Source organism: Rhinoderma darwinii, unplaced genomic scaffold, assembly GCF_050947455.1.
Source record: "Rhinoderma darwinii isolate aRhiDar2 unplaced genomic scaffold, aRhiDar2.hap1 Scaffold_70, whole genome shotgun sequence".
Classification (NCBI taxonomy): domain Eukaryota; kingdom Metazoa; phylum Chordata; class Amphibia; order Anura; family Rhinodermatidae; genus Rhinoderma; species Rhinoderma darwinii.
Genome location: NW_027464260.1, coordinates 1,004,724 through 1,148,902, shown reverse-complemented (window position 1 = coordinate 1,148,902; position 144,179 = coordinate 1,004,724). Strand labels below are relative to the sequence as shown.

Sequence of the window (144,179 nt, the reverse complement as noted above, 5' to 3'; positions counted from 1 at the left end):
TAGGTCATTTTTTTGTAGCATTCAGCGTTATGTAACTGGCGATAGGCCTCTGCCTCATACATTTTGCAGGGCCACACAACTATGTTGCCGCCTTTGTCCGCCGCTTTGAATACTATGTCGTCCATTTTGGCAATTTGCCGAAGACTTTGACGTTCTATATTTGTGAGATTGTCACATCTCACACTCCTAGATATTTTTTCAAATTCTCTGCTTACAGACTTGACAAACATATCAACAGCCGGGCAAACGGCCAAAGAAGGAAATCGTTTGGACTTAATTTTCAGATGTGCAGGTATTTTACCTGTTGTGTCCACATCTTGTTCATTAAGGAGCTCTTCCAGGGCACGTAAGGCTAGTTGTTCTTCCATAGTAGTGAAGGTTTCCTCAGAAACGGGCCTATAAAAAAATTTTCTTATATATCAAAGACCTGCCAAATATATGCAAGTCCTTGATAGCAGAAAAAACATCAAAGTTAGCAGAGGGGGAAAACGTTAACCCCTTCTTAAGAATCTCCAGGTCAGATGTGGAAAAAACATGAGAAGACAGGTTAATTACCTTTAAGCTATTGGATGGTTCCTCCCTTACTGATTTTCTTTTATTGAAACCTTGTTTCTGTGTAATTTTTCTTTTTGATCTGGTGCTATATGATTGAAAAGGACGTTGTCGGGGTATGTCTTCAGATTCACTCTGAGAAGAGAAAGATGCTGCCGAAGAGGAATGATAAACAGTGGTTGGATTGGGTGTTCTTCTCCATTTATACACTCTTTTTTGTGCAAAATCGGCCATATCCCTATTAAATTTTTTGGATTTAATATCACGAATTTCTTTTTCCCAATCTGCAAAATTCTCATCCAGGGTACGATAGAACGACGCCATCCCCTCTGTCGTCATTTTGGAGGACAGGCATAATTGTATCTGTTCAATTTCTTTATCCAATTCCCCCAGAAGTTTAGTGTCGAATCCCACGAGTAATTCCATGAATTTAAATGCACTAGTATCACAGACCTCTTCCCACCGAGAAACAAACTCATCATCAGCAATTGGGAATGAGGGAAAAATTTGGACTCTCAAACCCCTGGGAATTAATTTCCTTTGTATGTAGTTCTCAAGGAACACTTTGTTCCACCATACTTTCATTCTACGGTGAAGTAGATTTCTGTATTTATTTTGAGAATCACTTGTGTTTCCTTGACCATTAAAACCATGCATAGCCGATTCGTTGTTAAAAACCTGATCCATTTGGGAACGCCAGGTACGTTCCCTGGCCTTGTAGTCCATGGATCCTGAAGCACTAGGATCTGTGAGGAACACAGTATGATTTATAACAAATAACTAATTTGTACATTCAGGAATAAACCTACATTTGTTAGCTGAAATACAGACAACAAGGTTTGATGTGAAACCAAGTAACACTTGGTGTATTGACCTTAAAATATCATAGGTATACCTATAGACAGAGGTCAATTAACACTCGAATAATTTATGGAAAAATTACAAAACTTTATTAAGACATAGATACACACATAATAAATGATAAAAATAGAACCATGCTATGCAGAAAGTGTCCTGCAGTTGGAAGCAATACAGGAAAATTTGGATCCAGAAAGTATCATACAGTGCAGAGATACGGCGTTTAGTAATAAACATATATTAGTAACAAGAGTCAAGTGACACATGTATTAACGCCCAATGTTCCCTGCATGTATTCTTATGAAGTTTAAACATGGGCCAAATGTGAGGTCAAAAGACGACTTACCCATGAGTGATTGCTCCTGCAACTGCAGAGACACCAACCCGACGCGCGTTTCGGCGGAAATGCCTTCGTCCGGGGGTGGTGTCTCTCCAGCGGAACAAGGTATTTAAACAGCCAATATCCAATGAAAGTAGTAGGGGCACATACGGAGAACTTAGTCAATGTGATTAGCCACTATAGAGCGACACGCGTGAGGTACAGAGCGAACCCGTGACGTACTTCCGGTACTGCGTCATCAGGGAGGACGGAACAGAAGCGCACCTGGCGCATATGCCACGCCCCTCCAGATGAAGACACATGGACGAAAGACGCCCGAGACACTCCCCCCTAACGTGAGCGCTAGGCTAGTCATCTGTCAAAATAAAGTAAGTATGTGAACTCCGCCCTACATAGGATATGCGGCTGTTGATGGACAAGAGATATGACAGAATAAAAGGTGAGGCTACCAATAAGATATCAATACACACAGATAGAGCAAGTATTTGAGAATTAATACCGATCATGAAGAGACATAATACAGCATATTGTATATAGATCAAAGGTTCATAATGACAATGTGATCTCAAAACTGTAAATACATAAAATAATAAGAATGAGAATAGGCATTGAATATGCCACAAATATTCTATATATATATATGTGCTGTGTAAGAATAATAATAATAAATAATAAATAATGAATAAATTCCAAAACAATATATATACATGTGCATACACAAAACATACATATACATTATGTAAACCCATATAAAAATGGGGAAATTATGCATAGATCCATAAATAAATAATGAGTCAAAAAAATGATGAAAACCAATGAAGAACTAAAATACTTACAACACCCCTTAATAAATACCTTAAGGGGTCTAGTTTTCTAAATGGGGTCATTTGTGGGGGTTTCCACCATTCTGACACCTATGAGCCTCTGAAAACCTGGCTTGGTGCAGGAAAACAAAATGTACTTCAAAATTTATAAAATTATTATTCAATTTGTAAGTCCTCTAAATTGCTGAAAATTTATTTTATTTTTTCAAAAGTGCTGCCAAAATGGAGTAAAGAGATAGAAATATATATTTAATTAAAAAAATTGTACAGTATGTGTGTACATATGTGACATATTGCAGTTAAAAAAAAGGGGAAAATGGTAATTTTTACAAAATTTCTTCCATTTTTCTATTTTTTAATTAATTTCCGCAAATTGTATCAGTCTACTTTTACCACTAAAATAAAGTACAACATGTGACGAAAAAACAATGTCAGAATTACTTGGATATTCAAAACTTTCACAGAGTTATTCTCTGATAAAGTCAGACATACCAGATTTGACAAATCTGGCTTGGTCATTAAGGTACAAACATGCCCGGTCATTAAGGGGTTAAAGTGCTGTTTGAAGTATGGAAAATATTTAAAGAATTATTCTTACTGCCAATCAGTGCAGTGCAAATAGTACAGTCTGCCCTGCACTGCCCCATATCTTTCCTCGGCAGCCAGTCTCATTTGTGCCGTCCCTCTCTGCAATTACATTCAGGCCAGTCCAGGACGGATCGCGCTTAGTGCTGTTTTGAAGTGGCACATCCTGGGCCGGTTTCTTTTCTCTACCTGCTGTATTGTTGTGGTCTGCCTGTGCTGGCTCGATGCCAGTGGTGGATTAATATGATCTTAGGCCCTGGGCTGTACACAAGTTATGTGCCCACAACCTACACGTAAGTATCACCTACATGTCAAAGTACATCACATGCCACTCTGCAGACTGTCTCTTAGCCTGATCATCTGCTGCCACTCACACTTCCCCACAGCCCCCACCACAGTAATGTACATAGATTGTAAGACCTACATTACCAATAATACCCCATACTGTTACTGAATAATACCCCCATACTCTTACTAAATAATACCCCATACTGTTACTGAATAATACCCCCATACTGTTACTGAATAATACCTCCATACTGTTACTGAATAATACCTCCATACTGTTACTGAATAATACCCCCATACTGTTACTGAATACTATCCCCATACTGTTACTGAATAATACCCCCATACAGTTACTGAATAATACCTCCATACTGTTACTGAATAATACCCCCATACTGTTACTGAATAATACCTCCATACTGTTACTGAATAATACCTCCATACTGTTACTGAATAATACCCCCATACTGTTACTGAATAATACCCCCATACTGTTACTGAATAATACCTCCATACTGTTACTGAATAATACCTCCATACTGTTACTGAATAATACCCCCATTCTGATACTGAATAATACCCCATACTGTTACTGAATTATACCTCCATACTGTTACTGAATAATACCGCCACACCATAACCACATAGTGACTGAATAATACCGCCACACCATAACCACATAGTGACTGAATAATATCCACATACTGTTACTGAATAATACCTCCATACTGTTACTGAATAATACCCCCATACTGTTACTGAATAATACCCCCATACAGTTACTGAATAATACCCCCATACAGTTACTGAATAATACCCCCATACTGTTACTGAATAATACCCCCATACTGTTACTGAATAATACCCCCATACTGTTACTGAATAATACCCCCATACTGTTACTGAATAATACCCCCATACTGTTACTGAATAATACCCCCATACTGTTACTGAATAATACCTCCATACTGTTACTGAATAATACCTCCATACTGTTACTGAATAATACCTCCATACAGTTACTGAATAATACCTCCATACCGTTACTGAATAATACCCCCATACCGTTACTGAATAATACCTCCATACCGTTACTGAATAATACCTCCATACCGTTACTGAATAATACTTCCATAATGTTACTGAATAATACCTCCATACTGTTACTGAATAATACTCCCATACTGTTACTGAATGATACCTCCATACCGTTACTGAATAATACCTCCATACCGTTACTGAATAATACTTCCATAATGTTACTGAATAATACCTCCATACTGTTACTGAATAATACCTCCATACAGTTACTGAATAATACCCCCATACTGTTACTGAATAATACCTCCATACTGTTACTGAATAATACCTCCATACTGTTACTGAATAATACCTCCATACCGTTACTGAATAATACCCCCATACCGTTACTGAATAATACCTCCATACCGTTACTGAATAATACCTCCATACCGTTACTGAATAATACTTCCATAATGTTACTGAATAATACCTCCATACTGTTACTGAATAATACTCCCATACTGTTACTGAATGATACCTCCATACCGTTACTGAATAATACCTCAATACTGTTACTGAATAATACTTCCATAATGTTACTGAATAATACCTCCATACTGTTACTGAATAATACTCCCATACTGTTACTGAATGATACCTCCATACTGTTACTGAATAATACCCCCATACTGTTACTGAATAATACCCCTATACTGTTACTGAATAATACTTCCATACTGTTACTGAATAATACTTCCATACTGTTACTGAATAATATCCCCATACAGTTACTGAATAATACTTCCATACTGTTACTGAATAATACCTCCATACAGTTACTGAATAATACCTCCATACTGTTACTGAATAATACCTCCATACTGTTACTGAATAATACCTCCATACTGTTACTGAATAATACCCCCATACTGTTACTGAATAATACCTGCATACGGTTTCTGAATAATACCTCCATACTGTTACTGAATAATACCCCCATACTGTTACTGAATAATACCTCCATACAGTTACTGAATAATACCTCCATACTGTTACTGAATAATACCCCCATACTGTTACTGAATAATACTTCCATACTGTTACTGAATAATACCTCCATACTGTTACTGAATAATATCCCCATACAGTTACTGAATAATACTTCCATACTGTTACTGAATAATACCTCCATACAGTTACTGAATAATACCTCCATACTGTTACTGAATAATACCTCCATACTGTTACTGAATAATACCTCCATACTGTTACTGAATAATACCCCCATACTGTTACTGAATAATACCTGCATACGGTTTCTGAATAATACTTCCATACTGTTACTGAATAATACCTCCATACAGTTACTGAATAATACTTCCATACTGTTACTGAATAATACCCCCATATTGTTACTGAATAATACCCCCATACTGGTACTGAATAATACTTCCATACTGTTACTGAATAATACCTCCATACAGTTACTGAATAATACCCCCATACTGTTACTGAATAACACCCCCATACTGTTACTGAATAATACCTCCATACTGTTTCTGAATAATACCTCCATACTGTTACTGAATAATACCTGCATACGGTTACTGAATAATACTTCCATACTGTTACTGAATAATACCTCCATACAGTTACTGAATAATACTTCCATACTGTTACTGAATAATACCCCCATACTGTTACTGAATAATACCCCCATTTTGTTACTGAATAATACCCCCATACTGTTACTGAATAATACATCCATACTGTTACTGAATAATACCACCATACAGTTACTGAATAATACCCCTATACTGTTACTGAATAATACCCCCATACTGTTACTGAATAATACCTCCATACTGTTACTGAATAATATCCCCATACAGTTACTGAATAATAACTCCATACAGTTACTGAATAATACCCCCATACTGATACTGAATAATACCCCCATACTGTTACTGAATAATACCTCCATACTGTTACTGAATAATATCCCCATACAGTTACTGAATAATACCTCTATACTGTTACTGAATAATACCTCCATACTGTTACTGAATAATACCTCCATATAGTTACTGAATAATACCCCCATACTGTTACTGAATAATACCTCCATACTGTTACTGAATAATACCCCCATACTGTTACTGAATAATACCCCCATACTGTTACTGAATAATACCTCCATACTGTTACTGAATAATATCCCCATACAGTTACTGAATAATAACTCCATACAGTTACTGAATAATACCCCCATACTGTTACTGAATAATACCTCCATACTGTTACTGAATAATACCTCCATACAGTTACTGAATAATACCCCCATACTGTTACTGAATAATACCTCCATACTGTTACTGAATAATACCTCCATACTGTTACTGAATAATACCTCCATATAGTTACTGAATAATACCCCCATACTGTTACTGAATAATACCTCCATACTGTTACTGAATAATACCCCCATACTGTTACTGAATAATACCTCCATACTGTTACTGAATAATACCTCCATACAGTTACTGAATAATACCCCCATACTGTTACTGAATAATACCTCCATACTGTTACTGAATAATACCCCCATACTGTTACTGAATAATACCCCCATACTGTTACTGAATAATACCCCCATACTGTTACTGAATAATACCTCCATACTGTTACTGAATAATACCCCCATACTGTTACTGAATAATATCCCCATACAGTTACTGAATAATACCTCCATACTGTTACTGAATAATACCTCCATATAGTTACTGAATAATACCCCCATACTGTTACTGAATAATACCCCCATACTGTTACTGAATAATACCCCCATACTGTTACTGAATAATACCCCCATACTGTTACTGAATAATACCCCCATACTGTTACTGAATAATACCTCCATACAGTTACTGAATAATACCTCCATACTGTTACTGAATAATACCCCCATACTGTTACTGAATAATACCTCCATACAGTTACTGAATAATACCTCCATACTGTTACTGAATAATACCTCCATACTGTTACTGAATAATACCTCCATACTTTTACTGAATAATACCCCCATACTGTTACTGAATAATACCCCCATACAGTTACTGAATAATACCCCCATACTGTTACTGAATAATACCTCCATACTGTTACTGAATAATACCCCCATACTGTTACTGAATAATACCTCCATACTGTTACTGAATAAAACTACCAAACCATGATCACATATTACTACAACATAGTGTCATAAAAAACCCACCATACTGTTAGTGAATAAATCACACTATATATAGACCAATATTACCACCATATAGTGACCTTATAGAGGTAGTTGCCAGTTATACACAAGATATCTGCAAACCATATAAGTGATTACAGTATAGTTATATTGAGTGACTATTGTGGCAAATTTTTAAGTTTTTAAAATTTGTATACTTCTTTTTTTTGGTAGGTTCCGCTGGAGCGTTTGGACTACGTCGTAGATACATTGGACTACTCCGATGATCTACTTTTAAAAAAAAAAAATGGTGAAAGAGGGTTGCATGGGGGAATTTAGATTTCAATAAAAGTTTTTCTTGTCTGTTTTTTTTAATACTTTATTATGTCCTTAGTAATGGCTGCTGTCTGATTGAGAGCGTCCATTACTAAGAAGGGGCTTAGTGTTAGCCAGTAAGAAGGCTATCACTAACCCCTATTATTACCCCAGTTCTCACTGCCGCGAGGGGAGTACGATCCAGTACCCGACCATCTGAAGCGACGGTAAGGCAGCAGGGCGGTCACAGGCTGGTTTTACTAGGCTGGGAAGGGATAAAAAACATGGCCCTTCCCACCCTGGGAATGCTCGGCTGCAGCTGCTTTATTGTATCTGGCTGGTTGTTAAAAATAGCGGGAACCCCACGTCTTTTAAAAAAAATAAATAGAAAAAAAATTACGTGAGAGCCCCTCCATTTTTCATAACCAGCCAGATACAATAAAGCAGCAGCAGCCTAGCATCACCAGGGTGGAAAGGGTTTTTGGCCATTCCGAGCTTGATAGTACCAGCCTGCGGCCACCCCAGTACCCGCCCTTCTCTTCAGACAGTCGGGTGCTGGATCGTACCCAGCTCTTCCCGGTACTCCTGGTGTCGGTGGGTGCCGGGGTAATAATAGGGGTTAGTGATAGCCTTATTACTGGCTAACACTAAGCCCCTTCTTAGTAATGGACGCTCTCAATCAGACAGCAGCCATTACTAAGGCGGTAATGAAGTATTAAAAAACAGAGACATAAAGACATTTATTTTATTGAAATGACAACTCTTAAAGAAAAAAAGCTTACATCAGCGAAGTAGTCCAACGAATCTACGACATAGCCCAAATGGTCCAGCGGAACCTGCAAAACAAAAATTAGCAGTATGAAAAATAAAAATAAAGATGGCTGCCCCCACAGACGTACAAACATATGAATAAATAGCTACCTTCGGAAACATATTAAAATAATTAGAAAAATTAGGCCCATAAAATAAAACATATCAAATAAAATAAAAAAAATTAGAACACCTTTCTTTTAAAGAGAACCTTTCACCTCCCCATACATGTACAGCGGAGTTCAGCATGTAATGGGGAGGGCTGCACAAACTCTGGGGCACTTTACATTTTTTTCTTAGCCTCCTTCGCTATTTAGATATCAGTGCTGTAATATTTGGCGCCCGATATTTAAATAACCCCATGAACTGTCAATGGGGAGGTAATTGGCAAGGGGGCGTGTAACATCGCTGTGACACTGTCCAATCAGCTACGGTCAGCGTTACAGCAAGAGCTGGAGAGAGCGGGTGCGCGCAGCTCCGCCACCACTAAGGAACACAAGAGGAGTAGAAGAGTGTGAATTCTTCTTCTTAGTTCCATGGCATCGGAGCTGTGCGCGCACGCACGCTCTCACTCTTTAGCTCACGGCAGACAAGGACGACAAGACTGATCTCTCACCTGAGATCACAGTCTTGTACTTGCCTGCCGAGTGCTGAAGAGTGAGAGCGTATGCGCGCACATGATCTCCTCTCTCCAGCTCTTGCTGTTGACATTGTCCGTAGTGGATTGTGTCACAGCGATGTTACACGTCCCCTTGCCAATTACCGCCCCATTTGCAGTTTATGGGGTTATTTAAATATCGGGCGTCAAGTATTACAGCACCAATATCTAAGTAAAGAAAGAGGGTAGGAAAAAAAATATAAAGTGCCCCAGAGTTTGTGCAGCCCTGACCATTACATGCTGCACTCAAATGCAAATCTGTGGGCAGGTGAAAGATTCTCTTTAAAGTGTAACAACTTTTTTAAAAACTTTTGACATGTCAGAAGTTTTGATCAGTGGGGTCCGAACACTGAGACCCCCCACTAGTCGCTAAAACGAAGCAGCAGAAGAGCTCGGGTAAGCGGTGTGCCGCTTCAATTCTGTTTGGCTTTCCTTAGAGCAGTGTACGGGCTCAATAGAAAGTCTAGGAGTCCGTACACCGCTCACTCGGCTGAAAGTCGATCATAAATGAAGCGGCACAGCGCTCACCCGAGCACTTCTGCTGCTTCGTTTTAGCGATCAGTGGGGGCCTCAGTGCTCAGTCCCCCACCGATGAAAACTTCGGACATGTCAGTATGATATATAAAGATATCTATTACTGCGATTGGTGCAAGTTTTAATTACTTTTTATTGAAAATGATTTGCACTTTTTGAGATACAGCTGCTTTGTATCCTGTATACAGAGCAGCTGTATATAGCGCTGAGACCTGAATCCATTAGGTCGCCTATTACTGATCACATCTAAGTTATGAACTTAGATGTGATCGGTAACAGCTCGATCCTGCAGGACTCGCTGACACTGAATACAGGATACAGCGCGATATACATTATATAATATATTTATTTTAATTAGCGGGGGCAGGTTTATGGGGAAGGATTAGGGCCTGTTCACATCAGCGTTGGCTTTCCGTTCCGGGGTTCCGTGGGAGGTTTCCGTCGGGTGAACCCCGCAATGGAAAGTCAAACTGAAACCACAGCTTCCGTTTCAGTCACCATTGAAATCAATGGTGACGGAAACATTGCTAATGGTTTCCGTTCGTCACCATTCCGGCAGGTTTCCGTTTTTGTGACAGAATCAATAGCGCAGTTGACTGCGCTAATGGTGACGGAAACGGAAGCTGTGGTTTTAGTTTGACTTTCCGTTGCGGGGTTACCTCCAACGGAATCCCAGAACGGAAAGCCAACGCTGATGTGAACAGGCCCTAAGGCTTCTTTCACAATAGCATTAATATACGTTTACCTCTCTTCCGTCAGAGGAAGAGAGGATCAATACGTTAAACGGAAAGCAACGGCTCCATTAGAATTACCATTGCTTTCAATGGTAATTCTAATGTATCAGTTGCTTTCCGTTTGTCTCCGTTCGCTAAGTTTCCGTTTTTTTTTAAAGGAAACAAAAGTGCAGTCTGCAGAACTTTTATTTCCGTTCAAAAGAACGAAAACCTAGCGAACGGAGACAAACAGAAAGCAACTGATACAAAAGAATTACCATTGAAAGCAATGGTAATTCTAAAGGAACCGTTGCTTTCCGTTTAACGTATCGATCCTCTCCCTCTGACGGAAGAGAGGTAAACGTATATTAATGCTAGTGTGAACAAGGCCCAATACAAGATATTAATATTAATAAAAAATAAAATAAAAATAAAAAAACCCTGCAGGGATTTGAACCAGCAACCTTCATGTGTAAGGCAGACAAGCTAATCACTACTCTATAGAAGCTGTCATAATCAATGCCTGTGAAACTGTAGTAGTTGAGGGTTTACTATTAGTCTCTCCTCTCTCTGCTGTGTGTGGGTGGTGACTGGTCAGAGACTCACAGTCAGACTGGCTGCCGCAGCTGCTGCATGCAGTGTGCACTGTGAGTGACTGTGAGACTCACCAGTCACAGCTCTGATTGTAGCTTTCCCATGCTAATTGAGCACAGGAAAGCTACAAAGCCAGGAGTATACTGCAAGTGGGGGGGGGGGGCGTTTTACTGACAGCAGAGGGCTCTATAGGGGGGAATTATCCCCCCACCATAGAGCCCTGACTAGTTACTATACTGAAATGTTAGGGGGGTCTGAGCATCTGACTGACTGCTCTAAAGGGGGGGGCAGAATCCCCCCCTATAGAGCTCTCTGCAGTTAGACGCTCAGACCCTCCCCCACCTACACTAATCCTTCCATTATAGTGATGTGAGGGCTCTATGGGGTGGATTATTCTAGCCCCATAGAGCCCTCTGCTGTCGGTAAAATGCCCAGACCCCCCCTTGCAGTATAGTCACGTCACGGGTCACGGTCCCAGCAAGGCAGGAACTTACCTCGTGCTGCTCGTGCTCCTCCTGCAGACTTGCTCCTCTCTGGCTGCATGTGCTGTGTGCAGCGTCAGAGAGGAGGAGGAGTGTTACAGACGTTCGGCACGTCTGCTATGTGCGTCTGCATGGCCCCTCCCCCCGGTCCAGTCCGTCCCGGGCTGAAAATGCTGCTCCCCCCCTATGGGTAGGTGGTGCCGCCTGAGGCCGTCGGCTCACCTGGCCTCATGGCAGATGCGGCACTGCATATAGCTCAGAGGGCATTAGAACATCATCTATTCAGACACAGTGCCTATAGCTATGAATTACAATCTTTCATACTTGAGGCACTTACTTTTCTTATGACACACAATTTTTTTAAATGCGATGGTACATTCTATTTACAACTGAAAGGAGTATCAATGGGAGCCAAGTTCTCCCCCTCCGTGGCAAATCTTGTGATGGCCTGGTGGGAAGAACTGTTTCTTTTTTCTACTGTTAATCCCTTTGGCAGATTCATCAATTGGTATTCAAGATACATTGATGGCCTGCTATTTATATGGGAGGGTAATATATCAGACATCGCTAACTTTATATACTATCTGAATGACAACCAATTTAACTTAAAATTTACTCATTTGGTCCAAAAAAACACTATTCAGTTCTTAGATCTAGAACTCACAGGCCAATCAGGAGAAATAATTAACACTAAAACCTATCGCAAACCCATCTCAGGAAACACCATCCTGCATGCAACAAGCAGCCATCCTAAACAGACCATATCATCAATCCCTGTGGGTGAGATGTACCGGGCGAAAATAAATTGTAGTAACGATAGCAATTACCAAGTGGAACAACAACAAATAGAAAGGAGACTACGAAAAAGAGGGTACCCAGAATGGACCTTAAAAAGAGCATCCTCCATTGTAGAGAATAAATCTAGAAATCGACTTTTTGAACCAAAATGCAATATAAATACCATTCGAAATATACCCACCCTGGTGTTACAGTACAGTACTCAGTTCAAAGCCATTAAGAAAATTGTCCAAAGAAATTTAGTTATCCTTATGGATGACGACATCTTGTCAGATATTCTGAAGGATGGCTGTCAAGTAGTACCCAGAAAAGCTTCCTCTTTAGGTGATGTTCTTTCTCCCTCTGTTCTTCCGCTAAATACTTTAAAACCTACTTGGCTTCATTATGCGGGTTTCTTTAGATGCGGCTCACATCCCTGTAACTTTTGCTCATATGCTAGACCAACAAAAACTTTCAGAGATTCAGATAATGTAAAGAATTTCACAATCCAAAATCACATCAATTGTAATAGTGAAGCACTAATTTACATTATAGAGTGCAACACATGCAATCTCATGTACATAGGATGTACTAGCCGTAAATTTAAAGTGAGAATATTGGAACATATGGTTATATTAAAAATCCAAACATTGCAAACATTTCCAATGTTGCAAGACATTTTATAACCCAACATAATAGATCCACTACAAGCCTTCAATGTTATGCCATAGAAAAAGTAAAATCACCAATTAGAGGGGGGAACATAAAACACAAAATCTTATCACGAGAACCCTACTGGATATTCACTCTAAAAACGAGGATCCCCGATGGATTAAACTTCAGAAAAGAACTTATGTTCCATTTCTAATGAATAAAAATAATATAGACCCAGTAACACAAATTTAGGAACTTTAAAACATTGGTCAACAAAGTAATATTACAACGCTATCTAAACGACCATATGCGTTTGTCGGGATATATTATTCTTCATAATGTGTATCATTTCCTAATTGTGAGTAATGAACAAAAATAATGAACAAAAATAATATAGAATAATTAATACCAAACTAAAAATATCAAAAGCTTGGCTAATAAAGCAATACTGTAACTATAGTGCCATCTGATTGGCTTCATGTATTTGTCGGGTCATACTATTCTGTACGATGTACTTTATTTCCACCTGTCATAGTATCCATGAGTAAGAAAATAATACTGATATCTGCCCCAAATACTTAATTATAGTAATCTTTTCAGTTCAGAACTTATTTTAAATTGTTTCAAATATTGTATTTTTTAGCCTATAATACATATTTTTAATTTCTCGATGTGAGCATAAAAGAGGTTTATATCCGTCAGCCTTACAAATGAAATACCATTTCATTAAGCTACAACTAGAACATTTGGTATCCCCATCATTTTGGACATTTTCAGTGTCAATAATATGATAAACATGATAACTACTATAGAATAACAACATAACACTTCACCGGCGTTTCAGTTCAGCACCATTCTGCTGGACAGCTCCATTACGATACATAGCTTCCATTCATAAATTTCTCAAGCCAGTTGTGCGCCCTCTTGTGTTTAAAAACCAATATGCTGGACAGCATCACTTTGCTGAACCAACAGCATTACTTTGCTGAACTAGTTTCAGCTACTAGTTTTAATTACCACCTGTAGGTAACCGGATATAAACCTCCCCCTGATAGTTTGTCATTTAACAAAAAGCCATGAGGAAGGACGTGGTGTGCGTCTGAAACGCGTAGGCACCTATCTATCTATCTATCTATCTATCTATCTATCTATCGCTAAGCATTACACTCGGGACTGATCTTGTTTTAAATACCCAAAATAAAATTGGAACAATGTTCTATTTTAACTAATTGCGCTGGATCCTCTATTCTTTCGTTTTCCCTGTCTTCAACACCGTGAGCCGTCACGGAGATCCAGGTGCAGAGCGCAGAAAACCTGCATCAAAGGTGAGCTGGAGGATCCCTCCCACAGTTTCTGTTTATATTGTTGGATACTCCTTACAATTTCTCAATTGCCCGGACTCCATTACCTCAAGTATATTCTGAAGATGGCCCCTACTAGACTTACTAATATTTTGTATAAACGGAGATTGTTTCCCACTCAAAATATTTCTCCACTGTCCTGACAAAAAATATATTCTCAAGTCAGGTACTGCCAGTCCACCCTCTTCTCCTCTATCCATCAAGTATTTTAACTTCATTGCAATAATTAGCAAAAATTGCAAAAATTAGCATTTTTCTCAATTTAAATGTATCTGAATGTAAGACAGGCAGTTATAACACACACAATTGTTCCTAATTAACATCCCCCATATGTCTACTTTAGATTGGCATCGTTTTTTGAACATCCTTTTATTTTTCTAGGACGTTACAAGGCTTTGAACTTTAGCAGCAATTTCTCACATTTTCAGGAAAATGTCAAAAGGATATTTTTACAGGGGCCAGTTAAAGAGGCTTTGTCACCAGATTATCAAATCCCTATCTCCTATTGCATGTGATGGGCGCTGCAATGTAGATAACAGTAACCTTTTTTTTTTTTTTTTTTAAACGATAATTTTTGCCCAAGTTATGAGCAATTTTATATTTATGCAAATGAGCTTTTCAATGGACAACTGGGCGTGTTTTCTCGTATTTCCAACTGGGCGTGTATTGTGTTTTTACCAAATGTGCGTGTATTGTGTTTTTATCAACTGGGCATTGTGAATAGACGTGTATGACGCTGACAAATCAGCATCATACACTACTCATCGTTCCCACTCAGCTTCGTTCACTGCAGAAATACAGCGTGACGTCACCCACAGATCCTTCAACCTTGTCGTCGGACAAAGAAGATACATCAGCTCCAGGCGTGCAAAAGGTTAATATGCTTGTCTCTAGGGAGTTTGCTATGCTTACCTGCACATGGTGATGCTGCTACAAATTCAACTGTACTCTGACGCCTGGAGCGGATGTGTCTTCTCTCTTCCGACGCCAAGGTTGAAGGACCTGTGGGTGACGTCACGCTGTGTCTGCAGTGAAGGGAAGCTGGCTGGGAATGATGACGTCACCCACAGGTCCTTCAACCTTGGCGTCGGAAGAGAGAAAACACATCAGCACCAGGCATCAGGGAGTACAGTGCAGGGTATGTGCAGGTAAGCATAGCAAACTCCCTAGAGACGAGCATATTTGGACGCCTGGAGCCGATGTATCTTCTTTGTCCGACGACAAGGTTGAAGGACCTGTGGGTGACGTCACACTGTATTTCTGCAGTGAAAGAAGCTAAGTTGGAACAATGAGAAGTGTATGATGCTGATTTGTCAGCGTCATACACTTCTATTCACAACACCCAGTTGGTGAAACAAGTAAACACGCCCAGTTGGAAATACGAGAAAACACGCCCAGTTGTCCATTGAAATGCTCATTTGCATAAATATACAATTGCTCATAACTTGGGCAAAAATGATCATTTAAAAAAAAAAAAACAACGTTACTGTTATCTACATTGCAGCGCCCATCACATTCAATAGGAGATAGGGATTTGATAATTTGGTGACAGAGCCTCTTTAAGTTGTGAAGTGGCTTTGAGAGCCTTATATATTAGAAACCCCCAAAAAGTCACCCCATTTTAAAAACTTCACCCCTCAAAGTATTCAAAACAGCATTTAGAAAATGTCTTAACCCTTTAGACATTTCACAGGAATTAAAGCAAAGTAGAGGTCAAATTTACAAATTTCATATTTTTTTGCAGAAATACATCTTTAATACAATTTTTTTTATAACACAGAAGGTTTTACCAGAGAAATGCAACTCAATATTTATTGCCCAGGTTCTACAGTTTTTGTAAATATCCCACATGTGGCCGTAGCGTGCTACTGGAATGAAGCACTGGCCTCAGAAGCAAAGGACCACCTAGAGGATTTTGGGGCCTTATTTTTATTAGAATATATTTTAGGCACCATGTCAGGTTTGAAGGGCTCTTGCGGTGCCAAAACAGTGGAAATCCCCCAAAAGTGACCCCATTTGGGAAACTACACACCTCAAGGAAATTATCTAGGGGTATAGTAAGCATTTAGACTGCACAGGTTTTTTACAGAAATTATTGGAAATAGGCCGTGAAAATTAAAATCTACATTTTTTCAAAGAAAATGTAGGTTTCCACAAGGACTAAGGGTATGTGCACACGTAGTGACAAAAACGTCTGAAAATACAGAGCTGTTTTCAAGGGAAAACAGCCCCTGATTTTCAGACGTTTTTTGAGCAACTCGCTTTTTTCGCAGCGTTTTTCGCGCCGTATTCGCTGCGTTTTTTACATCCGTTTTTGGAGCTGTTTTCATTGGAGTCTATGAGAAAACAGCTCCAAAAACGTCCAAAGAAGTGTCCTGCACTTCTTTTGACGAGGCTGTATTTTTACGCGTCGTCGTTTGACAGCTGTCAAACGACGACACGTAAATGACAGGTCGTCTGCACAGTACGTCGGCAAACCCATTCAAATGATTATTATGGGCAGATGTTTGCCGACGTATAGTAGCCCTATTTTCAGACGTAAAACGAGGCATAATACGCCTCGTTTACGTCTGAAAATAGGTCGTGTGAACCCAGCCTAAAGGAGAAAAAGCACTGCAAAAATTGTAAAGCAATTTCTCCCGAATAAAACAATACCCCACATGTGGTAATAATTGGCTGTTTGGACACACGGCAGGGCTTAGAAGGGATGGAGCGCCATTTGGCTTTTGGAGCTCAAATTTAGCAGGAATAGTTTGCAGAGGCCATGTCACATTTACAAAGCCCCTGTGGGGACAAAACAGTGGAAACCCCCCACAAGTGACCCCATTTTGGAAACTACACCCATTGAGGAAATGATCTAGGGGTATAGTGAGCATTTTGACCACACAGTTTTTTTTTGCAGAAATTATTGGAAGTATGCCCTGAAAATAAAAATCTACATTTAAAAAAAAAAAAATGTAGGTTTAGCAAATATTTTCTCATTTCCACAAGGACTGAAGGAGAAAAAGCACCACAAAATTTGTAAGGCAATTTCTCCCGAGTAAAAAAATACCCCACATGTGTAATAACCGGCTGTTTGGACACACGGCAGGCCTTAGAAGGGAAAGAGCGCTATTTGGCTTTTGGAGATCACATTTAGCAGGAATGGTTTGCGGAGGCAATGTCACATTTGCAAAGCTCCTGAGGGGACAAAACAATCAAAACGCGCAAAAAGTGACTTCATTTAGGAAACTACACCTCTTGAGGAATTCATCTAGGGGTGTAGTAAGCATTTTGACCCCACAGATGTTTCATAGAATTTATTAGAATTGGGCAGTGAAAATAAAAACAATCCTTTTTCTTCAATAAGACGTAGCTTTAGCGCAACATTTTTCATTTTCCCAACAAATAAAGGAATTTAAGAACACAACATTTGTAATGAAATTTCTCCCGAGTACGGCAATACCCCATATGTGGTCAGAAACTGCATTTACCTAGGGGTGTAGTAAGCATTTTAACCCTGCAGGTGTTTTGTTGAATTTAGTGTGCACTCGATGTTGCAGAGTGAAAATGGGATTTTTTCCATAGATATGCCAATATGTGGTGCCCAGCTTGTGCCACCATAACAAGACAGCTCTCTAATTATTATGCAGTGTTTCCCGGTTTTAGAAACACCCTACATGGGGCCCTAATCTTTTGCCTGGACATTCGACCAGGCTCAGGAGTGAAAGCGTACCATGTAAAATTGAGGCCTAATTTGTCGATTTACAAAGTATTGGTTCACAACTGCAGAGGCTCAGATGTGGAATAATAAAAATAAACCCCTGAGAAGTGACCCCATTTGGAAACTGCACCCCTCAAGGCATTTATTAAGGGGTGTAGTGAGCATTTTCACCCCACAGGTCTTTTCCATAAATGATTGCACTGCGGATGGTGCAAATTAAAAATTTATATTTTTCCCTAGATATGCCATTTCAGTGACAAATATGTCATGCCCAGCTTATGCCACTGGAGACACACACCCCAAAAATTGTTAAAAGGGTTCTCCCGGGTATGAAGATGCCATATATGTGGAAGTAAACTGCTGTTTGGGCACATTGTAGGGTTCAGAGCGGAGGAAGCGTCATTTGGCTTTTTGAGAGCGGATTTTGCTTGGTAGTAGATTTGTTTGATTATTGCTGGTGTTTCCATTTATAATGTGGGGCATATGTAAGCTGGGCAGAGTACATCAGTGGCATAGTCAGGTGGCATAATAATGGGGTAAAAAAACAATAAAATGATCCATAGATGTGTGTTACGCTGTGAAGCAATCCTTTCTGCACAGGCCGCACTGATAAATGTCCTTTCTTATCCCCCTTTTGGTCCACACTCCGCACCTTTGCAGTTTGGGGAATTTTGCTGGGAAAGTGTTGTCCTGGTATAATACGGGCACCCTCGCTTCCAGCGGATATGTTTGGGCCCTCCCCTTCCTGGTTCCCTAATTTTAGGTCCTTGGTAAATCGCCTCTTGAAACAGAAGAAATGTTCCCCTCGGGCACAACTGCATATTTTTTCTTTCCTGACTTATTGGAGCCATAACTAATTTTATTTTTTCATAGACGTAGCGGTATGAGGGCTGTTTCTTTGCTGGACGAGCTGTAGCGATTATTGGTACCATTTTGAGGTACATGCGACTTTTTGATCACCTTTTATCCTATTTTTTGGGAGGCCAGGTAAACAAAAAAATACAATTCTGGCATAGTGTTTTTAGTTTTTTTTATACAGTGTTCACCATGCGCTATAAATTACATGTTAACTTTATTCTGCGGGTCTTTACGATTCTGGTGATACCTAATTTATAGAACTTTTTTATGTTTTACAACTTTTTGCACATTAAAATCACTTTTGTAAAAAGAATGTATTTTTTCTGTCGCCAAGTTGTGAGAACCATAACTTTTTTACTTTTTTGTCGACGGAGCTGTATGAGGGCTTGTTTTTTGCGAGATGAGCTATGGTTTTTCTAGGTACCATTTTTGGATACGTGCAACTTTTTTATCACTTTTTATTCCAATTTATGTAGGTCAAAGTGACCAAAAAACAGAAACTCTGGTAAAGTTTTTTACGTTTTTTTTTTACGTTCTTCACAGTGTGCAATATATAATATTTTGATACCTGAGGCCGTTACAGTCCCGGCGATACCAAATACGTATGGTTTATTATTATTTTTCAACAATAAAGGACTTGATAAGTGAAAAAGGGCGATTGTGTTTTATTTTATTACTTGAAACTTTTATTGTTTTCAAACTTTTATTGTTTTTCACTTTTTTTTACACTTTTTGATACTTTTTTTTACACTTTTTCTCATGTCCCACTAGGGGACTTGACGGTCCAACTGTCAGCTTTAGTTTTTTTCTAATACATTGCACTACCTACGTAGTGCAATGTACTAGATCTGTCAGTTATTCACTGACAGCAAGCCGATTAGGCTTCGCCTCCCGGCGGGGCCTAATCGGCTTCCGTAATGGCAGAGCAGGAGGCCATTGTGTCTCCTGTTGCCATAGCAGCAGTCGCAAGTCCTGATTGCCTGTCAGGGCTGGCGATCTGCTAGCAACCGCTAAGATGCAGCAATCGCTTTCAATTGCTGCATCAAAGGGGTTAATGGCAGGGATCGGAGCTAGCTCCGGTTCCTGCCATTTCATGTGGATGTCAGCTGTAATATACAGGTGACCTCCACCGCTGATGACGCCGGATCAGCTCCTGAGTCTGCGCCATCTTGCCGGCGGCTACGGAAGCCGATCAGGCTCCGCCGCCGGGCAGATCTTAACCGGCTTCCATGCTAGGCAGACTGGGAGGCCAGTATTAGGCCTCCGTTTTCTATTGCAGCCACCGGAACCCCGGCAATTTCCTTGCTGTGGTTCCGATGAGCTGCAAACAGCTTAAATGTAGCGATCATGTTTGAATGCTGCATTGAAGGGGTTAATGGCGGGGATCGAAGCAAATTTTTGTTCCCGCCATTACAGCCGGATGTCAGCTGTCAGATACAGCTGAGATCCGGCGATGATGGCACCGACTGAGATTCTGAGCCGGTGCCAAACATTTGGCGTAAGTATATGACATTTTGCGGGAAGCACTGGCTTTCCATGTCGTATACTTACGACAAATGTCGGGAAGGGGTTAAACTTTTTATGCATTTAAACGTCTTTTCTCCTATCCATATGGGACTGTTAATCAGTGGATACAACAACTGGGGTAATACTATCATTTTAATTACGGCTATTCGATCTGCCATAGAAGGGGGTAACCTATTCCATATCTTAATTTTTGGGTGAGAATTTTGTAGCGGTTGTCTATCCACGTAGGGTAGTCTCTTCAATCAACCCATCGGGTTGACCACCAGATCATGGGCGCAGGGGATTTAACAGGAGAGTAATGGCTGTTTTTTTAAATTTCAAAACATTCCATGCAACTAGTTTAATTTCTCGGACATTCCTTTTAAGGAAATATTTACCGGGGCACAATGCACCATTTCTGGGCGCGGTATCCAATGTTTATCTGGACAGTCACCTGGTTATTTTTCTGGACTTTGTATGCACTATTTACCTGGATGCTGGGTAATAATTATGTGAATTAGAAACAGGAGGACCTGCAATCTCATCAACATTGTCCTTTCCTCATAAAATGTTCTTCTTGAGACATCTGATGGATTACTCTGAAAATATGTCGTAGATGCCAATCAAGCTCCAAAGGTTGACATACTCAATGGCCTCCAGGATCTGAATTTTACCTTTTTCTTTCACTAACCCATTTCTCTAGGAGTCATATATAAAGGTTGGGTCTATGGAGCCCAGATGAGCTACATTAGCAACTTTGAAAGAGCAGCCTCAGAGACATTCAGCTCCAGGATGGTCTGAGTCAGATAAGTAGTGGTTCAGAACGCACTAGACGATGTAGGTGCACGAATAGGGTCCCAACCCAATCGTAGTTAAAATAAGTATTTGGCACACAAAGCTGAAGTTTAAAGAAGAAATCTTGATTTTTTTCAACTGGTTGTAGATGCCAGAGGCTTAGTGCGACGCTTCGGTCATTACATGACCTTCATCAGGCACTGTGCCGTTCTGATTGCTGGTACATCCAGTAGTTGGCGCTTCGTTCCGAATGGCGGCTGACCGCTGTAGTTGGCGCACTTGAGATTTCTTAAAACTTTAGCTTTGAGTGCCGAATACTTATTTTGGTCTGTGTCAGATGTTAGGGATGAAGTCTACAACTGGCCAGACCACCTATCTTTCCTTCGCTCTGGAAATATAGGACAGTCCACGAGGCAGCACATCATGTCTGGTCAATTCCCCTACTACTCTGTACACTAACACCTTCAAAAGAGAAGAGGAAGGTGTAGATGTGACGTTCAGGTTAGGTTTTTGCAGTATTGAAGTTGTATTGTGCTCCCCTTGGAGCACTGTGCAAAGGCAAAACTCCTTAATTGGCATGATGTGTAGATGGTTGGTACTCTATTTGGGTGCGCAGGCTTACTTTGTTGTGTGCTCACTTGGCTAGGTCGGCATTAATAAGTGAAATGTATACAGTACCTTAGGAAAATACAGTGTGAGAAAAAGATGTTAACAGGAGCGCTCCCTAGAGTAATACCTTGAAAAAAAATGTAAACTAGTCTTCTCACCTTGTGAACCTCTTAATTGATAAGAACATCGACTGGATGCAGTTGTCTCTCTTTTTCTAGCTTCTTGTTCTTCTGACACGGAGTACAGTATGTCTCAGGCTGGTGGATTTCTTGAGGGAATTTCCATCGCTGATAGTTCTAATTATTCCTCGGATGTTCAATAACGCTGTGTGGTGAAGTTCAGGACAGGTCTCAACATTTTACTGCACAGCTCCATGATCTCTAAGGGCTTATTCAGACGAACGTATAATACGTCCGTGCAACGCGCGTGATTTTCACGCGCGTCGCACGGACCTATGTTAGTCAATGGGGCCGTTCAGATTGTCAGTGATTTTCACGCAGAATATGTCCGCTGCGTAAAACTCACGACAAGTCCTATATTTGCCCGTTTTTAGCGCATCACGCAACCATTGAAGTCAATGGGTGTGTGAAAACCGCGCACGGCACACGGACGCACTTCCGTGTGCCGCTCGTGATGCGCGCTACAGTAGTCAAAACTATGAACGAAAACAGAAAAGCACCACGTGCTTTTCTGTTTACAAACATAAAAACAGAGAAAATCACGCAGCCGCGCATCGTATGCTGCTGACACATGGAGCTTTTATGGACCTTTTGCGCGCCCAAAACGCACACGCTCGTGTGAATCCGGCCTAAGGCTGGATTCACACAAACATGTTCGGTCCGTAAAGGACTGAACGTATTTCGGCCGCAAATCCCGGACCGAACACACTGCAGGGACCGGGCTCCTAGCATCATAGTTATGTACGACGCTGGGAGTCCCTGCCTCCCCGTGGAACTACTGTCCCGTACTGAAAACATGATTACAGTACGGGACAGTTGTCCTGCAGAGAGGCAGGGACTCCTAGCGTCGTACAGAACTATGATGCTAGGAGCCCGGCTCCCTGCAGTTTGTTCGGTTCGGGACTTGCGGCCGAAATACGTTCCGTCCTATACGGACCGAACATGCTCGTGTGACTCCAGCCTAAGGGTATGTGTACACGGCAACACCAATTACGTCTGAAATTACAGAGCTGTTTTCAGGCGCAAACAGCTCCTGAATTTCAGACGTTTTGACAAGTGCACCCGTTTTTCGCGGCGTCTTTTACGGACGTAATTGGAGATGGTTTTAATTGGAGTCAATGAAAAACAGCTCCAATTACGTCCCAAGAAGTGACATGCACTTCTTTGAGGCGGGTGTCTTTTTACACACCGACAGCGGCGCGTAAAAAAAAAGTTTGGAGCCATTTTTTCGGACGTAATTCGAGGCGTAAAACGCCTGAATTACGTCCGTAAATAGGGCGTGTGATCATGTGAACATACCCGAACACATTCATCTGATCTACAGCAACCAGAAGCTCTTCCACATTTTTGTGGGGTAAGGTTAGTCTTCCTGGTGAAAGTGAACTCCATAATTCATTTCATGATGTCCTTGGAGATCGCTGGGATTTTATATACTTTCTTTAGGTTGTTTAAATTGTTTGTGAACACATCTCTGACCGTAGAAGAAAAGTGAACTGGAAAGAATAACGTTACTAATCCATTAATGATCCACAATGTATGTATCTCATGTATCTATATTGGTCTAATCTGTCTATCTATCCAAATCGATCTCTATATCTATCCCGCATACCTATCTCATCGAAACCACTGTGGCGGTTTTTTCACTCTCCCATTGATTTTAAGGGGGTTTTTGAGGCGGAAAACACCTCAAGAAAGGACATGTTGCTTTTTTTACCGTGAGCGAACCCCACCTCTCATTCCCATTGAAAGCAATGGGAGAAGATTTGGGAAATTTTTTGGCACGGATTCCGACGCAATTTCCTCGTCAAAATCGGCACCAAAAAAACTGTGTGAAGAGGGCCTAATATTTATATCTATCCAATCTCTAGCTGTCGGACTATCTACTTACTTCCATTTTCCATCTATTGCATCCATCACACTCTGAACCCGTTTAGGACATTATATAGTACAAACACGGGAATATAAATCATACATTACCCAATAAATTACAACCATGCAACAAAATCAAATAAAAGAGATAGACAACCTGGGTGGTAAAACATGGCCTTCTTTATTAATTAAAACATTATAAAAAGGAAAACATTTTATAAAATTACATATATATATATAAATATAAAACACACATCATATAACTCAGACATAAAATCAATCCATAAAACAATCTACTTCAAAGACTGATTTTACCCCCAGTCTAATAAAAAGCCGTGACATAACAAATATATAACATAAGGGAGGATAGGCGTGGTGCTTCCAAGTATCGCCTTCTTTAGGCTGCGGGTTTGATACAAGCCACAATTTAAACCCAAACAGGTAGGTCACATGAGCAAAAGAAGCCCAATGACCTACCGGTTACTGGGTACCAGGGAAGATCTTCCCTTGTTGCTGGGTCACATGAGACCCCAGCAGCATCCAATAGCCAGCTGTTGCTACCCTGGGCATATCTGACCAGAGAACAGCAAAATTGGCAGGAAAATTCCCGCCAAAATCATAAGAAATCCACATAAGGGATGACTATAATCCCATGTGGATCCCTCCTTATGGTCTGGGATCCTTCCATTCTATGCAATTTTTTTCATTTATTTTTTTTACATGGATGGAAAAATTTGAGGTGTAAACAAAGAAAATAAAAACTTTATGTTAAAAAGCATTAAAAATAGGGATAGGATAGGCCATCACTTCCTAAACGGTGGAGCACAGTCCACTTCACTTGAATGGAGATGTTTCCGTTCCCTGCTTGCGGGTGGACGGTGGCCTTGTAGTGCAGGAGAGGTGCAAAAGGGATCTTTAAGGGTATGCTATACACTTTTGATAGTGCCATGTGCATGAGGACTTAGTCAGATCTTGACGTGACACCAGTTCATTGAGCAAAAGTACGAGATATATCAAAAGCTAACTAAACTTTCAAAAAACTTCCGACATGTCATAGTGACAAGTCAGACATTTTGATCAGTGGGGTCTGAGCCCCCCACCGATCACTTAAATGAAGCGGCAGAAGCGCTCGGGTGAGCGCTGAGCCACTTCGTTTCTGATCGGCTTTTGTCGGCAAGATGAGAAATTGGTGTACGGTCACAATAGAAAGTCTATGAGCCCGTACACCAACTGCTTGGCTTTCCGAGAAAAGCCAATCAGAAACGAAGCAGCTCAGAACTCACCGTAGCACTTCTGCCGCTTCATTTTAGCAATCGGTGGGGGGCTCTGTGCTCAGACCCCCACCCATCAAAACTTCTGACACGTCACTATGACGTTTGTGTTACCATTTAATCATGCTTTATTCACAAAGATGTCTTACAAAACCATCACTTTTTTAGGAAGTTGTTTCATTTTACAAAATGATTTCCACTTAATAAAAACATGATTTATTATTTTTTATTACAAAATCGACCAATAATAATCATATAACCAGCCTCCCATAAGTGTTTTTTTTAGCTATACGTATATATTATCGGACAGAGCTGAATCCAGGACTTGTTAAAAACATGAAATTGGAAGATTTTTTTTTTTTAATATAGTTTTTTTCTGAATAGAAACCTTACAAAAAAAATAAAAAAAAGGCACCCCTCCCCCTTATTAAATCCTATGGGGCAGATAAACACAACGGTCGTGGTCATGTGCCCATATCTCTCAATGGTTCTAAAGCCACTGGATGATACAGGACCAATGGTAAATCTAGCACAACATATTTAAAGGGGTTGTGTCGTCTCATTACTATGAGAGTGGGTCTGGCTCCCCGACACGTAGCAGATTTTGCTAAGAGAGGTTACCGTCGGCTGCTCACTTCCCCGGCAGCGGCCACTACAGGTGAAATTAAGTATTACATCTATCCAATCAAATGAATGGCCTTCCTTGTGATACATGGATGACTGGGTCAGTCAGCTTGTCAGAAGCTCTCTGTTCTAGATCATATAAGGGGTCTCGAGCAGGGTACCATCCCTCTATGACGTCAATAGGGCCTAATAGGCAAAATGGGGATTGGTTGTCGAGAGGAGACAATCCCTTTAGTTACAACTTATAGGTAAGTGGATTTTTTTAACCTATCTGCTGTACTTTAGGAAAATGATTATGAATTTTACTGATGCATGTTGGATTTCGGCTTGTGTAGAAAATAACGCATGTACAATACTGCCTGTTCTGGATGAATGAACGAACGAACGAACGAACGAACGAACGAACGAACGAACGAACGAACGAACGAACGTGAGGGGAGCAAAAAAATAAAAAAAAATGATAAAAACTGGTAAATAGAAGCTAAAATGGATTTAATGCATTTACTTCAAACTCACCAAATTCCAACAATTATAATTAAAAAAACTTTTTTATAATAAATAAATAATTTATTATGTTATAAAATAGAACCGAGGACATATTCTTCGAGGTAATTCCTTCTTTTTACGATTACAGTTCATCACGACCTCTTCGGAGCGGCCACTCAGGATGACGAGACACGTACTCTGCCGCAGTGCTGACCAGCCGGAAAAATTCCGCAACATCGAAGGCGTAATTGGTGAATTTTGGGTGTTCTCCCAAAGTCGGGTGATGTCCCTTAATTAGACGGCATAACAAGCTTTGTCATTCTCGGGCACGTTATTCTCTCCATTGAAGGACAAGTTAATTAGGTCATTCTGGTTACAGAAAACAACTTTCATTTAAAGCCCCCAGGACATATTGATCTTTTTTTTTTTCTACACGGGACACGGGGAGAATTATTGACAGGTTGAACTAATGACCAATTAATTTACTTTTGATCCTGCCACAGCCTGAAATGTGTCACAACTCAATGGAAGAAGCCTAATAATGGGAGAGAACAATATAATCTAACAAAAAGTGTGAATGGAAAGAGTCAAGAGCGACACCATGTGAACGTGCGGGGAGTAACACACAACAGCGAGGGCTTTATGTCCGAATATTCTCGTAAAATCACTACTCAAAAATTAAAAAGGGGTATTCGGTTTCTGCAAATAAATTTTAGGCTGAGTTCACACAGGGCGAATACGCTGCGTAAAGTGACACAGCGTAAAGATTTGTTTAAATCTCATCCACTTTGCCGCTACCGTATTACGCTGTGGATTTTCCGCAACGAATTCCGTTGCAGAAAACCCACAGTATGTACGCAACGTGTGAACTGACCCTTATTCTTTGTATAATGAAAAATTATATAATTTTCCAATATACTTTATGTATCAGTTTCTCCCGGTTTTAAGATCTCTGCATGCTGTCCTACAATAGAAACCGTCATTTACTTGCAGGAGATAAAAAAATATCTGTCCATGGTCATGAGCAGCAAAAATGTTGTCAATGAAACATAGAAGAAAGCAGACCCCATAGCAAAGATCGAAATGGGCCCTTAACATGGTGCTGGTTTTGCCACCCAGTAAAAAGAACAGTTTGTCTCCCCTCCACATCTTTTCCATGACACTTGGGCAAATGCACACTTTCCTGCTGCTAAAAATTCAGTTCCTCTGGAGAGGGGAGTCCTACACAGGTTCTTGACACCCAGTAGCAAAGAGATGGGACCAACCAACCCAGGGCCCCCTTTATCTTAGGGCCCCATAGCAGCTGCTCAGGCTCTCTCTATGGTATATCAGTCCTTAACAAGACCTCAGCTGGCTAAATGAGTCATTTCTAATGTAAACCCTCTGATCGGGTAATACCCCTGGTATCGTGAGCAGGACTTACCTTGTCCTGAGGGAAAATTTTATCTGCTTTCTCCCATGTGATGTAGTGAATTCCTCGAAGTCGAGCCAAGTCCAAGTAACACCTCTCATCCTGACAATTATACCTAGGGAAAGAAGATCACACATGTACAGTATTCTACGCAACGGCGCCCCCTGCAGGGTAAACACATGCAATAATATGGTAGAAGACAAAACTATTATCTGCCCTGTTCACACTTGTACTCTGCATTATTCGCTACTAACATGCCTGAATCTAAAGGCAACATTTTACCCATTCACCCCTCTAGAGGGCGCACAGCACAACGTATGCTGGAGGTGCATTAGTTATGCCACGCACCCACTGAATGAGTTTTGCAAAAACAAACATGGCTATTATACTGCAATGCCACGTGTTTACCGTGCATGAATTTCGATACAAATACATAATGGCAAAGGTTGGTCCTGCAATCTTCCTAAAATTCTCAAAATTAGCGGTTCTATACGTTTTGTCTTGTATATTAAATGCTATGTGTATCAATACAACATGTCAAATTCTCATCATGCCTATTGTAAATATTTGATATAACCCTTCTGTTCTGAAGTGCCCGATTAATAGGGTAAGATTACTAATACACCAAGTCAGAGGTGCACATGTACTAATGGATCTGGGACATTGTCATTGTGATTAATGGACGCTGGTATACGCAGATTCTGATAATCCACATACAGATATGGGCTGCGTGAATGCCGAGCTGACCTTGCACAAATGACTCGTGGGAAAAGAACTTAACTTTTATTTTTAAAGTCTATAAATATTTATTGAAAATTCCATTCGGTGTCGTCATGGTAGGCCATTTCTAGAAATGTGAATATATGGACAGATCAGCACGCTTGCTTAAAAAAAAAAAAAAACTAGCTCTAAAAGCTGTACTGCTGAAACATTTGCACCAACAGGACCATTAGTATAATGTCATCATCAGGGGCATACACAGAAACCATAGTGCCCCATATCTAAATTCAGAATTCCCTCCCCCCTACTGAAAGCTCCAACTATTTTTTTTTTTAAGTTAATGTTCACTGTTCTTTTGAAAATAGGGGTTGGGGCTCTGCTTTTCACAAACTCCAAATTCCCTGCTTCCCCTACCGCCACTAGGGGGAGCTCACTGTATATGTATTGAACTCAATGGGAGTTGTATAAATCTATATGCAGTGAGCTCCCCCTAGTGGTGGCTGCAAGTAAACACTGAGACAGTGTTTTAAAGGAAGCCGCAGAAGTTGTTCAGTTCCGGGCCCTCTTTTACCATGGGCCCGTTAGCGTGGTCATAGGGTCTGCCTCTACAGTAGGTACGCCACTAGTTGTTGCGCAATAGACATTAAGGATTGTCTAGTATAGCAATGAAGGCCGACTTTCTGCAGTCAGACACACATAGTAATTCTTAAAGATAATGTTGTTATGGAAAACTCTCCCTTTACAAACTGGTGCAATCCAATCAGGACCCTTCAGGGACTCACACTCCCTGTATTTGCAGCACAGGGCCCCTCACCCGAATAGAAGACGATGACAATAACAATATATGAAGGAATTGCTAGTCATGCAATTTCCTAATGCAAAAGGAGAAGACATTCTAGGAGAGGCAACCATATTACACATGAGAACACAGACAATGACTTACAGCTCAAATATAACTGCCCAGATTGGTAAAAAGAGTAAATGAGTCAGTGCGGCCCCGTGAAGCCCAATAAATATGTCAGAGTTATGTGTGATCTTCAGCTGTTCAAGGAATCCAAGAGATCTAGAGAAACATACAATGAAGGGTTTGCAGTTATGGAGAGAACTATCAATACATTGCCTTTTAGAACTTCAAATTGCTACATAGACAGAGAGGGGTTATACAGGATTAGAAAATCATGGCTGCTTTTTCCCAGAAATAGCGCCACACCTGGCCATAGGTTGTGTCTGGTATTGCAGTAAACCTCAATTGAAGTGAGGCTTCGTTCACATCTGCCTCGGGGTTCCATTCGTGGTCCATTCGTCAAACCTTTCCGTCAGGAGAACCCACGAACGGAAACCAGACGGAAACCATAGCTTTCCGTTAGCCTTACCAGTGATTTCAATGGTAACGCTTCCGTTGCTAATGGTTTCCGTTTGTCTCCGTTCCTTAAGGTTTCCGTTTTTTTGGCAGCATCAATAGCGCAGTCGAATTGATATGTTGTCTGAAGGAGTTGTCTACACAACTTGTTAAAGTGTCATGGTGTCTGTAAGTACTGGATACGATAATGTTTGTTTTCTTTTATTGATATTTAATAAAGAATTTAAAATGAAAAAGAAAGTGAAAATAAAAAAATATTATGTCTTTGCAGGGGATTTGGAGCTTTGTATCAGAAAAAACACCATTAATATATATTAAAGGGTAAGTAAATGTTCAAACTTCTGACATGTCATAGTGACATGTCAGAAGTTTTGATTGGTGGGGGTCCGAGCACTGAGACCCCCACCAACCGCTAAAACGAAGCGGCAGAAGTTCTCGTGTGAGCGTTCAGCCCCTTCATGTCTGTTCGGCTCTTTCTGGAAATCGATGTAGTGGTGTACAGACTCAATAGAAAGTCTATGAGCCCGTACACCGCTACATCGGCTTTCCGGAAAAAGCCAAACAGAAATGAACCTGCTTAGCGCTTCTGCCGCTTCATTTTAGCGATTGGTGGGGGTCTCAGTGCTCAGACACCCAACCAATCAAAACTTCTGACGTGTTACTATGACATGTGAGAAGTTTGTTGAACGTTTAGTTACTCTTTAAGAAATAATCAGCATCATTTTGGACCTGTTTAGATTACAATAACAAAATGGTTGAAGGGCGGACATTCACTGTATAGTGCTCAATCTGTTATGACTGAAGGAACCAATGTCCTGATAACGGTAATTAATAAAACTTGTCCTTTACGGTCTTATTGTGTTTACCCAGAATCATAAATTATCACCTATCCACAGGTCAGGTGACGATTTTCTGATCGCTGGGGACACCACTGCTAGGAACCCCTTCAATCATGAGAACGGGGGTCCCAGACCCATAGATCCTCCTCACCGCACCCCCTTCAGTGAGGATGAGCTTGAATGGATCAGCGATCGAGCATGCGCCTGCCGCTTCATTCACGGTCTATGAAAATAATGGGAACAGCTGTACTCGGCTGTTTCGGTCATTCCCATAGACTTTGAATAGAGCGGCAGCGCATGTTCGACCACCGCTACATTTAATGTCCTCCTGCGGTTCAGCAGTGAGGAAGAACGAGTGTTCGGTGGAGCCCCCAGCGATGAGAAAATTATCACCTATCCTGTAAGGTGTTTTCTTGCAAATAGCAGTCTCAGCAAAGTAGTACTTACTGATTGGTGGAGGTTTGACCACTGGGACCCTGACAATCCCTACAGCAGGCCCTTGAAGGTGTGTAGAGGCAAAATATAAAATTCAATGGGTATTTCAAAGAGATACATTTATGGCATATCCATAGGACTACACCCCACTTCTTGGACCCCCAGCTGTTAGGAGAATGGGATCCCATGGTCTCAGTTTACGTGTAGGAGCGAACTGGCCACTGCAGGGAGAATGGGGCTGTGAATGTGCACGGATTTCCACATTGTAGTCGGTCGCAGGTCTGTAAGCGGCCAATTATATGTTGTCCTATGGATATGCTATAAATGTGTTCTGTAGAAATATCCCTTTAATGCAACAAAATATATAAAAATCCTGGTGAAAAACCTGCTGTACGGCAACAGATTTAGAAACCCCCAGTGATCTGCGGTTATCGGCATCCGGACAGATATTTCCCCTACAGAGGTCTCTGCCGGGAAAATGTAGTATTACATGGCCGCCATTAAAATGAGTGGCCGACCACGTAATACATAGACGGGCCGGCTCTGGCTCATAGAAGGGGTCCAAAGTGCCCCCCTATGAAGTCTAGATGCCCTAATGTCCTCATGAAACTTCACCTTTCATCAACGGACCGACCATCTATTATTCAAATATGGGGTTCCAGATCACGTGGCCTCATTTAGGATTCGTCCCGCAGTGTATTTCACCTTGGATAAGCTTTATCAGCTCGTTCTCGGATATTATAAACATAATATTACGTACCTATATTTGTAATCCACCACAGTGACTTGAAAGAGTGGGACAGACTTCAAGGCATGGACCAGCTGAGGGAGAACATCAGTAAGAAATATGTTTAGCGTTGTTATCCATTTGGCTAATTTGTATTTTTATTTTACGGATTTCCTGGGAGACTCGTTGCCACAATGTTATTTCCGATGATCACAGAGCAAAGACGAAGCGTCTGTGGTTAGAAATGACCCCAGGGCATCGCCACCCACAGAAAGGTAATGATTACCTCATCTTAGTTCAGTATTTTTGGAAACTCTGTGCTGCGTATAAGAATGGTGACTCGAATGTTCTCCTCCTAGAGCCAAAATGAAAGTAAATCAGTTAATAATGGATCTATTCACACGTTGTGGTCAAATGACATTTTTTGCAAGACAAAAAAAAAAAACACCACTCGTCTATGGGCTGTGCCTGGTATTGCACTTCAGCTCCATGAACTTGAATGAGCTGCAATACCAGACACAGCCTGTGGACAAGATGGCGCTGTTTTAATAGCAGCCATTATTTTCTAATCTTGTATATGTAATCTTTATGCTTTTCCCCACTTCAAGTGCCTTCCTCAATACCCACCAGTAGGGGTCAGGTGTGCCGAAGACTGCACTGGAAGAAATCATTGGATCAGCTTGTAACCAGACTGGCTTTCATGTTGCATCAGTTTAGAAGTTACCGACTCTTATTCCATTTTTATTGCACCGAGGGCTATGCAAATAAGGGCATAAAAGTGGGTACAAGGCCTGATGGCCCATTCGCTTCAATAGAGGAATGCAGCAATAAGGACAGCACCTCTTTTATAGTCTCCGGCCTCCCATCTAACGTTATATGTTCCTGAACAGTCTGACAAAAGAAAAAGTACTCCATATATTGTTGGCAGGCTATGAATAATTGTATACATATATAATTTACGAGAATGGTGGCGCTCTACTTTATCCCTACAGAAGGCTTTAAAAAAGAAAAAAAATATATATATATGACTGTAATGAACTGTGCCCGGGAACAAACCCTCATGTTGATTTATAGCGCACCTTTAAAGTTTCCTGGAAATATTCAGCCGGAAAAGCACATGTTGTGAAAACGCTCTGAACAATCCCGTGCTGCGGCAATTTGAGATCTAGAGAAAGAAAAAGCGCTGAAATTGACTGCACTAATAAAGCACGTATCTCCTGTCTTCAAACAATACTTCTTCTGTCACCCGTCACATCTCCGGATAACAGGCTTACCAGCGGCGTGTTGTAAAATAACCCGTATCTCATTCTGGGCAGAAGCGCAAACACAGCGTCCTTATAGCGGAACATAAATACAAAAGGGGATATTACCAAATATGTCCAGAAAAACATGACTAATGACCCCCAAGTCTAACTTTCTTTTATACATCACCATTCCCAATTGGAGCAGTTGCAATTTTTTAGTGCAAAATACAGATAACACACATTACTGGCAGTCACGCATGCTCGTGATTATAGAGCACTTCCCCTTTAAATTAAAAACAGTCACTTGTCCACCTTTGTAACCATTAATATTAATTTCCCCCATTGCATGCAAAATAAAAAATGAATTAACATTGCAAATAGTCTTGATTAAAAATCTCCTAATGTTTTGGATCTACAGCTCCAATGAAGAATTGTGTTTCCATGGTTACAGACTACAAACAAACAATGTGCTGTCAGATCCTGCAAATAACTGTCCCCTACTTCTTGCTGTTCCTGCCAAGTATATGCAAGCAAGTAGGGGACAGATGGATTGCAATATGACTGCAGGATCCAACTACAGAGCGTTTACTTGTAGCCTGTAACCATGGAGACACATAGGACTGAATAGGAGCTGTAAACTCAAAATAGTAGGATATCCTTGGAATGTAATTTAACATTTCTGGTTTGTCCGGACCCTCCATGGCCTGATCACTGTGGCATTTTTTAACGTTCTCTGCTGTCTTCCTGCTGAAAATCAGCAACTTTCTACAGTACTTTGTATTTCAATTCTTCTTCATTTTCATGGTCTTTCCTTACTTTCAGTGAATGAAAACAGTAAACATCCAGAGGCTGAAAACCTGTTATGATCACATCTAGATGGCACAGCAGGATGGCTTATTACAAGAGAAAGCACTGGTACAATGAAATAGCCCTGCACCTGTGTCAGTTACATACGATGAGGTTTCAGCTTTTGGATGTAAACGAGAATATTCCTATTCACTGACAGTAAGCAGGGATCTTAAAAAAGATGGGGAAGAACTGAAGCAGCAAGTATATTATAATGTTACCAAACTTTTCATTAAAACAACAATAAACTATAAAACAAAATTTTTAAAAAAAATGATAAAACAACAAAGTGAAATACATTTGGAACATCTTACCCGTTTAGAATCGTACGCTTTCAAGTGTGTAACTTCGTAATCTGTAAAAGCTTTCCACGTCTCGCTGAACAAATCGCCATAGCCATAGAAGCTCTGCAGAAAAAAACATATTTAGTGTTTAGTACAAAGGCATCTAATCCCAAATTCTCTACATTGCACCAAAACCTCTGCTGAATAATTACTGTGCAGACAGGGGTGCACCATCCATGCGGCAAGATGAGAAGTTCACCTCAGACAGGACCCTTCTCTGACTGCAGGGGACTTGGCAGACATCCCTGAATCTTCTCATCTTCAATTTGGAAAGTAGGGGACGCAATTTCACTCAGGAAGTAAGAGGCACCTCTGTACTATATAGAATAACCAGCGGAGTCAATGCTGATCTCTGTCAGAAGCCTCTCAGAAGGCACATTGGCAAAGATCCTAATCCAAATCCCTAAACTTTTCAGGAAAATAGGATATGCTAAATTCTGAAGTCCAGCCAATCTGAATTACAACCTGTATTATAGTCCAGAGCTGCATTCATAATTCTGCAGACTACCACTTGTCAGCTCAGTGTCTGCACAGAGATTGCTGTAGAGCCTATAGTGATTTACACTCTGGGAAGGGCCATCTTATACCAGGATCTGATGTAGAGAAGACTAACTGCTCCATTGTATTATAGGAGCTAAACTGTCAGGGTATGTGCACACACACTAATTACGTCCGTAATTGACGGACGTATTTCGGCTGCAAGTACCGGACCGAACACAGTGCAGGGAGCCGGGCTCCTAGCATCATACTTATGTACGATGCTAGGAGTACCTGCCTTGCTGCAGGACAACTGTCCCGTACTGTAATCATGTTTTCAGTACGGGACAGTTGTCCGGCAGCGAGGCAGGGACTCCTAGCGTCGTACATAACTATGATTCTAGGAGCCCGGCTCCCTGCAATGTGTTCGGTCCGGTACTTGCGGCCGAAATACGTCCATCAATTACGGACGTAATTAGTGTGTGTGCACATACCCTCAGGAGTGGGTCTGTCGACAAGCTTGTTGACTCATTCCATTGACAATTAGCAGAATCGTGAATGCAGCTCTGGACTATAATACAGTCCATACAACCCGTTACATTTCAGTGTGTTGGACTTCTAAGGGTATGTTCACACGCAGTGGTTTCAGATGTAATTCGGGCGTTTTACGCCTCGTATTACACCTGAAAAACCGCCCCTAATACGCCTACAAACATCTGCCCATTGCTTTCAATGGGAATTACGATGTTCTGTACCCACGAGCCTTTATTTTATGCGTTGCTGTCAAAACACAGCGCGTAAAATAACGGCTCGTCAAAAGAAGTGCAGGACACTTCTTGGGACGTTTTTGGAGCGTTTTTTCATTGACTCTATTGAAAACAGCTCCAAAAACGGCCGTGAAAAACGCAGCGAAAATCGCGAGTGGCTTAAAAAACGTCTGAAAATCAGGAGCTGTTTTCCCTTGAAAACAGCACCGTATTTTCAGATGTTTTTGAGTTTGTGTGTGAACATACCCTAAGACACTATGCCAGCTATAAGAATATTCAGAGCATCTCAATTAAAGTGGTATTCCCAGAATTGACAATTATTACCTATCCATAGGATAGATGAGAATTGTCAGATCACTGGGGGCCCCAACGCCGGGATTCCCAACCGATTGAGAGAACGGTGGTCCGAACCCTTTAGGATTTTAAATAGAGTGGCGGTCAAGCTGGGGGGGGGGGCACATTTTTATAATACCAGATGAATGATTGTGATATGTCAAATAAAAAAGCAACACAGAACCGTCACTTATCAGCCTTGAACTAGACCGTATTAGAGGGAGTAGATGGTCAGGGGTAGATGATAATGTGGTCATTGTGATCCCGGACACAGAGAATTGTTCAGTCTCCATGGAGCTTCACATCTCAATGGTTGAGGAGATTACAGTGGATTATAAATCAGGATTTTCTCCTTTGACACAGTCTGGCCCAGAACACGACAGGTTGCCGGGGACAATTTCCTTTTAGAAAGCAGAACCATCTGCCCAGGGAAGATAAGCCGATTACCTATCCCACTAGACGGCCCATGAATGCACCCAAACCCTATGGGACCAAGTGCAACTGCTGATCGACAAGTGAACGCTGGAAGGGGTGCGCCGACCTCTGGCTTTGGTAAATCATTTTTCAATTCTATTGCGGAATGAAAAATAGCGCTCTTTGTGTAGAGATCGCTGGCTCTGGAAGGTCATCTCCACCCTGAACCATTTATTTTGGGAGCTGTGAAGGGAGGATAGTAATAAAGATAAGCAGGACTGGTCATCACTTTCTGATCACTTCTCAAGGGGCCAAGCAATTGAACAATAGATACAAGCAGCTCTTAAAATGGAAGACGCTGATTAAAGTGTAGGATTTATTTTTATTTTATATGTCTATAATTCTGTGCTGATTTATTTGGTTATTTATTTTATAGGGTTTAGGACTACGTGTTTTTATTTTTCTTATAAAGAGCCCCAAATCGTTTAAAAGGGTTGTCCAGGAACGGGGTGTTTTTTCATACTGATGACCTATCCACAGGATAGGTTATCATCATATGATCGGTGGGGGTCCGACACCGCACCTATCAGCTGTCCAGACTGCCTCCTGGCGCCAGATGTTGTGCAGTGGTCGGTGTCAGAAGCAGATGGCTCCGTGGCTATAGTGGCCGTGCTGCAGTACTGCAACTCTGCTCTAATTCAATTGAATACAACCCCTTTAACTTACCTTCACACAGCCATAGAGTTAAAGTGTAACTAAATGTTCAATAAACTTCTGACATGTCACATGTTTTGATTGGTGGGGGTACATGCACTGAGACCCCCACCAAATCGGTAAAACGGAGCGGCAGAAGGGCTCGTGTGAGCGCTCAGCCGATTCATTTCTGTTCAGCTTTTTCCGGAAGTCTATGAGCCTGTACTCCGATACAACAGCTTTCCGGAAAGAGCCGACCAGAAACCAAGTGACACAGCGCTCACATGAGCGCTTCAGCTGCTTCGTTTTAGCGATTGGTGGGGTTCTCAGTGCTGAGTCCCCTACCAAGCAAAACTTCTTACATGTCAGAAGTTTGTTGAACGTGTAGTTATCCTTTAAACAGTAAAATTATGTGTGCCTGCAGCCACCTCTAGGGGGCGCTCCCTACATACACCTACTATTAAATTGCATAATAAATAGATCTTTAACAAACTCACCCTAGTGGTGGCTGCAGAAGACCGAAATGTATCATATATAACCCCATAGCTGTGTGAACAGAAATCTGAGATTTTTTGCTCTGCAACAGGAAAAATGGAGCTTCATACCCTATAAAGATTATGAAATCAGCATCGATTTTTGCACTTCTCTTAAACTAAGGAGTTCCCTACAAACAGACAGCAGGTTTTCTGATTATTTTTCATGCCATGAACAGTGTCAATAATTTTCATATTTATGAATAGAATGCCAAAACAACAGTGAAGACTGACGCACTGACAGTGTATTAGAAAAATGTAAAAATGAAAAAGGAAAGGCTTCAAAAGGTTAAATTGAACTCAAGTCTATTATGTACACAAGCGTAATATACGCGCGTGCGATGCGCGTGCTTTTCACGCGTGTCGTACGCACCTATATTAGGCTATGGGTCAGTGCAGACAGTGCGTGAATTTTGCGCAGCGTGAGTCCGCTGCGTAAAACTCACGACATGTCCTTTCTTTGTGCGCTGTTCGCGCATCACGCACCCATTGAAGTCAATGGGTGCGTGAAAACCACGCATGCCGCACGGAACCACTTCCGTGCGAACTGCGTGATTCGCGCAACAGCTGTCAAACTATGAATGTAAACAGAAAAGCACCACGTGCTTTACTGTTTACAAACATCCAAATGGAGTGTCATAATGATGGCGGCTGCGCGAAAATCACGCAGCCACGCATCATACACTGATGACACACGCAGCTGTTATGTGCCTTTTGCGCACGCAAAACGCCGCGTTTTTTGCGTGCGCAAAACGCACACGCTCGTGTAAATCAGGCCTTAGATACCACTTAGGGTCTATGGAAAACCGGGTATTATTTGATATTTTTTTGGGGAATTAGGAATTTGGTGCAGGTGAATTAATTTGAGAATATCAGATCTGCCCAGCATGCACAAGGTTAATACAAAATACTGTATAAAAGTCTCCATTTAATAGAGCCTCCAGTAAAATTCTCCCTCCTACTACAGAAAATCTTGTCTCACACTGGCACAATGTACACTTGGCAATTCACCAGCCTGTGTTCCCAGCGCCGTAAAAATATAGAACAATTTGCTGCCTGTTCTCACGCCCAAGAATAAGCAGATCTGTCCCCGAGGTTGTGTATGACTGGGTCAGTGCTGCAGGTGGTAACAGAAAACTCCAGCTTCAATAGTCTCTATAAAGAGGCCACGTCTTGGCCGACAGTAATGGAAACCAAACCGTGCACCTGGGTCAGCGAGACACGATCGGGATAAGAATGTTTCCATTCACTGACAGTGAGCAGGGATTTTGAAAATAGAGAGGAGTTGAAACACAAAATATATTATAAAGTTGACCTTAGAAAGTAGAACTTTTTATTATACACTAATTAAAGTGTATCTATCGTGATAATGTTTTTGTACTAATCCGTAGTTCATGTGAATATATGAAACTTTGTAATACATCTTATTAGTGGAAAGTAACATGTCCCCCCCCCCCCCCCCTCACAGTTCCCTTCCCTGCCTGCAGGCTCTCTGTATATGTTCAGAAAATGTAAAAGTCCTCAAAATATTTGCAGGAATACAGAAAATAGAAGAAATAGCGGAGGTAGAGGAGGGGGATGCAGCTGCACATTCTCGGTGTCTGTGAGACATCAGATTGTCTCGGAGTACCGAGCGTAGCCATAGCATCACAGAGGACAGCGTGATGAACACAGCGGGGTAGGCATAGAAAATGGGGGTCATCATCCTTCTGAACTCCAGCTGTTGTAGAACTACAATTCCCAGCATGGCCTGACAGCATGTGGATAGAATAATAATAAAGTCTTTGGCTGCCAGTGCATGTTGGGAGTTGTAGTTTCACAATAGCTGGAGTGCTGACCCCTGTACTAGGGCGTGTGCAACCAGCAATGTTATGAAGTTAAAGGGGTAGTCTGGAGAAAACCCAATCTCAAATCCCCAAAGAGGGAATTCTGTTTTATTCGGGCAGGGCTCCTTTTCAGAGCACAAGCCAGAACTACTACAAAGAGTGTCCTGGCATTACAGAGAGAGCCCACTGATTTCAATAGGCAGCGTGTAATGCTTCATTTCCCCTGTGGTGGCGCTGCAGGGGAAATGAACACTTGGCATCAGGTTCACAGATGATTGCTGGAGGGTCCTGTAACAAAAAGGAATTGTCCAAAGAGGATAAGTTTCCATGCTGGCAATGCCAAGCTATGAATATCCACGTATGACAGGTTACAGTACTGCTACATTCAGACCAACAGAGGAGGGGGAGGGTCAACAAAGGGACCCCACCGCCTCCATTTTTATAACACCTGGGAACAATGAAAAATAAAATAATTCAAATATTAGTAACAATAAACTCACATTTGCTTCCTAAAATCTACCATCTCTTCCTGTGAACATATAAAAATCAACAAAACCGGATTATCAGACATTCTGGATTATTGGACAGTCACACAATAATGTAAAAAACTCATTTCCAGGGCTGAATAAAGGAAACAATGAAATCCTAGCAGCCGTGTCCATGTCTTTTAACCAGTCCAGCCTTGTCAGATTCCTCGTTATTCTGCAGCTCTGTCCCGGAAACAAGGGCAGGATCATCAGACTTTCTAGATTATCAGATGGCGGATTACAGGAATTTGACTGTATTATGTTTTAGACAGATTTATTCACAGGCCGTGACTGCGCGGTCACTAGACATAACCTCGGCTGTTCTTCATCTGGGGCAAACATTCCGTTTTCTGCCCTAGCCTCGTAAATGGTTAGCACCCCCTGGCACATGCCCTGCCAGCCGCCTCCCAGGCTACATAAGACTTGTGAACTACACTTCTAAAAATCCTTCCTAGAATATAAATAAAGGGATTGGAGTGCAGTAAACATTTGGCGCATCCCATTTCCCCCCTACCGAGAACAGCAAGTACCCGGAGATTGTTGAGATGCTACATGGAAGAAACTGTAGGCCCTGTTCACACAGTTTTTTGCAGGCAGAAAAAAAATCTGTGTATTTGAGGCAGATCTTGACCTGCCTGCACTTTTTTGACGCGGTTTTCTCGGAATCTAACGCTGCAGGATTTTTCTGCCTCCCTTTGATTTCAATGGGAGGTCAGAGGCGGAACCGTGGCAAGAAAGGACATGCTGCTCTTTTTTAACCCGTGAGCGGCCAAAAGCTGCTCGGGAAAAAAACGCTCTGCCTTCCATTGAAATCATCGGGGGCGATTTCTGCAGTTTTTTGGCGCTGATTGCTATGCGGTTTCCTCATCAAAATCAGCGCCAAAAATCTTTGTGTGAACAGGGCCTTAGGGATCATGCACACATCAGTTCATTTCTTCAGTGTGCTATCTGTTTTTTTCAGGGATCCGCGTTCTCAATCTGAAAAACTCAGGGCAGGTCCTATCCCGGTCAGTATTTGCAGATCGGTCTCACCCATTCTGGTCTAGGAGTCCGTGAAAAAAAAAAAAAAAAAACGGACTGCCCATGGAAGCCATCTGTATGCAGTCAGTTTATTGCAGCCATATAAAAGGACAAGGATATGTGAATGAGCCTAAGGCTACATTCAGATGAGCGTGTCCGATTTGTGCACGTTACAAACGCAGCGTTTTTTTCTACATTTCATGTCTGTGTGCGTTGCGTATTGGCATCAGTATTTCTATGTAATTGATTTGTGAAACACAGACAGAACACGGATGTCGTCCGTGTGCTGTTCGTGGTTTTCATGCACTCATAGACATTAATAGGCGACAAGTTCTGCAAACACGGACCAATATAGGACAAGCAGGGAGTTCCACGCAACGGACACTCGCGGTGTGAAAATTCAGGCATGTCTGAATAGCCCCATTGAAATCAATGGGTCCGTGTGCTACACGTTATTTCACATAAATGTAGTCAGAGCAGGGCTGCGGCTGTGTAATACACGTGTAATACAGCCATTGCCCCGCTCCTGACAAGTGTGCACGTGGGGTCAGCATGCGGCCAGAGCTGCACTAATGAGCGCCGGCACTGAATACAGAGAACATGGCGGGCGCAATGCAAAACACCCCCATATTCGGTCTTCAGTCCCGGCGCCGCCGCTCATTAGCTGGTCGCATCACCTCATGCTGACTGTGCGTACACTTGATGTCAGGAGCGGTGCAATTTCTGTATTACACAGCCGCAGCCCCGCTCTATTGCCAGAGATCAGAGAAATTTCTGATCTGCGATGCTATTCCCTTGAATGCTGTGATCGAAGCTGACCGCAGCATTGAAGGGGAAAATGAGAGGGGGGATGCCCCATGGATTGCGTCACAGGGAATCCCTGTGATGCTTGAGGGACATACCATATATGGGCAGACAATCCAGGGTCCATTGAAGGACACCAAGGCTGTCTGACCGTATATTCCTGTTGTTAGGGCATACTTAGTAAACAGGCAGTTGTTAGGTCATACCCATCAGTACACAGGCTAATGTACTGGTATATAGATAGATATATGCCAGTACATTAAAGTTTAAAAAAGTATAAAAATGAAGTAATGTGAAATACTTAATGTGCGGCACATGGAGGTTCAAAATTCTTCACACCCCGTGCCTCACATCAGTGAATGGAACTTTTTTTTTTTTATTACAGTTGGCAAAGTATCGTTTTGGTATCAAGAGTCGCAACACTACACAAAGTATCGGTATCGAAGTCCAAATTCTGGTATCGCGAGTCGTGACAATCCTAATCAGATGTACACATTACCTGCATCTAACTTCATGATATACGTCGGCCTCTCGACGACGACGTCACAATGTCCATCTTCTATGGGTCTGAACGTCAGGGAGCCGAATGTCTGCAGCTCCGCAAACCTGGAATTACAAGAAACCAGAAATATTCACAACATTTCAGAGCAAGTTCAATCAGGAATCTTATCAACTCTGAGCGGAGGAGACCAAAACCAACATTCTGTAGATTATTATTATAAAACAGAAAGCTCGGCCATAACCAATAAGATCTCCATTACAAATCTTAACTGGCATGTCACCCAGCTTTCCCAAACTCCTGAAAGGTAAATCTGCCATGTTCTACACTTCTTCCCCTGTAATGCTCGATGATGAGACACATTTGCCATTTGGGACCCAAGTGTTATGGGAATTTTAATACTGGTAATATTAGTAGTCACTCAGCTTTCCAAGAAACAGGTATAACTAGCTAACTAACTAACTAACTAACTAACTAGAGGCTGCGTATAAGACTAGCATTTATTTATCTGTACTTGCCGCCATCTTCTACCAGCGACAATCTGAAGATTAATATTGAAATATAATAAATACATAACCAAAGAATACAGACATCTGCAGATCAGCGTCAGTACCAAGGAGGAATGTTTGATAGTCTTAAAGGGGATGTCATACATTGCGGTCATATCACAGATTTTTTTGTGCAGTTTGCACTACGTGACAGCAAGAACACAGGGGTGTTGCAAAAAAAAAAAAAAAAAAGCATTTTTGCCATGGAGTCTTGGAAAAACAGTGACATGACTGCAACGTGTGAACACAGCCTAAAAGGTCAAGGTAAAACAATGAGAGTGGTCGTGTGAACTTGTATTCAGACGACAGAATCCTGCAGAGACATCATGTAACGAGTATTAGCACATCCTAAATTATCATCAGGGAAAGCAGTGAGTATTTAGACTTACCATCCCCGTCCAGCTATAGTCCATTCATGATTGAGTTTCCGGGATTCTTCTTTTATGTTGGTGGTGACGGAGGTTCTCGGTGGTGATGGGACAGGAGTTTCCATTTCTCTCAGACTTTCAGAGCTGCAGGCCGTGTTGTGAAGACATAATGATGGATGTTTTTGGACATTACTAGTTTGATGGGAATCTCCATTTGTAGGCAATGATCTCGATGTGATGATAAGATTGTGTAAAGTTGTCCAACTCTGGGGGAAGATTTTTCAGCTTTGGGGCCAGTGTTTTCTCTACGGTGGAGACATCTGGAGGCAGAAATCTCATGAAGTCGGTGACTTAGAGACCAAATCCAGGATTCCTCAAAGTCAATTGTGGTTGAGAAGGGATCGGTCTCCTATGTCCAGAATTGTTTTTCTCCATTTCCTCATTTTTATTAATCAGTTCATTCTGTGATTTGGCAATGGTCTCTGATTGGAGCAATTCCTTTTTTAGAGAGTCGACAATTTCTATTACATTGTCCTAGTTGCGTCCTTAACAGATGCTTCATGAACTCCTCAGTCAGCAGAGGATTCCGGGATAAACAAGTCTACTCCATCAGCTGGAATACTGTGAGAGGGAAAGGATGCCTCTTCTATCTTATTAGATGTAGTTATCCCAGTACTGAGGCCCAGAGTAGAGTCAATTACCAGAGTAAGTTGTCCCAGGGATAGGCATGGGCCATTCAAGAGTCAGAACATCAATATAGGACATTTCCATCTCTCATTGATCAGAGGAAGAGGCAGCGAGTGTTATGACCAGCGGGTTGTGGACCCACTGTGCTACTCCACCGGTTTGGCTTAGGGCCACCTCTAAGGGCGTTGTCTAAGTAGCCTCCCCAGTCTTCACCCTTTAACCCCCGTACGGGGATCTGGACTTCGCTGCGGGGAGACTACCAGGTCGCTACCTCTTGAGGTGGTCCCGGTGTGAGTAGCGGCTGGCCCAGCGGACCAGAATACAACGGTGAAGCACGCCGAGGGTACAGGCACTGGCAGATGATACTTGGCAGATGGGTGAGGATCAGAAGACAGTTTGTGATAGGCAAGCAGGGATGAGGGAGTCTCCTACATCAGATAACAGACTGTCAGAGGGAGAGGAGGTCTCTGACCAAGACCCCAGTTGGAGCAAAAGGTAAAATCTGCATAATTCTTTTAAAACCGCCAGGTACCACTCTCAACATTGGTTTTGACATCACCCTGCACATGGGGAGCATTATTAATTATTATTATATTATTATTCAGGTCCTTTACATTAGGAATACCCCTTTAATAAAATAACTTCCCATTGTCCTGGGGATTGATTTATCCCTTCACCCCTTATCAGCAAGACATGGAGGCTCCAATTAAGCAGGACACCAGGGAGTAGTGGGGAGTTCTGGTGTGGGACTTGGAGTCTGGTTTAGGGATTATGACCTGAAGCAGGTTCCATAGTGTAATGGTTAGCACTCTGAATCTCGGCCAGACTGTCCATCAGCAGCATCAGCAGGAGGGAACCAAGGATAATCAGGGCGGGCCAACAGTGAAAATCAGGGGACACTGAAAGTACCCGTGTGCTAGGAGGACCCTTGGGAACATACAAAGGGGAGTTCTAGTGGGAGACTTGGAGTCTGGTTTAAGGGTTACGACCTGAAGCACGTTCCATAGTGTAATGGTTAGCACTCTGTGAGAGAACGGGGGATCATCAGTGCAGGCCTGCCTTAAAAGCAGGGGGGCACTAAAGGTATGTAGCGGGGATCACCCTGAAAAGTAACACGGCAATGACCCACATCTACAGACCACAAGGTACCAAATCGTCAGGCAGAAGAATAGTCGCTGGTCAAGCAAAGGTCAGGGCAGGCAGCAAACAAGCGTAGTCGATGGACAGGCCGGGGTCAGGGCAGGCAGCAAACAAGCGTAGTAAAATAAACAGGCATAGGTCAGGGCAGGCGGCAGTCAGAAAGAGTAGTCCAATAAACAAGCCAAATGTCAAAACCAGAAAATCAATCATATGAAATCGCAGCGAGTGCCCTGATGTTACCGGCACGCTGCAGGAGACTCCACCACTAGATCTTCTTGCAGCGAAATGAAATTTCCCCGTGGAACTCCTTCTCCGGATAGATGGTGTCTCTGGAGAAGGTGTACCGCACATAGTCTCCCTCATCGCTGACATAGCACCTGCAATCATCTGCCAATGGCGTGTTCAGCATGGCTCTCAGCATCCTGCGTGATGCACCACCCATAGTGTCCCATAGTGGGGTCTCATGCACCTGTCTGGCAGTCACTTTAATGCGCGGTGGTAACACATAAGGTGCACTGCGGACCCTGGATTTTCGAGCCACTACTGGTGACCCCCTGTTTGTGGCAGAGACTAGTGGCTTTCTTGCCAGAAACTTCTCCCAGGCAGTTGGTCTCTTGGGAGATGGGGCAGTGGTCTGGTCCTCACCTGATGGTATGGTGGGTATGGGCACCGGATGTTCCTCCCTTGCTGCACGGGTAGGGACTGCAGCTGTTGGTGGCAGCTCCCAGGCAGATGGTCTCCTGGGCAATGGGGCAGGGGCCGGGACCTCACCTGATGTTATGGTGGGTTTTGGCACCTGATGTTCCTTCATTGCTGAGCAGGTGGGGGCTGCAGATGTTGGTGGTGGTGGTGGAGTCTTCAGCTTGAGGTATCGGCCCGATTCTTTATCTGGTGTTCTCCACAGATTTTTAAGAAATGGCACGATCCCCAATGCTGCCGTTAGACGTCCAAAAAAGCCAGTCTGCCTCTGATGTCTCTCAGGCTCCCGGCTGTACGGGGTCTTCCCGGGACGATGGAGATATCTCCGGGGCTGGAACTTTCCACCAGCCCCCGATGCAGCCATCTGGCTGCCTCTTCCTCCACACACTCGGAAGTGTGGGTCTGGAAGGTAGATCCAAAAACAAACAAACAAAAAAATTCAAATAGAAACAAAAGAAACAAGAACCCAGCCGGGATAATCGCAGTAGTGCTTAGCCGCTCCTCTCTCCTCGATATCTGCCTCGCACTGACCGTTCCTGCAGAGAATTCCGTGACTGGATGACGACGCTTCTGTGATGCAGTCCATGGCAACAAGGTCCTAAGTGGTGCTGCCCATGGCATCCAATCAGATTCTAGCTCTCACTGTACAAGTTGTAGGTTAGAAAATAAAAATGTGCATAGATTGGCATGGACAGATTGTACCCAATGTGTGTTTCTCCCACCTTCTCTGTTCGATGAGGAGCCAATAGAGATGTTATGGTTTCAAAATTCTAAATACACCCATGTAATTAATTTCCTTCTGGCAGTAGAGCATGCTGGGATCTGTAGTGCACATTGAACTGGTCAACAGCACAGGTCATTTAAAAAAAAAAATCAGTTAGATTTTTCTGTTGAGGGGATGGGAGAGACGTGATGGCGCTGCCAACAGTTATTTCTCACTGCCATATGCAGTCGACTCCGCTATTGATTCTGTCGGAAAACCGGAAACCTGCCGGAATGGTGACGAACGGAGACCATTAGCGATGTTTCCGTCACCATTGATATCAATTGTGACTGAAACGGAAGCTGTGGTTTCACTTTCACTTTCCGTTACGGGGTTCACCCGACGGAAACCTCCGACGGAACCCCGGCACGGAAAGCGAATGGTGATGTGAACAGGCCCTTATAGGAGTTATGTGCGCTGGGATCTTGAAGGCCGTAAAATTGTATTGACAATCATGTCGCTGGTTCCCTGTATAGTTAATATTTTAATCTCTTAAATAACTTGCATGACTCCACGTCCTAATGTATTATTTTATATAAACAAAGGAAAAATAACCAGAAAAGATTCAGAGATTCCCAGAATCGCATTCATTTGATTTTCATACGTCTCAGTGGAATCATCAACTTTATAAAACATGTCCCTTAAGCGCCATTAGTCCTAGAAACCATCATGGCTGCCAGCCAATACCGGCATCAACAGACCAATAGGAAACCCAAATGTCATCCAAGGCTGAATGAAGAACTTCCTACGACATGACCCCAGCGGTGATACTTTATAGGATTATTTTTCTGCTGGGAATCCTGTAATAAAGCAGTTTGCAAAGATCGGCACGACTCCGGTATTTTATGCTTTGAGCGCATGGAAAGTAATTCTTAGTTTCATAAATATTTGTTTGCAGCCGGTAATGTAGCAGTTGGCAATTTCCACAATCAATGCCCGCTAAAGCGAGACGCCAAACACTCCCATCGATTCGGTCCGTAGGACGTGTGAATACAATAATAACGGCCTCTGTTGTCTGACTGTGATTTATATTGCTGGAGTTTAATTATATGTTATTAAGTGAGAAGAGAAAATTCCTTTAATCGGACGTCCAATAGCCCAGCATAGACGAGCAATGACGAGACTCCCCTATATAAAAATCAAGGTAATGGTGGCATATTTGATGATCACATGCACCGTGTACCTAGAGGTTCTCTACCTCTTCTCTAAAATGCCCATAAAGAGGGTTTGAGAGCACTGGGATACCCGGATTGGCACAGGATGCCCGCTGTTTTTGCCCTTTATGGGCACATTTAAAGCCCCGCAGTGTCATGACCCAAGAGCTGTAAAACTCTTATTAAATGTGAGGCCTAAAAGAGTTTTGCAATGTTACGAGGAGATGCATAGTACTAGGATATGCGGTCATTAGCGGATGTAGGCGGATCTGACCACTTCAACCCCCAACGATTACTCGATTGAAGCGGCCCCGGTTCTTTGTGGAGATTGTTGTGATTTTCCCCTGCACAGCGGCGCTGCCTTCCAGGCGCCGTGGAGGTTCTGCTACTCAGCCCCTTTGTTTTCATGATCGGTGGGGCCATGTGGTCAGATCCTTGACAGTCAGCAAGTCATTACTAAACATATGCCATCACTTATGAAGACTGGGAAGAGAACACATACCAAGACTGCAGGGGGCTCTTGCGATCACCTTGAGAGAGCAGCTTTTGTGAGTCAAGGTCACAATGTCCTCCCATTTCCCCTTCCTGTATAAAGTCTTCTTTAAATCTGTAAGAGAGAGAAAAAGAAATGTAAATATTCCTTCTCCTCCTTTTATTGTCGATTTTTTTTATTTTTTAAATAAGTAACAAAATCTCAAAATCTCGATGAGGACAATATCCCAGAAGAAACAAATTAAGCTCAAACGCAAAAGGAAAACAAACAATAAAAAAGGATCTTCCAGCCTCCAGAATGCTTAAAAACAGATTTCAAGTTGTGCTTCTCAATGTACGGCGGTTTAAAAAAATGAATCGTAGGACTCGTAAGGGGGTAAATAATCTCATGATCTTCACTAGTTGGAATAGAAAAGTTGCAATTTGTGCATAAAACAAAAAAATAAATATATATATTATGTAAAAATCTCTATTAAAGGGCCATTCCCAGCTTATAAATTGAGATAGGATAATGATGGGATATGCCATCACTTTATGATTGGTGGGGGTTGGACCTATGGGACCCCCACAGATCCCAGGAATGAAAGGGCTGCAGCAATAATTTAGCTCTCCGTCCCGCTCAAAGGAGGGGAGAAACAGTGAAGGGGACAGAGGAGCTAAATCATCATTGCAGCCCCTTCATTCTCAGGACTGTTTGGGTCCCAGAGGTCAGACCCGTACGGAAGGGACGGAATATCCTAATCTTGTCCAGGTTATGCAATTTTATCACTAGGTCCAAATTTACTAATTTTCTCTTTCTTTTTCCTGACGCAAGTGAGATCTGGGAAATATCCACCAAAAAAGGGCACATTTTTAAATGGCACAGGCAACGTTTTTCTTTCTCGAGCGCAGAACATTATTTGATCACGCATTTTTGAGTAATAATATTTAGCTATAACATCTCCAGTTAGCTCCTTGTTTTAAGGTTCATCTTCCTTCCTCTCCTGCACACACCTTGGCTGCTCCTCCTTCTCGCTGCTCTCACCCCCTGCTTGTTCTCCTCCTCTCACTGTAGCTCCTCTGCAAGGTCTTTCTGCTGCTCATCTCATCTCTCCTCTGTTTGACACATACAGCGCTGGTAGTACCAGGTCTCGGCAGACACCAGTCACATGATCAGCGGAATGTTGGTTTCATTGCTTAATTATGCGGTATTTAAAATGTTGCGGATTCCGCAGGACTTCCCTGGATTGCTGCCACTGCCCTTCATCAGGGCCGCATCTGCCATGAGGCAAGGTGAGGCAGCGGCCTCAGGCGGCGCCACCGAGCTAAAAACGGGGGGGGGGGGGGGGGCGGAATATTGTGGCAGGGCCAGGGGGGATGCGTGGGGAAGGCAGGGGAGAGTACTTTACCTAGCAGACGTGCAGCACGATAGGCGCACGTCTGCTAGTACACTCCCCCTCTGTGACGCTGCACGCGCCGCGAGAGAGGAGCATAGGGAACCTGGAGGACTTCGGGAGGAGCGGCCGAACGCTCTCTCCTGAAGAAAAGAAAAGCAGCTGGTAAGTAATGAGTTGAGGACAGGAGGCTGAGTCGTTGATAAAGACTAGAGCGGCAGAGTGCCAATTACTGCGCTCAGCCTCCTGCCCTCACTAATTTAAAAGTGATGGGCTGCTACCATACTGACAAGAGGGGGGCATCTGACTGACTGCATTGGGCAGCCTTAGATGTGTGCGACATGGTGCTGCATCCTCCCACCATGTAGGGGGCGCAACTGTGCAGGCCGTGCTTTGGCCTCTATATTCTCTGCTCCTCGTTACACACACTGAGGAAGCAAGTGCAGAGCCGAGGAGGAAGCTCCGCCCACAGTGCAGCTGGAGAGATGGTAAGTTCCTGTGAGTGTGTGTGTATATATGTATACATGCCTTGTGTCTGACTGTCTGTCTATGTGTGTGTATATATGTGTCTCTATATGTATACATGCTTTGTGTGTGTGTGTGTGTGTGTGTGTGTGTGTGTGTGTGTATATGTATACATGCCTTGTGTCTGACTGTCTGTCTATGTGTGTGTATATATGTGTCTCTATATGTATACATGCTGTGTGTGTGTGTGTGTGTGTGTGTGTGTGTGTGTGTGTGTGTGTGTGTATATATATATGTGTCTGTATATGTATACATGCCTTGTGTCTGACTGTATGTATGTGTGTGTGTGTGTGTATATATGTGTCTCTATATGTATACATGGTGTGTGTGTGTATGTATGTGTCTGTATATGCATACATGCCTTGTGCCTGTCTGTCTGTATATGTGTGTGTGTGTGTGTGTGTGTGTGTGTGTGTGTGTGTGTGTATATATATATATGTGTCTGTATAGGTTAACATGCTTTATGTGTGTGTGTGTGTGTGTGTGTGTGTGTGTGTGTGTGTGTGTGTGTGTGTGTGTATGTGTATATTTGCCTGTATTTGTAGAGGGCAGCAATAGAGTCCCCCGCACAGTGCGCCATCCAACCTAAGGCCGGCCGGCAATATAATTAAAAAAAAAAACAAAGACATAAGAAAACATTTTTTATTGAAATAAAAACTCCCCCGCACAACCCTCTTTCACCATTTTATAAAAAAAAAAAACGTACATTATCGAAGTAGTCCAACTAATCCATGACTAAGGCTGGGTTCACACGACCTATTTTCAGGCGTAAACGAGGCGTATTATGCCTCGTTTTACGTCTGAAAATACGGCTCCAATACGTCGGCAAACATCTGCCCATTCATTTGAATGGGTTTGCCGACGTACTGTGCAGACGACCTGTCATTTACGTCAAACGACGACGCGTAAAATGACTGTCTCGTCAAAAGAAGTGCAGGACACTTATATATACATTATATGCAGGGCACTTCTTGGGACGTTTTTGGAGCCGTTTTCTCATAGACTCCATAAACAGCTCCAAAAACGGACGTAAAAAACGCTGCGAAAACGCAGCGAAAAACGCGAGTTGCTCAAAAAACGTCTGAAAATCAGGGGCTGTTTTCCCTTGAAAACAGCTCGGTATTTTCAGACGTTTTTGGTCACTACGTGTGCACATACCCTTAGTCTAAATGGTCCAGCCGAACATAGCAAAAAAATAAAAGTTAGCAGTATTACAAATATAAAACCTATACTTTTTTATACTCCCCTGCGCCACAATAGAAACTAGAGGTCAAGGAAAAATAATTTCCCTTCATGTAACTCTGCTTCCTGTCAACTGAAAAGTTAGCCGCCAGAGGGAAAAAATGTTTCCCCATTGTGGAGTACAAGAAAGTCTAATTCCCAGGTGGGGCTTTCTTGTACTCATCGGGGAAACATTTTTACTTCTGACAGATGATTTTTCCGTTAACAGGTGACAGAGTTCAATAGGGGGGGGGGGTGTTAGGGGGAGGAGGGGGTAAAATATGGTCTGTTCACAGTTTGTGTTTTTTCCACCCCTGCCCTAGATTTCAGTCCTATATCCGCCCCTGTGTGCAGAATATCACAAGTTCACAACAGAGCTTGCAGCGGAGAAGCGCACGCCCCTGCGGACCACGATACAGAGAGCGCGTCTAACGAGTGAGTATGGCAACTCTGCACCTCTCCTCGGCCTCCACATGTTATTGGATGAGAGGAGGAGGAGAAGGGCGGACTGTGGCTGATAACATTCACTACTGGTATATATTTATATGTGCGGTATATTCACTGCTGCTATATATGGATCAGAGCGGTATATACACTGCTGCTATATATGGATCTGTGCGGTATATACACTGCTGCTATATATGGATCTGTGCGGTATATACACTGCTGCTATATACGGATCTGTGCGGTATATACACTGCTGCTATATATGGATCTGTGCAGTATATACACTGCTGGTATATATGGATCTGTGCAGTATATTCACTGCTGGTATATACTTATATCTGCGGTATATTCACTGCTGCTATATATGGATCAGAGCGGTATATACACTGCTGCTATATATGGATCTGTGCGGTATATACACTGCTGCTATATATGGATCAGAGCGGTATATTCACTGCTGCTATATATGGATCTGTGCGGTATATACACTGCTGGTATATATTTATATGTGCAGTATATTCACTGCTGTTATGTATGGATCTGTGCGGTATATACACTGCTGCTATATATTTATATGTGCGGTATATTCACTGCTGCTATATATGGATCAGAGCGGTATATACACTGCTGGTATATATTTATATGTGCGGTATATTCACTGCTGCTATATATGGATCAGAGCGGTATATTCACTGCTGCTATATATGGATCTGTGCGGTATATACACTGCTGCTATATATGGATCTGTGCGGTATATACACTGCTGCTATATATGGATCTGTGCGGTATATTCACTGCTTCTATATATGGATCTGGGCGGTATATACACTGCTGGTACATATTTATTTATAGGTTGTGCGCAGTTTATTTTTTGCTTTGCTTCTGTTCCATATGCCATTTTTTCTAAATATACATTTTTGCCCCTTGCAGTTAAAGGGGTTGTTCCAAGATTAAATGTTATCCCCTGTCTACAGGACAGGACATTACATGCTGATCGGTGGGGGTCTGACCACTGGGACCCCCACTGATAACTGGAACGGTGGTCCCTTGTACCCCTGAGTAACTGGAGCGGCAGGGTGTATGCTTGACCTCCATCGTCATTAACTCAGGGGTACGAGGGACCCCCACTGATCAGCATGTTATGTCCTGTCCTGTAGAGAGGGGATAACATTTAATCTTGGAACAACCCCTTTAAAGAGGTTCTGTCACCAGATTTTGCAGCCCCTATCTGCTATTGCAGCAGATCGGCGCTGCAATGTAGATTACAGTAACGTTTTTATTTTTTAAAACGAGCATTTTTGGCCAAGTTATGACCATTTTTATATTTATGCAAATGAGGCTTGCAAAAGTACAACTGGGCGTGTATTGTGTGTTACATCTGGGCGTTTTTACTTCTTTTACTAGCTGGGCGTTGGGAATGGGAGTGTATGATGCTGACGAATCAGCATCATCCACTTCTCTTCGTTACCACCCAGCTTCTGGCAGTGCAGACACACAGCGTGTTCTCGCGAGATCACGCTGTGACGTCACTCACTTCCTGCCCCAGGTCCTGCATCGTGTCGGCCACATCGGCACCAGATGCTACAGTTGATTCTGCAGCAGCATCAGCGTTTGCAGGTAAGTAGCTACATCGACTTACCTGCAAACGCCGATGCTGCTGCAGAATCAACTGTAGCCTCTGGTGCCGATGTGTCCTCGCTCGTCCGACACGATGCAGGACCTGGGGCAGGAAGTGAGTGACGACACAGCGTGATCTCTCGAGAACATGCTGTGTCTGTGAACAGCCAGAAGCTGGGTGTTGTGAAGAGAAGTGGATGATGCTGATTCGTCAGCATCATTCACTTCTATACACAACGCCCAGCTAGTAAAAGAAGTAAAAACGCCCAGATGTACGCACATAACACACGCCCAGTTGGACATAACTTTAAACACGCCCAGTTGTACTTTAGAAAGCCTCATTTGCATAAATATAAAAACGGTCATAACTTGGCCAAAAATGCAAGTTTTTAAAACAAAACAAAACATTACTCTTATCTACATTGCAGCGCCGATCTGCTGCAATAGGAGATAGGGTTTGCAAAATCTGGTGACAGAGCCTCTTTAAGACCTGAACATGGAGTGAATAGTTTTCAGATTATATTACTGGCTCGATGATCACATTCATTCCTAGTCTGGTCTGTGCAGTTTCGGTTTACAAATATTACGGATTGGTAGTACAGATCCAACAGACGTGGACAGAAAGCAAGTGCAGAATGCGTTACTATACTGACTGTAAAGTGCCGCATGTGTTACTATACTGACTGTAATGTGCCGCATGTGTTACTATACTGACTGTAAAGTGCCGCATGTGTTACTATACTGACTGTAAAGTGCCGCATGTGTTACTATACTGACTGTAAAGTGCTGCATGTGTTACTATACTGACTGTAAAGTGCCGCATGTGTTACTATACTGACTGTAAAGTGCAGCATGCGTTACTATACTGACTGTAAAGTGCAGCGTGCGTTACTATACTGACTGTAAAGTGCCGCATGCGTTACTATACTGACTGTAAAGTGCCGCATGCGTTACTATACTGACTGTAAAGTGCAGCGTGCGTTACTATACTGACTGTAAAGTGCCGCATGTGTTACTATACTGACTGTAAAGTGCAGCATGTGTTACTATACTGACTGTAAAGTGCCGCATGTGTTACTATACTGACTGTAAAGTGCCGCATGTGTTACTATACTGACTGTAAAGTGCAGCATGTGTTACTATACTGACTGTAAAGTGCCGCATGTGTTACTATACTGACTGTAAAGTGCAGCATGTGTTACTATACTGACTGTAAAGTGCCGCATGTGTTACTATACTGACTGTAAAGTGCCGCATGTGTTAGTATACTGACTGTAAAGTGCAGCGTGCGTTACTATACTGACTGTAAAGTGCTGCATGTGTTACTATACTGACTGTAAAGTGCAGTGTGCGTTACTATACTGACTGTAAAGTGCCACATGTGTTACTATACTGACTGTAAAGTGCCGCATGTGTTACTATACTGACTGTAAAGTGCCGCATGTATTACTATACTGACTGTAAAGTGCCGCATGTGTTACTATACTGACTGTAAAGTGCCGCATGTGTTACTATACTGACTGTAAAGTGCCGCATGTGTTACTATACTGACTGTAAAGTGCCGCATGTGTTACTATACTGACTGTAAAGTGCAGCGTGCGTTACTATACTGACTGTAAAGTGCCGCGTGTGTTACTATACTGACTGTAAAGAGCAGCATGTGTTACAATACTGACTGTAAAGTGCCGCATGTGTTACTATACTTACTGTAAAGTGCCGCATGTGTTACTATACTGACTGTAAAGTGCCGCATGCGTTACTATACTGACTGTAAAGTGCAGTGTGCGTTACTATACTGACTGTAAAGTGCCGCGTGTGTTACTATACTGACTGTAAAGTGCAGCGTGCGTTACTATACTGACTGTAAAGTGCCGCATGTGTTACTATACTGACTGTAAAGTGCCGCATGTGTTACTATACTGACTGTAAAGTGCCGCATGTGTTACTATACTGACTGTAAAGTGCAGCATGTGTTACTATACTGACTGTAAAGTGCAGCATGTGTTACTATACTGACTGTAAAGTGCCGCATGTGTTACTATACTGACTGTAAAGTGCCGCATGTGTTACTATACTGACTGTAAAGTGCAGTGTGCGTTACTATACTGACTGTAAAGTGCCGCATGTGTTACTATACTGACTGTAAAGAGCAGCATGTGTTACAATACTGACTGTAAAGTGCCGCATGTGTTACTATACTTACTGTAAAGTGCCGCATGTGTTACTATACTGACTGTAAAGTGCTGCATGCGTTACTATACTGACTGTAAAGTGCAGCGTGCGTTACTATACTGACTGTAAAGTGCCGCGTGTGTTACTATACTGACTGTAAAGTGCAGCGTGCGTTACTATACTGACTGTAAAGTGCCGCATGTGTTACTATACTGACTGTAAAGTGTCGCATGTGTTACTATACTGACTGTAAAGTGCCGCATGTGTTACTATACTGACTGTAAAGTGTCGCATGTGTTACTATACTGACTGTAAAGTGCAGCATGTGTTCCTATACTGACTGTAAAGTGCCGCATGTGTTACTATACTGACTGTAAAGTGCTGCATGTGTTACTATACTGACTGTAAAGTGTCGCATGTGTTACTATACTGACTGTAAAGTGCAGCATGTGTTACTATACTGACTGTAAAGTGCTGCATGTGTTACTATACTGACTGTAAAGTGCCGCATGTGTTACTATACTGACTGTAAAGTGCCGCATGTGTTACTATACTGACTGTAAAGTGCCGCATGTGTTACTATACTGACTGTAAAGTGCCGCATGTGTTACTATACTGACTGTAAAGTGCAGCGTGCGTTACTATACTGACTGTAAAGTGCCGCATGTGTTACTATACTGACTGTAAAGTGCCGCATGTGTTACTATACTGACTGTAAAGTGCAGCATGCGTTACTATACTGACTGTAAAGTGCAGCATGCGTTACTATACTGACGGTAAAGTGCTGCATGTGTTACTATACTGACTGTAAAGTGCCGCATGTGTTACTATACTGACTGTAAAGTGCCGCATGTGTTACTATACTGACTGTAAAGTGCAGCGTGCGTTACTATACTGACTGTAAAGTGCCGCGTGTGTTACTATACTGACTGTAAAGAGCAGCATGTGTTACAATACTGACTGTAAAGTGCCGCATGTGTTACTATACTTACTGTAAAGTGCCGCATGTGTTACTATACTGACTGTAAAGTGCCGCATGCGTTACTATACTGACTGTAAAGTGCAGTGTGCGTTACTATACTGACTGTAAAGTGCCGCGTGTGTTACTATACTGACTGTAAAGTGCAGCGTGCGTTACTATACTGACTGTAAAGTGCCGCATGTGTTACTATACTGACTGTAAAGTGCCGCATGTGTTACTATACTGACTGTAAAGTGCCGCATGTGTTACTATACTGACTGTAAAGTGCAGCATGTGTTACTATACTGACTGTAAAGTGCAGCATGTGTTACTATACTGACTGTAAAGTGCCGCATGTGTTACTATACTGACTGTAAAGTGCCGCATGTGTTACTATACTGACTGTAAAGTGCAGTGTGCGTTACTATACTGACTGTAAAGTGCCGCATGTGTTACTATACTGACTGTAAAGAGCAGCATGTGTTACAATACTGACTGTAAAGTGCCGCATGTGTTACTATACTTACTGTAAAGTGCCGCATGTGTTACTATACTGACTGTAAAGTGCTGCATGCGTTACTATACTGACTGTAAAGTGCAGCGTGCGTTACTATACTGACTGTAAAGTGCCGCGTGTGTTACTATACTGACTGTAAAGTGCAGCGTGCGTTACTATACTGACTGTAAAGTGCTGCATGTGTTACTATACTGACTGTAAAGTGTCGCATGTGTTACTATACTGACTGTAAAGTGCAGCATGTGTTACTATACTGACTGTAAAGTGCTGCATGTGTTACTATACTGACTGTAAAGTGCCGCATGTGTTACTATACTGACTGTAAAGTGCCGCATGTGTTACTATACTGACTGTAAAGTGCCGCATGTGTTACTATACTGACTGTAAAGTGCCGCATGTGTTACTATACTGACTGTAAAGTGCAGCGTGCGTTACTATACTGACTGTAAAGTGCCGCATGTGTTACTATACTGACTGTAAAGTGCCGCATGTGTTACTATACTGACTGTAAAGTGCAGCATGCGTTACTATACTGACTGTAAAGTGCAGCATGCGTTACTATACTGACGGTAAAGTGCTGCATGTGTTACTATACTGACTGTAAAGTGCCGCATGTGTTACTATACTGACTGTAAAGTGCTGCATGTGTTAGGGCGGGTTCACACGTGGCGGAATTTCACTTAAATTCCGCTGCGGACACTCCGCAGCGTTAATCCGCAGCGGTGCCGTTTGTCCATTGACTTACACTTTAATTTAGCAGTGTTCGTTTAGACAAGGCGTAAAATTCCGCTGCGGAGCATAGGCTGCGGAGCGGAATTTGGTGTCCGCAGCATGCTCTGTCTGTTGCGGAGCAGTGGCGGACTCATGGCGGAATTTCTCCATTGACTTCAATGGAGAGTCAAAATTCCGCAATGAAGTCCGCAGATCTTATGTGTGCTGCGGAGCGTATTGTTTTTACTACCATGACATTTCTTCATTCTGGCTGGACCTATGTATTTCTAGGTCTACAGCCAGACTGAGGAAGTCAATGGGGCTCCCGTAATGACGGGAGCGTTGCTAGGAGACGTCTGTAAATAGTCACTGTCCAGGGTGCTGAAAGAGTTAAGCGATCGGCAGTAACTGTTTCTGCACCCGGGACAGTGACTACCGATCTCAATATACATGTATCTGTAAAAAACATATAAGTTCATACTTACCGAGAACTCCCTGCGTCTGTCTCCAGTCCGGCCTCCCAGGATGACGTTTCATTCTAAGTGACGGCTGCAGCCAATCACAGGCCAAGCACAGGCTGCAGCGGTCACATGGACTGGTGCGTCATCCAGGGAGGTCGGGCTGGATGCCGAAAGAGGGACGCGTCACCAAGACAACGGCCGGTAAGTATGAAATTCTTTTACTTTCCCTAGGGAAAGTGCTGTCCCTTCTCTCTATCCTGCACTGATAGGGAGAAGGGAAGCACTTTTCCCGCAGTCCGCAGCAGCTAGTCCGCATCAATTTTCTGCACATTTTGTGCAGATCCGCAGCAGAATCTGCAACGCAGATTCTGTGCGGCATTGATGCGGACAGTTGCGGAGGAAATCCGCCACGTGTGGTCATGCCCTTACTATACTGACTGTAAAGTGCCGCATGTGTTACTATACTGACTGTAAAGTGCCGCATGTGTTACTATACTGACTGTAAAGTGCAGCGTGCGTTACTATACTGACTGTAAAGTGCAGCGTGCGTTACTATACTGACTGTAAAGTGCCGCATGCGTTACTATACTGACTGTAAAGTGCCGCATGCGTTACTATACTGACTGTAAAGTGCAGCGTGCGTTACTATACTGACTGTAAAGTGCTGCATGTGTTACTATACTGACTGTAAAGTGCAGCATGTGTTACTATACTGACTGTAAAGTGCCGCATGTGTTACTATACTGACTGTAAAGTGCAGCGTGCGTTACTATACTGACTGTAAAGTGCTGCATGTGTTACTATACTGACTGTAAAGTGCCGCATGTGTTACTATACTGACTGTAAAGTGCCGCATGTGTTACTATACTGACTGTAAAGTGCCGCATGTGTTACTATACTGACTGTAAAGTGCCGCATGTGTTACTATACTGACTGTAAAGTGCCGCATGCGTTACTATACTGACTGTAAAGTGCAGCGTGCATTACTATACTGACTGTAAAGTGTCGCATGTGTTACTATTCTGACTGTAAAGTGCAGCGTGCGTTACTATACTGACTGTAAAGTGCCGCATGTGTTACTATACTGACTGTAAAGTGCTGCATGCGTTACTATACTGACTGTAAAGTGCAGCGTGCATTACTATACTGACTGTAAAGTGCCGCATGTGTTACTATACTGACTGTAAAGTGCTGCATGTGTTACTATACTGACTGTAAAGTGCCGCATGTGTTACTATACTGACTGTAAAGTGCCGCATGTGTTACTATACTGACTGTAAAGTGCAGCGTGCGTTACTATACTGACTGTAAAGTGCCGCATGTGTTACTATACTGACTGTAAAGTGCCGCATGTGTTACTATACTGACTGTAAAGTGCAGCATGTGTTACTATACTGACTGTAAAGTGCAGCATGTGTTACTATACTGACTGTAAAGTGCCGCATGTGTTACTATACTGACTGTAAAGTGCCGCATGTGTTACTATACTGACTGTAAAGTGCAGTGTGCGTTACTATACTGACTGTAAAGTGCCGCATGTGTTACTATACTGACTGTAAAGAGCAGCATGTGTTACAATACTGACTGTAAAGTGCCGCATGTGTTACTATACTTACTGTAAAGTGCCGCATGTGTTACTATACTGACTGTAAAGTGCTGCATGCGTTACTATACTGACTGTAAAGTGCAGCGTGCGTTACTATACTGACTGTAAAGTGCCGCGTGTGTTACTATACTGACTGTAAAGTGCAGCGTGCGTTACTATACTGACTGTAAAGTGCCGCATGTGTTACTATACTGACTGTAAAGTGCTGCATGTGTTACTATACTGACTGTAAAGTGTCGCATGTGTTACTATACTGACTGTAAAGTGCAGCATGTGTTACTATACTGACTGTAAAGTGCTGCATGTGTTACTATACTGACTGTAAAGTGCCGCATGTGTTACTATACTGACTGTAAAGTGCCGCATGTGTTACTATACTGACTGTAAAGTGCCGCATGTGTTACTATACTGACTGTAAAGTGCCGCATGTGTTACTATACTGACTGTAAAGTGCAGCGTGCGTTACTATACTGACTGTAAAGTGCCGCATGTGTTACTATACTGACTGTAAAGTGCCGCATGTGTTACTATACTGACTGTAAAGTGCAGCATGCGTTACTATACTGACTGTAAAGTGCAGCATGCGTTACTATACTGACGGTAAAGTGCTGCATGTGTTACTATACTGACTGTAAAGTGCCGCATGTGTTACTATACTGACTGTAAAGTGCCGCATGTGTTACTATACTGACTGTAAAGTGCAGCGTGCGTTACTATACTGACTGTAAAGTGCCGCGTGTGTTACTATACTGACTGTAAAGAGCAGCATGTGTTACAATACTGACTGTAAAGTGCCGCATGTGTTACTATACTTACTGTAAAGTGCCGCATGTGTTACTATACTGACTGTAAAGTGCCGCATGCGTTACTATACTGACTGTAAAGTGCAGTGTGCGTTACTATACTGACTGTAAAGTGCCGCGTGTGTTACTATACTGACTGTAAAGTGCAGCGTGCGTTACTATACTGACTGTAAAGTGCCGCATGTGTTACTATACTGACTGTAAAGTGCCGCATGTGTTACTATACTGACTGTAAAGTGCCGCATGTGTTACTATACTGACTGTAAAGTGCAGCATGTGTTACTATACTGACTGTAAAGTGCAGCATGTGTTACTATACTGACTGTAAAGTGCCGCATGTGTTACTATACTGACTGTAAAGTGCCGCATGTGTTACTATACTGACTGTAAAGTGCAGTGTGCGTTACTATACTGACTGTAAAGTGCCGCATGTGTTACTATACTGACTGTAAAGAGCAGCATGTGTTACAATACTGACTGTAAAGTGTCGCATGTGTTACTATACTTACTGTAAAGTGCCGCATGTGTTACTATACTGACTGTAAAGTGCTGCATGCGTTACTATACTGACTGTAAAGTGCAGCGTGCGTTACTATACTGACTGTAAAGTGCCGCGTGTGTTACTATACTGACTGTAAAGTGCAGTGTGCGTTACTATACTGACTGTAAAGTGCCGCATGTGTTACTATACTGACTGTAAAGTGCTGCATGTGTTACTATACTGACTGTAAAGTGTCGCATGTGTTACTATACTGACTGTAAAGTGCAGCATGTGTTACTATACTGACTGTAAAGTGCTGCATGTGTTACTATACTGACTGTAAAGTGCCGCATGTGTTACTATACTGACTGTAAAGTGCCGCATGTGTTACTATACTGACTGTAAAGTGCCGCATGTGTTACTATACTGACTGTAAAGTGCCGCATGTGTTACTATACTGACTAAAGTGCAGTGTGCGTTACTATACTGACTGTAAAGTGCCGCATGTGTTACTATACTGACTGTAAAGTGCCGCATGTGTTACTATACTGACTGTAAAGTGCAGCATGCGTTACTATACTGACTGTAAAGTGCAGCATGCGTTACTATACTGACGGTAAAGTGCTGCATGTGTTACTATACTGACTGTAAAGTGCCGCATGTGTTACTATACTGACTGTAAAGTGCTGCATGTGTTAGGGCGGGTTCACACGTGGCGGAATTTCACTTAAATTCCGCTGCGGACACTCCGCAGCGTTAATCCGCAGCGGTGCCGTTTGTCCATTGACTTACACTTTAATTTAGCAGTGTTCGTTTAGACAAGGCGTAAAATTCCGCTGCGGAGCATAGGCTGCGGAGCGGAATTTGGTGTCCGCAGCATGCTCTGTCTGTTGCGGAGCAGTGGCGGACTCATGGCGGAATTTCTCCATTGACTTCAATGGAGAGTCAAAATTCCGCAATGAAGTCCGCAGATCTTATGTGTGCTGCGGAGCGTATTGTTTTTACTACCATGACATTTCTTCATTCTGGCTGGACCTATGTATTTCTAGGTCTACAGCCAGACTGAGGAAGTCAATGGGGCTCCCGTAATGACGGGAGCGTTGCTAGGAGACGTCTGTAAATAGTCACTGTCCAGGGTGCTGAAAGAGTTAAGCGATCGGCAGTAACTGTTTCTGCACCCGGGACAGTGACTACCGATCTCAATATACATGTATCTGTAAAAAACATATAAGTTCATACTTACCGAGAACTCCCTGCGTCTGTCTCCAGTCCGGCCTCCCAGGATGACGTTTCATTCTAAGTGACGGCTGCAGCCAATCACAGGCCAAGCACAGGCTGCAGCGGTCACATGGACTGGTGCGTCATCCAGGGAGGTCGGGCTGGATGCCGAAAGAGGGACGCGTCACCAAGACAACGGCCGGTAAGTATGAAATTCTTTTACTTTCCCTAGGGAAAGTGCTGTCCCTTCTCTCTATCCTGCACTGATAGGGAGAAGGGAAGCACTTTTCCCGCAGTCCGCAGCAGCTAGTCCGCATCAATTTTCTGCACATTTTGTGCAGATCCGCAGCAGAATCTGCAACGCAGATTCTGTGCGGCATTGATGCGGACAGTTGCGGAGGAAATCCGCCACGTGTGGTCATGCCCTTACTATACTGACTGTAAAGTGCCGCATGTGTTACTATACTGACTGTAAAGTGCCGCATGTGTTACTATACTGACTGTAAAGTGCAGCGTGCGTTACTATACTGACTGTAAAGTGCAGCGTGCGTTACTATACTGACTGTAAAGTGCCGCATGCGTTACTATACTGACTGTAAAGTGCCGCATGCGTTACTATACTGACTGTAAAGTGCAGCGTGCGTTACTATACTGACTGTAAAGTGCTGCATGTGTTACTATACTGACTGTAAAGTGCAGCATGTGTTACTATACTGACTGTAAAGTGCCGCATGTGTTACTATACTGACTGTAAAGTGCAGCGTGCGTTACTATACTGACTGTAAAGTGCTGCATGTGTTACTATACTGACTGTAAAGTGCCGCATGTGTTACTATACTGACTGTAAAGTGCCGCATGTGTTACTATACTGACTGTAAAGTGCCGCATGTGTTACTATACTGACTGTAAAGTGCCGCATGTGTTACTATACTGACTGTAAAGTGCCGCATGCGTTACTATACTGACTGTAAAGTGCAGCGTGCATTACTATACTGACTGTAAAGTGTCGCATGTGTTACTATTCTGACTGTAAAGTGCAGCGTGCGTTACTATACTGACTGTAAAGTGCCGCATGTGTTACTATACTGACTGTAAAGTGCTGCATGCGTTACTATACTGACTGTAAAGTGCAGCGTGCATTACTATACTGACTGTAAAGTGCCGCATGTGTTACTATACTGACTGTAAAGTGCTGCATGTGTTACTATACTGACTGTAAAGTGCCGCATGTGTTACTATACTGACTGTAAAGTGCCGCATGTGTTACTATACTGACTGTAAAGTGCAGCGTGCGTTACTATACTGACTGTAAAGTGCCGCATGTGTTACTATACTGACTGTAAAGTGCAGCGTGCGTTACTATACTGACTGTAAAGTGCCGCATGTGTTACTATACTGACTGTAAAGTGCCGCATGTGTTACTATACTGACTGTAAAGTGCCGCATGTGTTACTATACTGACTGTAAAGTGCCGCATGTGTTACTATACTGACTGTAAAGTGCCGCATGCGTTACTATACTGACTGTAAAGTGCAGCGTGCATTACTATACTGACTGTAAAGTGCCGCATGTGTTACTATTCTGACTGTAAAGTGCAGCGTGCGTTACTATACTGACTGTAAAGTGCCGCGTGTGTTACTATACTGACTGTAAAGTGCCGCATTTGTTACTATACTGACTGTAAAGTGCCGCATGTGTTACTATACTGACTGTAAAGTGCCGCATGTGTTACTATACTGACTGTAAAGTGCCGCATGTGTTACTATACTGACTGTAAAGTGCCGCATGTGTTACTATACTGACTGTAAAGTGCAGCATGTGTTACTATACTGACTGTAAAGAGCAGCATGTGTTACTATACTGACTGTAAAGTGCCGCATGTGTTACTATACTGACTGTAAAGTGCAGCATGTGTTACTATACTGACTGTAAAGTGCAGCATGTGTTACTATACTGACTGTAAAGTGCCGCATGTGTTACTATACTGACTGTAAAGTGCAGCATGTGTTACTATACTGACTGTAAAGTGCCGCATGTGTTACTATACTGACTGTAAAGTGCCGCATGTGTTACTATACTGACTGTAAAGTGCCGCATGTGTTACTATACTGACTGTAAAGTGCTGCATGTGTTACTATACTGACTGTAAAGTGCAGCGTGCGTTACTATACTGACTGTAAAGTGCCGCGTGTGTTACTATACTGACTGTAAAGAGCAGCATGTGTTACAATACTGACTGTAAAGTGCCGCATGTGTTACTATACTTACTGTAAAGTGCCGCATGTGTTACTATACTGACTGTAAAATGCCGCATGTGTTACTATACTGACTGTAAAGTGCCGCATGTGTTACTATACTGACTGTAAAGTGCCGCATGTGTTACTATACTGACTGTAAAATGCCGCATGTGTTACTATACTGACTGTAAAGTGCCGCATGTGTTACTATACTGACTGTAAAGTGCCGCATGTGTTACTATACTGACTGTAAAGTGCCGCATGTGTTACTATACTGACTGTAAAGTGCCGCATGTGTTACTATACTGACTGTAAAGTGCCGCATGCGTTACTATACTGACTGTAAAGTGCAGCGTGCGTTACTATACTGACTGTAAAGTGCCGCATGTGTTACTATTCTGACTGTAAAGTGCAGCGTGCGTTACTATACTGACTGTAAAGTGCCGCATGTGTTACTATACTGACTGTAAAGTGCCGCATGTGTTACTATACTGACTGTAAAGTGCCGCATGTGTTACTATACTGACTGTAAAGTGCCGCATGTGTTACTATACTGACTGTAAAGTGCCGCATGTGTTACTATACTGACTGTAAAGTGCAGCATGTGTTACTATACTGACTGTAAAGTGCAGCATGTGTTACTATACTGACTGTAAAGTGCCGCATGTGTTACTATACTGACTGTAAAGTGCCGCATGTGTTACTATACTGACTGTAAAGAGCAGCATGTGTTACTATACTGACTGTAAAGTGCTGCATGTGTTACTATACTGACTGTAAAGTGCCGCATGTGTTACTATACTGACTGTAAAGTGCCGCGTGCGTTACTATACTGACTGTAAAGTGCAGCGTGCGTTACTATACTTACTGTAAAGTGCCGCATGTGTTACTATACTGACTGTAAAGTGCCGCATGCGTTACTATACTGACTGTAAAGTGCAGCGTGCGTTACTATACTGACTGTAAAGTGCCGCGTGTGTTACTATACTGACTGTAAAGTGCAGCGTGCGTTACTATACTGACTGTAAAGTGCCGCGTGTGTTACTATACTGACTGTAAAGTGCAGCGTGCGTTACTATACTGACTGTAAAGTGCCGCGTGTGTTACTATACTGACTGTAAAGTGCAGCGTGCGTTACTATACTGACTGTAAAGTGCCGCGTGTGTTACTATACTGACTGTAAAGTGCAGCGTGCGTTACTATACTGACTGTAAAGTGCCGCATGTGTTACTATACTGACTGTAAAGTGCTGCATGTGTTACTATACTGACTGTAAAGTGTCGCATGTGTTACTATACTGACTGTAAAGTGCAGCATGTGTTACTATACTGACTGTAAAGTGCTGCATGTGTTACTATACTGACTGTAAAGTGCCGCATGTGTTACTATACTGACTGTAAAGTGCCGCATGTGTTACTATACTGACTGTAAAGTGCCGCATGTGTTACTATACTGACTGTAAAGTGCCGCATGTGTTACTATACTGACTGTAAAGTGCAGCGTGCGTTACTATACTGACTGTAAAGTGCCGCATGTGTTACTATACTGACTGTAAAGTGCCGCATGTGTTACTATACTGACTGTAAAGTGCAGCATGCGTTACTATACTGACTGTAAAGTGCAGCATGCGTTACTATACTGACGGTAAAGTGCTGCATGTGTTACTATACTGACTGTAAAGTGCCGCATGTGTTACTATACTGACTGTAAAGTGCTGCATGTGTTACTATACTGACTGTAAAGTGCCGCATGCGTTACTATACTGACTGTAAAGTGCCGCATGCGTTACTATACTGACTGTAAAGTGCAGCGTGTGTTACTATACTGACTGTAAAGTGCCGCATGTGTTACTATACTGACTGTAAAGTGCAGCATGTGTTACTATACTGACTGTAAAGTCCCGCATGTGTTACTATACTGACTGTAAAGTGTCGCATGTGTTACTATTCTGACTGTAAAGTGCAGCGTGCGTTACTATACTGACTGTAAAGTGCCGCATGTGTTACTATACTGACTGTAAAGTGCTGCATGCGTTACTATACTGACTGTAAAGTGCAGCGTGCATTACTATACTGACTGTAAAGTGCTGCATGTGTTACTATTCTGACTGTAAAGTGCTGCATGTGTTACTATACTGACTGTAAAGTGCTGCATGTGTTACTATACTGACTGTAAAGTGCCGCATGTGTTACTATACTGACTGTAAAGTGCCGCATGTGTTACTATACTGACTGTAAAGTGCAGCGTGCGTTACTATACTGACTGTAAAGTGTCGCATGTGTTACTATACTGACTGTAAAGTGCAGCGTGCGTTACTATACTGACTGTAAAGTGCTGCATGTGTTACTATACTGACTGTAAAGTGCAGCATGCGTTACTATACTGACTGTAAAGTGCCGCATGTGTTACTATACTGACTGTAAAGTGCCGCATGTGTTACTATACTGACTGTAAAGTGCTGCATGTGTTACTATACTGACTGTAAAGTGCCGCATGTGTTACTATACTGACTGTAAAGTGCCGCATGCGTTACTATACTGACTGTAAAGTGCAGCGTGCGTTACTATACTGACTGTAAAGTGCCGCGTGTGTTACTATACTGACTGTAAAGAGCAGCATGTGTTACTATACTGACTGTAAAGTGCCGCATGTGTTACTATACTGACTGTAAAGTGCTGCATGTGTTACTATACTGACTGTAAAGTGCCGCATGTGTTACTATACTGACTGTAAAGAGCAGCATGTGTTACTATACTGACTGTAAAGTGCCGCATGTGTTACTATACTGACTGTAAAGTGCCGCATGTGTTACTATACTGACTGTAAAGTGCAGCATGTGTTACTATACTGACTGTAAAGAGCAGCATGTGTTACTATACTGACTGTAAAGTGCCGCATGTGTTACTATACTGACTGTAAAGTGCAGCATGTGTTACTATACTGACTGTAAAGTGCAGCATGTGTTACTATACTGACTGTAAAGTGCTGCATGTGTTACTATACTGACTGTAAAGTGCCGCATGTGTTACTATACTGACTGTAAAGAGCAGCATGTGTTACTATACTGACTGTAAAGTGCTGCATGTGTTACTATACTGACTGTAAAGTGCCGCATGTGTTACTATACTGACTGTAAAGTGCCGCATGTGTTACTATACTGACTGTAAAGTGCTGCATGTGTTACTATACTGACTGTAAAGTGCAGCGTGCGTTACTATACTGACTGTAAAGTGCCGCGTGTGTTACTATACTGACTGTAAAGAGCAGCATGTGTTACAATACTGACTGTAAAGTGCCGCATGTGTTACTATACTTACTGTAAAGTGCCGCATGTGTTACTATACTGACTGTAAAGTGCAGCGTGCGTTACTATACTGACTGTAAAGTGCCGCATGTGTTACTATACTGACTGTAAAGTGCAGCATGTGTTACTATACTGACTGTAAAATGCCGCATGTGTTACTATACTGACTGTAAAGTGCCGCATGTGTTACTATACTGACTGTAAAGTGCCGCATGTGTTACTATACTGACTGTAAAGTGCCGCATGTGTTACTATACTGACTGTAAAGTGCCGCATGCGTTACTATACTGACTGTAAAGTGCAGCGTGCATTACTATACTGACTGTAAAGTGCCGCATGCGTTACTATTCTGACTGTAAAGTGCAGCGTGTGTTACTATACTGACTGTAAAGTGCCGCATGTGTTACTATACTGACTGTAAAGTGCCGCATGTGTTACTATACTTGCTGTAAAGAGCAGCATGTGTTACTATACTGACTGTAAAGTGCCGCATGTGTTACTATACTGACTGTAAAGTGCCGCATGTGTTACTATACTGACTGTAAAGTGCAGCATGTGTTACTATACTGACTGTAAAGTGCCGCATGTGTTACTATACTGACTGTAAAGTGCAGCATGTGTTACTATACTGACTGTAAAGAGCAGCATGTGTTACTATACTGACTGTAAAGTGCCGCATGTGTTACTATACTGACTGTAAAGTGCAGCATGTGTTACTATACTGACTGTAAAGTGCAGCATGTGTTACTATACTGACTGTAAAGTGCCGCATGTGTTACTATACTGACTGTAAAGTGGCGCATGTGTTACTATACTGACTGTAAAGTGCCGCATGCGTTACTATACTGACTGTAAAGTGCAGCGTGCATTACTATACTGACTGTAAAGTGCAGCATGTGTTACTATACTGACTGTAAAGTGCAGCATGTGTTACTATACTGACTGTAAAATGCTGCATGTGTTACTATACTGACTGTAAAGTGCCGCATGTGTTACTATACTGACTGTAAAGTGCCGCATGCGTTACTATACTGACTGTAAAGTGCCGCATGCGTTACTATACTGACTGTAAAGTGCAGCGTGCATTACTATACTGACTGTAAAGTGCCGCATGCGTTACTATTCTGACTGTAAAGTGCAGCGTGCGTTACTATACTGACTGTAAAGTGCCGCGTGTGTTACTATACTGACTGTAAAGTGCAGCGTGCGTTACTATACTGACTGTAAAGTGTCGCATGTGTTACTATACTGACTGTAAAGTGCCGCATGTGTTACTATACTGACTGTAAAGTGCCGCATGTGTTACTATACTGACTGTAAAGTGCCGCATGTGTTACTATACTGACTGTAAAGTGCCGCATGTGTTACTATACTGACTGTAAAGTGCCGCATGTGTTACTATACTGACTGTAAAGTGCAGCATGTGTTACTATACTGACTGTAAAGTGCTGCATGTGTTACTATACTGACTGTAAAGTGCCGCATGTGTTACTATACTGACTGTAAAGTGCCGCATGTGTTACTATACTGACTGTAAAGTGCAGCATGCGTTACTATACTGACTGTAAAGTGCCGCATGTGTTACTATACTGACTGTAAAGAGCAGCATGTGTTACAATACTGACAGTAAAGTGCCGCATGTGTTACTATACTGACTGTAAAGTGCCGCATGTGTTACTATACTTACTGTAAAGTGCCGCATGTGTTACTATACTGACTGTAAAGTGCTGCATGCGTTACTATACTGACTGTAAAGTGCAGCGTGCGTTACTATACTGACTGTAAAGTGCCGCGTGTGTTACTATACTGACTGTAAAGTGCAGCGTGCGTTACTATACTGACTGTAAAGTGCCGCATGTGTTACTATACTGACTGTAAAGTGCTGCATGTGTTACTATACTGACTGTAAAGTGTCGCATGTGTTACTATACTGACTGTAAAGTGCAGCATGTGTTACTATACTGACTGTAAAGTGCTGCATGTGTTACTATACTGACTGTAAAGTGCCGCATGTGTTACTATACTGACTGTAAAGTGCCGCATGTGTTACTATACTGACTGTAAAGTGCCGCATGTGTTACTATACTGACTGTAAAGTGCCGCATGTGTTACTATACTGACTGTAAAGTGCAGCGTGCGTTACTATACTGACTGTAAAGTGCCGCATGTGTTACTATACTGACTGTAAAGTGCCGCATGTGTTACTATACTGACTGTAAAGTGCAGCATGCGTTACTATACTGACTGTAAAGTGCAGCATGCGTTACTATACTGACGGTAAAGTGCCGCATGTGTTACTATACTGACTGTAAAGTGCCGCATGTGTTACTATACTGACTGTAAAGTGCTGCATGTGTTACTATACTGACTGTAAAGTGCCGCATGTGTTACTATACTGACTGTAAAGTGCCGCATGTGTTACTATACTGACTGTAAAGTGCAGCGTGCGTTACTATACTGACTGTAAAGTGCAGCGTGCGTTACTATACTGACTGTAAAGTGCCGCATGCGTTACTATACTGACTGTAAAGTGCCGCATGCGTTACTATACTGACTGTAAAGTGCAGCGTGCGTTACTATACTGACTGTAAAGTGCCGCATGTGTTACTATACTGACTGTAAAGTGCAGCATGTGTTACTATACTGACTGTAAAGTGCCGCATGTGTTACTATACTGACTGTAAAGTGTCGCATGTGTTACTATTCTGACTGTAAAGTGCAGCGTGCGTTACTATACTGACTGTAAAGTGCCGCATGTGTTACTATACTGACTGTAAAGTGCTGCATGCGTTACTATACTGACTGTAAAGTGCAGCGTGCATTACTATACTGACTGTAAAGTGCCGCATGTGTTACTATTCTGACTGTAAAGTGCTGCATGTCTTACTATACTGACTGTAAAGTGCTGCATGTGTTACTATACTGACTGTAAAGTGCCGCATGTGTTACTATACTGACTGTAAAGTGCCGCATGTGTTACTATACTGACTGTAAAGTGCAGCGTGCGTTACTATACTGACTGTAAAGTGCCGCATGTGTTACTATTCTGACTGTAAAGTGCAGCGTGCGTTACTATACTGACTGTAAAGTGCCGCATGTGTTACTATACTGACTGTAAAGTGCCGCATGTGTTACTATACTGACTGTAAAGTGCCGCATGTGTTACTATACTGACTGTAAAGTGCCGCATGTGTTACTATACTGACTGTAAAGTGCCGCATGTGTTACTATACTGACTGTAAAGTGCAGCATGTGTTACTATACTGACTGTAAAGAGCAGCATGTGTTACTATACTGACTGTAAAGTGCCGCATGTGTTACTATACTGACTGTAAAGTGCAGCATGTGTTACTATACTGACTGTAAAGTGCTGCATGTGTTACTATACTGACTGTAAAGTGCCGCATGTGTTACTATACTGACTGTAAAGAGCAGCATGTGTTACTATACTGACTGTAAAGTGCTGCATGTGTTACTATACTGACTGTAAAGTGCCGCATGTGTTACTATACTGACTGTAAAGTGCCGCATGTGTTACTATACTGACTGTAAAGTGCTGCATGTGTTACTATACTGACTGTAAAGTGCAGCGTGCGTTACTATACTGACTGTAAAGTGCCGCGTGTGTTACTATACTGACTGTAAAGAGCAGCATGTGTTACAATACTGACTGTAAAGTGCCGCATGTGTTACTATACTGACTGTAAAGTGCAGCGTGCGTTACTATACTGACTGTAAAGTGCCGCATGTGTTACTATACTGACTGTAAAGTGCAGCATGTGTTACTATACTGACTGTAAAGTGCCGCATGTGTTACCTTACTGACTGTAAAGTGCCGCATGTGTTACTATACTGACTGTAAAGTGCCGCATGTGTTACTATACTGACTGTAAAGTGCCGCATGCGTTACTATACTGACTGTAAAGTGCAGCGTGCATTACTATACTGACTGTAAAGTGCCGCATGCGTTACTATTCTGACTGTAAAGTGCAGCGTGCGTTACTATACTGACTGTAAAGTGCCGCATGTGTTACTATACTGACTGTAAAGTGCCGCATGTGTTACTATACTGACTGTAAAGTGCAGCATGTGTTACTATACTGACTGTAAAGTGCCGCATGTGTTACTATACTGACTGTAAAGTGCCGCATGTGTTACTATACTGACTGTAAAGTGCAGCATGTGTTACTATACTGACTGTAAAGAGCAGCATGTGTTACTATACTGACTGTAAAGTGCCGCATGTGTTACTATACTGACTGTAAAGTGCAGCATGTGTTACTATACTGACTGTAAAGTGCAGCATGTGTTACTATACTGACTGTAAAGTGCCGCATGTGTTACTATACTGACTGTAAAGTGCCGCATGTGTTACTATACTGACTGTAAAGAGCAGCATGTGTTACTATACTGACTGTAAAGTGCCGCATGTGTTACTATACTGACTGTAAAGTGCCGCATGTGTTACTATACTGACTGTAAAGTGCCGCATGTGTTACTATACTGACTGTAAAGTGCCGCATGTGTTACTATACTGACTGTAAAGTGCCGCATGTGTTACTATACTGACTGTAAATTGCAGCGTGCGTTACTATACTGACTGTAAAGTGCCGCGTGTGTTACTATACTGACTGTAAAGAGCAGCATGTGTTACAATACTGACTGTAAAGTGCCGCATGTGTTACTATACTTACTGTAAAGTGCCGCATGTGTTACTATACTGACTGTAAAGTGCCGCATGTGTTACTATACTGACTGTAAAGTGCCGCATGCGTTACTATACTGACTGTAAAGTGCCGCATGCGTTACTATACTGACTGTAAAGTGCCGCATGCGTTACTATACTGACTGTAAAGTGCAGCGTGCGTTACTATACTGACTGTAAAGTGCCGCGTGTGTTACTATACTGACTGTAAAGTGCAGCGTGCGTTACTATACTGACTGTAAAGTGCCGCATGTGTTACTATACTGACTGTAAAGTGCCGCATGTGTTACTATACTGACTGTAAAGTGCCGCATGTGTTACTATACTGACTGTAAAGTGCCGCATGTGTTACTATACTGACTGTAAAGTGCCGCATGTGTTACTATACTGACTGTAAAGTGACGCATGTGTTACTATACTGACTGTAAAGTGCCGCATGCGTTACTATACTGACTGTAAAGTGCAGCGTGCATTACTATACTGACTGTAAAGTGCCGCATGTGTTACTATTCTGACTGTAAAGTGCAGCGTGCGTTACTATACTGACTGTAAAGTGCCGCATGTGTTACTATACTGACTGTAAAGTGCCGCATGTGTTACTATACTGACTGTAAAGTGCCGCATGTGTTACTATACTGACTGTAAAGTGCCGCATGTGTTACTATACTGACTGTAAAGTGTCGCATGTGTTACTATACTGACTGTAAAGTGCCGCATGTGTTACTATACTGACTGTAAAGTGCAGCATGTGTTACTATACTGACTGTAAAGAGCAGCATGTGTTACTATACTGACTGTAAAGTGCCGCATGTGTTACTATACTGACTGTAAAGTGCAGCATGTGTTACTATACTGACTGTAAAGTGCAGCATGTGTTACTATACTGACTGTAAAGTGCCGCATGTGTTACTATACTGACTGTAAAGTGTCGCATGTGTTACTATACTGACTGTAAAGAGCAGCATGTGTTACTATACTGACTGTAAAGTGCCGCATGTGTTACTATACTGACTGTAAAGTGCCGCATGTGTTACTATACTGACTGTAAAGTGCCGCATGTGTTACTATACTGACTGTAAAGTGCCGCATGTGTTACTATACTGACTGTAAAGTGCAGCGTGCGTTACTATACTGACTGTAAAGTGCCGCGTGTGTTACTATACTGACTGTAAAGTGCCACATGTGTTACTATACTGACTGTAAAGTGCCGCATGTGTTACTATACTGACTGTAAAGTGCCGCATGTGTTACTATACTGACTGTAAAGTGCTGCATGTGTTACTATACTGACTGTAAAGTGCCGCATGTGTTACTATACTGACTGTAAAGTGCAGCATGTGTTACTATACTGACTGTAAAGAGCAGCATGTGTTACTATACTGACTGTAAAGTGCCGCATGTGTTACTATACTGACTGTAAAGTGCAGCATGTGTTACTATACTGACTGTAAAGTGCAGCATGTGTTACTATACTGACTGTAAAGTGCCGCATGTGTTACTATACTGACTGTAAAGTGCCGCATGTGTTACTATACTGACTGTAAAGAGTAGCATGTGTTACTATACTGACTGTAAAGTGCTGCATGTGTTACTATACTGACTGTAAAGTGCCGCGTGCGTTACTATACTGACTGTAAAGTGCAGCGTGCGTTACTATACTGACTGTAAAGTGCCGCGTGTGTTACTATACTGACTGTAAAGTGCAGCGTGCGTTACTATACTGACTGTAAAGTACCGCATGTGTTACTATACTGACTGTAAAGTGCTGCATGTGTTACTATACTGACTGTAAAGTGTCGCATGTGTTACTATACTGACTGTAAAGTGCAGCATGTGTTACTATACTGACTGTAAAGTGCTGCATGTGTTACTATACTGACTGTAAAGTGCCGCATGTGTTACTATACTGACTGTAAAGTGCCGCATGTGTTACTATACTGACTGTAAAGTGCCGCATGTGTTACTATACTGACTGTAGAGTGCCGCATGTGTTACTATACTGACTGTAAAGTGCAGCGTGCGTTACTATACTGACTGTAAAGTGCCGCATGTGTTACTATACTGACTGTAAAGTGCCGCATGTGTTACTATACTGACTGTAAAGTGCCGCATGTGTTACTATACTGACTGTAAAGTGCAGCATGCGTTACTATACTGACTGTAAAGTGCAGCATGCGTTACTATACTGACTGTAAAGTGCCGCATGTGTTACTATACTGACTGTAAAGTGCCGCATGTGTTACTATACTGACTGTAAAGTGCTGCATGTGTTACTATACTGACTGTAAAGTGCCGCATGTGTTACTATACTGACTGTAAAGTGCAGCATGTGTTACTATACTGACTGTAAAGTGCAGCATGTGTTACTATACTGACTGTAAAGTGCCGCATGTGTTACTATACTGACTGTAAAGTGCCGCATGTGTTACTATACTTACTGTAAAGTGCCGCATGTGTTACTATACTGACTGTAAAGTGCAGCGTGCGTTACTATACTGACTGTAAAGTGCCGCATGTGTTACTATACTGACTGTAAAGTGCAGCATGTGTTACTATACTGACTGTAAAGTGCCGCATGTGTTACTATACTGACTGTAAAGTGCTGCATGTGTTACTATACTGACTGTAAAGTGCAGCATGTGTTACTATACTGACTGTAATGTGCCGCATGTGTTACTATACTGACTGTAAAGTGCCGCATGTGTTACTATACTGACTGTAAAGTGCAGCATGTGTTACTATACTGACTGTAAAGAGCAGCATGTGTTACTATACTGACTGTAAAGTGCCGCATGTGTTACTATACTGACTGTAAAGTGCAGCATGTGTTACTATACTGACTGTAAAGTGCAGCATGTGTTACTATACTGACTGTAAAGTGCCGCATGTGTTACTATACTGACTGTAAAGTGCCGCATGTGTTACTATACTGACTGTAAAGAGCAGCATGTGTTACTATACTGACTGTAAAGTGCCGCATGTGTTACTATACTGACTGTAAAGTGCCGCATGTGTTACTATACTGACTGTAAAGTGCCGCATGTGTTACTATACTGACTGTAAAGTGCCGCATGTGTTAGTATACTGACTGTAAATTGCAGCGTGCATTACTATACTGACTGTAAAGTGCCGCATGTGTTACTATACTGACTGTAAAGAGCAGCATGTGTTACAATACTGACTGTAAAGTGTCGCATGTGTTACTATACTTACTGTAAAGTGCCGCATGTGTTACTATACTGACTGTAAAGTGGCGCATGCGTTACTATACTGACTGTAAAGTGCCGCATGCGTTACTATACTGACTGTAAAGTGCAGCGTGCATTACTATACTTACTGTAAAGTGCCGCATGCGTTACTATACTGACTGTAAAGTGCAGCGTGCGTTACTATACTGACTGTAAAGTGCCGCGTGTGTTACTATACTGACTGTAAAGTGCAGCATGTGTTACTATACTGACTGTAAAGTGGCGCATGTGTTACTATACTGACTGTAAAGTGCCGCATGCGTTACTATACTTACTGTAAAGTGCCGCATGTGTTACTATACTGACTGTAAAGTGGCGCATGTGTTACTATACTGACTGTAAAGTGCCGCATGCGTTACTATACTGACTGTAAAGTGCAGCGTGCGTTACTATACTTACTGTAAAGTGCCGCATGCGTTACTATACTGACTGTAAAGTGCAGCGTGCATTACTATACTGACTGTAAAGTGCCGCATGTGTTACTATACTGACTGTAAAGTGCCGCATGTGTTACTATACTGACTGTAAAGTGCCGCATGTGTTACTATACTGACTGTAAAGTGCCGCATGTGTTACTATACTGACTGTAAAGTGCCGCATGCGTTACTATACTGACTGTAAAGTGCAGCGTGCGTTACTATACTGACTGTAAAGTGCCGCGTGTGTTACTATTCTGACTGTAAAGTGCAGCGTGCGTTACTATACTGACTGTAAAGTGCCGCATGTGTTACTATACTGACTGTAAAGTGCCGCATGTGTTACTATACTGACTGTAAAGTGCCGCATGTGTTACTATACTGACTGTAAAGTGCCGCATGTGTTACTATACTGACTGTAAAGTGCCGCATGTGTTACTATACTGACTGTAAAGTGCCGCATGTGTTACTATACTGACTGTAAAGTGCAGCATGTGTTACTATACTGACTGTAAAGAGCAGCATGTGTTACTATACTGACTGTAAAGTGCCGCATGTGTTACTATACTGACTGTAAAGTGCAGCATGTGTTACTATACTGACTGTAAAGTGCAGCTTGTGTTACTATACTGACTGTAAAGTGCCGCATGTGTTACTATACTGACTGTAAAGTGCCGCATGTGTTACTATACTGACTGTAAAGTGCCGCATGTGTTACTATACTGACTGTAAAGTGCCGCATGTGTTACTATACTGACTGTAAAGTGCCGCATGTGTTACTATACTGACTGTAAAGTGCCGCATGTGTTACTATACTGACTGTAAAGTGCCGCATGTGTTACTATACTGACTGTAAAGTGCAGCGTGCGTTACTATACTGACTGTAAAGTGCCGCGTGTGTTACTATACTGACTGTAAAGTGCCGCATGTGTTACTATACTGACTGTAAAGTGCCGCATGTGTTACTATACTGACTGTAAAGTGCCGCATGTGTTACTATACTGACTGTAAAGTGCCGCATGTGTTACTATACTGACTGTAAAGTGCCGCATGTGTTACTATACTGACTGTAAAGTGCAGCATGTGTTACTATACTGACTGTAAAGAGCAGCATGTGTTACTATACTGACTGTAAAGTGCCGCATGTGTTACTATACTGACTGTAAAGTGCAGCATGTGTTACTATACTGACTGTAAAGTGCAGCATGTGTTACTATACTGACTGTAAAGTGCCGCATGTGTTACTATACTGACTGTAAAGTGCCGCATGTGTTACTATACTGACTGTAAAGAGCAGCATGTGTTACTATACTGACTGTAAAGTGCCGCATGTGTTACTATACTGACTGTAAAGTGCCGCATGTGTTACTATACTGACTGTAAAGTGCCGCATGTGTTACTATACTGACTGTAAAGTGCCGCATGTGTTACTATACTGACTGTAAAGTGCCGCATGTGTTACTATACTGACTGTAGAGTGCCGCATGTGTTACTATACTGACTGTAAAGTGCAGCGTGCGTTACTATACTGACTGTAAAGTGCCGCATGTGTTACTATACTGACTGTAAAGTGCCGCATGTGTTACTATACTGACTGTAAAGTGCCGCATGTGTTACTACACTGACTGTAAAGTGCCGCATGTGTTACTATACTGACTGTAAAGTGCAGCATGTGTTACTATACTGACTGTAAAGAGCAGCATGTGTTACTATACTGACTGTAAAGTGCCGCATGTGTTACTATACTGACTGTAAAGTGCAGCATGTGTTACTATACTGACTGTAAAGTGCAGCATGTGTTACTATACTGACTGTAAAGTGCCGCATGTGTTACTATACTGACTGTAAAGTGCCGCATGTGTTACTATACTGACTGTAAAGAGCAGCATGTGTTACTATACTGACTGTAAAGTGCCGCATGTGTTACTATACTGACTGTAAAGTGCCGCATGTGTTACTATACTGACTGTAAAGTGCCGCATGTGTTACTATACTGACTGTAAAGTGCCGCATGTGTTAGTATACTGACTGTAAATTGCAGCGTGCGTTACTATACTGACTTTAAAGTGCCGCATGTGTTACTATACTGACTGTAAAGAGCAGCATGTGTTACAATACTGACTGTAAAGTGTCGCATGTGTTACTATACTTACTGTAAAGTGCCGCATGTGTTACTATACTGACTGTAAAGTGCCGCATGTGTTACTATACTGACTGTAAAGTGCCGCATGCGTTACTATACTGACTGTAAAGTGCAGCGTGCGTTACTATACTTACTGTAAAGTGCCGCATGCGTTACTATACTGACTGTAAAGTGCAGCGTGCGTTACTATACTGACTGTAAAGTGCCGCGTGTGTTACTATACTGACTGTAAAGTGCAGCATGCGTTACTATACTGACTGTAAAGTGCCGCATGTGTTACTATACTGACTGTAAAGTGCCGCATGTGTTACTATACTGACTGTAAAGTGCAGCGTGCGTTACTATACTGACTGTAAAGTGCCGCGTGTGTTACTATAATGACTGTAAAGTGCAGCGTGCGTTACTATACTGACTGTAAAGTGCCGCATTTGTTACTATACTGACTGTAAAGTGCAGCATGTGTTACTATACTGACTGTAAAGAGCAGCATGTGTTACTATACTGACTGTAAAGTGCCGCATGTGTTACTATACTGACTGTAAAGTGCAGCATGTGTTACTATACTGACTGTAAAGTGCAGCATGTGTTACTATACTGACTGTAAAGTGCCGCATGTGTTACTATACTGACTGTAAAGTGCCGCATGTGTTACTATACTGACTGTAAAGAGCAGCATGTGTTACTATACTGACTGTAAAGTGCCGCATGTGTTACTATACTGACTGTAAAGTGCCACATGTGTTACTATACTGACTGTAAAGTGCCGCATGTGTTACTATACTGACTGTAAAGTGCCGCATGTGTTACTATACTGACTGTAAAGTGCAGCGTGCGTTACTATACTGACTGTAAAGTGCCGCGTGTGTTACTATACTGACTGTAAAGTGCCGCATGTGTTACTATACTGACTGTAAAGTGCCGCATGTGTTACTATACTTACTGTAAAGTGCCGCATGTGTTACTATACTGACTGTAAAGTGCCGCATGTGTTACTATACTGACTGTAAAGTGCCGCATGTGTTACTATACTGACTGTAAAGTGCAGCATGTGTTACTATACTGACTGTAAGGAGCAGCATGTGTTACTATACTGACTGTAAAGTGCCGCATGTGTTACTATACTGACTGTAAAGTGCAGCATGTGTTACTATACTGACTGTAAAGTGCAGCATGTGTTACTATACTGACTGTAAAGTGCCGCATGTGTTACTATACTGACTGTAAAGTGCCGCATGTGTTACTATACTTACTGTAAAGTGCCGCATGTGTTACTATACTGACTGTAAAGTGCAGCGTGCGTTACTATACTGACTGTAAAGTGCAGCGTGCGTTACTATACTGACTGTAAAGTGCCGCATGTGTTACTATACTGACTGTAAAGTGCCGCATGTGTTACTATACTGACTGTAAAGTGCAGCATGTGTTACTATATTGACTGTAAAGTGCCGCATGTGTTACTATACTGACTGTAAAGTGCCGCATGTGTTACTATACTGACTGTAATGTGCCGCATGTGTTACTATACTGACTGTGAAGTGCCGCATGTGTTACTATACTGACTGTAAAGTGCCGCATGCGTTACTATACTGACTGTAAAGTGCTGCATGCGTTACTATACTGACTGTAAAGTGCAGCGTGCATTACTATACTGACTGTAAAGTGCCGCATGTGTTACTATACTGACTGTAAAGTGCCGCATGTGTTACTATACTGACTGTAAAGTGCCGCATGTGTTACTATACTGACTGTAAAGTGCCGCGTGCGTTACTATTCTGACTGTAAAGTGCAGCATGCGTTACTATACTGACTGTAAAGTGCCGCATGTGTTACTATACTGACTGTAAAGTGCCGCATGTGTTACTATACTGACTGTAAAGTGCCGCATGTGTTACTATACTGACTGTAAAGTGTCGCATGTGTTACTATACTGACTGTAAAGTGCCGCATGTGTTACTATACTGACTGTAAAGTGCCGCATGTGTTACTATACTGACTGTAAAGTGCAGCATGTGTTACTATACTGACTGTAAAGAGCAGCATGTGTTACTATACTGACTGTAAAGTGCCGCATGTGTTACTATACTGACTGTAAAGTGCAGCATGTGTTACTATACTGACTGTAAAGTGCAGCATGTGTTACTATACTGACTGTAAAGTGCCGCATGTGTTACTATACTGACTGTAAAGTGCCGCATGTGTTACTATACTGACTGTAAAGAGCAGCATGTGTTACTATACTGACTGTAAAGTGCCGCATGTGTTACTATACTGACTGTAAAGTGCCGCATGTGTTACTATACTGACTGTAAAGTGCCGCATGTGTTACTATACTGACTGTAAAGTGCCGCATGTGTTAGTATACTGACTGTAAATTGCAGCGTGCGTTACTATACTGACTGTAAAGTGCCGCGTGTGTTACTATACTGACTGTAAAGAGCAGCATGTGTTACAATACTGACTGTAAAGTGCCGCATGTGTTACTATACTTACTGTAAAGTGCCGCATGTGTTACTATACTGACTGTAAAGTGCCGCATGCGTTACTATACTGACTGTAAAGTGCCGCATGCGTTACTATACTGACTGTAAAGTGCAGCGTGCGTTACTATACTTACTGTAAAGTGCCGCATGTGTTACTATACTGACTGTAAAGTGCCGCATGCGTTACTATACTGACTGTAAAGTGCAGCGTGCGTTACTATACTGACTGTAAAGTGCCGCGTGTGTTACTATACTGACTGTAATGTGCAGCGTGCGTTACTATACTGACTGTAAAGTGCCGCATGTGTTACTATACTGACTGTAAAGTGCCGCATGTGTTACTATACTGACTGTAAAGTGCCGCATGTGTTACTATACTGACTGTAAAGTGCCGCATGTGTTACTATACTGACTGTAAAGTGCCGCATGTATTACTATACTGACTGTAAAGTGCCGCATGTGTTACTATACTGACTGTAAAGTGCCGCATGCGTTACTATACTGACTGTAAAGTGCAGCGTGCGTTACTATACTGACTGTAAAGTGCCGCATGTGTTACTATTCTGACTGTAAAGTGCAGCGTGCGTTACTATACTGACTGTAAAGTGCCGCATGTGTTACTATACTGACTGTAAAGTGCCGCATGTGTTACTATACTGACTGTAAAGTGCCGCATGTGTTACTATACTGACTGTAAAGTGCCGCATGTGTTACTATACTGACTGTAAAGTGCCGCATGTGTTACTATACTGACTGTAAAGTGCCGCATGTGTTACTATACTGACTGTAAAGTGCAGCATGTGTTACTATACTGACTGTAAAGAGCAGCATGTGTTACTATACTGACTGTAAAGTGCCGCATGTGTTACTATACTGACTGTAAAGTGCAGCATGTGTTACTATACTGACTGTAAAGTGCCGCATGTGTTACTATACTGACTGTAAAGAGCAGCATGTGTTACTATACTGACTGTAAAGTGCCGCATGTGTTACTATACTGACTGTAAAGTGCAGCATGTGTTACTATACTGACTGTAAAGTGCAGCATGTGTTACTATACTGACTGTAAAGTGCCGCATGTGTTACTATACTGACTGTAAAGTGCCGCATGTGTTACTATACTTACTGTAAAGTGCCGCATGTGTTACTATACTGACTGTAAAGTGCAGCGTGCGTTACTATACTGACTGTAAAGTGCCGCATGTGTTACTATACTGACTGTAAAGTGCAGCATGTGTTACTATACTGACTGTAAAGTGCCGCATGTGTTACTATACTGACTGTAAAGTGCCGCATGTGTTACTATACTGACTGTAATGTGCCGCATGTGTTACTATACTGACTGTAAAGTGCCGCATGTGTTACTATACTGACTGTAAAGTGCCGCATGCGTTACTATACTGACTGTAAAGTGCAGCGTGCATTACTATACTGACTGTAAAGTGCCGCATGTGTTACTATTCTGACTGTAAAGTGCAGCGTGTGTTACTATACTGACTGTAAAGTGCCGCATGTGTTACTATACTGACTGTAAAGTGCCGCATGTGTTACTATACTGACTGTAAAGTGCCGCATGCGTTACTATACTGACTGTAAAGTGCCGCATGTGTTACTATACTGACTGTAAAGTGCCGCATGTGTTACTATACTGACTGTAAAGTGCCGCATGTGTTACTATACTGACTGTAAAGTGCCGCATGTGTTACTATACTGACTGTAAAGTGCCGCATGTGTTACTATACTGACTGTAAAGTGCCGCATGCTTTACTATACTGACTGTAAAGTGCAGCGTGCATTACTATACTGACTGTAAAGTGCCGCATGTGTTACTATTCTGACTGTAAAGTGCCGCATGTGTTACTATACTGACTGTAAAGTGCCGCATGTGTTACTATACTGACTGTAAAGTGCCGCATGTGTTACTATACTGACTGTAAAGTGCCGCATGTGTTACTATACTGACTGTAAAGTGCCGCATGTGTTACTATACTGACTGTAAAGTGCAGCATGTGTTACTATACTGACTGTAAAGAGCAGCATGTGTTACTATACTGACTGTAAAGTGCCGCATGTGTTACTATACTGACTGTAAAGTGCAGCATGTGTTACTATACTGACTGTAAAGTGCAGCATGTGTTACTATACTGACTGTAAAGTGCCGCATGTGTTACTATACTGACTGTAAAGTGCCGCATGTGTTACTATACTGACTGTAAAGAGCAGCATGTGTTACTATACTGACTGTAAAGTGCCGCATGTGTTACTATACTGACTGTAAAGTGCCGCATGTGTTACTATACTGACTGTAAAGTGCCGCATGTGTTACTATACTGACTGTAAAGTGCCGCGTGTGTTACTATACTGACTGTAAAGTGCCGCGTGTGTTACTATACTGACTGTAAAGTGCTGCATGTGTTACTATACTGACTGTAAAGTGCCGCATGTGTTACTATACTGACTGTAAAGTGCCGCATGTGTTACTATACTGACTGTAAAGTGCCGCATGTGTTACTATACTGACTGTAAAGTGCCGCATGTGTTACTATACTGACTGTAAAGTGCAGCATGTGTTACTATACTGACTGTAAAGAGCAGCATGTGTTACTATACTGACTGTAAAGTGCCGCATGTGTTACTATACTGACTGTAAAGTGCAGCATGTGTTACTATACTGACTGTAAAGTGCAGCATGTGTTACTATACTGACTGTAAAGTGCCGCATGTGTTACTATACTGACTGTAAAGTGCCGCATGTGTTACTATACTGACTGTAAAGAGCAGCATGTGTTACTATACTGACTGTAAAGTGCTGCATGTGTTACTATACTGACTGTAAAGTGTCGCATGTGTTACTATACTGACTGTAAAGTGCCGCATGTGTTACTATACTGACTGTAAAGTGCCGCATGTGTTACTATACTGACTGTAAAGTGCAGCGTGCATTACTATACTGACTGTAAAGTGCCGCGCGCGTTACTATACTGACTGTAAAGAGCAGCATGTGTTACAATACTGACTGTAAAGTGCCGCATGTGTTACTATACTTACTGTAAAGTGCCGCATGTGTTACTATACTGACTGTAAAGTGCCGCATGTGTTACTATACTGACTGTAAAGTGCAGCATGTGTTACTATACTGACTGTAAAGAGCAGCATGTGTTACTATACTGACTGTAAAGAGCAGCATGTGTTACTATACTGACTGTAAAGTGCCGCATGTGTTACTATACTGACTGTAAAGTGCAGCATGTGTTACTATACTGACTGTAAAGTGCAGCATGTGTTACTATACTGACTGTAAAGTGCCGCATGTGTTACTATACTGACTGTAAAGAGCAGCGTGCGTTACTATACTGACTGTAAAGTGCCGCATGTGTTACTATACTGACTGTAAAGTGCCGCATGTGTTACTATACTGACTGTAAAGTGCAGCATGTGTTACTATACTGACTGTAAAGTGCCGCATGTGTTACTATACTGACTGTAAAGTGCCGCATGTGTTACTATACTGACTGTAAAGTGCCGCATGTGTTACTATACTGACTGTAAAGTGCAGCATGTGTTACTATACTGACTGTAAAGAGCAGCATGTGTTACTATACTGACTGTAAAGTGCCGCATGTGTTACTATACTGACTGTAAAGTGCAGCATGTGTTACTATACTGACTGTAAAGTGCAGCATGTGTTACTATACTGACTGTAAAGTGCAGCATGTGTTACTATACTGACTGTAAAGTGCCGCATGTGTTACTATACTGACTGTAAAGTGCCGCATGTGTTACTATACTGACTGTAAAGTGCCGCATGTGTTACTATACTGACTGTAAAGTGCCGCATGTGTTACTATACTGACTGTAAAGTGCCGCATGTGTTACTATACTGACTGTAAAGTGCAGCATGTGTTACTATACTGACTGTAAAGAGCAGCATGTGTTACTATACTGACTGTAAAGTGCCGCTTGTGTTACTATACTGACTGTAAAGTGCAGCATGTGTTACTATACTGACTGTAAAGTGCAGCATGTGTTACTATACTGACTGTAAAGTGCCGCATGTGTTACTATACTGACTGTAAAGTGCCGCATGTGTTACTATACTGACTGTAAAGAGCAGCATGTGTTACTATACTGACTGTAAAGTGCCGCATGTGTTACTATACTGACTGTAAAGTGCCGCATGTGTTACTATACTGACTGTAAAGTGCCGCATGTGTTACTATACTGACTGTAAAGTGCCGCATGTGTTACTATACTGACTGTAAAGTGCAGCGTGCGTTACTATACTGACTGTAAAGTGCCGCATGCGTTACTATACTGACTGTAAAGTGCCGCATGTGTTACTATACTGACTGTAAAGTGCCGCATGTGTTACTATACTGACTGTAAAGTGCCGCATGTGTTACTATACTGACTGTAAAGTGCCGCATGTGTTACTATACTGACTGTAAAGTGCTGCATGTGTTACTATACTGACTGTAAAGTGCAGCATGTGTTACTATACTGACTGTAAAGAGCAGCATGTGTTACTATACTGACTGTAAAGTGCAGCATGTGTTACTATACTGACTGTAAAGAGCAGCATGTGTTACAATACTGACTGTAAAGTGCCGCATGTGTTACTATACTTACTGTAAAGTGCCGCATGTGTTACTATACTGACTGTAAAGTGCCGCATGCGTTACTATACTGACTGTAAAGTGCAGTGTGCGTTACTATACTGACTGTAAAGTGCCGCGTGCGTTACTATACTGACTGTAAAGTGCCGCATGTGTTACTATACTGACTGTAAAGTGCCGCATGTGTTACTATACTGACTGTAAAGTGCCGCATGTGTTACTATACTGACTGTAAAGTGCCGCGTGCGTTACTATACTGACTGTAAAGTGCAGCGTGCGTTACTATACTGACTGTAAAGTGCCGCATGTGTTACTATACTGACTAAAGTGCTGCATGTGTTACTATACTGACTGTAAAGTGCCGCATGTGTTACTATACTGACTGTAAAGTGCCGCATGTGTTACTATACTGACTGTAAAGTGCCGCAAGTGTTACTATACTGACTGTAAAGTGCCGCATGTGTTACTATACTGACTGTAAAGTGCAGCGTGCGTTACTATACTGACTGTAAAGTGCCACATGTGTTACTATACTGACTGTAAAGAGCAGCATGTGTTACAATACTGACTGTAAAGTGCCGCATGTGTTACTATACTTACTGTAAAGTGCTGCATGTGTTACTATACTGACTGTAAAGTGCCGCATGCGTTACTATACTGACTGTAAAGTGCAGCGTGCGTTACTATACTGACTGTAAAGTGCCGCGTGTGTTACTATACTGACTGTAAAGTGCCGCATGTGTTACTATACTGACTGTAAAGTGCCGCATGTGTTACTATACTGACTGTAAAGTGCCGCGTGTGTTACTATACTGACTGTAAAGTGCCGTTTGCGTTACTATACTGACTGTAAAGTGCAGCGTGCGTTACTATACTGACTGTAAAGTGCCGCATGTGTTACTATACTGACTGTAAAGTGCCGCATGTGTTACTATACTGACTGTAAAGTGCCGCATGTGTTACTATACTGACTGTAAAGTGCCGCATGTGTTACTATACTGACTGTAAAGTGCCGCATGTGTTACTATACTGACTGTAAAGTGCCGCATGTGTTACTATACTGACTGTAAAGTGCCGCATGTGTTACTATACTGACTGTAAAGAGCAGCATGTGTTACTATACTGACTGTAAAGTTCCGCATGTATTACTATACTGACTGTAAAGTGCCGCATGTGTTACTATACTGACTGTAAAGTGCCGCATGTGTTACTATACTGACTGTAAAGTGCCGCATGTGTTACTATACTGACTGTAAAGTGCCGCATGTGTTACTATACTGACTGTAAAGTGCCGCATGTGTTACTATACTGACTGTAAAGTGCCGCATGTGTTACTATACTGACTGTAAAGTGCCGCATGTGTTACTATACTGACTGTAAAGTGCCGCATGTGTTACTATACTGACTGTAAAGTGCCGCATGTGTTACTATACTGACTGTAAAGTGCCGCATGTGTTACTATACTGACTGTAAAGTGCCGCATGTGTTACTATACTGACTGTAAAGTGCAGCGTGCGTTACTATACTGACTGTAAAGTGCCGCATGTGTTACTATACTGACTGTAAAGTGCCGCATGTGTTACTATACTTACTGTAAAGTGCCGCATGTGTTACTATACTGACTGTAAAGTGCAGCGTGCGTTACTATACTGACTGTAAAGTGCCGCGTGTGTTACTATACTGACTGTAAAGTGCCGCGTGTGTTACTATACTGACTGTAAAGTGCAGCATGTGTTAGTATACTGACTGTAAAGTGCCGCATGTGTTACTATACTGACTGTAAAGTGCCGCATGTGTTACTATACTGACTGTAATGTGCCGCATGTGTTACTATACTGACTGTAAAGTGCCGCATGTGTTACTATACTGACTGTAAAGTGCCGCATGCGTTACTATACTGACTGTAAAGTGCTGCATGCGTTACTATACTGACTGTAAAGTGCAGCGTGCATTACTATACTGACTGTAAAGTGCCGCATGTGTTACTATACTGACTGTAAAGTGCCGCATGTGTTACTATACTGACTGTAAAGTGCCGCATGTGTTACTATACTGACTGTAAAGTGCCGCATGCGTTACTATTCTGACTGTAAAGTGCAGCGTGCGTTACTATACTGACTGTAAAGTGCCGCGTGTGTTACTATACTGACTGTAAAGTGCCGCATGTGTTACTATACTGACTGTAAAGTGCCGCATGTGTTACTATACTGACTGTAAAGTGTCGCATGTGTTACTATACTGACTGTAAAGTGCTGCATGTGTTACTATACTGACTGTAAAGTGCCGCATGTGTTACTATACTGACTGTAAAGTGCCGCGTGTGTTACTATACTGACTGTAAAGTGCCGCATGTGTTACTATACTGACTGTAAAGTGCCGCATGTGTTACTATACTGACTGTAAAGTGTCGCATGTGTTACTATACTGACTGTAAAGTGCTGCATGTGTTACTATACTGACTGTAAAGTGCCGCATGTGTTACTATACTGACTGTAAAGTGCCGCATGCGTTACTATACTGACTGTAAAGTGCCGCATGTGTTACTATACTGACTGTAAAGTGCCGCATGTGTTAGTATACTGACTGTAAATTGCAGCGTGCGTTACTATACTGACTGTAAAGTGCCGCGTGTGTTACTATACTGACTGTAAAGAGCAGCATGTGTTACAATACTGACTGTAAAGTGCCGCATGTGTTACTATAATTACTGTAAAGTGCCGCATGTGTTACTATACTGACTGTAAAGTGCCGCATGCGTTACTATACTGACTGTAAAGTGCCGCATGCGTTACTATACTGACTGTAAAGTGCAGCGTGCGTTACTATACTTACTGTAAAGTGCCGCATGTGTTACTATACTGACTGTAAAGTGCCGCATGCGTTACTATACTGACTGTAAAGTGCAGCGTGCGTTACTATACTGACTGTAAAATGCCGCGTGTGTTACTATACTGACTGTAAAGTGCCGCGTGTGTTACTATACTGACTGTAAAGTGCAGCATGCGTTACTATACTGACTGTAAAGTGCCGCATGTGTTACTATACTGACTGTAAAGTGCCGCATGTGTTACTATACTGACTGTAAAGTGCCGCATGTGTTACTATACTGACTGTAAAGTGCCGCATGTGTTACTATACTGACTGTAAAGTGCCGCATGTGTTACTATACTGACTGTAAAGTGCCGCATGTGTTACTATACTGACTGTAAAGTGCCGCATGCGTTACTATACTGACTGTAAAGTGCAGCGTGCGTTACTATACTGACTGTAAAGTGCCGCATGTGTTACTATTCTGACTGTAAAGTGCAGCGTGCGTTACTATACTGACTGTAAAGTGCCGCATGTGTTACTATACTGACTGTAAAGTGCCGCATGTGTTACTATACTGACTGTAAAGTGCCGCATGTGTTACTATACTGACTGTAAAGTGCCGCATGTGTTACTATACTGACTGTAAAGTGCCGCATGTGTTACTATACTGACTGTAAAGTGCTGCATGTGTTACTATACTGACTGTAAAGTGCAGCATGTGTTACTATACTGACTGTAAAGAGCAGCATGTGTTACTATACTGACTGTAAAGTGCCGCATGTGTTACTATACTGACTGTAAAGTGCAGCATGTGTTACTATACTGACTGTAAAGTGCAGCATGTGTTACTATACTGACTGTAAAGTGCCGCATGTGTTACTATACTGACTGTAAAGTGCCGCATGTGTTACTATACTGACTGTAAAGAGCAGCATGTGTTACTATACTGACTGTAAAGTGCCGCATGTGTTACTATACTGACTGTAAAGTGCCGCATGTGTTACTATACTGACTGTAAAGTGCCGCATGTGTTACTATACTGACTGTAAAGTGCTGCATGTGTTACTATACTGACTGTAAAGTGCAGCGTGCGTTACTATACTGACTGTAAAGTGCTGCGTGTGTTACTATACTGACTGTAAAGTGCCGCATGTGTTACTATACTGACTGTAAAGTGCCGCATGTGTTACTATACTGACTGTAAAGTGCCGCATGTGTTACTATACTGACTGTAAAGTGCCGCATGTGTTACTATACTGACTGTAAAGTGCCGCATGTGTTACTATACTGACTGTAAAGTGCAGCATGTGTTACTATACTGACTGTAAAGAGCAGCATGTGTTACTATACTGACTGTAAAGTGCCGCATGTGTTACTATACTGACTGTAAAGTGCAGCATGTGTTACTATACTGACTGTAAAGTGCAGCATGTGTTACTATACTGACTGTAAAGTGCCGCATGTGTTACTATACTGACTGTAAAGTGCCGCATGTGTTACTATACTGACTGTAAAGAGCAGCATGTGTTACTATACTGACTGTAAAGTGCCGCATGTGTTACTATACTGACTGTAAAGTGCCGCATGTGTTACTATACTGACTGTAAAGTGCCGCATGTGTTACTATACTGACTGTAAAGTGCCGCATGTGTTACTATACTGACTGTAAAGTGCAGCGTGCGTTACTATACTGACTGTAAAGTGCCGCATGCGTTACTATACTGACTGTAAAGTGCCGCAAGTGTTACTATACTGACTGTAAAGTGCCGCATGTGTTACTATACTGACTGTAAAGTGCCGCATGTGTTACTATACTGACTGTAAAGTGCCGCATGTGTTACTATACTGACTGTAAAGTGCTGCATGTGTTACTATACTGACTGTAAAGTGCCGCATGTGTTACTATACTGACTGTAAAGAGCAGCATGTGTTACTATACTGACTGTAAAGTGCAGCATGTGTTACTATACTGACTGTAAAGAGCAGCATGTGTTACAATACTGACTGTAAAGTGCCGCATGTGTTACTATACTTACTGTAAAGTGCCGCATGTGTTACTATACTGACTGTAAAGTGCTGCATGCGTTACTATACTGACTGTAAAGTGCAGTGTGCGTTACTATACTGACTGTAAAGTGCCGCGTGTGTTACTATACTGACTGTAAAGTGCCGCATGTGTTACTATACTGACTGTAAAGTGCCGCATGTGTTACTATACTGACTGTAAAGTGCCGCAAGTGTTACTATACTGACTGTAAAGTGCCGCATGTGTTACTATACTGACTGTAAAGTGCAGCGTGCGTTACTATACTGACTGTAAAGTGCCACATGTGTTACTATACTGACTGTAAAGAGCAGCATGTGTTACAATACTGACTGTAAAGTGCCGCATGTGTTACTATACTTACTGTAAAGTGCTGCATGTGTTACTATACTGACTGTAAAGTGCCGCATGCGTTACTATACTGACTGTAAAGTGCAGCGTGTGTTACTATACTGACTGTAAAGTGCCGCGTGTGTTACTATACTGACTGTAAAGTGCCGCATGTGTTACTATACTGACTGTAAAGTGCCGCATGTGTTACTATACTGACTGTAAAGTGCCGCGTGTGTTACTATACTGACTGTAAAGTGCCGTTTGCGTTACTATACTGACTGTAAAGTGCAGCGTGCGTTACTATACTGACTGTAAAGTGCCGCATGTGTTACTATACTGACTGTAAAGTGCCGCATGTGTTACTATACTGACTGTAAAGTGCCGCATGTGTTACTATACTGACTGTAAAGTGCCGCATGTGTTACTATACTGACTGTAAAGTGCTGCATGTGTTACTATACTGACTGTAAAGTGCCGCATGTGTTACTATACTGACTGTAAAGTGCCGCATGTGTTACTATACTGACTGTAAAGAGCAGCATGTGTTACTATACTGACTGTAAAGTTCTGCATGTATTACTATACTGACTGTAAAGTGCCGCATGTGTTACTATACTGACTGTAAAGTGCCGCATGTGTTACTATACTGACTGTAAAGTGCCGCATGTGTTACTATACTGACTGTAAAGTGCCGCATGTGTTACTATACTGACTGTAAAGTGCCGCATGTGTTACTATACTGACTGTAAAGTGCCGCATGTGTTACTATACTGACTGTAAAGTGCAGCATGTGTTACTATACTGACTGTAAAGAGCAGCATGTGTTACTATACTGACTGTAAAGTGCCGCATGTGTTACTATACTGACTGTAAAGTGCAGCATGTGTTACTATACTGACTGTAAAGTGCAGCATGTGTTACTATACTGACTGTAAAGTTCCGCATGTGTTACTATACTGACTGTAAAGTGCCGCATGTGTTACTATACTGACTGTAAAGAGCAGCATGTGTTACTATACTGACTGTAAAGTGCCGCATGTGTTACTATACTGACTGTAAAGTGCCGCATGTGTTACTATACTGACTGTAAAGTGCCGCATGTGTTACTATACTGACTGTAAAGTGCCGCATGTGTTACTATACTGACTGTAAAGTGCAGCGTGCGTTACTATACTGACTGTAAAGTGCCGCGTGTGTTACTATACTGACTGTAAAGTGCCGCATGTGTTACTATACTGACTGTAAAGTGCCGCATGTGTTACTATACTGACTGTAAAGTGCCGCATGTGTTACTGTACTGACTGTAAAGTGCCGCATGTGTTACTATACTGACTGTAAAGTGCCGCATGTGTTACTATACTGACTGTAAAGTGCAGCATGTGTTACTATACTGACTGTAAAGAGCAGCATGTGTTACTATACTGACTGTAAAGTGCCGCATGTGTTACTATACTGACTGTAAAGTGCAGCATGTGTTACTATACTGACTGTAAAGTGCAGCATGTGTTACTATACTGACTGTAAAGTGCCGCATGTGTTACTATACTGACTAAAGTGCCGCATGTGTTACTATACTGACTGTAAAGAGCAGCATGTGTTACTATACTGACTGTAAAGTGCCGCATGCGTTACTATACTGACTGTAAAGTGCAGCGTGCGTTACTATACTGACTGTAAAGTGCAGCGTGCGTTACTATACTGACTGTAAAGTGCCGCATGTGTTACTATACTGACTGTAAAGTGCAGCATGTGTTACTATACTGACTGTAAAGAGCAGCATGTGTTACTATACTGACTGTAAAGTGCCGCATGTGTTACTATACTGACTGTAAAGTGCAGCATGTGTTACTATACTGACTGTAAAGTGCAGCATGTGTTACTATACTGACTGTAAAGTGCCGCATGTGTTACTATACTGACTGTAAAGTGCCGCATGTGTTACTATACTGACTGTAAAGAGCAGCATGTGTTACTATACTGACTGTAAAGTGCCGCATGTGTTACTATACTGACTGTAAAGTGCCGCATGTGTTACTATACTGACTGTAAAGTGCCGCATGTGTTACTATACTGACTGTAAAGTGCCGCATGTGTTACTATACTGACTGTAAAGTGCAGCGTGCGTTACTATACTGACTGTAAAGTGACGCGTGTGTTACTATACTGACTGTAAAGTGCCGCGTGTGTTACTATACTGACTGTAAAGTGCCGCATGTGTTACTATACTGACTGTAAAGTGCCGCATGTGTTACTATACTGACTGTAAAGTGCCGCATGTGTTACTATACTGACTGTAAAGTGCCGCATGTGTTACTATACTGACTGTAAAGTGCAGCATGTGTTACTATACTGACTGTAAAGAGCAGCATGTGTTACTATACTGACTGTAAAGTGCCGCATGTGTTACTATACTGACTGTAAAGTGCAGCATGTGTTACTATACTGACTGTAAAGTGCCGCATGTGTTACTATACTGACTGTAAAGTGCCGCATGTGTTACTATACTTACTGTAAAGTGCCGCATGTGTTACTATACTGACTGTAAAGTGCAGCGTGCGTTACTATACTGACTGTAAAGTGCCGCATGTGTTACTATACTGACTGTAAAGTGCCGCATGTGTTACTATACTGACTGTAAAGTGCAGCATGTGTTACTATACTGACTGTAAAGTGCCGCATGTGTTACTATACTGACTGTAAAGTGCCGCATGTGTTACTATACTGACTGTAATGTGCCGCATGTGTTACTATACTGACTGTAAAGTGCCGCATGTGTTACTATACTGACTGTAAAGTGCCGCATGCGTTACTATACTGACTGTAAAGTGCTGCATGCGTTACTATACTGACTGTAAAGTGCAGCGTGCATTACTATACTGACTGTAAAGTGCCGCATGTGTTACTATACTGACTGTAAAGTGCCGCATGTGTTACTATACTGACTGTAAAGTGCCGCATGTGTTACTATACTGACTGTAAAGTGCCGCATGCGTTACTATTCTGACTGTAAAGTGCAGCGTGCGTTACTATACTGACTGTAAAGTGCCGCATGTGTTACTATACTGACTGTAAAGTGCCGCATGTGTTACTATACTGACTGTAAAGTGCCGCATGTGTTACTATACTGACTGTAAAGTGTCGCATGTGTTACTATACTGACTGTAAAGTGCTGCATGTGTTACTATACTGACTGTAAAGTGCCGCATGTGTTACTATACTGACTGTAAAGTGCCGCATGTGTTACTATACTGACTGTAAAGTGCAGCATGTGTTACTATACTGACTGTAAAGAGCAGCATGTGTTACTATACTGACTGTAAAGTGCCGCATGTGTTACTATACTGACTGTAAAGTGCAGCATGTGTTACTATACTGACTGTAAAGTGCAGCATGTGTTACTATACTGACTGTAAAGTGCCGCATGTGTTACTATACTGACTGTAAAGTGCCGCATGTGTTACTATACTGACTGTAAAGAGCAGCATGTGTTACTATACTGACTGTAAAGAGCAGCATGTGTTACTATACTGACTGTAAAGTGCCGCATGTGTTACTATACTGACTGTAAAGTGCCGCATGTGTTACTATACTTACTGTAAAGTGCCGCATGTGTTACTATACTGACTGTAAAGAGCAGCATGTGTTACTATACTGACTGTAAAGAGCAGCATGTGTTACTATACTGACTGTAAAGTGCCGCATGTGTTACTATACTGACTGTAAAGTGCCGCATGTGTTACTATACTTACTGTAAAGTGCCGCATGTGTTACTATACTGACTGTAAAGTGCCGCATGCGTTACTATACTGACTGTAAAGTGCCGCATGCGTTACTATACTGACTGTAAAGTGCAGCGTGCGTTACTATACTTACTGTAAAGTGCCGCATGTGTTACTATACTGACTGTAAAGTGCCGCATGTGTTACTATACTGACTGTAAAGTGCAGCATGTGTTACTATACTGACTGTAAAGTGCAGCATGTGTTACTATACTGACTGTAAAGTGCCGCATGTGTTACTATACTGACTGTAAAGTGCCGCATGTGTTACTATACTGACTGTAAAGAGCAGCATGTGTTACTATACTGACTGTAAAGTGCCGCATGTGTTACTATACTGACTGTAAAGTGCCGCATGTGTTACTATACTGACTGTAAAGTGCCGCATGTGTTACTATACTGACTGTAAAGTGCCGCATGTGTTACTATACTGACTGTAAAGTGCAGCGTGCGTTACTATACTGACTGTAAAGTGCCGCATGCGTTACTATACTGACTGTAAAGTGCCGCAAGTGTTACTATACTGACTGTAAAGTGCCGCATGTGTTACTATACTGACTGTAAAGTGCCGCATGTGTTACTATACTGACTGTAAAGTGCCGCATGTGTTACTATACTGACTGTAAAGTGCTGCATGTGTTACTATACTGACTGTAAAGTGCCGCATGTGTTACTATACTGACTGTAAAGAGCAGCATGTGTTACTATACTGACTGTAAAGTGCAGCATGTGTTACTATACTGACTGTAAAGAGCAGCATGTGTTACAATACTGACTGTAAAGTGCCGCATGTGTTACTATACTTACTGTAAAGTGCCGCATGTGTTACTATACTTACTGTAAAGTGCCGCATGTGTTACTATACTGACTGTAAAGTGCCGCAAGTGTTACTATACTGACTGTAAAGTGCCGCATGTGTTACTATACTGACTGTAAAGTGCAGCGTGCGTTACTATACTGACTGTAAAGTGCCACATGTGTTACTATACTGACTGTAAAGAGCAGCATGTGTTACAATACTGACTGTAAAGTGCCGCATGTGTTACTATACTTACTGTAAAGTGCTGCATGTGTTACTATACTGACTGTAAAGTGCCGCATGCGTTACTATACTGACTGTAAAGTGCAGCGTGTGTTACTATACTGACTGTAAAGTGCCGCGTGTGTTACTATACTGACTGTAAAGTGCCGCATGTGTTACTATACTGACTGTAAAGTGCCGCATGTGTTACTATACTGACTGTAAAGTGCCGCGTGTGTTACTATACTGACTGTAAAGTGCCGTTTGCGTTACTATACTGACTGTAAAGTGCAGCGTGCGTTACTATACTGACTGTAAAGTGCCGCATGTGTTACTATACTGACTGTAAAGTGCCGCATGTGTTACTATACTGACTGTAAAGTGCCGCATGTGTTACTATACTGACTGTAAAGTGCTGCATGTGTTACTATACTGACTGTAAAGTGCCGCATGTGTTACTATACTGACTGTAAAGTGCCGCATGTGTTACTATACTGACTGTAAAGAGCAGCATGTGTTACTATACTGACTGTAAAGTTCTGCATGTATTACTATACTGACTGTAAAGTGCCGCATGTGTTACTATACTGACTGTAAAGTGCCGCATGTGTTACTATACTGACTGTAAAGTGCCGCATGTGTTACTATACTGACTGTAAAGTGCCGCATGTGTTACTATACTGACTGTAAAGTGCCGCATGTGTTACTATACTGATTGTAAAGTGCCGCATGTGTTACTATACTGACTGTAAAGTGCAGCATGTGTTACTATACTGACTGTAAAGAGCAGCATGTGTTACTATACTGACTGTAAAGTGCCGCATGTGTTACTATACTGACTGTAAAGTGCAGCATGTGTTACTATACTGACTGTAAAGTGCAGCATGTGTTACTATACTGACTGTAAAGTGCCGCATGTGTTACTATACTGACTGTAAAGTGCCGCATGTGTTACTATACTGACTGTAAAGAGCAGCATGTGTTACTATACTGACTGTAAAGTGCCGCATGTGTTACTATACTGACTGTAAAGTGCCGCATGTGTTACTATACTGACTGTAAAGTGCCGCATGTGTTACTATACTGACTGTAAAGTGCCGCATGTGTTACTATACTGACTGTAAAGTGCAGCGTGCGTTACTATACTGACTGTAAAGTGCCGCGTGTGTTACTATACTGACTGTAAAGTGCCGCATGTGTTACTATACTGACTGTAAAGTGCCGCATGTGTTACTATACTGACTGTAAAGTGCCGCATGTGTTACTGTACTGACTGTAAAGTGCCGCATGTGTTACTATACTGACTGTAAAGTGCCGCATGTGTTACTATACTGACTGTAAAGTGCAGCATGTGTTACTATACTGACTGTAAAGAGCAGCATGTGTTACTATACTGACTGTAAAGTGCCGCATGTGTTACTATACTGACTGTAAAGTGCAGCATGTGTTACTATACTGACTGTAAAGTGCAGCATGTGTTACTATACTGACTGTAAAGTGCCGCATGTGTTACTATACTGACTGTAAAGTGCCGCATGTGTTACTATACTGACTGTAAAGAGCAGCATGTGTTACTATACTGACTGTAAAGTGCCGCATGCGTTACTATACTGACTGTAAAGTGCAGCGTGCGTTACTATACTGACTGTAAAGTGCCGCGTGTGTTACTATAATGACTGTAAAGTGCAGCGTGCGTTACTATACTGACTGTAAAGTGCCGCATGTGTTACTATACTGACTGTAAAGTGCAGCATGTGTTACTATACTGACTGTAAAGAGCAGCATGTGTTACTATACTGACTGTAAAGTGCCGCATGTGTTACTATACTGACTGTAAAGTGCAGCATGTGTTACTATACTGACTGTAAAGTGCAGCATGTGTTACTATACTGACTGTAAAGTGCCGCATGTGTTACTATACTGACTGTAAAGTGCCGCATGTGTTACTATACTGACTGTAAAGAGCAGCATGTGTTACTATACTGACTGTAAAGTGCCGCATGTGTTACTATACTGACTGTAAAGTGCCGCATGTGTTACTATACTGACTGTAAAGTGCCGCATGTGTTACTATACTGACTGTAAAGTGCCGCATGTGTTACTATACTGACTGTAAAGTGCAGCGTGCGTTACTATACTGACTGTAAAGTGACGCGTGTGTTACTATACTGACTGTAAAGTGCCGCGTGTGTTACTATACTGACTGTAAAGTGCCGCATGTGTTACTATACTGACTGTAAAGTGCCGCATGTGTTACTATACTGACTGTAAAGTGCCGCATGTGTTACTATACTGACTGTAAAGTGCCGCATGTGTTACTATACTGACTGTAAAGTGCAGCATGTGTTACTATACTGACTGTAAAGAGCAGCATGTGTTACTATACTGACTGTAAAGTGCCGCATGTGTTACTATACTGACTGTAAAGTGCAGCATGTGTTACTATACTGACTGTAAAGTGCCGCATGTGTTACTATACTGACTGTAAAGTGCCGCATGTGTTACTATACTTACTGTAAAGTGGCGCATGTGTTACTATACTGACTGTAAAGTGCAGCGTGCGTTACTATACTGACTGTAAAGTGCCGCATGTGTTACTATACTGACTGTAAAGTGCCGCATGTGTTACTATACTGACTGTAAAGTGCAGCATGTGTTACTATACTGACTGTAAAGTGCCGCATGTGTTACTATACTGACTGTAAAGTGCCGCATGTGTTACTATACTGACTGTAATGTGCCGCATGTGTTACTATACTGACTGTAAAGTGCCGCATGTGTTACTATACTGACTGTAAAGTGCCGCATGCGTTACTATACTGACTGTAAAGTGCTGCATGCGTTACTATACTGACTGTAAAGTGCAGCGTGCATTACTATACTGACTGTAAAGTGCCGCATGTGTTACTATACTGACTGTAAAGTGCCGCATGTGTTACTATACTGACTGTAAAGTGCCGCATGTGTTACTATACTGACTGTAAAGTGCCGCATGCGTTACTATTCTGACTGTAAAGTGCAGCGTGCGTTACTATACTGACTGTAAAGTGCCGCATGTGTTACTATACTGACTGTAAAGTGCCGCATGTGTTACTATACTGACTGTAAAGTGCCGCATGTGTTACTATACTGACTGTAAAGTGTCGCATGTGTTACTATACTGACTGTAAAGTGCTGCATGTGTTACTATACTGACTGTAAAGTGCCGCATGTGTTACTATACTGACTGTAAAGTGCCGCATGTGTTACTATACTGACTGTAAAGTGCAGCATGTGTTACTATACTGACTGTAAAGAGCAGCATGTGTTACTATACTGACTGTAAAGTGCCGCATGTGTTACTATACTGACTGTAAAGTGCAGCATGTGTTACTATACTGACTGTAAAGTGCAGCATGTGTTACTATACTGACTGTAAAGTGCCGCATGTGTTACTATACTGACTGTAAAGTGCCGCATGTGTTACTATACTGACTGTAAAGAGCAGCATGTGTTACTATACTGACTGTAAAGAGCAGCATGTGTTACTATACTGACTGTAAAGTGCCGCATGTGTTACTATACTGACTGTAAAGTGCCGCATGTGTTACTATACTTACTGTAAAGTGCCGCATGTGTTACTATACTGACTGTAAAGAGCAGCATGTGTTACTATACTGACTGTAAAGAGCAGCATGTGTTACTATACTGACTGTAAAGTGCCGCATGTGTTACTATACTGACTGTAAAGTGCCGCATGTGTTACTATACTTACTGTAAAGTGCCGCATGTGTTACTATACTGACTGTAAAGTGCCGCATGCGTTACTATACTGACTGTAAAGTGCCGCATGCGTTACTATACTGACTGTAAAGTGCAGCGTGCGTTACTATACTTACTGTAAAGTGCCGCATGTGTTACTATACTGACTGTAAAGTGCCGCATGCGTTACTATACTGACTGTAAAGTGCAGCGTGCGTTACTATACTGACTGTAAAGTGCCGCATGCGTTACTATACTGACTGTAAAGTGCAGCGTGCGTTACTATACTGACTGTAAAGTGCCGCGTGTGTTACTATACTGACTGTAAAGTGCAGCATGCGTTACTATACTGACTGTAAAGTGCCGCATGTGTTACTATACTGACTGTAAAGTGCCGCATGTGTTACTATACTGACTGTAAAGTGCCGCATGTGTTACTATACTGACTGTAAAGTGCCGCATGTGTTACTATACTGACTGTAAAGTGCCGCATGCGTTACTATACTGACTGTAAAGTGCAGCGTGCGTTACTATACTGACTGTAAAGTGCCGCGTGCGTTACTATTCTGACTGTAAAGTGCAGCGTGCGTTACTATACTGACTGTAAAGTGCCGCATGCGTTACTATACTGACTGTAAAGTGCCGCATGTGTTACTATACTGACTGTAAAGTGCCGCATGTGTTACTATACTGACTGTAAAGTGCCGCATGTGTTACTATACTGACTGTAAAGTGCCGCATGTGTTACTATACTGACTGTAAAGTGCCGCATGTGTTACTATACTGACTGTAAAGTGCAGCATGTGTTACTATACTGACTGTAAAGAGCAGCATGTGTTACTATACTGACTGTAAAGTGCAGCATGTGTTACTATACTGACTGTAAAGTGCAGCATGTGTTACTATACTGACTGTAAAGTGCCGCATGTGTTACTATACTGACTGTAAAGTGCCGCATGTGTTACTATACTGACTGTAAAGAGCAGCATGTGTTACTATACTGACTGTAAAGTGCCGCATGTGTTACTATACTGACTGTAAAGTGCCGCATGTGTTACTATACTGACTGTAAAGTGCCGCATGTGTTACTATACTGACTGTAAAGTGCCGCATGTGTTACTATACTGACTGTAAAGTGCAGCGTGCGTTACTATACTGACTGTAATGTGCTGCGTGTGTTACTATACTGACTGTAAAGTGCCGCATGTGTTACTATACTGACTGTAAAGTGCCGCATGTGTTACTATACTGACTGTAAAGTGCCGCATGTGTTACTATATTGACTGTAAAGTGCCGCATGTGTTACTATACTGACTATAAAGTGCCGCATGTGTTACTATACTGACTGTAAAGTGCAGCATGTGTTACTATACTGACTGTAAAGAGCAGCATGTGTTACTATACTGACTGTAAAGTGCCGCTTGTGTTACTATACTGACTGTAAAGTGCAGCATGTGTTACTATACTGACTGTAAAGTGCAGCATGTGTTACTATACTGACTGTAAAGTGCCGCATGTGTTACTATACTGACTGTAAAGTGCCGCATGTGTTACTATACTGACTGTAAAGAGCAGCATGTGTTACTATACTGACTGTAAAGTGCCGCATGTGTTACTATACTGACTGTAAAGTGCTGCATGTGTTACTATACTGACTGTAAAGTGCCGCATGTGTTACTATACTGACTGTAAAGTGCCGCATGTGTTACTATACTGACTGTAAAGTGCAGCGTGCGTTACTATACTGACTGTAAAGTGCCGCATGCGTTACTATACTGACTGTAAAGTGCCGCATGTGTTACTATACTGACTGTAAAGTGCCGCATGTGTTACTATACTGACTGTAAAGTGCCGCATGTGTTACTATACTGACTGTAAAGTGCCGCATGTGTTACTATACTGACTGTAAAGTGCTGCATGTGTTACTATACTGACTGTAAAGTGCAGCATGTGTTACTATACTTACTGTAAAGAGCAGCATGTGTTACTATACTGACTGTAAAGTGCAGCATGTGTTACTATACTGACTGTAAAGAGCAGCATGTGTTACAATACTGACTGTAAAGTGCCGCATGTGTTACTATACTTACTGTAAAGTGCCGCATGTGTTACTATACTGACTGTAAAGTGCCGCATGCGTTACTATACTGACTGTAAAGTGCAGTGTGCGTTACTATACTGACTGTAAAGTGCCGCGTGTGTTACTATACTGACTGTAAAGTGCCGCATGTGTTACTATACTGACTGTAAAGTGCCGCATGTGTTACTATACTGACTGTAAAGTGCCGCATGTGTTACTATACTGACTGTAAAGTGCCGCGTGCGTTACTATACTGACTGTAAAGTGCAGCGTGCGTTACTATACTGACTGTAAAGTGCCGCATGTGTTACTATACTGACTGTAAAGTGCTGCATGTGTTACTATACTGACTGTAAAGTGCCGCATGTGTTACTATACTGACTGTAAAGTGCCGCATGTGTTACTATACTGACTGTAAAGAGCAGCATGTGTTACAATACTGACTGTAAAGTGCCGCATGTGTTACTATACTTACTGTAAAGTGCTGCATGTGTTACTATACTGACTGTAAAGTGCCGCATGCGTTACTATACTGACTGTAAAGTGCAGCGTGCGTTACTATACTGACTGTAAAGTGCCGCGTGTGTTACTATACTGACTGTAAAGTGCCGCATGTGTTACTATGCTGACTGTAAAGTGCCGCATGTGTTACTATACTGACTGTAAAGTGCCGCGTGTGTTACTATACTGACTGTAAAGTGCCGTTTGCGTTACTATACTGACTGTAAAGTGCAGCGTGCGTTACTATACTGACTGTAAAGTGCCGCATGTGTTACTATACTGACTGTAAAGTGCCGCATGTGTTACTATACTGACTGTAAAGTGCCGCATGTGTTACTATACTGACTGTAAAGTGCCGCATGTGTTACTATACTGACTGTAAAGTGCCGCATGTGTTACTATACTGACTGTAAAGTGCCGCATGTGTTACTATACTGACTGTAAAGAGCAGCATGTGTTACTATACTGACTGTAAAGTTCCGCATGTATTACTATACTGACTGTAAAGTGCCGCATGTGTTACTATACTGACTGTAAAGTGCCGCATGTGTTACTATACTGACTGTAAAGTGCCGCATGTGTTACTATACTGACTGTAAAGTGCCGCATGTGTTACTATACTGACTGTAAAGTGCCGCATGTGTTACTATACTGACTGTAAAGTGCCGCATGTGTTACTATACTGACTGTAAAGTGCCGCATGTGTTACTATACTGACTGTAAAGTGCCGCATGTGTTACTATACTGACTGTAAAGTGCCGCATGTGTTACTATACTGACTGTAAAGTGCCGCATGTGTTACTATACTGACTGTAAAGTGCCGCATGTGTTACTATACTGACTGTAAAGTGCAGCGTGCGTTACTATACTGACTGTAAAGTGCCGCATGTGTTACTATACTGACTGTAAAGTGCCGCATGTGTTACTATACTTACTGTAAAGTGCCGCATGTGTTACTATACTGACTGTAAAGTGCAGCGTGCGTTACTATACTGACTGTAAAGTGCCGCGTGTGTTACTATACTGACTGTAAAGTGCCGCGTGTGTTACTATACTGACTGTAAAGTGCAGCATGTGTTACTATACTGACTGTAAAGTGCCGCATGTGTTACTATACTGACTGTAAAGTGCCGCATGTGTTACTATACTGACTGTAATGTGCCGCATGTGTTACTATACTGACTGTAAAGTGCCGCATGTGTTACTATACTGACTGTAAAGTGCCGCATGCGTTACTATACTGACTGTAAAGTGCTGCATGCGTTACTATACTGACTGTAAAGTGCAGCGTGCATTACTATACTGACTGTAAAGTGCCGCATGTGTTACTATACTGACTGTAAAGTGCCGCATGTGTTACTATACTGACTGTAAAGTGCCGCATGTGTTACTATACTGACTGTAAAGTGCCGCATGCGTTACTATTCTGACTGTAAAGTGCAGCGTGCGTTACTATACTGACTGTAAAGTGCCGCGTGTGTTACTATACTGACTATAAAGTGCCGCATGTGTTACTATACTGACTGTAAAGTGCCGCATGTGTTACTATACTGACTGTAAAGTGTCGCATGTGTTACTATACTGACTGTAAAGTGCTGCATGTGTTACTATACTGACTGTAAAGTGCCGCATGTGTTACTATACTGACTGTAAAGTGCCGCATGTGTTACTATACTGACTGTAAAGTGCAGCATGTGTTACTATACTGACTGTAAAGAGCAGCATGTGTTACTATACTGACTGTAAAGTGCCGCATGTGTTACTATACTGACTGTAAAGTGCAGCATGTGTTACTATACTGACTGTAAAGTGCAGCATGTGTTACTATACTGACTGTAAAGTGCCGCATGTGTTACTATACTGACTGTAAAGTGCCGCATGTGTTACTATACTGACTGTAAAGAGCAGCATGTGTTACTATACTGACTGTAAAGTGCCGCATGTGTTACTATACTGACTGTAAAGTGCCGCATGTGTTACTATACTGACTGTAAAGTGCCGCATGTGTTACTATACTGACTGTAAAGTGCCGCATGTGTTAGTATACTGACTGTAAATTGCAGCGTGCGTTACTATACTGACTGTAAAGTGCCGCGTGTGTTACTATACTGACTGTAAAGAGCAGCATGTGTTACAATACTGACTGTAAAGTGCCGCATGTGTTACTATACTTACTGTAAAGTGCCGCATGTGTTACTATACTGACTGTAAAGTGCCGCATGCGTTACTATACTGACTGTAAAGTGCCGCATGCGTTACTATACTGACTGTAAAGTGCAGCGTGCGTTACTATACTTACTGTAAAGTGCCGCATGTGTTACTATACTGACTGTAAAGTGCCGCATGCGTTACTATACTGACTGTAAAGTGCAGCGTGCGTTACTATACTGACTGTAAAATGCCGCATGTGTTACTATACTGACTGTAAAGTGCCGCGTGTGTTACTATACTGACTGTAAAGTGCAGCATGCGTTACTATACTGACTGTAAAGTGCCGCATGTGTTACTATACTGACTGTAAAGTGCCGCATGTGTTACTATACTGACTGTAAAGTGCCGCATGTGTTACTATACTGACTGTAAAGTGCCGCATGTGTTACTATACTGACTGTAAAGTGGCGCATGTGTTACTATACTGACTGTAAAGTGCCGCATGTGTTACTATACTGACTGTAAAGTGCCGCATGCGTTACTATACTGACTGTAAAGTGCAGCGTGCGTTACTATACTGACTGTAAAGTGCCGCATGTGTTACTATTCTGACTGTAAAGTGCAGCGTGCGTTACTATACTGACTGTAAAGTGCCGCATGTGTTACTATACTGACTGTAAAGTGCCGCATGTGTTACTATACTGACTGTAAAGTGCTGCATGTGTTACTATACTGACTGTAAAGTGCCGCATGTGTTACTATACTGACTGTAAAGTGCCGCATGTGTTACTATACTGACTGTAAAGTGCCGCATGTGTTACTATACTGACTGTAAAGTGCCGCATGCGTTACTATTCTGACTGTAAAGTGCAGCGTGCGTTACTATACTGACTGTAAAGTGCCGCGTGTGTTACTATACTGACTATAAAGTGCCGCATGTGTTACTATACTGACTGTAAAGTGCCGCATGTGTTACTATACTGACTGTAAAGTGTCGCATGTGTTACTATACTGACTGTAAAGTGCTGCATGTGTTACTATACTGACTGTAAAGTGCCGCATGTGTTACTATACTGACTGTAAAGTGCCGCATGTGTTACTATACTGACTGTAAAGTGCCGCATGTGTTACTATACTGACTGTAAAGTGCCGCATGCGTTACTATACTGACTGTAAAGTGCAGCGTGCGTTACTATACTGACTGTAAAGTGCCGCATGTGTTACTATTCTGACTGTAAAGTGCAGCGTGCGTTACTATACTGACTGTAAAGTGCCGCATGTGTCACTATACTGACTGTAAAGTGCCGCATGTGTTACTATACTGACTGTAAAGTGCTGCATGTGTTACTATACTGACTGTAAAGTGCCGCATGTGTTACTATACTGACTGTAAAGTGCCGCATGTGTTACTATACTGACTGTAAAGTGCCGCATGTGTTACTATACTGACTGTAAAGTGCCGCATGCGTTACTATTCTGACTGTAAAGTGCAGCGTGCGTTACTATACTGACTGTAAAGTGCCGCGTGTGTTACTATACTGACTATAAAGTGCCGCATGTGTTACTATACTGACTGTAAAGTGCCGCATGTGTTACTATACTGACTGTAAAGTGTCGCATGTGTTACTATACTGACTGTAAAGTGCTGCATGTGTTACTATACTGACTGTAAAGTGCCGCATGTGTTACTATACTGACTGTAAAGTGCCGCATGTGTTACTATACTGACTGTAAAGTGCAGCATGTGTTACTATACTGACTGTAAAGAGCAGCATGTGTTACTATACTGACTGTAAAGTGCCGCATGTGTTACTATACTGACTGTAAAGTGCAGCATGTGTTACTATACTGACTGTAAAGTGCAGCATGTGTTACTATACTGACTGTAAAGTGCCGCATGTGTTACTATACTGACTGTAAAGTGCCGCATGTGTTACTATACTGACTGTAAAGAGCAGCATGTGTTACTATACTGACTGTAAAGTGCCGCATGTGTTACTATACTGACTGTAAAGTGCTGCATGTGTTACTATACTGACTGTAAAGTGCCGCATGTGTTACTATACTGACTGTAAAGTGCCGCATGTGTTAGTATACTGACTGTAAATTGCAGCGTGCGTTACTATACTGACTGTAAAGTGCCGCGTGTGTTACTATACTGACTGTAAAGAGCAGCATGTGTTACAATACTGACTGTAAAGTGCCGCATGTGTTACTATACTTACTGTAAAGTGCCGCATGTGTTACTATACTGACTGTAAAGTGCCGCATGCGTTACTATACTGACTGTAAAGTGCCGCATGCGTTACTATACTGACTGTAAAGTGCAGCGTGCGTTACTATACTTACTGTAAAGTGCCGCATGTGTTACTATACTGACTGTAAAGTGCCGCATGCGTTACTATACTGACTGTAAAGTGCAGCGTGCGTTACTATACTGACTGTAAAATGCCGCATGTGTTACTATACTGACTGTAAAGTGCCGCGTGTGTTACTATACTGACTGTAAAGTGCAGCATGCGTTACTATACTGACTGTAAAGTGCCGCATGTGTTACTATACTGACTGTAAAGTGCCGCATGTGTTACTATACTGACTGTAAAGTGCCGCATGTGTTACTATACTGACTGTAAAGTGCCGCATGTGTTACTATACTGACTGTAAAGTGCCGCATGTGTTACTATACTGACTGTAAAGTGCCGCATGTGTTACTATACTGACTGTAAAGTGCCGCATGCGTTACTATACTGACTGTAAAGTGCAGCGTGCGTTACTATACTGACTGTAAAGTGCCGCATGTGTTACTATTCTGACTGTAAAGTGCAGCGTGCGTTACTATACTGACTGTAAAGTGCCGCATGTGTTACTATACTGACTGTAAAGTGCCGCATGTGTTACTATACTGACTGTAAAGTGCTGCATGTGTTACTATACTGACTGTAAAGTGCCGCATGTGTTACTATACTGACTGTAAAGTGCCGCATGTGTTACTATACTGACTGTAAAGTGCCGCATGTGTTACTATACTGACTGTAAAGTGCAGCATGTGTTACTATACTGACTGTAAAGAGCAGCATGTGTTACTATACTGACTGTAAAGTGCCGCATGTGTTACTATACTGACTGTAAAGTGCAGCATGTGTTACTATACTGACTGTAAAGTGCAGCATGTGTTACTATACTGACTGTAAAGTGCCGCATGTGTTACTATACTGACTGTAAAGTGCCGCATGTGTTACTATACTGACTGTAAAGAGCAGCATGTGTTACTATACTGACTGTAAAGTGCCGCATGTGTTACTATACTGACTGTAAAGTGCCGCATGTGTTACTATACTGACTGTAAAGTGCCGCATGTGTTACTATACTGACTGTAAAGTGCCGCATGTGTTACTATACTGACTGTAAAGTGCTGCATGTGTTACTATACTGACTGTAAAGTGCCGCATGTGTTACTATACTGACTGTAAAGAGCAGCATGTGTTACTATACTGACTGTAAAGTGCAGCATGTGTTACTATACTGACTGTAAAGAGCAGCATGTGTTACAATACTGACTGTAAAGTGCCGCATGTGTTACTATACTTACTCTAAAGTGCCGCATGTGTTACTATACTGACTGTAAAGTGCCGCATGCGTTACTATACTGACTGTAAAGTGCAGTGTGCGTTACTATACTGACTGTAAAGTGCCGCGTGTGTTACTATACTGACTGTAAAGTGCCGCATGTGTTACTATACTGACTGTAAAGTGCCGCATGTGTTACTATACTGACTGTAAAGTGCCGCAAGTGTTACTATACTGACTGTAAAGTGCCGCATGTGTTACTATACTGACTGTAAAGTGCAGCGTGCGTTACTATACTGACTGTAAAGTGCCACATGTGTTACTATACTGACTGTAAAGAGCAGCATGTGTTACAATACTGACTGTAAAGTGCCGCATGTGTTACTATACTTACTGTAAAGTGCTGCATGTGTTACTATACTGACTGTAAAGTGCCGCATGCGTTACTATACTGACTGTAAAGTGCCGCATGTGTTACTATACTTACTGTAAAGTGCTGCATGTGTTACTATACTGACTGTAAAGTGCCGCATGTGTTACTATACTGACTGTAAAGTGCCGCGTGTGTTACTATACTGACTGTAAAGTGCCGTTTGCGTTACTATACGGACTGTAAAGTGCAGCGTGCGTTACTATACTGACTGTAAAGTGCCGCATGTGTTACTATACTGACTGTAAAGTGCCGCATGTGTTACTATACTGACTGTAAAGTGCCGCATGTGTTACTATACTGACTGTAAAGTGCCGCATGTGTTACTATACTGACTGTAAAGTGCCGCATGTGTTACTATACTGACTGTAAAGTGCCGCATGTGTTACTATACTGACTGTAAAGTGCCGCATGTGTTACTATACTGACTGTAAAGAGCAGCATGTGTTACTATACTGACTGTAAAGTTCCGCATGTATTACTATACTGACTGTAAAGTGCCGCATGTGTTACTATACTGACTGTAAAGTGCCGCATGTGTTACTATACTGACTGTAAAGTGCCGCATGTGTTACTATACTGACTGTAAAGTGCCGCATGTGTTACTATACTGACTGTAAAGTGCCGCATGTGTTACTATACTGACTGTAAAGTGCCGCATGTGTTACTATACTGACTGTAAAGTGCCGCATGTGTTACTATACTGACTGTAAAGTGCCGCATGTGTTACTATACTGACTGTAAAGTGCCGCATGTGTTACTATACTGACTGTAAAGTGCCGCATGTGTTACTATACTGACTGTAAAGTGCAGCGTGCGTTACTATACTGACTGTAAAGTGCCGCATGTGTTACTATACTGACTGTAAAGTGCCGCATGTGTTACTATACTGACTGTAAAGTGCCGCATGCGTTACTATACTGACTGTAAAGTGCAGCGTGCGTTTCTATACTGACTGTAAAGTGCCACGTGTGTTACTATACTGACTGTAAAGTGCCGCATGTGTTACTATACTGACTGTAAAGTGCCGCATGTGTTACTATACTGACTGTAAAGAGCCATTAAAGGAGCCCTGACACAAGTTTGAACACTGACATTGTTCTTTCATTTTTGTGTTTGAATTTTGGATACACGTTGCCCTGGTCATTTTACTAGTATTTATAGCTGGGGCAATATAGGGATATTTACTACACAATTGCCTGTAGCATTATGAGACCTTGCAGTTTATAACAATGATGTTCAATAAGGGCCTGTTCACATCACCGTTCGATTCCGTTCCGTTCCGTAGTCGACTCCGCTATTGATTCCGTCGGAAAACCGGAAACCAGCCGGAATGGTGACGAACGGAAGCCATTAGCAATGTTTCCATCAACATTGAGATCAATGGTGACTGAAACGGAAGCTGTGCTGTCACTTTCACTTTCCGTTGCGGGGTTCACCCGACAGACCCTCGGAACAGAAGCGAACGGTGATGTGAACAGGCCCTAATGTATTTTTTTGTTCACACAGCTTTAATTTTTTTGTTTCGTTTTACAAGTTGTTTCTTACTTACATTTTTTTTTTTTTTTGTGTGGAGGGGGGGGGGGGGGCGCCATTTCCATTTTCGCCTCAGGCAGCAGAAAAGCTAGAATCGGCCCTGGCCCCAGAGGTATCAAAGCAATGGAAAACCACCAGAAGTGACCCCATTTTGGAAACTACACCTCTCAAGGAATTCATTTATGGTTGTTTTTACCATTTAGACTGCACAGTTTTTTCACAGCACCTATTTGAATTGGGCTGTGAAATAAAAAAAATGAATTTTTTTCCAATAACATGTAATTTTTTATCATAATTTCTTATTTTCACAGGGAACAAAATACACCATTTTGTTGCCCAATTTCTACTAAGTGCAGCAATACCCCATTTGTGGAGATAAACTGCCGTTTGAGCCCATGGGAGGCCTCAGAAGGGAAGGAGCGCTGTGTGTTCTTTGGAGTCCAGATTTTGCTGGTTTGGTTTTTGGGTGCCATGTCGCATTTGCAGAGCCCCAGAGGTATCAAAGCAATGGAAACCCACCAGAAGTGACCCCATTTTGGAAACTACACCCCTCAAGGAATTAAATGATGGGTTATGTGACCATTTAGACCCCCATAGTTTCTTCACAGAACTTATTTGAATTGGGCTGGGAATTTAAAAAAATATAATTTTTTCCAATAATATGTTTTTTTTAGCTCAAAATATATTATTTTCACAAGAAATAAAATACCCAATTTTGTTGCCCAATTTGTCCTGAGTGCGGCAATGCCCAATTTGTGGTGATAAACTGACATTTGGGCTCATGGGAGGGCTCAGAAGGAAAGGACCACCATTTGGCCTACTGGGGATTTTCTGGTGCAAAGTCATGTATGCAGAAGCCCCTGAGGTACCAGTACAGTTGAAACCTCTGAGAAGTGACCCAATTTTAAAAACTACACCCTTAAGGCATTGATCTAGAGGTGTAGTGAGCATTTTTACCGGGACATACACCCCATAAACTGTAATGTGGGTTCTCACGGATATGGCAATACCCTCAATGTGGCTGTTATCAGCTGCCTGGGCACACGGCAGGGCTCAGAAGGGAAAGATAAGGGGGATAATCTGTGCGGAGTGCATCAGGGTAAGTAAAACTGGGGTAGATTAAAAATCAAGTGATGTATGATACATTTTGAAGCACTCTTTCATACGGAGCCTTAGTTTTTCGGGACACGTCACATTGATATATTGTGTCATCCCTTATCCCCCTCTTATAGCAGACTTTGTACCTCTTTTGACTTTTTCCTTTCTTGCCAGTTTGGGGAACTTCTCCTGGAAAGTGTTGCCCTGGTGCGATGCGTGTGGCCTTGCTTCCAGAAGTACTGGGTGTCCCCCCTTCTTGGTCCCTAAAAATTAGTTTCTTGATAACCACCTCTTGAAATTCCAGGAAAGTTCCCGTCTGGCCTGTACATGGATGTAGCACGTACGCATTGTACAATGCCATCTGTATGATGTGCACGGCCAGCTTCTTATACCACACCGCATGGCGCTGTAGGGCTTCAGGACTTGATCTGACAAGTCCACCCCTCCCATGTACCTATTGTAGTCCAGGATGCAGTCTGGTTTGGGGGTCTCTGTACTGGTACCTCGTACAGGTACATGGGTACTGGTGTGGCATCTCTCTTGTCTTGTACTTGACACACAATCTGTTGCTGCTAGATTGTGCCCTGCTCTCACCCCTTCTGAGTGTTTGCCCTGCAGAGTCTTAGGGAGGCCTCTCAGATTTGTTCTAGCAGTGCCGCATGCCGCCGGACTTCTGGAAGCGAGGCACTTGAAGAGTGGGACGCTGGTATAAAAATTATCCAGGTAGAGGTGGTAACCCTGGTCCAGCAGTGGGTGCACCAAATCCCACACAATTTTTGCATAACTCCCAGTAAGGGGGGGGGGGGCATTCTGGGGGCTGAATACTGGTGTCCTTCCCTTCATGTATCCTAAATCTGTAGGTATACCCTGATGCTCTCTCACAGCTTACACATCTTCACGCCATACCTTGCCCTCTTACCCGGCAGGTACTCGAGGAATTGAATCCTCCCTTTAAAATGTACCAAGGACTCATCAATAGAAATACACTTCTCGGGGGTGTATGCTTGGGAAAACCGGGCACTGAAACGGTCTAATAGGGGTCTCCGTTTATACAAACGGTCAAAACTGGGGTCATCTTGGAGTAGCCAATGCTCATTAGGATTTTATTTTTTTTAGGTTCCAGTTCAGTTCTGATGTTGCTTTGAGGGGCCTATATATTAGACACCCCATTTTAGAAACTAGACCCCTCAAAGTATTCACAACAGCATTTAGAAAGTTTATGAACACTTTAGGTGTTTCACAGGAATTTAGAGCAAAGTAGAGGTGAAATTGACATATTTATTTTTGTCAGAAAATCATTTTTATACCTTTTTTTTCTATAAAACAAACGGTTTTACCAGAGAAACCTCAATATTTATTGCCCAGATTCTGCAGTTTTGAGAAATATCCCACATGTGGCCCTCGGGTGGTAATGGACTGAAGCACCGGCCTCAGAAGCAATAAAATAGTGGATTTTGAGGCCTCTTTTTTATTAGGCACCATGTCCGGTTTGAAGAGGTCTTGTGGTGCCAAAACAGCGGAATCCCCCAAAAATGACCCCATTTTGGATACTAGACCCCTTGAGGAATCCATTGTAGTTTTCTTGGGGTGCATGCGGCTTTTGGATCAGTTTTTATTCTATTTTTAAGTGGCGTGGTGACTAAAAAACAGCAATTCTACTATTGTTTTTTTATTCTATTTTTTTTACAGCGTTCACCGTGCGCTATAAATGACATATTCACTTTATTCTGCGGGGCGATACGATTACGGCGATGCCAGATGTTTATAGTTTTTTTTATGTCTTATGGCGTTTGCACAATAAAATACGTTTTGTAAAAAATCATTCACTTTTTGTGTTACCTTATTCTAAGAGCCAGAACTTTTATATTTTTCCATCAATAAAGCCGTGCGAGGACTTATTTTTTGCGTAACGAACTGTAGTTTCCATCAGTACCATTTTTCGGTACATGCGACTTTTTGATCTCTTTTTATTCCATTTTTTGGGAGGTGAAGTGACCAAACAATTGTGATTCTGGTACGGTTTATTATTATTTTCTTTTCGGCGTTCACCACGCGGGATAAATAATGAAATCATTTTGTAGTTCAGGCCGTTACGGACGCGGCGATACCAATTATGTATAGTTTATTTGTTTATTTATCTATTTTTATTAATAATAAAGGACTGATAAGGTAAAAAGGGGGATTTTTACTTTTATTACTTTTGCATCTTTTATTTTCTTATTTTTACACATCTTTTTTGTACTTTTTTTTAACTTTATTAGTTTGTCCCACTAGGGGACATGAGGGCAGGAGGCCCTGATCGCTATTCTAATACACTGCACTACATGCGTAGTGCAGTGTATTAGAGCTGTCATCTACTCACTGACAGCAAGCATAGTGGGTCCTGACTTTGTCGATGGCATAGCCGGACGCCATTGTTTGGTGTCCGGTTGCCATAGTTACAATCGCCGGCCGCTATCGTGTAGCAGGCCGGCGATTGTAGCTTAACCCCTAAAAAGCTGCGATCCCTATTGAACGCGGCTTTTAAGGGGTTAATCAGCGGGGACACAGCGATCGGTCGCCGCTGTAGGAGCTGCGGCAGCTGCTGTATGACACAGCAGCTGTCACAGCTCTTGTATGTGTCGGGAGGACTGCCGAAATAGCCGTTACTCCCGAGACGTACTATTAGGTCATGGAGCGCGAACGATACAGCTACCATGACCTAATAGTACGTCCAGGAGCGGGAAGGGGTTAAGGACATTCACAGTGCAACGAAATACCACATTGCCCTCATAATAAATGACAGCCACAGTGTCTCCATACCAGTGCCAACCACAGTGCTCCCACAGCAGTGCCAAGTACAGTGTTCCCATAACAGTGCCAACCACAGTGCTCCCATAACACTGCCATCCAGTGCTCCCATAAAAGTGCCAACGAGTGCTCCCATAACTGCCGCTTTCCACGATTGCATTGCGGGGGGGCGTGATGAGCTGTTAGAGGGGGTCGCCCCCTCTTTCTAACGATTTAAATGCTGTGGTCGCTATTGACCGCGGCATTTAACGAGTTAAACAAGCGGGATCGTGCACGAGTGTCATATACATATACACCGGCATCGTATGGAGCGGGTTCACTCCGTGAGCCTGTTCCATACTTCCCCTTCCCGACTTTGGCGTATGGATACGTCAAATGTCGGGAAGGGGTTAAACTTCATGTTGGTTCCTGATTTATTCGTCCTTGTCTACCAAGGTGCCTTCCTGCCGGGACGTATGAGATTCCCATCTTGACAGGGAAGGGTTAAAGAAGTTGTCCAGGATTAGAAAAACATGGCTGCTTTCTTCCAAAAACAGCGCCACACTTGTCCATGGGTCGTGCCTGGTATTGCAGCTCAGCTTCATTGTAGTAAAAGAGGCAGGGCTGCAATAACACACACAACCTGTGGGCAGGTATGGCAGGTATGACTCAAAAAGTGATCGCAGCATATTCCATGTTAAACGAATACCCTTATTTTGGAAAACGAGGCGTAAAAAAACGCCCCGTTGGAACAGAACGCCGTATTTCCCATTGAAATCAATGGGCAGATGTTTGCAGGCGTTCTTCCATTTTTTTCAGGCATTTTTCGATGCGTAAACGCCCCAAAATACGCCTGAAAACACTCCGTGTGATCATACCCTGATTGCAGAAGAGGCTGTTCTTCATGAGACAAACCTTAAGGAGGCGCTGTCACCACATTATAAGTGGTCTATCTTGTACATGATGTGATCGCCCACTTGGTCATATAGTAAAACACGCCCAGTTGTCCATTGAGAGACTCATTAGCATAAAGCTAATATAGGTCATAACTCCGTCAAAAATGATCGTTTTTCTAAATAAAAAAACACTGCTGTGATCCACATTACAGCGCCGATCACATCACGTACAATATAGGGCACTTATAACGTGGTGACAGAGCCTCTTTAAGCTCTTTATTTCGGCCTTTCTTCTTGGAGGTTCTCAATTCTCACAAATGAAGGGGTTGTCCAGGTTTTGAGGAAATAAAACAGAGACTGGCGGGAGACCACAGGGTCATCGGCGCTGGAGCAGCGGGGAATTTCCAGGGGACTATGGGCTTTTTTTATTTTACCATACACGCAGCTGTCCAATGTTTTGGGGTGCATATAAATGTCAGTCATGAGGTGTCGTAAAGAAGAGAAACGTCACAAGTCATTTATTATGTACAATGTTCCTCATGACACTAATAATAAATCTCTTCCAATATCTCCGCTCACTGGTAATGGCAGTTGTAATATTTCCTATACGAGCTCCTGGGTGGCTCATGGCAACGCTGCTCTGTTGTCATGGTTATTACCGGCTTCAGCTGCGGCCTAGTAGAGGACAGCGGGGGATCTCCAGAACGGCGCCATTCAGGTGACATATCGGGGGCAGGTAGAGCGCCATAACTCTGATCAGAAGCCGACATCTCAGTGTTAGAGGGTAAATCAGACGTCCGGTGACTATAACAAGAAGACGCCAGGACATGTCCACAGGGGAGATAATAAAAGCGCTGGATTATGGGGACACTCCTGCAGGAGAGCGGTTTTATCTTATCTGGATCTGAGTGAAGCTGCACAAGGACCTGCGATCCCTCCATTTCTGCAGACGCCGGAGCTTCAGGACCTCCCAGTGACGTCACTATTCAGCAGTTCCATGACTCTGGGGGTGTCAATCACTCCATGGAAATGAGGACGAGGGGACGGCAGCAGCGTCCAGACCAGAGGACCGAGCAGCCCCTCCATCAAGTCCTCCCGTGTGACAGACCCTCCTGCTTCTGCATTAGGAGGCAGGAGACGTCAGTACAGCAAACGGCCGAGCCCTGAACAGAAAGACGTCACCCGGATACCGCAGCGGAGGATTCAGGAGCGCTGGGAAGTCTTCATCTGTGGCCGGAGGTTTCCTGTAAGACAGGTGAGAGCGGGGGTGGAGCTTCACACCTGTCCGCCCACTGGTTTACCCACAATTCTCCTTGTCTTTACCCCTCTCACCTGCTCACTTATAGGGTCTGTCTGCTTTATACACCCCCTGTCCATATACTCTATTACACCACATGGCCGTCATTACACAGAGCAGCCCCCCCTCCCCCGCAGCCACGCTGTATATATGTTGTGTATATAATGTTCATATGTCTACAGGTTGTGTGTTAATATAAACATAGAGTGTAATTCCTTTAATCCGGCATCCAATAATACAGACACTCTGATAATTCAGCACTTGTTTCTAGCACAGAACTGCAATATAAACCCACAAATCAAGGAGCACTGTGTGTGGGGATCCCCCAATTATTATACTGGAGCAGGATCATGTAATACCCAAGTCTCCACCAAAAGTAAACAATGGAGGTTGGGAGCCAAAGGGGCCCTAACCATTTGTCAGTACAGGGCCCAGATACTACTAATGGCCGCTCTGGGTCTGGTGTCTTCATTGAATTTGGGGTCTAGTCAGGGGTCTGAATATATTCAGGTGTCTGGTCTAGAGACAGTATTAATATCAGGTTCTGAATTAATTTAGGGTTCTGGTCTGGGGTCTGAATTTAATTTTGGAGGCTGACATCTGACAGATTTTTATCCAATGTAAGTAAAAAAAATGTACATTACTATTCAATGACAGCAATAAGAGATCTTAAAATCGTAAGGAAATAATACAGAAAGTATATTGAAAAATGTTATATCTTTCCTTTATACAAAAAATAATTTTTATTCGCAGAAACTGGAATAGCCCTTTAACCCTTTGAGGACCAGACTGATATTCGTTGTTATGCTTTTTTTTTCCGCCCTGCCTTCCAAGAGTAATAACTTTTTTATTTTTTCGTTGACACGGCCATGTGTGGGTTTCATTTTTATGGGACAAGTTGTACTTTCTAATGGTGCTATTTAACCCCTTCCCGAATTTGTCGTAAGTATACGACATGGAAAGCCAGTGCTTCCCGCAAAATGTCGTATACTTACGCCAAATGTTTGGCACCGGCTCAGAAGCTGAGTCGGTGCCATCATCCCCGGATGTCAGCTGTATCTGACAGCTGACATCCTGCTGTAACGGCGGGACCGAAGTTAACTTCGATCCCCGACATTAACCCCTTAAATGCAGCCGTCAAAAGCGATGGCTACATTAAAGGTGTTTGCATCTCATCGACACCCCAGCAATGAAATCGCTGGGGTGTCGGTGGCTGCAATGGCAACCGGAGGCCTAATAGTGGCCTCCCGGTGTGCCTAGCACGGAAAACTTCCAGCCTCCGCCCGGAGGCGTGGCCTGAAAGGCTTCCGTAGCTGCCGGCAAGATGGCGCCGGCTCAGGAGATGAGCCGGAGCCATCAGCGGTGGATATCAGCTTTATGTTACAGCTGACATCCACATGTAACGGCAGGAACTGGAGCTAGCGCTGATCCCTGCCATTAACCCCTCAGATGCAGCGATCAGATCCGATCGCTGGATCTTTGTGGTTGCTAGCAGATCGGCAGCTGTGCCCTGCAATCGCACAACTGCCGACTGCTACTATGACACCAGGAGACCTAACAATGGCCTCCTGTTTGCCATTACAGAAGCCGATTAGGCCCCGCTCGGAGGCGAAGCCTAATCGGCTTGCTGTCAGTGAATGACTGACAGATCTAATACATTGCACTACGTAGGTAGTGCAATGTATAAGAAAAAAAAATCTGACAGTTGGACCTTCAAGTCCCCTATCGGGACTAAAGTAAAGTGTAAAAAAAGTTGTAAAAAATATAATAAAAGTTTTAAGTAATAAAATAAAACACAATCGCCCTTTTTCCCTTATCAAGTCATTTATTATTGAAAAAAATAAATAAAGCATACATATTTGGTTCTCACAACTTGGCGACAGAAAAAATACATTCTTTTTACAAAAGTAATTTTATTGTGCAAAAAGTTGTAAAACATAAAAAAGTGCCATAAATTAGGTATTGCCGGAATCGTACCGACCCGCAGAATAAAGTTAACATGTAATTTATAACGCATGGTGAACACTGTATAAAAAAAACCTAAAAAAACGATGGCAGAATTGCTGTTTCTTGGTCACCTTGCCTCTCAAAAAATAGGATAAAAGGTGATCAAAAAGTCGCATGTACCCCAAAATGGTACCAATAATAACTACAGCTCGTCCCTCAAAAAAACAGCCCTCATACCACTATGTCTATGAAAAAATCTAATTAGTTATGGCTCCAATAAGTCAGGAAATAAAAACATGCAGTTGTGCAGATCAGAGGGGAACATTTCATCTGTTTCAAGATACGATTTATCAGGGCCCTCAAATTATTGAACCATGAAGGGGGGACCCAAACATATCTGCTAGAAGCGAGGGTGCCCATATTATACCAGGACAACACTTCCCAGCAAAATTCCACAAACTGCAAAGGTGCGGAGTGTGGACCAAAGGGGGATAAGAAAGGACGCCATATATGAGTGCGACACGGGCCTGTGCAGAAAGGATGGCTTCACTGCGTAACACACATCTATGGATCATTTTATTGTTTTTTTACCCCATTATTATGCCACCTGACTATGCCCCTGATGTACTCTGCCCAGCTTACATGTACCCCCACATTATAAATGGAAACACCAGTAATACTCAAACAAAACTACTACCAAGCAAAATCTACGCTTCAAAAGCCAAATGGCGCTCCCACCCATATGAGCCCTACAGTGTGCCCAAACAGCAGTTTACTTCCACATATATGGCGCCGCCATACCCGGGAGAACCCTTTTAACAATTTTTGGGGTGTGTGTCTACAGTGTCCTAAGCTGGGCACGACATACTTGCCACTGAATTGGCAATTCTGGGGAAAAAATTTAATTTTTACTTTGCACCATACGCAGCACATTTATTTATGGAAAAAACCTGTGTGGTGAAAATGCTCACTACACCCCTTACTAAATGCCTCGAGGGGTGTAGTTTCTAAAATGGGGTCACTTCTGGGGGGTTTATTTTATTATTTCCCATCTGAGCCTCTGCAATTGTGAACCAATTCTGTGTAAATCGCCAAATTAGGCCTCAATTTCGCATGGTACTCTCGCAATGAGCCCTGTCAAATGTCCAGGCAAAAGATTAGGGCCCCATGTAGGGTGATTCTAAAACCGGGAAACACAGCATAATAATTAGAACGCGGTCTTGTTATGGTGGCACAAGCTGGGCACCACATATTGGCATATCTATGGAAAATATCCCATTTTCACTCTGCAATATCGAGTGCACACTAATTTATGCAAAACAGCTGCAGAGTTAACATGCTCACTACACCACTATGTAAATGCATTGAGGGGTGTAGTTTCCAAAATGGGGATCACTTTTGGGGGGGTTTCCACTGTTTTGGTCCCACAGGGGTTTTGCAAATGCGACATAACGACCAGAAACCAATCCAGCAAAATCTGTACTCCGAAAGCTAAATTGCGCTCCTTCCCTTCTGAGCCCTGCTGTGTGCCCAAAAATGAGTTTATAACCACATATGGGGTATTGCCGTAGTCGGGAGAAATTGCTTAACAAATTTTGGGTTCTTTTTCTACTTTATTTTTTGAGAAAATGAAAATTTTTGAGCTAAAGCTACGTCTTATTGGGAAAAAAAATGTAATTTTTATTTTCACTGCCCAATTCAAATAAAATCTATGAAACAGCTGTGGGGTCAAAATGCTCACTACACCCCTAGATTAATTCCTGAAGGGGTGTAGTATCACAAATGGAGTCACTTTTGGGTAGTTTCCACTGTACTGGTACCTTAGGGGCTTTGCAAAAGTGTCAAGAAACCAATCCAGCAAAATCTGGGCTCCAAAAGCGAAATGCCGCTCCTTCTCTTCTGTTCCTTGCCATGTGCCCAAACAGCAGTTTATGACCACAAATGGGGTATTGCCGTACTCAGGAGAAATTGCTTTACAAATATTGGGGGGGGGGGGGTTCTTTTTTTCCTTTATTTGTTGAGAAAATTAAAAATGTTGACCTAAAGCTACATCTTATTGATGAAAAAGGATTGTTTTTATTTTCACTGCCCAATTCTAATAAATTCTATGAAACACCTGTGGGGGTCAAAATGATCACCACACACGTAGATCTTCAAGGGGTGTAGTTTCCAAAATGGGGTCACTTTTTTGGCGTTTTCATTGTTTTGTCCCCTCAAGGGCTCTGAAAATGTGTCCTGGCCATTCCTGCTAAATTTGAGCTCCAAAAGCCAAATGGAGTTCTTTCCCTTCTAAGCCTTGCCGTGTGTCCAAACAGCAATTTATTACCACATGTGGGGTATTGTTTTACTCGGGAGAAATTGCTTTACAAATTTTGTGGAGCTTTTTCTCCTTTAATCCTTGTGGAAATGAGAAAAAATTAGCTAAACCTACATTTTCTTTGAAAGAATATCGATTTTCATTTTCACGGCCTACTTCCAATAATTTCTGCAAAAAACCTGCAGTGTCAAAATGCTCACTATACCCCTATATAATTTCCTCAAGGGGTGCAGTTTCCAAAATGGGGCCACTTGTGGGGGGTTTCCACTGTTTTGGTCCCTCAGGGGCTTTGCAAATGCGACATGGCCTCCGCAAACCATTCCTGCTAAATTTGAGCTCCAAAAGTCAAATAGCGCTCTTTCCCTTCTAAGCCCTGCCGTGTGTCCAAACAGACGTTTATGACCACATGTGGAGTATTCTTTTACTCGGGAGAAATCGCTCTACAAATGTTGCGGTGCTTTTTCTCCTTTAGTCCTTTTGGAAATAAAAAAAAAATTGCTAAACCTACATTTTATTTGAAAGAATGTAGATTTTCATTTTCACAGCCTACTTCCAAAAAATTTCTGCAAAAAAACTGTCTTGTCAAATTTCTCACTATACCCCTAAATAAATTCCTTCGAGGGGTGTAGTTTCCCAAATGGGGTCACTTTTGGGGGGTTTCCACTGTTTTGGTACCACAAGAGCCCTTCAAAACTGACGTGAAGCCTAAAATATATTCTAATAAAAAGGAGACCCCAAAATCCTCTAGTTGCTCCTTTGCTTCTGAGGCTGGTGCTTCAGTCCATTAGCACACTAGGACCACATGTGAGATATTTCCTAAAACTGCAGAACCTGGGCAATAAATATTGAGTTGCGTTTCTCTGGTTAAACTTTGTGTTACAAAAAAAATGGATTAAAAATTAATTTCTGCAACAACAAAAAATTTAGTTTGTAAATTTCACCTCTACTTTTGTTTAATTCCTGTGAAACGTCTAAAGGGTTAAGAAACTTTCTAAATGCTGTTTTGAATACTTTGAGGGGTGAAGTTTTTAAAATGGGGTGACTTTTTGGTGGTTTCTAAGATCTAAGGACCTCAAAGCCACTTCACAACTGAACTGGCCCCTGTAAAAATAGCCTTTTGAAATTTTCTTGAAAATGTGAGAAATTGCTGCTAAAGTTCTAAGCCTTGTAATATCCTAGAAAAATAAAAGGATGTTCAAAAAACGAGGCCAATCTAAAGTAGACATATGGGGGATGTTAATTAGCAATAATTGTGTGTGGTATTACTATCTGCAGGCAGATACATTTAAATTTAGAAAAATGCTAATTTTTGCAATTTTTCGTTACATTTTGGTGTTTTTCACATTTATATACTGTATGTATCGAGCAAATTTTGCCAGTAACATAAAGTCCAATGTGTCATGAGAAAACAATCTCAGAATCGCTTGGATAGGTTAAAGCATTCCGAAGTTATTACCACATAAAGGGAAACATGTCAGATTTGAAAAATGAGGCTCTGTCAGGAAGGTCAAAAGTGGCTAAAGAGGGAAGGGGTTAATATTATGTGTGATGTACTGGGAAGCTGGAATTTTTTTTTTAGAATGGAGTGGAATTGGAAAAAAACAGCAGGCCGGCATTTTCTTATGGATTTCGTTTATACGGTGTTCACTGTACAGTGAAAGTGACGTGTTACCTTTATTCTGAGGGTCAGTACGATCGCGGTGATACCAAATTTATATAGTTTTTGTTATGTTTTATTACCTTTAAAAAAACGACAAAGTTTGAAAAAAATATTTGCACCATATTGTGACCCCCATAATAACGTTTTTATATTTCTGTGTACAGGGCTGTGTAAGGCGTCTTTTTGTACGTGGAAAGATGTGGTTTTTATTGATACCATTTTGGGGAATATCGGGCATTTCAAACACTTCATTCAATTTTGTGGGCGGTTGTAATGGCAAAAAAATAGCGATTCAGACATTTTTTTTTTCGCGCTACGGTGTTCACCATATTGGATAAATATTTTTATATTATTATAGTTTGGGTATTTTCGGACGCAGGGATACCTAATGTGTTTATGTTTATTTTTATATTGTGATCTAGGGAATTATTTTTATTGTTTTTTAGCCCCTCTAGGGGATTTGTACCTGCGATCATTGGATCGCTTGTGCCATAGACTGCAATATCACAGTATTGCAGTCTATGGTGAAATCAGTACTTTGTTATTGAGACCTGCCACAGGCAGGTCCTAATAGCAATCTTCCTATAGCAGGGCTGGGAGCGTTCACAAGGCGGCCAGCTGCTAGAGGAACACACCGGCTCCCACCATCTTGCCGCGTGTGAGCCGGTGTTACACAGCAGAGACCCAGCGGCTATGGCGCCCGCTCTGCTTCTGAGCAGGCGCCATATTTAAATACCCTTTCCTTTACATAAATAGCCAGTGCAGCGACAGGAAAGGGTTAACAGGAAATAACTCAGAAGCAAAACGTTCTTCTTTTCTGCCTCCCTTCAGCCCCCGTAGCATTGATTTTATCACATCTCTATATAAATAGTAAATCTGTCTAGTTATGAAGTGATATGTCACCTCACCATACTGTAGCGTTACATTACTAAGCAGTCTTGCCATTCAGGAGTGTGGACAATTTGGGTGACAACAGTTGTCTGGGTTTTCTCTGGGCAGATATACAGAAGTGTCCTGCCTTAAAGAGGCTCTGTCACCAGATTTTGCAACCCCTATCTGCTATTGCAGCAGATCGGCGCTGCAATGTAGATAAGAGTAACGTTTTTATTTTTAAAAAAACGAGCATTTTTGGCCAAGTTATGACCATTTTTGTATTTATGCAAATGAGGCTTGCAAAAGTACAACTGGGCGTGTTTACAGTAAAAGTACAACTGGGCGTGTATTATGTGTGTTACATCTGGGCGTTTTTACTTCTTTTACTAGCTGGGCGTTAGGAATGGGAGTGTATGATGCTGACGAATCAACATCATCCACTTCTCTTCGTTACCACCCAGCTTCTGGCAGTTCACAGACACACAGCGTGTTCTCGAGAGATCACGCTGTGACGTCACTCACTTCCTGCCCTAGGTCCTGCATCGTGTCGGCCACATCGGCACCAGAGGCTACAGTTGATTCTGCAGCAGCATCAGCGTTTGCAGGTAAGTAGCTACATCGACTTAACTGCAAACGCCGATGCTGCTGCAGAATCAACTGTAGCCTCTGGTGCCGATGTGTCCTCGCTCGTCCAACACGATGCAGGACCTGGGGCAGGAAGTGAGTGACGACACAGCGTGATCTCTCGAGAACACGCTGTGTCTGCACTGCCAGAAGCTGGGCGTTGTGAAGAGAAGTGGATGATACTTCTCGTCAGAACGCCCAGCTAGTAAAAGTAGTAAACACGCCCCGATGTAACACACATAATACACGCCCAGTTGTACTTTTACTGTAAACACGCCCAGTTGGACTTTAGAAAGCCTCATTTGCATAAATACAAAAGTGGTCATAACTTGGTCAAAAATGCTCGTTTTTTTAAACATAAAAACGTTACTGTAATCTACATTGCAGCGCCGATCTGCTGCAATAGCAGATAGGGATTACAAAATCTGGTGACAGAGCCTCTTTAACTTATGTCTTCGGCCCCATGCAAACGACCGTATTTTTCATCCGTAATTACGGACCCATTCATTTCTATTGGCCACGGACACCTTTCTGTATTTTTGCTGAAAAAATGATAGAACCTGCCACTCTCCCATAGAAGCCTATGGGCGCTTCCGTATATATGGACGGCTACGGATGTGTATGCATAAACCATCCGTATTTACAGAAGCGTTGCTAAGCAACATGTTAGTGACATCATTTGCAGCCTCCCTTTTTTTTTACGTATACGTATATACGGATCAAATACGGATGCACTACAGACCGTATTTGCGGATATCGTTCCATATATATACGGATGACTACGGATTCGTATTTACCGACAGTATTTACGGATAGATGAAAATACGGTCATGTGCATGGGGCCTAACCCGAGATATATGGCGCGAGATGTTAAACGACGATGTAAAAGAAAGTATTTACTCCGACGGATGCCATATGTCGCCCATAGACTCCCATGTTAAAAACAAGTGTATGTTGCTTTTTTTTGCTAGATGGCACGAGATTGTATTGAATTGGTATTATGATACATTGTATAACTTGATGCAAGTTAAGGGTTAACACATCTGTAAGGCCCAGTTCACACAAAGTTTTTTTTATGCGGAAACCGTATCAGATTTAGTGTAAAAAAAAGTCCCAAACCACCTCCCATTGATTTCAATGGGAGGCGGAGGCGTTTTTTTCCGCGGCGGCTTTCAGCCGCTTGTGTTACAAAAAAGCGGCATACTCTTTCTTTCCGCCGTTTTTTACCCGAAAAATGCAGCGAAAAAGGCCACGAAAATAGCGGCAAGAATTTGCAGGCAGATTTTCCATTCCTGAATGAATTTTGAGGCAGATTTTTCTGCCTGCAAAAAAACTCTGTGTAAACGGGGTCTAACTGAGAATTATTATTTTTATTTACAATCTATTTACTGTTTTTTCTTCCCTTTTTAGAGATGACGTGTCTTCATATGATGTCATCAGTCCTACTCCTATGTGGTGAACAGGTAAGTTACAAGAGGTAGGTGACTATTTAATATGAATGTATTGTCTGCGTTATTCACATAGAGTATATATGTATACTGCTACACATGGCCGGACGTGTTGCACCCATAAAATGGCGTAATCAGGAAAGATTGGTGACATATTTAGGAATGAATGACTCTCTTTTATGGACAGTTGTAGACACATGAAGGATTTTTGTGGGAATGATCTTCTACATGGGGAATAATGCCGGGGTTGCAGATATCTTGTAATGTCTGCCCCTTACATGAAGAGAGTCTCTATAGTGAGACATATGAGAATGCGTGTACGATTGGGAGCAGATCCCATCTACAGCCCCCATATCCTTCCAAATCACTTTACTGCATCATGGGAAATACCTATTTTTGTTGGCAGCTTTGCCCATGAAGGAACTTTATGCTTTAGGTTGGGGCTACATGGGAATTTCTAATCATGTGCAACACAAATGACTACTAGTACTACAGGGGCTCAGCAAATGTGACATGGCGCCCAGAAACCATTCCAAAATCCAAATGGTGCTCCTTCCATTCTGATCCCTACCGTGTGTCCAAACAGATGTTTATGACCACATGTGGGGTATTGTTTTACTCGGGAGAAATTGCTTTACAAATGCTTTTTCTCCTTAAGTCCTTGTGGAAATGAAAAAAAATTAGCTAAACCTACATTTTCTTTGAAAAAATGTAGATTTTCATTTTTACGGCCTACTTCCAATAAGTTCTGTAAAACGCCTGTAGGGTCAAACTGCTCACTGTACCCCTAGATAATTTCCTCATGGGGTGTAGTTTCCAAAATGGGGTCACTTGTTGGGGGTTTCCACTGTTTTGTCCCCTCAGGGGCTTTGCAAATGCAACATGGCCTTCCTGTTAAATTTGAGTTCCAAAAGCCAAATGGCGCTCTTTCCCTTCTCAGCCTCGCCGTGTGTCCAAACAGCCATTTATTACCACATGTGGGGTACTGTTTTACTCGGGAGAAATTTCTTTACAAATTTTATGGTGCTTTTTCTCCTTTAGTCCTTGTGGAAATGAAAAAAAAATAGCTAAGCCTACATTTTATTTGAAAAAAAATTGATTTTCATTTACACAGCCTACTTCCAAAAATGTCTGCAAAAAACCTGTGGGGTCAAAATGCTCACTATACCCCTAGATAATTTCCTCATGGGGTGTAGTTTCCAAAATGGGGTCACTTGTTGGGGGTTTCCACTGTTTTGTCCCCTCAGGGGCTTTGCAAATGAGACATGGCCTCCGCAAACCATTCCTGCTAAATTTGAGCTCCAAGGGCCAAATGGTGCTCTTTCCCTTCTCAGCCCTGCCGTGTGTCCAAACAACCGTTTATTACCACATGTGGGGTATTGTTTTACTCGGGAGAAATTGCTCTACAAATGTTGTGGTAAAAAATGTAGATTTTAATTTTCATGGCTTAGTTCCAAAAATTTTTGCAAAAAAACTGGCGGGTCAAAATGCTTGCTACACCCCTAAATAAATTCCTTGAGGGGTGTAGTTTCCCAAATGGGGTCACTTTTGGGGAGTTTCCACTGTTTTAGTTCCACAAGACCTCTTCAAAGCTGACATGGTGCCTAAAATATATTCTAATAAAAAGGAGGCCCAAAATCCACTAGGTGCTAATTTGCTTCTGAGGCCGGTGCTTCAGTCCTTTATCACACTAGAGCTACATGTGGGATATTTCCTAAAACTGCAGAACCTGGGAAATAAATATTAAGTTGTATTTCTCTGGTAAAACCTTCTGTGGTACAAAAAAAATGGATTCAAATTGAATTTCTGAAAAAAAATAATGAACTTTGTAAATTTCACCTCTAGTTTGCCTTAATTCCTGTGAAATGTCTAAAGGGTTAAGAAACTTTCTAAATGCTGTTTTGAATACTTTGAGGGGTGCAGTTTTTAAAATGGGGTGACTTATTGGGGGTTTCTAATATATAAGGACCTCAAAGCCACTTCACAGCTGAACTGGCCCCTGTAAAAATAGCCTTTTGAAATTTTCTTGAAAATGTGAGAAATTGCTGCTAAGTTTCTAAGCCTTGTAACGTCCTAGAAAAATAAAAGGATTTTCAAAAACAGAGGCCAATCTAAAGTAGACATATGGGGGATGTTAATTAGCAAAATTTTTGTGTGTTATAACTGCCTGTCTTACAAGCAGATACATTCAAATTGAGAAAAATGCTAATTTTGGTGTTTTTCACAATTAAATACTGAATGTATCGGGGAAATTTTGCCAGTAACATAAAGTCCAATGTGTCACGAGAAAACAACCTCAGAATCGCTTGGATAGGTAAAAGCATTCTGGAGTTATTACCACATAAGTGAAACATGTCAGCTTTGAAAAATGAGGCTCTGTCAGGAAGGTCAAAAGTGGCCACAGCGGGAGGGGATTAAAGAGGCTCTGTCACCACATTATAAGTGCCCAATCTCATACATTAGGAGATCGGCGCTGTAATGTAGGTGACAGTAATGCTTTCTATTTTAAAAAAAACGATCTATTTTCACCACTTTATTAGCGATTTTAGATTTATGCTAATGAGTGTCTTAATGCCCAAGTGGGCGTGTTTTTACTTCAGACCAAGTGGGCGTTGTACAGAGGAGTGTATGACGCTGACCAATCAGCGTCATGCACTCCTCTCCATTCATTTAGGCAGCACATAGGGATTCTTTTAGATCGCTATGTGCTGTCTTATACTAACACATTAACAATACCGAAGACAGTTTTGACAGTGAATAGACATTCCACGGGATGTCTATTCACAATCCCTGCACTTCGTTAATGTGTCTATGGTAGTTACAGTAGAGCACAGCGTAATCTCGCGAGATTACGCTGTAGATGAAAGGTTACAACGAGATGTTGCCCTAGAAAAGGGCCAAAACAAAGAGAGCCCTAAAGAGGCCAAATAAATGGTACCCAAATGAGGACCATAGAAATGGTTCCTGAGTAAGAACTATATAAATAGTGGCCGAGGACCACTGAAATGGTGCCTGCGTGTGGCCAAAAACAGATGATGCCCTAGAAAAGGGTCAAAACAAAGAGAGCCCTAGAGAGGCCAAATAAATGGTACCTAGATGGAGACCATAGAAATGGTTCCCGAGTAAGGACTATATAAATAGTGCCCGAGGACCACTGAAATGGTGCCTGCGTGTGGCCAAAAACAGATGCCCTAGAAAAGGGTCAAAACAAATAGAGCCCTAAAGAGGCCAAAATAAATGGTACCCAAATGAGGACCATAGAAATGGTGCCCGAGAAAGGACCATATAAATAGTGCCCGAGGACCACTGAAATGGTGCCTGCGTGTGGCCAAAAACAGATGATGCCCTAGAAAAGGGCCAAAACAAAGAGAGCCCTAAAGAGGCCAAATAAATGGTACATAGATGAAGACCATAGAAATGGTTCCTGAGTAAGGACTATATAAATAGTGCCCGAGGACCACTGAAATGGTGCCTGCGTGTGGCCAAAAACAGATGCCCTAGAAAAGGGTCAAAACAAATAGAGCCCTAAAGAGGCCAAAATAAATGGTACCCAAATGAGGACCATAGAAATGGTGCCCGAGAAAGGACCATATAAATAGTGCCCGAGGACCACTGAAATGGTGCCTGCGTGTGGCCAAAAACAGATGATGCCCTAGAAAAGGGCCAAAACAAAGAGAGCCCTAAAGAGGCCAAATAAATGGTACCTAGATGAAGACCATAGAAATGGTTCCTGAGAAAGGACTATATAAATAGTGCCCGAGGACCACTGAAATGGTGCCTGCGTGTGGCCAAAAACAGATGCCCTAGAAAAGGGTCAAAACAAATAGAGCCCTAAAGAGGCCAAAATAAATGGTACCCAAATGAGGACCATAGAAATGGTGCCCGAGAAAGGACCATATAAATAGTGCCCGAGGACCACTGAAATGGTGCCTGCGTGTGGCCAAAAACAGATGATGCCCTAGAAAAGGGCCAAAACAAAGAGAGCCCTAAAGAGGCAAAATAAATGGTACCTAGATGAAGACCATAGAAATGGTTCCCGAGTAAGGACTATATAAATAGTGCCCGAGGACCACTGAAATGGTGCCTGTGTGGGGCCAAAAACAGATGCCCTAGAAAAGGGTCAGAGCACATAGAGCCCTAAAGAGGCTAAAATAAATGGTAATGGATGAGTATAATATAGTGAGTGTGGGTAGGTTTGTGTAAAATGGAAGTGTGTTATTTAGTGAGTGCAAAGAAGTATATAATAGATGAGTGTAAATTGGTGAGTTTGGGTAGGTAGGTATATAATCGATGAGTGTAATATAGTGAGTGCAGATAGGTAGGTATATAATCGATGAGTGTAATATAGTGAGTGCAGATAGGTAGGTATATATTGGATGAGTGTAATATAGTGAGTGCAGATAGGTAGGTATATAATGGATGAGTGTTATATAGTGAGTGCAGGTAGGAAGGTAGGTATGTAATGGATGTGTGCAATATAGTAAGTGTGGGTTAGTAGGTGTATGTCACGTAGTGATGGAGGTATGTGGTGGTGGCCAGGAGCCAGAGGACGTCATGTAGAGGTAAGTATATGGCAGCCACAGAGAGCCTTATGCCCCCTCTTTTTAGCCTTGTGGGGAAAGTGAAGACAACATTTCCAGAGGAGAGATGAAGCATGATCATTTTCCTCAGGTTCCCAAGATTTCTCCTCAGACCAAAGATTTTCTAATTGACCAGGTACCGGAGCTTCCCTCTGGACCTCTTGGTGCCCAGAATCCCGTTGACTTCATACTCTCTATCAGGAGTGGAGGAAGCAGGAGAACGAGGAAACTTCTTGGAGAAGTGATTCCGGAACAGAGACTTGGGAAGAGGCACATGAAAACATTTGGGAGTTTTCAAAGACTGTGGGAGTCGGAGCTTGTAGAAAACCAAGGATCCAATTTAAAACAGTGGGTCCTCAAACAAATGTACTTGGTGGATAACTAGACCTTGTCTCCCGGGGTGGAATTGCGGAGGAACTCTATACTTCTTGTATGCATTTCCCTTCAATCGGCCTACTCCTTTACTTATAGACTCCTTGGCCTCCTGCCCTTTGTGCAAAAATTGAGTGAAACTGGCTGCTGGAACTTTGGACAGTGTTGGAACTGGCAGAGGGATTCTTGGATGCTGTCCATAAATCAAGAAAAAAGGTGTGAATTCCCAGGTGTAGTTATTATAAGCAAACTCTGCCCAGGGAAGGAGACTAGTCCAGTCATCTTGAAGTGCGGACACAAAATTGCTGAAAAAGTTTTCCAAAACCTGGTTGAACCATTCCAATTCTCCATTAGATTAATGGTGGTAGGCGGAAAGAAAATCCAAGTTAACTTCAAACAACTTGCAGAGTGGCCTTTAGAACTTTGAAGTAAATTTCACTCCTCTATCGAACACGATATGCTTAGGGAGTCATCGCAGACGAAAAATGTGTTTACTGAAGAGATTAGACAGACTTTTAGCAGAAGAAAGGCCGGTCAGAGGAATAAAGTGTGCCATCTTCAAAAAACAGTCAACTACGAACCAGATTACAGTACAACCAGAGCAACTTGGTAAGCCAAGTCCAACCTGCTTGATGAGGGTTTAGTTTATATGCCGTTTGCAGATACAATACATTTTTGTGGTCGGTGTAGACAATGATGGCATAATGAGCACCTTCTAGCAAACGTCTCCATTCTTCGAGAGCTAATTTTATGGCCAAGAGTTCCTGATCTCCAATGCCATCATTTTTCTGGGTAGGGGACAAGGCATTGGAGAAGAATCCACAGGAAAGCGTTTTTGCTTTATCATTTTTTTGAAAAAGAACAGCACGCACTCCTTACAGATGAGACCTGCTTCTCCAAGATGGAGGTTTTACTGTAGTCCGGTCCATGGAGAACTAAGGCAGAGAAGAAGGCCTGTTTAAGGCTGAGGAAAGCAGAAACAGCTTTAGAAGTCCGAATTTTGGCAATGAAACCCATTTTGGTGATAGCAGAGATGGGTGCCACCAGGTAAGAAAATGTAGGAATTAATTGTCGATCATAATTAGTAACTTCAGGAAGTCGTTGTATGGCTTTGAGTCCATGGGGACTAGACAATTTAAGTACTGCTGGATCTATTTGAATTCCTTGATCAGAGATATATCCTACAAAAGACAGTCTGGATCACTCAAAAAGCAATTTTTTAAGCTTGGCATATAGATGATTCTCTGTAAGTCGGTGCAGAACAAGACTCTATTGCTTGCGATGAGTATAGTGGTCTGGGGAGAAAACAAAAATGGCATCCAAATATAACAAAACACAGCCGTATAATAGATCTTGCAAAATGTCGTTAACATGTTCTTGAAAGACAGCCGGGGGATTTCTGAGACCAAAAGGCACAATTAGATATTCATGGTTTCCATCTCTAGTGTTAAACATGATTTTTCCCTCATTCCCTTCACAGATGTGAATCAAATTGTAAGTACCACGTAAGTCTAGCTTGGTGAAAATCTTAGCACCTTGCAGTCAGTCAAAGAGCTTGGAAATGAACGTGTTTTTTTTTATTATCGTGATTTCATTAAGACCTCGGTAGTTAATACAGGGCCTGTTCATCCTTGATGCGGTCTGCCAGACCTTTCCAAAACATAGCGACAAGAGAATCAATGTTCCACTGTAACTCTGTGGATAATGTGCAAAACTGGATGGCATATTGTCCTACTGGAGTAGTGACGAAGAAGCAGATGATGACTTTTTTAAAAGTCGTGAAAAATTCTTGGATAACAAAGATGATGGGTTTTTCCTTTTCCATAGAGGTGAAGCCCAGGCCTGCGCCTCACCAGACAGTAGAGACAAGATGTTGGCTACCTTAGCGTGGTCGGAAGCTAATTGCTGCGCTACTAGCTCAAAACGGATTGTGCATTGATTTAATCCTCTACAAGGCTTGGAGTCGCCTTTGTAACGTGGAGGAGTTGGAAGATGCAATCCAGGACTGAAGGCAGCAAATTGAGGAGGTGGCGATTGCGCCCCAGCAGCAGATAAAACACTTAAATGTGAAGAAACATTTTGTAATAACTGATACAATTGATACTAGCGGACACGTTGCCTGAAATGGTGTCGAAAGTTCTCTAGGATCTGGTTGACCCTCTCCACTTGGCCATTGAACTGTGGATGGTATTCAGAAGAAAGATCTGACTTGACTTCCAGCAGGCCACACAGAGCTCTCCAAAATCTTTAGGTGAACTGTACACCGTGGCCTGAAACAATATGATGGGAAAGAACATGCAGGCGAAATATATGCTGTATAAAGAGACCGGCAAGATGAGGAGCAGAAGGCAAACAAGACAAAAGACCAAAATGTGCCATTTTGAATAAGCGATCTACCACCGGCCAGATGGTATTGCATTTGGATGAAAGGAGTAGATCCCTCACAATGTCCATCGCAATATGTTGCCACAGAGAATCAGGGACTGGAAGAGGTAGAAGAAGACCAGGTGGTCTGGACTTGGAGGTCTTGTTCTGGGAGCAGAAGGAACAGGAAGCCACATAGTCCTGAACATCCTGGACCATGGCTGGCTACCAAAATTGATGAGAAATGAGCTCTCTGGTTTTACGCACTCCTGCGTGACCGGCCAGTTTAGGGTTATGTCCCCAGGAAAGCACTGTCCTTCTTCTGGCTGAGGGAACAAAGGTTTTACGATGATGGATATCCTTCAGTAGGACCGGAGCCACCAGAATGATGCGAGAAGGATCGATATAATATGTTTCACTTGATCAGAGTCATCAAATCACCGAGACAGATTCGGATATTACATCGCTGAAAGGTTTGGCCTCAGCTTACTTGTCCTTAAACACCCACAGCTCATTTCTCAAATTGAAATACATGTCTCAGTGGGAGACGGATATGGGTCGGGAGTTCTCGGAGGAGGACTGGAGGGCTGCTTTACATCACTCACATAGGATATCCAAATGTGTCAATCATATAGAAGCCGTTAGGAAAATTCAGTTTCGTTGGTACCTCACACCTGTTACAACATATGCAAGCCAGGGCTTCTCCTTTGTGTTGGAGGGAATGTGGAGCAAGGGGCACATTATTTCATCTATGGTGGACATGTAAATCAGTCTACCCATTCTGGAAGCTTATCTTCCGCTACATATCAGAATTAATGGGAGCAGAACTTTTACCTTCCCCTGCATTGGCTTTATTGGATATGCAGATGGATGAGATCCCTTTAGAATATATGTGGCCAATAAGCCATATTCTTATCGCTTCCAGATTCCATATAGCCAAGAGATGGAAAACAGCTGAGGCTCTGAATCTCTCGGAGGTGCTAAACAGGGTTTATCTTCACTTCTATTACGTATTGCACTTTGCTACATCTAAAGGTTATAGGCAGAAGTGTTTGTCTCAATGGGCCCCTTGGACGGAGTTACCCCATGTTCAACTTCTGCTCCGCAAGAACTCTGTCACTCTGTGAATGTATCTGTGCTAACTTATACATGGTTTTCGTATCCTGCATCATCCTGTTCCTTTTTGACATCTCATATGTATAATTGCTTGTATTTATCACCACCACTCTTTGTATGTCTGTTTTTATGTTTGTTTGTCTGTTAATATATCAGTATGTCAACGTCCGAGGCACGTTTCTGATATCTAAAGGTGCAAGCTTTTTCTGTGTTCTGTATACAACACTGTGAGACTGTATCATTGGGATGTTGTATACTTTTGTATTGTACTTTGGAAAAATAAAAACCAAGTTAATTTCAATTCACCGAGACAGAGCGTCAGCCTTAGTATTCCTTTCGGCAGGACGGAAATGTAACAGAATTTCAAATCAGGCAAAGAAGAGCGCCCACCTGGCCTGGCGCGGATTCAACCGCTGAGCGGTCTGTAGATAGACCAAATATTCGTGGTCTGAAAATAATTACAGGATGCATGACCCCTTCTAGCAGATGTTTCCACTCTTCCAATGCCAATTCAATGGCCAGAAGCTCCTGATCTCTAAGAGTAATTCTTCTCGGCAGGAGAAAATAACTAGGAGAAGAAGCCGCAGGTGACAGTCTTGCCGGTAAGACCTTTTTGCGTCAGGTCTGCACCTGCATCGATAGTAGAGGCATCCACCTCAAAGAAGAATTGCTTGGAGATGTCCGGATGCTGCAATATAGGGGCGGCAGAGACAGACTGAGTTGAAGAAATGCCAATTTGGTCTCTTGGGTCTCATTTTTGGCATTCACTCCTTTCTTTGTAAGAGCTGAAATAGGCGCCAGTAATGAAGAGTAGTGGGGAATAAACTGCCGGTAGAAATGTGCAAATCCCAGAAAGCGTTGAATTGCACGGAGACCCTGAGAACAAAGCCAGTTCAACACAGCAGATGTTTTGTTGGTGTCCATCTTCAATCCCTGGTCAGAGACTATATAATCTAGAAAGGGAAGGGAGGATTTCTGGAAGACCCACTTCTCCAACTTTGCACAGAGCTTATTCTCCAGCAACCGTTGAAAGACCTGTCGAACACGTTTCCAATGTGTAGTCAAAGCGGGTGAGAAAATCTTGATGTCGTCTAGATACATCACCACATTGACATATAACGGATCCCGGTGGATGTCGTTAACTTGCTTATCATTGCTTTGCATCAAAAGAGCCTTACAGGCAAAGACATTGCTGCTTGTAAGATTACCCCAAAATGAACCATTTATCGGATCATCCAGTACTTCAAGGAGAGAGGTTCATTTGCTATGAAGAAGGCTTCAGGGTGTCCATGAAATTCCAGCAAGTACCAGGACCTTCTCCTAAAGAGGATTCAGCTATGGGATCGGTTCAACAGCAGTGCAGAGCTTCCTCAGACATCTGTCAGTGCATCTGCACGCACAGTGAGGTGAAGGCTTTTGGAGGCTGGACTGGTGTCAAGAAGAGCTGCAAAGAAGCCACTTCTGCAAGAAAAACATCAAGGACAGACTGACATCCTGTTTTAAGTATATTGATTGGACTGCAGAGGACTGGGGTAAAGTTATTGTAACGCTGGCGGCAGGTCCCTCTCCTGCCAGTGGTCTCCGTCGCTGGATCCTGTACCTTGCTTGACAGCCTCCTCCACCACGAGGTCGCTAACGTCCACTGATGTCTCCTGCTCACGGCAGCCGGATCCCAAGTGCGCGCAAGCCCAGGCCGTTTCTTAAAGGGCCAGCATGTAAGTATATAATGGATGAGTGTAATATAGTGAGTTCAGGTAGGTATATAATGGATGAGTGTAATATAGTGAGTGCAGGTATGTATATAATGGATGAGTGTAATATAAAGAGTGCAGGTAGGTATATAATGGATGAGTGTAATATAGTGAGTGCAGGTAGGTATATAATGGATGAGTGTAATATAATGAGTGCAGGTAGGTATATAATATATGAGTGTAATATAATGAGTGCAGGTAGGTATATAATGGATGAGTGTAATATAATGAGTGCAGGTAGGTATATAATGGATGAGTGTAATATAATGAGTGCAGGTAGGTATATAATGTATGAGTGTAATATAATGAGTGCAGGTAGGTATATAATGTATGAGTGTAATGTAGTGAGTGCAGGTAGGTATATAATGGATGAGTGTAATATAAAGAGTGCAGGTAGGTATATAATGGATGAGTGTAATATAGTGAGTGCAGGTAGGTATATAATGGATGAGTGTAATATAATGAGTGCAGGTAGGTATATAATATATGAGTGTAATATAATGAGTGCAGGTAGGTATATAATGGATGAGTGTAATATAATGAGTGCAGGTAGGTATATAATGGATGAGTGTAATATAATGAGTGCAGGTAGGTATATAATGTATGAGTGTAATATAATGAGTGCAGGTAGGTATATAATGTATGAGTGTAATGTAGTGAGTGCAGGTAGGTATATAATGGATGAGTGTAATATAATGAGTGCAGGTAGGTATATAATGGATGAGTGTAATATAATGAGTGCAGGTAGGTAGGTATGTCAGTAATACACTGCAGAATTAAGGCGGGATTCACACGACAGGGTTTCCCGGCCGGGTGCCGGCCGTTCATAAATCGGCCGGCACCCGGCTGCATTAGGAATAATAGACCACTAATGGGGCTATTCACACGACCGATTTTTTGACGGGCCAGCAAAACCGGCCGTCAAAAAATAGGACATGCCCTATATTCGGCCGGGTACCCGGCCGCCCGGCTCCCATAGAAGTCTATGGGGCCGGGTAATACACGGCCATCACCGGAATGTGTCCCGAGTGATGGCCGGGTCAACCGTCACTCGCGCACTCTCTCCTCCTCACAGTGCAGAGTGCATGTGAGGAGGAGGAGTTGATGCCATTCGGACGAATGGCTACGCTGGTGATACTATGTGGCAGGGTCGGGGTGTACAGCAGGTGGAAGGGAGAGCTGCGCTGGCTCCCTTCCCCTGCTTGTTACGGTTCCCGACCGCTGGCTGTGTTTTTACGGCCAGCGGTCAGGGTCCTTAAAACCCGAGCCATAGACTTTTTACGGCTCGGGTTTTAACTTGCTGCCCGCGCGATCGGGCAGCTGAATGTCGGGTCTCCGGCTGTCCGTGACTGCCGGGGACCCTGAGGAGAGGATAGAAGCAGCTTTCACTGCTTCTGTCTTCTACGATGTCTTTTTACACAACGCTCAATGAACGCTGTGTATAGAAATAGAGACAGCAGCGGTGCTGTCTCTATTCCTCCCGGTGATCATGTGACTGGTCACATGATCGCCGGGTGCCGTTAGTGACAGACTGCTGCTGGGTCTTACTAGACCTAGCACAATCCTATTAGTGACAATCGTCACTGTGAGAGGGCTGATTTCCCCTGTAACTGGGGCTGCTGTGCAGCTCCAGTTACAGGGAAAAACATGGTGTAAAAGAAAGAAAAAAAATATTAAAAGTTCCAAAAAGGTATTTTTTGACCTTTGAGGGACAGAACATAATAATAAAAAAATAAGTAAAGTGCAAAAAATTAATCCGATTAAAAAACGGTCAGGGAAAAAACCGGATGCAAATCGGGTCCAAATCGGCCGGTAAAAACAGCAACACGCCCCGGAACGGAGTCGGAACGGATGCAAACCGGCCGGGAAAATCGGCCAAAAACGGCCGATTTTCCCGGCCGACACTCGGACCCTGTCGTGTGAATGAGGCCTAAGGCGGGATTCACACGACCGGGTCGCGCCCGAGCCCGAGTGCCGGCCGGTAAAATCGGCCATTCTGCCCGGCCGGTTTGCATAAAGCTTTGCATCCGGGCCGGGCAGATCTGGACAGTGACATCAGCGGCAACTCCTGAAGGGGAATCCCCATGTGTTCGGGGATTCCGCTTCAGGAGTTTCCCCTGATGTCACTGCCCAGATATGGACAGAGACATCAAGCGCTCTGTCCAGGAGCGGAATCCCCGAAAACACGGGGATTCCGCTCCTTCAAGGAGCTAAAGTGCGGCTAGCACATAGCAGAGCGGGGAGATACCTCCCTGCTCTGCGATAGTGGCGTCGCTGCAGTAGTAGCAGCCGCAGCAGCTGCTAGCGGCGCCATCGAAGGTGTCGCCGGGCCAGGGTGCTTTTAAAACAACCAGGGGAAGGGAGCCAGCGCAGCGCTCCCTTCCACCTGCTGTACACCCCGGCCCTGCAACACAGTGTACAGCGATGCCATTCGTCAGAATGGCATCAACTCCTCCTCCTCACATGCACTCTGCGCTGTGAGGAGGAGGAGATAGAGCGCAAGCGCCGGAAAACCCGGCCATCACTCGGGACACATCCCGGTGATGGCCGGGTATTACCCGGCCCCATAGACTTCTATGGGAGCCGGGCGGCCGGGTACCCGGCCGAAGATAGAGCATGTCCTATTTTTTGACGGCCGGTTTCCCCGGCCGTCAAAAAATCGGTCGTGTGAATAGCCCCATTAGGGGTCTATTATTCCTAATGCAGCCGGGTGCCGGCCGATTTATGAACGGCCGGCACCCGGCCGGGAAACCCTGTCGTGGGAATGAGGCCTAACGCAGCATGTGATTACGATTTTTATAAATATTATTCACTTGTATTAAATAGATTTCTACTACATGTAAACATAAAGGTTTTCTATATTTTCTTTGCTATCTTTTCTCTACCCCACATGGCCACTCTATGGTGATGCAGGTGGGGGCGCTATTTCACTGTTTACCTCCGGCAGCAGAAGGGCGAGGTGCAGCCCTGCCACACAACAACAATCCTGGTTCCGCAGTAGAATTTTCTGTTTTTTTGGTGTAAACTTTTTGCATAGATTTTCATTGTAGGATCTGTACAAAGTGGAGCTGCCAGGAGATCGGAGACTTGATGAGATGGACGCATGCAGCTCCCGTCAGGAACATACTGGTTAGGTGAGTAGTCCCACCTCATAATATCCATGAAATATGGAAATAAATAGGTTTTGGACAAATATCAAACTATCACTGCCAGGCAAAAAACTTTAAAACAGAATTTGTAATAAATATTAACTGTAAAAAAAATAATCAAATACCAATTTAATTTTACTACAAAACACATAGCACCTCGATCAGTGGTACAAGCATCTTTGGGGTTCTCCAGCGGGTAGAGTTCATAGAACAGGGTATAATACTAGTAATACCAGTTCAGTATCCGGGCATAATAAATGAGTAGTCCCACCTCCCCTTTCTCATCCATATTAGGCTCTGTTCACATCTGCGTTGGGGTCCCGTTCTGACGTTCCGTCGGAGGTTTCCGTTAGAACGGGACCCTGAGCAGACACCGACGAAAACCAGGGGTTTCCGTTTCCATCACCATTGATTTCAATGGTGACGGAGCCGGTGCCCGTGGTTTCCATTTGTCTCTTTTGTGCACCGGACCCTTCGTTTTGCCGGAAGCAATAGCTTAGTCGACTACTGAAATCAATGGTGATGGAAACGGAAACCCCTGGTTTCCGTCGGTGTCAGTTTGTGTCTGCTCAGGGTCCTGTTCTGACGGAAACCTCTGACGGGAACGTCAGAACGGGACCCCAATGCAGATGTGAACAGAGCCTTAGGGCATGACCAGACGTGGCGGAATTGCTCTGCAATTCCGCTGCGGATAGTCCGCAGCGGAAATCCGCAGCGTACACGTTTCTCCATTGCTTTCCACAGCTTTTTAGTTGGGTTCGTTTACACGTTGCGGACAATTCTGCGGAGCATAGGCTGTGGTGCGGAATTTGGTGTCCGCAGCATACACTGGCTGTTGCGGACGTGTAGCGGACTTGTTGCGGACTCATTGCGGAATTTCTCCATTGACTTCAATGGAGAGTGAAAATTCCGCAATGAAGTCCGCAGATGTTATGTGTGCTGCGGAGCGTACTGGTTTTACTAACATGATAGTTCTTCATTCTGGCTAAACCTATGTATCTCTAGATCTACAGCCAGACTGAGGAAGTCAATGGGGCTCCCGTAATTACGGGTGATTACGTGTGTGCACCCGTAATTACAGGAGCGTTAATAGGCGATGTCAGTAAATAGTCACTGTCCAGGGTGCTGAAAGAGTTAAACGATTGGCAGTAACTGTTTCAGCACCCTGGACAGTGACATCCGATCACAATATTCATCAGCCTGTAAAAAAAATAGAAGTTCATACTTACCCATAACTCCCTGCTTCTTCCTCCCGTCCGGCCTCCCGGGATTACGTTTCAGTCCAAGTGACGGCTGCAGCCAATCACAGGCCAATCACAGGCTGCAGCGGTCACATGAACTGCCGCGTCATACAGGGAGGTCGGGCTGGATGTCGAAAGAGGGACGCGTCACCAAGACAACGGCCGGGTAAGTATGAATTTATTTTTCTTTTACTAGGGAAAGGGCTGTCCCTTCTCTCTATCCTGCACTGATAGAGAGAAGGGAAGCCCTTTCCCCCTCAATACGCAACGGCCAGTCCGCATCAATTTAATGCCCATTTTAGGCAAAGCCGCGACAGAATCTGCAACGCAGATTCTGTGCGGCATTGATGCGGACAGTGTATGCAGAACTCCGCCACGTCTGGTCATGCCCTTAGACTGTCACACAGAAACCTCTGCATGTTCTTTATATCCACAATTTCTAGTTATAATCCCTCCTCATCGGGCTGCAGCGGCCAAACCGCAGGAGAAGTGGGGGGTGTGAACATAATCTTAGGCAGCCTTGGCTGGAATTACAGCTGTGATTGGATAGAGTAGGTCACATGTGGACACGAAGTCCCTGTTTACACACCAAGTTTTTTGCAGGTGGAAAAATCTGCCTCAAAATTCCTTCTGCCGCTTTTTTTACGCATTTTTCGACCACGGCCATTGAGCACCGCAGGCAAAAATGCTGCGAAAACCATTTTCTTTGCCTCCCATTGATGGCAATGGGAGGTCAGAGACGGAAACGCTTGAAGAAAGGGCTTGACGCTGCTTTTTCCTGTGAGTGTTTTTTTCTCGTGGGAAAAACGCCTCTGCATCCCATTGAAATCAATAAGATTAGTTTTCGGACGTTTTTTGGTGCGGTTTTCGATGCGTTTTCCACTTAAAAAAACGCTCCAAAAAAACTCTGTGTGAACTAGGCCTAATATTTCTCCATATATTACATGTGGCTTTTGCAGCATATTTGGCTGTGCATCCTTTGCATTACAATCTACTGCAGATTGTTACTGCTGCAAGTTTATGCAGTTTTCTAGAACATTATTCACATTCATACTTTATGTGTCAATTTGACCATGGAAATCTGCAATAAATATGTAACATGTGAACATAGACTTAGGGGCTACACGTGATGTTTCAGGCTACATTTACACACTGCAACCAGGTTACATCACACTTGTCTTCTCTCCCAGATTGTCCTGGAGACTTCCAAACTAGGGAAGATCTTACATGATGTAGCTGCATAAAGGAAGGCACTCTGCTGGGACTATTTGTGAGGGGGAACTCTGCTTGTAGTGGTTATTGGGGGCAGTCTGCTGGCACTAATTATTGGAGGCACTTTGCTGGCAATATGGTTTATTTAGGGGGTCTCTGCTGGTAGTGTTGTTTATGAGGGGGCAGTATACTGGCACTGTTTAAGGGACAATACTCTGCTGGCACTGTATGGGGGCACTCTGCTTAGTCTAATTATGGGGTTGCTCGCTGATAACTGAGGCTTCTTAGCTGTCCTTATCGGTGGGGTTTACATAGGAAAGAAATTCTCAAACCACATCTCAAATCTCCCTGTAGTTGATTCTAAAAACAGACAAGTATGGCTCAGAAAAACGGCTGCAAACAAATAACCATTGATGTGAATGGAAATGAACAAAATGTTTTTCGCTTTCTGCGATTATTATTTACATGTTTTATAAGACATGTTACATCTCGTGTTATACACAGCAGGAGGCAACAGCACACGTCTTATCACACAGGAAGAGGAAATACATCAGAAATGGAAACAGGAAGAGGAAGAGCAGCCATGTCATACAGGAAATACAGGGAAGTGACATCATCACAGGAGGTAACGTATATCCTGTGTGCGGGGACCCCAGAAATATGATGACACTGACGTATCAGGGCTGATACATAGTAATGTTATGTTAATATTATGTTATTATATATCATTACGTGTGTGTTTAGGCTGTGCTTATATATGTTAGTAGGTCGGACCAGAAGGATCGCGTGTTCTGTATACAAGCTCCAGATAAGAAGAACATGGATCAGCACATCAACACCAGCGCTCCTGGGACTGCGCTCCAACCACACAGCATTTCATCCGGAGGATCGACTGTTCCGTAGTCCAAAACGTCACTTCTCGGGTTCTATTCCTACAATGGAGGAAAAAGTCAATTACATATTTTCAGTAATTATTGTTACAATATCTCCATTAAGGAAATCTCATGTATGGAATATTTTTTTGTATCACCTTAACTTCTGGTTACACCTGAAATGCCCTATAAGGGTATTTAGATATCATAGAGGGGGGTATCACGCTGGAGACCCTCTCTATGACCCAAATGGAAGCTCTGCGCCACCTCTGTCCAGAGGCTGTGTGTGGTATTGCAGCTTTTCTGTATTGAAATGTATAGGGCTAAGCTGTCCACACACCGCACATCACCTGTGGACAGGTGTGGCACTGTTTTTGGAAGACGTCAGCTCTATTTTTCTAATTATGTACAACCCCTTTAATGAAATAATCTCTTTAGAGGGTTTTCTCCATCTCAGACGTTTATGTGATATCCACCTATGCGCATGCACGCAGCTCTCTCCGTTCTGTACTATGGGAGTTACACAAATAGTTCAACAGCGCTCAGGTGTTTCCGAAACTTCCATAGAACAGAATAGAGAGAGGGACGTGCGAGGCCTTTCCCAAGTCATTCTCCACCTGGAATCAGCAGCCATTAGACGGGACAGGGATGTGGGAACAAAGCAGGACAGGGTCAGGGAGAGACCTCCGTTTTCCACATAGGTGTGAGTCCCAGAGAAATAGTAAGATGGGAGTACCCCTTTAAATAAAACTTCTTAGTGATGATCCATTTTCTTAAGGTGTTTAATTAAACTATGGACAGTGGGGTCGAAGAACCCGCACCCAAAATATCTATACTGGAGTGACATGCCTGTTACTAACGCTGTATACAAGCTCCCCACGTATAACAGACAGGGCCCTCACTGAGACTTTGTAGGGGCTCCTAGAGACAGATATATATTGATGTACAGACATTTTCCCCTCCGTTATTGTGCAGCACGACCTCCCCACATATAACAGGCAGGACCCTCACTGACCCCCTGGACAGACACATAGGCCTGAATATATTTATATCTTTATATTTTCCATTATTCACTTGCAGGAAATGTTATTTTTAGAAATGGGGAGAAATACTTGGAATTGTGTTTTTTTAGTTTCTGATGTTATTTTTGTTACTTCTCAGGTATAAGGAGAAAAGTATCCGGCACATACAAGATGAGACGTGGATGAAGATGTGCGGAGGACTGTACCCCACCGGGAAAGAGCGGGCTGTCACTGGTATTACCATGGGGCAGATTTACTAAGGCCTCATGCACACGACCATAGTGAGGTGCATTGACCGTGACTTACGGCTCGTACGTCCGCGGAGTGTCACCCGCGGCCACCCTCAAATCACGGGCCGTGCATATGACCGCGTGCATTATTTTCTATGAGCCTGTACCGCAAAACACGACCGTAATAAGACATGTCCGTTGTTTTTGCGGTCCAGGTTCCTGGGCAATGCATGGACCGTGGAAACCAAGGTCGTGTGCATGGGCCCATTGAAATGAATGGGGTCGCAATTCACCTGCAGATTTGCGGGTGAATTGCGGCCGCAAAAATACGTTCGTGTGCATGGGGCCTAAAACTATCTGAGTTTTACACAGTGTAAACTGATACAAGGAAGTCAGAAATTGCACCAAATTCATCACAGTGGTGCACGATGTATGATAGATTTTGCTAGACATGTTAGACACTTTTCTCTTCCTTATACCACCTCTTGGTTGGCTTAGTTTAAGACACGCCCCTTTATTCTAGGCCACGCCCCTTGTCAAGCACGCCGCAAAATGTGTCTAAAACAATTAATAAATATGGCGCACAACATGTACGCCATAATTCTGGCTCAATTTGAATAGTAAATCTGTCCTACTATAAATGTAATATAAATTTGGGGTTAGTATTCAGGGCATATTCCCTATTTAAAGAATTGATAAGAGTCGGGAATCCTTCAGCTTAGTCCATTCTCTACTATCAGTCAGTACAGGGAGTAGTAGTACATATAAAACATTACATTGTCACCATGTCAGCTTTATTCTGCCTGCACTGACAGCACAAAGTCTTCATGGTGACTGCAGGACTGGAAGTCAAGGACCACCTCTATGATGTCCGCGGGACCTAATAGGGATATGGCGCTTTTTCCATTTATTTGTTGTTGTACTGTAATGAGAATATTATTTACATGCAGTATTTATTGCTAGGGGTATTTTTTTGTCTGCAAATTCTATAAAGAGCAAGTGGCGTAGGATTGGTTCAGACTGGTGACATCAAGACACAAATGTGACCTCAAGAATTCGTCAATGAGCTGATAATCCCGGTGCCAATTCTGGCTGCAAGTAATATATAAAGGGGCACACCTACCTCAAGTACTGGCACAGTATAAGGTCATCAGGGTGACTGCAGGACTGGAATTAACGCTCTTTTATGAAAAGTGTGTTTTGCAATGTTCAGCACATGGCAGCTTTGTGTATATAGTAGTATATAGACCCTACTGCACTGATTCTTCATACTATACCCTAATAGAGCATAGTTGACAATATTTGGAATTTCTTTCTAGGGACACTTCGGTTTCAGATGGCTTGAGACAGGACTTGACAGGGCCTACCTTTGACAGAACGTGGTTCATTGGGCATGGCTTGTCATGGGGCAGGGTTAGTGAGAATACACTTTGTGTACCAGATATTCCCTGTATTCTGTCCTCACTATAAAAACATTGCAGTAAGGACAGTATAGAGGGAGGGTATCGCCTGCAGAAGTGATCTAAGTAAGTATGGCACGTGACCACTGTGGCCAGTGATTGACTAGTTCGATCATGTGCCGATACGGGACATCACTGGTCCAGCCTATGTAAACAGGCCGGCAGGGGATTGTGAACCGCCGGCACTGGAGCCGCAGAGAATTAGAAGGTGGGTATTTGCTAAATGGTGCAATTTTCAGTTTGAATTACAATTTTTATAAAGCCTGGAAAACCCTAAAATGTATTCAGACCCCCAGACAAATCCCCTTTATGTACTTCCCGCTCCTTCAGCAGCTCTGGGTCCCATTCGGCTCAGGACCCCACCTCTGCTGGCTGAGCCAGGAGCTGTTAGTGATATTGGCCTTTACATATTGGAGTAATCCAATAGATAACAGCCAATTATTTTAATAAAA

At 42.5% G+C, this 144,179-nt stretch overlaps 2 long non-coding RNA genes and 1 pseudogene across 2 annotated transcripts; 2 read left to right on the top strand and 1 right to left on the bottom strand.

The window, feature by feature from the left end:
- Positions 1 to 26,492: 26,492 nt before the first annotated feature.
- LOC142728949 (EGF domain-specific O-linked N-acetylglucosamine transferase-like) lies at positions 26,493 to 49,437 on the bottom strand (annotated as a pseudogene).
- Positions 49,438 to 49,981: 544 nt separating this feature from the next.
- On the top strand, positions 49,982 to 124,410 carry LOC142728944 (uncharacterized). The gene is made up of 3 exons (XR_012877879.1): positions 49,982 to 50,034; positions 51,616 to 51,727; positions 124,321 to 124,410. It is a non-coding gene; the product is annotated as an uncharacterized LOC142728944 (long non-coding RNA).
- A 12,876-nt stretch (positions 124,411 to 137,286) lies between these two features.
- LOC142728952 (uncharacterized) lies at positions 137,287 to 141,363 on the top strand. Its single transcript, XR_012877883.1, has 3 exons — positions 137,287 to 137,675; positions 140,648 to 140,768; positions 140,908 to 141,363. It is a non-coding gene; the product is annotated as an uncharacterized LOC142728952 (long non-coding RNA).
- The last annotated feature ends 2,816 nt before the right edge of the window (positions 141,364 to 144,179 follow it).